The 144,179-nt window shown below is 40.6% G+C and overlaps 2 protein-coding genes and 2 long non-coding RNA genes across 4 annotated transcripts; 3 read left to right on the forward strand and 1 right to left on the reverse strand.

Moving 5' to 3' along the window:
- Positions 1-339: 339 nt before the first annotated feature.
- On the forward strand, positions 340-74,733 carry vdra (vitamin D receptor a). The gene is made up of 9 exons (XM_053642639.1): positions 340-740; positions 40,101-40,248; positions 43,848-43,978; positions 52,010-52,194; positions 54,264-54,363; positions 57,766-57,934; positions 62,303-62,454; positions 63,283-63,399; positions 64,153-74,733. Exons 1-9 carry the CDS (start codon positions 710-712, stop codon positions 64,404-64,406), a joined length of 1,287 nt encoding a protein of 428 aa, XP_053498614.1. The 5' UTR covers positions 340-709; the 3' UTR covers positions 64,407-74,733.
- Positions 74,734-76,453: 1,720 nt separating this feature from the next.
- On the forward strand, positions 76,454-80,190 carry LOC128619897 (zinc finger protein 660-like). The gene is made up of 2 exons (XM_053644396.1): positions 76,454-76,931; positions 78,770-80,190. The coding sequence occupies exon 2, from the start codon at positions 78,775-78,777 to the stop codon at positions 79,549-79,551; it is 777 nt and encodes a 258-aa protein (XP_053500371.1). The 5' UTR covers positions 76,454-76,931; positions 78,770-78,774; the 3' UTR covers positions 79,552-80,190.
- A 46,723-nt stretch (positions 80,191-126,913) lies between these two features.
- On the forward strand, positions 126,914-128,591 carry LOC128619277 (uncharacterized). Its single transcript, XR_008387907.1, has 3 exons — positions 126,914-127,001; positions 127,346-127,752; positions 127,907-128,591. It is a non-coding gene; the product is annotated as an uncharacterized LOC128619277 (long non-coding RNA).
- Positions 128,592-130,601: 2,010 nt separating this feature from the next.
- On the reverse strand, positions 130,602-131,558 carry LOC128619278 (uncharacterized). Its single transcript, XR_008387908.1, has 3 exons — positions 131,501-131,558; positions 130,834-130,887; positions 130,602-130,687 (listed from the first exon to the last, which is right to left on the reverse strand). It is a non-coding gene; the product is annotated as an uncharacterized LOC128619278 (long non-coding RNA).
- Positions 131,559-144,179: the final 12,621 nt, after the last annotated feature.

Genomic DNA, 144,179 nt, shown 5'->3' on the forward strand with positions numbered 1-144,179 from the left:
ATAATAATAATAATAATAATAATAATAATAATAACAACAACAACAACAACAACAACAATAATAATGATAAAATAATAATAATAATAAGTAGAAGAAGAAGAAGAAGAAGAAGAATGTTATTGTTGTTATTATTATAGTAATTAATTTTATATTATTTACAAATAATAAAATATTAAATTACATTTTCTAGTCATATGTTTTCTTTTTTATCTTGCGCTTTTTTTTATTCTTTAAGATTATTTATATTATGTACAGATCTTCTTATAATGAAGAAAACTCCCAATGCGGCTTATTTTTTTAATTCATTTATTTATATATTTACATGTTTATAAAATCACCAAGTTCATAAGGACTGGATTGTTTACCTCTTCGCTGGCTAGCAGATGACGTCAGGACACACCCCTAAACGTGTGCGTTGGGATAGGCAGTGGAGTTCCTTTCGCCCAATCCGGATCGAGCTGTCATCCTCGCGGTCCAATCCGCGACGAGGGCACTGGCCGAGCTTGGCTGGGATTGGCTCCCGACGAGAGAGGGTATGTAGACACGCAGAGCTGCTGAGCCGAAGGGCGGGGCATAGCCGAGTCGATGATGTCCACCTCTTTGGTGGTTGACGAGTAGAGAGAGAGAAGAAAATATTCCATATATATGTGTATATACACCCATTTTGTGTGGAATTAACGCTGAGTTTGAAGTGAAGACCAGTATTTGGATGGTTCGAAAGTCAACTCGGATCTCCCCTGGTAACGTATACTTTTATTCTGCTGTAGTTTTTCACGAAGAAAACGTTTGACCGAGTGAGTTTGGCGGTGTGTCAGAGCTTCCAGTGCAGTCCTGCTAAACCGCTAGCCATGCTGACACACATAAACACTGCTAACGTCCACACTTACACACTACTGCACTGCATAGTAGGAGACAATAGTGCTTGGGTTACACTGGCGTCCTGTCCGTGTGTACTGTTTAGTACGGAAGTACAGTACCGTTAATCAGAAAGCGAGTTACTGCTCCAAAATGCGCCAGGAAACTTATTTATTTATTTATTTCCCGAGATTTGCTAGCTTTTCTGTTGCCCAAAAACAGGTCTGAAAGTCCAGATAATCTCCCAAAACAGTCAAAATGGACAAGCTGCTCAGAACCGCACTGGTTTTTTTTTGGTCCGAGTCACCTAGTTTTGATTTGCTAATTAACCCCAGTGATGTGTATGCAGTGATGTAGAGAGCACTAACAAAGTGGTGTTTCTTTATAAATGTGTTTGGAAAACTTTCACAGAGTTGCCTGGGTCATTTTTCTTGGCAACCTGGAGAGCTAGGTTCAGCAGCTGCAGGCAGGTAGGGCAGGAGCAGGCTGGAGCGGGGCTTCATCGCAAACAGATCCCTATCCCCTTCCTCAAGTGCACTCCGCGTGGTATGAAGTCATCTTCCGGAGACCCTTAAGTAGTGCACTTGATTCCCTGTAACGAGCTTTTTGGAGCGGTGTAGCCATGATTTCTGCACATGTGGGGCTTTGGGTGTTTCTGAAAATTATTATTATTTATGTATTTTTATTATTATTATTCTCAGTAATATGAATGAACGCAGTTGTGTTATTGCATTTCGTTTGGTTGAATAATAAAAATAAAATGAATTGGGGTTTAAGTCAAAAATGTAGAAATTTAGATGATTTTTATTTATTTATTTATTTATTTATTTATTTATTTATTAAGCACCCAAACATTGCAGTAGCTGCTAGAGATATTTAGAAATAAGTCACATAAATACATAACTGCTTCAGGAGTTTGATTGTTAAGGTATAAAAACACATGAAATACTTTTTAATTTACTAAATAATAATAAAAAAAATTACACTCAAACAAAGATAATAAAAAAAATTATTTACACTTTAAATAAAGTAAATAGACCTTTTATTTACATTTAAAATAGCGCTGTATTTTTTAACTAGTGTAACATGGATAACTAGATTTGATGATGTTATCATTCATGTGTTTTGTATATATTTTATATATACTTTGTTTGTTTTTTGCTGGCAGTTTGTGAGCACCTATATTTTGTGATGCGTATCCTGTATCACGTTGTAGAAATGCCTGCAAAAACCGTGAAATTAGTTTAAAAAAAATTTTTTGTCATATCGGCAAGTGTAAGGTTAATCCTTGTGTGCAACAGTTCTGCCCTTTTTCTAGAAGAAGTGCAGCAAAGATAACGAAGCTGCGATTGCAGCTGGGATCGCTCGCTAAAGCTTCGACCAGAGAAGGAGAAGGGGAAGTTTCGCCCCATCGAGGCGCATCGAGTGTTTGTTTGTCGAGCGGTGTGCTGTAACCTCTGACCCCTGTGATGTAACTCTGCTTGTTTGCATCTCAGCAAAGTCTTTGGCTGTGTGGGGTTCCAGTGTGCATTGTGAACATGTACACACACACACACACACACACACACACACACACACACACACACAGGTACAGTCACTCAGATGCAGTAACGCACAAATTGTGATCTGGTGATCTTCTTTTTCAGAGCCTCTAGGGCCGTTAAAGCGGTTGGCATGTGCAGGCGTAAACAGGACTCAGCGTGGGCTCATGTGCAGGCGGGGATGTGGAAGCGCTGGCATTGCTCGCTCTCCTTAACCTGTATTTACTCACTGATTCAAATCTGCTTGTTTCTTTTTTTTGTTTCTTTTTTTTTTTTCCTGCCTGATGTGTATCAGATCTCTTCCTGGAAGCAGGAAGCAATTAGGTCTAATCAGTGTGTTCCTCATCTAACTGGAATTCATTTCTGCAGTATTTAATGCAAACCTTCACCACATGTTCGATAACGTGGTTCAATCCATCAGTCTCAAGGGTCCGTATGCAGAAAGGAAATCCGATTCGATCCGATTCAATTCGATTCGATTTGAACGCTTTACAGTATCGTTGAAAAACGAACGGCCTTAAGACTCGCGACTGGGAACGAAAGCGTTGAGTCACGTTTTCTGGACTGATCAATTACAGCGTGAAGTACAAACATTGAAAAAAATGTTTAAATAAAAGAATAATAATCTTCTTAAGGATACACAAAGGCAGTAGAATTGAGATGGAACGATGCCACTTTTTCTTTTCTGATACGGAAATTGTGCGGTCGATATCTGATGTTGTTTTCTTTGAAAAATAATAATAATAAGTTTTAAACTGATTTAAAAAGCAAAACAAAACTGAACCATTGGAAAAATACATACCTACTTACACAGAACTAAAAAAAATCAATCCAAGATCCTAAAAAAATACAATCAAGTCTTTACGTTATAGAAATGTAAACGTTTCCAGCTCCGAAATGTTTTCAAATCAATTTCCAAACAATTTTTCCTCTGATATCTCATCCACCATTTTGTGCTGGTCCTGGATATCAGGATCGACGCTATCTCTCCACAGCAATTAGTCTAACGTTTTATTTTGAGTTTTTTTTTCCTCCTTTCTGTTATTTCTCCTGCGTTTACAGAAAATTAGGACTGGAGGAATATAAGAATTCCTATTTTTTTTTAATTCTGTGAACCGAGCAGCTTTCGGTCGCGACAGAAACACATCCATGAGTCATGCAGCTTTTATATCAGTTGCACATAGTTTCACACTTGCATGAACGACCTCTTTAAGAGCTGCAAGCGTTTATTATTTTTGATCAACTGATCTCTCTAAAGCTCTGAAATAAGAGAGTTTACGCTTTTGAATCATGCGTTTTTAAAAAAAAAAAAAAAAAGAGGGCTTTTTAAAATGTGATGAATTCCTGCTGAAATACTTTCCTGCTGTGTATGAAGGTATTTTGTGATTTATTTATTTATTTATTTATGGACTCCTTGTTTAGCTTTTCATTTGGGACGGGGTCAGTCTCAGGGTGTCAGTTAAGTAAGGAATAAAACACAACCGAGGCATGAAGTTGTAGGAAAATAATCAGTGATGCAGCAGCGTTTTAGCGCCAGCAGTGTGCCGACGATTGAGAATGAGACATATGTATTATGATTTTCTTGTTGTAGTTACATTTAACTTCCTAGAATGTTCTGGAACGTTCAAGAAACAAGTTATTTCCTGTTATCACCTATTATATTATATTATAGGAGCTATAAACAGTCATTCCCTCACCAGCTTCTCTTTTCTCTCTTGAAGCTAATTAGACACACAAAAAAAAAACAGTCCGTCCAGGATTTCAGGATTTTTGAGATCACAGAAACGAACGCGAAATCAAGCAAACCCTGCAATATTCGGAGGAGCTTGAGGTTCTTCAGCCCTCTTCGATTACACGAGTGCAGTTAAAAGGTCTCGTTTACCAACAAACATCGCTGTGAAAGACCGTGCAAAGATTTCGAAATTGTCATTTCAACAATTCAAGTAGTTTTCAGAAAAAAAGCACAAAAAAACAAACAACAAAAAAAAAAGCCACAGTCAAATCAAGCATTTTTGGTCGAAACAGTCACAAAAAAAACTCTGCGAAATTCTGTATGGACTGATAAAAATTCAGCTTGTCTCGGTAACAAGAATCCTCAAAAAGCGCAAACTTCTCCATCCTGAAGACTTTAGAGTGGCTGAAACCTGACTAATACAAAGTGCTGACACTGGAGACTCTTTACAAAATCTGCTAAACAGACATCTCATCGTGGAAAATGAAGCTGTAACTATATAAATACTAACGGATTAAAACTAACTATCGTCAAAGCTGCCGTTATAGAAAACAAATCAGGACCTTCCGACCAATCAGAATTGAGAATTCATCAAGTATACATTTTTGTATGTCATCGTGGTGGTGCCCAGTTTAAACACCCGTTTGTCCTGGAACTTTTTCTATCAAGTAACCATTCTAATCACTGTGAGAATTCGGTACTAAGTATCTTTGATAATGGTGGGTTTTGATTTCCACCACTGTAAGAGATTTTTTTTAAAAGAAATTATGACCCCCGGGCTATTCTCACGGACACTGGAGGTGTTTACGCTTGCGGTTTGCGTGAATGTTTTATTAAAGTCAGCCTGATTTATTAAAGTCTCACTATGTGTACTGTATGTTGTAGTGTAAACGCTTGTGGCCCCCATTACTAATACATGCTGTTGCGTTTACAATGTGCTCATTAGACGTTTATTTTTACTTTATCCAAACGTTCCACGTGGAGGACCTCCCGTATTCCACCAGACATGCCAAGACGGCACCGTGTTTAGCGTCTTCTCGTTATTAATTAACCCGACACGTGACGACATCCAGCAGAGCTCTCGCTACTCACTCCTTCCTCTGAAATTTTTTTTTTTAACTCCCTAAATGTGTTTTATGACGGTGGGCCTCCAGACGTGCCCTGTAGTAGGTGACTTTATGAAAAGGGCGTAATGGCTTCCACATGGAAAGAGCAGCCATTTGTGGGATTATGTAAGTGGAGGCTTGGTGTTGGTACGGTGCTAAAAAAGAAAAGAACGAAGGTTGAGTTCAGGGGATGAGGTCACAACTTCGGATGCTGCATGGCAACAAAACATAATCCTAATGTTACACATGTCCAGAGGTTTGAAGTAATAAAGTTATACTTTATCACGTTACTGTAATTGAGTTTGTAATGAATCTGAAGCTGTAGTTTCCGTGAGTGTTTCTTTTTGACTTCCAAAGTTGCTCTATAAGATTCACGTCTCATCACTGGGGAGGTCTTTGTAGCCAATTTGAGACGACTCATACTGGAAGTAGATATGATAAGATGAGGAAATTGTGGCCACGTGGTCAGCGGTAATACTCAGTTGGTATTGGTAAGGGCCACAGTGTGTGTCAAGAAGACATTACCCCACCACCACCACCACCACCACCAGCAGCTTGAATTGTTAAAAGAGCAGGTTAGATGAATGGATTATTGCTGTTGATGCTACAGTCTGACTCTACCCTACAAGACTGATCAGACCAAACGTCAACTGTCCGGTTCAGGTGAACTTGTGCCCACTGTATCCTCCGGTTCTTGGCTTACAGGAGCGGAACCCGACGTGGTCTTCTGCTGTTGTTGCTTATCCACGTCAATGTTTGACATATAGTGCAAGCTGAGATGCTTTTCTGTTCACTGTTTTCTGTTGTAAACAGTCCAGAACTGAAGTATCAGCGTTGACGCCTCCCTAGATCAAGGTGTGCATTCTGAGATGCTTTTCAGCTCACCACGATTGAAAAGAGTGGCGCTCGCTCGCCGAACTAAACTATCGTCATTGACGCCACCCCTAGGTTAAAGTCTGCATCCTGAGAGGCTTTTCATTTTAGTCACCAGAGCCTTCCGGTGAGTTCAGCCTGGCTATTCTCCTCCGAACTCGCTTATCAACAACGCGCTCGTTTTAAAAGCCATCATTTCCCTTTAACAATTTGCGTCAGCAGCTCGTCAAATCGAGTCATTAGTGTATTTTATATAAGGTACAAATGTAAGGACGAGCATGTTTCCTTTCATATTTTTTTTCTTCTTTTTTTTTTAAAAAAAAAAAAAGCTTTTACAGTAAGATGAGTCAGAAAACCTTTGATTTAATGGCTACTTAGTCATCAGTTTGAAGTAAGTTGGTAATTTTGTTGGACACAAGATGGGCATTTGACATGAAAACGAAACCAGTTAGGGAGTTGTCAGGAACCACAGCATTTTTGCGCCGTGAATCAAACGGAAAAAAAACACCTCGGTTTGCATGCGCGCTGGGAGGGGGTTTGAATGAATCCTTGCTAAAAGTGGAAAGAGCACTGTTTAAAGGATGAGCGGAGCCACGGTACAGTAGTCGGTACTAACGCAGTGTGTGGTCTGCTGGAAAACGGGTACGCACACACACACACACACACACACACACACACACACACACCGGGTTAGTGTCTCTGACCCTGCTGTGTGTTTTTTCCCCTCTCGTGATGCAGATCATCATGTTAATAAACAGCGTGTTTCTTATCGATTCGGCCGGATACAGCCGTGCTGAATGTTCTGGTGTCTAGTTTTTTTTTTTTCCTGTCGGCGTGATTGAGCTGTAGTTGTTTTTGTGCTGCTGTGAGACATTAGACGTGGAGCAGTGCTTGTGGAGGAGAGTCTCCCCGCTGTGTGTCCTCGCCGCTGCAGGTGTTCTGTAGACGCTTCCCAACTTTAAAGCCAGACAGAGTTCATCCTGCGGACGAGAGCGAGATAGCGCTCTCTCTCTCTCTCTCTCTCTCTCTCTCTCTCTCTCTCTCCATCTGTCTGTGGTTTCACTTAAGTCTTCATTTCTCTCTTACCTCTTTTTTTTTCTCTCTGTCTTTTGCACGTCTCTCTTTTTTTTATTTGTTGTGCCTTCTTAGGTCTCCTTATTGACTTGAACTTATTTTCCTTTGCTGCTCTTGTCCCATGTCCTTTCTTTCACTTTTCGCTCCCTTATCTCATTCTTTCCATCTGCCTCTCCCCCTGCACCTTGTTCTGCCTTTTCTATTCTGTTCCTTTTTTCTTCTTTTCGTCCACTCCCTTCTTCCTGCTCCTGCTCATGCGGGTTGCTTTTCTTGCTCACTTACAGGATCGTTCCTTTCGCTCGTCTGTCTTTTTTTAAATTGTTTATTTGTTTTTCCATATTAAATTTTGTTTCGTTTATGTCTTCATTTTTCTCGCACAGGCCATCATTTCTTTTGTTCTTTCTTTCTTTACATGTAATATTTCTTATCACTTATTACTTATTTTTCACATGATCCTTTCTTTCTTTTTGGTTATATTTCATTACTTATTTTTCACAATCGGGCCTTTCTTTCTGTCAAAAATAATAATTTAATCTCTCTCTCTCTCTCGCTCTCGCTCTCTCTCTCTCTCTCTCTCTCTCTCTCTGTGTGTGTGTGTGTGTGTGCGCGTGGCTCTGTGCCAGGGTGGTTTTCATGCGGCGGTATGAGTAGGCTGGAGTGTAGAGGGTCGGCGAGCTGAGCAGGTTTGCTCTGATTGGCCAGCAGACGACGAGCCCCCAGATGCAGCTCCTCCCCTTCCTGTGTTTGCGCTGCAGGCGTCTGTCATCTCATTCTATTATTCTCTCTCTCTCTCTCCCTCTGTCTCTCTCTCACACACACACACACACACCACCCTCACACACACACACCGCACACCACACACACACACACCCACACACGCACGCGCACACACACACACACACCATTTATTCTACAGAGGAGCTGCTGAGTCCTATGGAATCCGCTGGAGGTTTAGAGCAGGGTGGTACTGTGTACAGAATGGAGCATGTTGGCCTATTTACAAGCTTCTTATCCTCCCCTCTCTTCTTCTGCACAGTATCTCTCTCTCTCTCTCTCTCTCTCTACCTCTTCTCTCTCTCTCTCTCTCTCTCTCTCTATCTCTCTATCCCTGTGTTTCTTTCTCTCTGTATCTCCTACCCTCAGTCTCATTCTTCCTTTCTCTCACTATCCTCCCTACTGTCTCTCTCTCTCTCTCTCTCTACGCCCCTTCTCTCTCTCACTCTCTTAATCCCTCTCTCTCTATCCCTCTCTCCCTACCCTCCCTCTCTCTATCCCTCTCACACCATCTTTCTCTCTCTCCTTCCATGTCTCTCTCTTTCTCTTTCCACCTTGCTCCTGCATCATCTTTTCCTCTCCAGTGCTTCAGTCCCACATGTCCTCCACCCTTTTTGCGCCGTCCTTATTACCTCGTTTTAGTATTATCTTTCTGTCTCACTCTATTCTCTCTCTCTCTCTCTCTCTCTCTCTCTCTCTCTCATGCATTCCTATACGTCTCTGTCATTGAGTTTTGTTTCTTGAGCCGCCGTGTCTGTCTTTCTGTGTCCGGTAATAAAATGACGCAGAATTCCCCAGCTCTTATTTTAATCATGAATGTTTTTTTTCTCCCTCTCTCTCTCTTTCTCTCTGTCTCTCTCTCTCTCTTTCTCTCTCTGTCTCTCTCTCTCCCTCTCTCTTTCTCTCTCGCTCTTGCTCTAATTCTCTCGCTCTCGCTCTAATTCTCTTTCTGGTACTGAGACAGCTGAAGGATGCAGACAGACAGAACCACACACCCTCTCACACCATCCTCCCCCTCATCTGTCTCCACCAAAGTCTGTCTGTTCTCCACAGCGTTTATCTGAGCGATGTTTCAGTCAGATTAGAAATTGTCTTTCTCCTGCTCACTCGGCGGCTTTAAACGTTTTCTGGACGTCCTGAAACATCTTTGAGACCATAACACTTCCTGTTGCTTTGAGCGTTCGATTTTGTAGACAATAATTACTAGGCATGTTTGGCCTAAAACTCGAAAACGTGTCGATTACTCGCCATGCAGCGATGTAAAGCCACGCTTTTCTCATGAGGTTCATTTAATTATGTTCACCCTCACAATCCTAGAAATACTAGGGCCCTATGCAGTCCATTTTAATGAATCAGGTAGAATTTTAATTCAATAAATTACTTTAATTCAATATTTAATTCAATAAAATAATTACAAGTAATTTTTTTTGTTTTTTTAACATTAGTTAAGTAATTTACTTTAATTCCTGTCTCTTTCCCGTCTGTAATAAAATATTTGTTTTTGTTTCAAATATATTTTCTTCAATGATTTATCTTAAATATATTAAACAAGAAAATATCAGATGTATCTTCAATATATAAAATAACCTAAATAACCAAGACTTATAAATATAAGTATTATAACTTTTTAAATAAATGTATCATTTATTGTTATTTAAAGTAATTTTATATATATATAATATATATATTATATATATATATATTATATATATATAATATATATATATATATATATATATATATATATATATATACATACATACATACATTATCTGATTTATTGATCATATGTTATATGAAATTAATTGTACAGAACTGTTTTATAATCTCATAATAACCGTAATATACTCTTGCCATAAAACTCTTTCATTTTCGCACCCTCCAGGATTTCTCTATCTTCTGGATCGCAGAATCACGTAAACTCCGCGATATTCGCAGGAATATTCTAAATACCCGCAGATCTTCCGCAGATTCGTGCCGAGACGCGTCACATCACGTCACGTCACGTCACGTCACGTCACGTCGTGGCGACACGCATTCAGACGAATCCGTCTTCGATTCATGTGCGTCGAACAAGTGTACAGCTAAAAGGTCTCGTTTACCAACAAACATCACTGAGAGAGACCGCGCAAGACAATTTCATAGAGTTGCAATTTCGCCAATTTGAGTAGTTTTCCGCAAAGAAAAACAAAAACAAATAATCAAGAATTTTTGGCCGCAACAATCACAAAAAAAGCTGTGTGAAATCCTGTACGTCCTGATTTTAGACATTATGACGGCATTTAATGCTGTTGCAAGAAAAATCCAAGCTGCGAATCACTTTTATGTTATTCCCAATAGGTCCATGCAGCTAGCTAAGCCAACAGCTTGATGCTGTGATTTATGTACACACACACACACACACACACACACGTGCGCGCATTAAAAAACACCAGACAAATGGTGCTGCTATGTTGAGTGTTGTCCAGGCTGTTGGGAGTCTCAGACAGAAGGCTGTCACTCAGTCTCCTCGGAATATTCGGCCACGTCGAGGCGACACGTTCATCTGGCATTTTATTACATTTCTGTCTTTTCTTTTCTTTTATTGCCCGAAGTTTAATTTCGCACTCGCCCATCATGCAGACGTTTAAAATATTTTACACCATGATCTCACAGACATAAATCCTGGATGTAATGATTAAAATAGCTGTTCCTATGCTGTCATAGGAAAATAATCAACATGCACTTACGTTCCGTTTGACGCCGCAGCAATATTTATTAACGAATGTCACATGCTTTTTCACCGTTTATTATTGCGTTTAATGTTGCGTAACGTTATAACAAGTTAGATCCTGTTCTCACTTATGTTAGGACAGCTATAAGCAGTCGCTCGCTCACCAGTGTGTCTCTCTCTCTCTCTCGCTCTCTCTTTCTCTCTCTCTCTCTCTCAGTACATGAAAATGTACTGTTACAAAGTGCTTACATCGCAGACTCCTTCCATTAACGTTAAATAAACATCTCCTTTAAGAAAGCGTTGACCAGATCAAGGATTATACGCCAAACGAGTCCCTGTTTAAATCGTTAGTATCGAAACTTTAACGTATAGGAACAAGTGCATTAAATATAAACCTGTATAATCAATCACCACCTTCTGACCAATCAGAATCCAGAATTCAGCATGTATGGATATACAGTATGTCTGTAGCACAGTGCTGTTAAATTCTCCATTTCTACAGCCAGGAACCAAAACATCAGACGTGCGTGTCGCATAACAAATGTCTCAGCAAGAAAAAAGGGCTTATTTTTCAGTATTTGTAGCTAATATTGGGACAGTTTACATAAACATTTGAACTGCGGGAATTTGCCACGCACAATTCAGCTGGGTTTAGTAATTAATCACTACCTAAACGAGTCTTGTAATATCTTCATTGATTGTGCGGCGTCGTTCCATACTTCCAGGAGAAATCCGCTCGACGTAATTCCTAACGCTGGGTACACACCAGCCAAGTACAGTCTTTCCCAGGAAAGATCACACAGTGCAGCACAGTTAAACAATAAGGCACAGAGGGGGCTCACTTAATGAAGCAATTTGCAACACCAAAGCGATCGCAAAAACAAACCCAACAACAATCGCAGTAAGAACCAGGCTGTTACTCTCATGTCCCTCAGGGTAGGAGGGCTGGAGCCAAAGCCACACCGCAAGTGCCAGAGTTATCACCTTTAGATATGACCGCAGGAGGAGGAAGAGAGCTCTCTGGAGTTTCTGGTGTTGGCCGTGATTCAGCTTTGTGGCTGATGTGCAAAAGTGTTAACGCACCCCCCTGTAATGGCTGTTCATGTACAGCGTGTACATATCAGCTTATCAGTTCGTCCTCCGTGACCTGACCTTTAAGCCCAGTTTAGCTTGTTACAGATGAGGGAGAAAACAAAGATGACCTTTACACAGTTAGTGAAAAGTGTCCACAAAATGTCGTCCCTCTAGGCCAGTGCCAGGCCTGACCTGATCCTGCCTTCAGGTTCTTCCAAAAAGAGCTAAGTTTCGAATACTGTATATTAAAATATATAGATATTAATATAATAATATAGTTGTTTTTTTTTTTTTTTACAGTTTGTATATTGAAATATCAAAGGTTGGGTTTTAATTGAGTATAAGTAATGATATTATATGTTCAGAATAAAAAAATCTATTTTTTTCTGTATCTATCGTCCAGGAGACGTTATGTAGTATACAAAGGCGGTACACACAGTACAGCTGCTTTAGACATTTTTCTGAAAACTCTTTCAGAATATTTCAACAAATAATTATAGTCTTTAAAAGAAGTACTGTCAGTGCCTGGTTTCAAATCAGCACACACACACTTTCCACATTTTGCAGTAGAGGGAAGCGGTAAGTGGCAGACTGTGGGCTGTTTGGGTCATGCAGATGCAGGTATAATCTTTCCTATTATGAATCAGACAGTAAGGAAAAATGCTGTAAAAACTGAATCTGATGTCTACAGAAAATAACAGTGAAATGGAGGGGAAATCATTTAAGGTTTTACAATTCAGTACAATATTTTAATAGCAACCCAGCTGCTTCAAATCAGTGTGTAATCATTAACAATAACAACAACAACAACAACAACAAAATCAAAATATCCAGTCTCAGAAAAATGTATTGTGAATATGAAATACGTTAGCACCATATGGATATCATCATATTGCCCAGCCCTATTCAGCACAGAACCTGAATCAGTACCATATTCAGTACACAATAAAAATCACTACAGTATTCAGTACAGAACCTAAAGCAATAGAGTAATCAGCATAGAACCTGTGTCAGTATCATATTCAGTATAGAATCTAAATTGGTACAGTAATCAGTGTAGAGCTAACCCTAGAACTTTATTCTTTAGTACAGAACCTAAACCACTAGACTGTACAGTACTGAACCAAAATCAGTACAGTATTCAGTACATAACCAAAATCAGTGCAGTGTTCAGTACAAAGCCTAAATCAAAACAGTGTTCAGTATAGAAGTGAAATCAGTACAGTGTTCAGTATAAAATGAAATCAGTACAGAGTTCAGTGTAAAACCTAGACATTTTGATGAACACACCCAAAAATTCAGTACACACCCAATAACAGTTCAGTATTCAGTGTAGAAAATAAATCAGTAAGGACATAAATCAGTACAGTATTCAGTAGAGAGCTTTGTGTCTAGTAAGTTTTTTGTGACCGTAAATAATTGACTCTGGTCCGTTGAATTATTAAAGATAATGCACACCTGAGGTGTAACGGCCTAGGGTTAGGGTTAAGGGTTAGGGATTAGGGTTGGGGTTGGGGTTAGGGTTGGGGTTAGGGTTAGGGATTAGGGTTGAGGTTAGGGATTAGGGTTGGGGTTAGGGTTAGGGATTAGGGTTGGGGTTAGCGTTAGGGATTAGGGTTAGGGTTGGGGTTAGTATTAGGGTTAGGGTTGGGGTTAGGGTTAGGGTTGGCGTTAGGGTTACGGTTAGCATTAGGGTTAGGGCGTTACCTCCTCGAGGTGCGCGTTAATTTCTAATAATTCAATGGACCGGAGTCAGTTATTCCGTGCGTAAACGCTGGTTATCACTGTTCTCTGATTAAGGCCTGAGTGCTGGTTTATCTCGATCGCTCTCACTTGTTTAAATAAAGGTAATACACCTGTGCTGCATTACTCAGCGTTTGGCTGGCCGGTGTCCTCCTCGTTCTCATCCTCCTTGTTCTGCTTTCATTCACACACAGGAGGAGTCGGCTGTAATTAAACTTTTTGTAGTAGACATGTTTTGGGTGACGACGCCAGCAGGTGTGTGTGTGTGTGTGTGTGTGTGTGTGTGCGTGCGTGTGTGTGTGTGGAGGCTGTGAGTATAAATGCCATCTGCAAACTCTATCTCTTCCTCTCTGTCTTTTCCTTTCTGTCTCTCATCGTGTGTATTGGCAGCATGGTGTCCTGGCGTGTGTGTTAGTGTGTGTGTGTGTGTGTGTGTGTGAAGACTCTTCATTAGCGCTCTCACTCTCCTTCTGTTTCCTGAGATGGCACAGGATGTCTCCAGAGAAAGAAGGCCGGCTTGAGAACAAGAGTGTGTGTGTGTGTGTATGAGAGAGAGAGAGAGAGAGAAATAAAACAAACACCAGTGAAGTAATGGCATTCGGAACCAACAGCTGTCTAGGCCAAACCACAAACAAACACTTTCTCTCACACACACACGCACACACGCCCACATACACACTCGCCTCCCACACAATCGGACATCTGCTTCCTCGCGGTAGCCTGGCCAAGCGAAACCGAGCAAAGCCGCAACATTTACCCAAACACCCCACTTCCTGTTTAATGCCCAGAACGCCACGTTAGTGCAACCGATGCTGCTGTGCTACACACCTCGATACATTGTAATTCCATTCAGAGCTGCACGGCTCACAGACCAGCGAAGTTTATGAGGTCTCTGCAACGTCCTTCTAACTGGTAAATGCAAGTGTTATTCGCTCAAGCCAATTCCGATCCGCAGTCATCGATTACACTTTCGGCTAAAGCCGGGTTTACGCCGTGTGACAAAAATCGTAAAAGAATTCTTTGGCCGTGATTTGAGATCAGCCATCTTAGAACGCATAAAGTGCCATCGCGACCAAAGACGGCTTAAGGAGGAAGCTAGGAACGTTCTCACTCGACCTCTCTCTAGCGTCCAGCCGAGCGACGTGGCGAAAGTCGCGAGCGCTAGAACAAAATGAGTCTCCCGTATCAGCGGCTCTGACAACTTTAGCAAATCACAGGTTTATATTAAAACACCTCTGAAATCTGATTCGTTATTCAGTCCCTCCAGGATTTTGCGATCGCAGGAATGAACACAAAATCAAGCAAACGCCGCTATATTTCAAGGAGCTTGCAATTCTTTCCAAATTCCAAAACAAATAGCCCGGATGTGAAATTTGCTCATCCGGACTACTAATTTGTCCACGCCTGTGTTCGGAACGTATTGCACAAGTTGCATAACCGAGCTTCGATGCGTGGGCACGATCGAGGAGGCGCGCCATACATGTCGTCACACCCAAGTCGGAAATACATCACCACTGGACTTCCCGGGGTTTGTAATATAAATAGAAATAATACATAATATATATAATAATATATAATGTATATAAAATAGAAATAAATGTATCCGGTGATTACACAGAGACGTCCTTGCTCAGTCCGTGACCTGTTTATTAAATAAAAGTTACAGATATAGCAGAATCACGGCATGTTTATTTAATATTCAATCTCCGCACACATAATAGAGAAAGGCTCTTTCCAAACCTGTTTATTATTTGTTTTTTGTTTTTTTTAAAACTAAGTGCTTTGTTTACACTGTGGCTTTAAGCTGGTTTTGCAGTGATTGATTGCAATAATCCTTGTTGATTTTTGCAGTAGTGATGCGCCTGGACGTTTTAGTTCCTTGTAAAAGTAAAATACCCTTAGGACTTGCTGTCATTCGCCGAAGGCAACAACGTAACCGGCTCAACTGTGTTTTTAGCTTGTACTGCCTCGTGACGTGTACATTATCATTAACGCTAACGTTAACAGCGCCGCCGGGTCGTAATTACCGTCGCTGGAAGAGATCTGATAGACGAGAAGCCGCGTAAAGCCAGTCAGTAAGTCAATTTGATGCAACTGTGTAATCTCTAAGGCTTTAGTTTTAGCGTGTGGGCGTGTAAGTGAGTTGTCCGTCTTTTGCTTTTAGGCAAGCGCTAGCAATTTAGGTAATAATTAGACATCTGTTTGCGATAAAGCTGATGTGCGGTCCTCGTGTCTGTTTCCACGAGTTTGTGGAACAAAAAGGCAGTACGTTTAGGAAAGGCTGAGTTTGGAAGAATACTACGCTGTCTGACATTTACGTTCAGGATAGCAAGCTGGTCACTTGGAGTTTATCTCTCGTGGGAGTCTTTAAAAAAAAATGTTTTATTTGGTTTTAATGTGAAATAATAGTACAGGAATGTATAGCCTACAGTCAGGTCCAAATGTTCATATTTTTGCGTCTGTACACCAACACAATGGATTTGAAATGAAGCAATCAAGACGTGATTGAAGTGTAGACTTTTAGCTTTAATTCAAGGGGTTTAATAAACATACTGCATTAACCGTTTAGGAATTACAGCCGTTTATTTTCAGAGTCCCTCCATTTTCCCAGGCTCAAAGGTAATTGACTGATAAGCAATTTCGTTGCCAGCTGTGGCCTGTTTCCTCGTTATTTCATGACAAATTGAGGAGATAAAAGGTCTGGAGTTGATTCGAAGCGTCGAATTAGCACTTGTTCATGAGAACACTCATTACGCAGCCCAAAGAGGTGTTGATGAAAGTGAAGGAGGCCATGAAAACAGATGTTTCAGAGAGATGATAGAAGACGTGGTACAACAATTTGGTACAGTCTTAAAAAGAAGGAACGCACTGGTGAGCTGGCGAATGCACTGGAAGACCATGGAAGACGGCTAAACTTGGGAAGTGGTGGCTCGGCGGGTAAGGCTCTGGGTTACTGATCGGAAGGTCGGGGTTCACACTCCAGCACTGCCAAGCTGCCACTGTTGGGCCCTTGAGCAAGGCCCTTAACCCTGTCTGCTCCAGGGGTGCCGTATCATGGCTGATACTCTGACCCCGACTTCCTGGCGTGTTGGGGTATGCGAAGAAAAGAACTTTACTGTGCTGTGACCAATAAAGACTCATTATCATTAAACGGATGATCGCAGAATTCTTTCCTTGGTGAAGAAAACCCCCTTCACAACATCTTCAAGTCAAGAAGGCGTATTGTCAAAGTCTACTATTAAGAGGCACCTACATTAAAGAATAATGTAAATATAGACGGTTTACATCACAATGCAAAACACTTGTAACACTCAAGATTAACCAAGAAGAACTTGGACCAGAATGATGAGAAGAGTAGAGTATGGAGAAGGAAAGGAAGCGCTCATGATCCAGAGCATACCACATTATCGGTCAAACGTGGTGGAGGCAGTGTTATGGCATGGGCATTTATGGCTGCCAGTGGAAATGGCTTCACTGGAGTTTATGGACAATGTGACTGCTGATAGCAGTAGCAGGATGAATTCTGGAGTGCATAGAGGTACACTGTCTGCTCCGACTCAAAGGTTCAAAACTGATAGGACGGTGCTTCACAGTACAGACCCAAAGCATAAAGTGAAAGCAAGCCAAGGGCTTCTTAAGGCAAAGAAGTGGAGAAACAAAGTGTTCTTAAATGGCCAAATCACTTGACCTTATCATTTGTCTATAACAATAGATTGAGATTATGTCTGACAGGATAACTCGAAGCCACGCTTCTTCCATTTTTGCGCATGAAACAATAACGTTGTGAGTGGGCGAATTATCAAAACGTTGGGCTGTATAGACATACATACATAGGTTTGGTTTATAGCATCATAACTAATTTGCATAGACATATGAGAACATCTTTATTCTTAAAGCTTTGTCGCTCGAGAAATGAGGCTTTTGCATGCTACACAGTTAAATTTCACAAACACAGCATGTTATCATGCAAATGGGAGTTATTATTGTGAGCCCATGTTTATGCCAAAGATTAGCATGGCACAGTTGCTTAATCTATTGATTTGCCCTTTATTAATGGAGTTAAAAGGACACGAGCATTGCCAGTTCTCAGTCTTTGAAGGCTGATCCAAAATATGATATAATACACTTAAGGTTTCAAAGCCAAAGATTAAAAAAGTGTAAATCAATACAGGGCGAAAGTCTACATCCCCGTGCTTTTTTATATTTGAATGGGAAACACACTTTTAAGAAAAACAACTCTATCTACAAAAATATCATCCCAGAACACTAAAAAAAATGGGTATATGTGCAGTGCTTTGAAAAAGTATTTGCCCTGTCCTGACTTCTGTTTTTGTGTAGATTTCATACTAAATTGTTTCAGAAGTTAAAACAAAATCTAAGATAAAACAAAGGCAACCTGAGTAAACACAAAATATAGTTTTTAAATGATGGTTATTTATTGAAGCAAAGAATTTATCCAATACCCACTGGACCTGTGTGAAAATGTATTTACCCCCATAGTTACTAATTCCCCAAGTCTCTGGAACTGCATTGATAATGTGGTTCAGCTGGACTAGATGCAACCAGGCATGATTACTGCCAACCCTGTTAAGTCAAATCAACACTTGAATAGAACTTTTTCAGCAGCATGAAGTTGGTTAAAAGATCTTACTCAGTAACACACTATGCCAAAGTTGAAAGAAATTCCAGAAATGATGAGGAAGAAGGTGATTGAAATACATCAGTCTGGGAAGGGTTACAAAGCTATTTCAAAGGCTCTGGGACTCCAAAGAACCACAGTGAGAGCCGTTATCTCCAAATGGAAAAACTCGGCAAAGTAACGAACCTTCCCAGAAGTGGCCGACCTTCCAAAAGTCCTCCAAGAGCACAGTGACTACTCATCCAGCAAGTCACATAAGAGCCAAGGACAGCATCAAAGGACCTACAGGCCTCTCTTGCATCAACAAAGGTCCCTGTTCATGACCCCACTATCAGAAAGACACTGGGCAAAAATGGCATCCATGGAAGAGAGGCGAGGTGAAAACCACTGCTAACCCAGAAGAACATTAACGCTCGTCTGAATTTTGCCAAAACACACCTTGATGATCCTCAAACCTTTTGGGAGAATCTTCTGTGGACTGATGAGTTGAAAGTGGAACTGTTTGGAAGACAGGTGTCCCGTTACATCTGGCGTAAACCAAACACAGAATTCCACAAAAAGGTCATCATACCTATGGTCAAGCATGGTGGAGGAAGTGTGATGGTGTGGGGATGCTTTGCTGCTTCAGAGCCTGGACATGTTGCAGTAATTGAGAGAAACATGAATTCTGCTCTCATCCAGAAAATTCTGAAGGAGAATGTCCGGTCCTTAGTCCATAAGTTGAAACTCAAGCGCAACTGGATTATGTAGCAAGACAATCAGTGCGTTTACATGGACAACAATGATCCACTATTAACCCGATTAAGACAATACTGTGATTAAAAAACTACCATGGAAACAGCAATTTTTAATTACCTTAATCTGATTAAGGTCATACTCGAAGTAAACACTAATCGAATTAAGACATGTGGAGTATTCCTGTTTTAGTCGCATTATCGAGGTGTATTACAGACATGTACACACCTTAATCACATTATGAACGTCTTCACCGCATTTTGCGACAGGACACGATCACACACAGCAATGCTCAACATTTTACGGTGAACAAGAGAGTTCGGCTGCGTCCCAAACCGCATACTTGCCTACGATAGGCCTGTAGTGGGGAAAAATACATGTATCTGGGCTACTATATAGAAGGTAAGTACGCGGTTTGGGACGCAGCCCACGGCTTCAAGCAGTTGTCTATTTGTACGTACAGCATGACAGATAATTAACTGCACTTAAAGCGTTCATAAAAAAATTCAGTTAAAACACCCAGAACTGTACATGGTACCATAACGAAGATGAACTGTATGTTGATACGTGAAATTCTGGAGGGACATCGGACGGCGTGGCGCGGTGACGTAATGACGTGTGCCGTTAATCTAATTATGTTCTATAACTTGTAAAACGGGAACATGACAGGAGTATTCTAAAAGTGACTCATGTAAACACCTTAATCACATTATTATCTTACTCAGAGTAAGGTCAGTAATTACATTACTGCTGTCCATGTAAACGTAGTCAGTGATCCAAAGCATAGGAGTAAGTCCTGGTCCTAGAAGTAAGTGAAAGACTGATCTCCAGTTATCGGAAGCGCTCGGTTGCAGTTATTGCTGCTAAAGGTGGCACAACCAGGTTTTAACTTTAAGGGGGCAATTAGTTTTTCACATTTATGGTAAGTGTTTGAAACTTTTTTTTTTTGCTTCAATTAAATAAATAAATACAAACTGTATTGTGTGTTTACTCAGGTTGCCTTTGTTTTATGTTACATTTCGTTTGAAGACCTAAAACTATTTAGTATGAGATTATACACAAAACCAGAAGAAACTTCCATTTCGTAAACGGAATGCTTGTGGCCATTTCGTTCTGCTGAAGAAGAGTTTGGAAGTAAACTATGCCTGTCTTGCTTTAGTAATAGAGAGGACATTTGGAGGTCACGGATCCCACAAACTTGCAGTATGCATCTCTCATTAAAACAGTATGATTTTTGCTTTCGCTGTCGTGGCACTGCTCGGCTTAGAGCCCTTTCACACATATTGGTCTGAATCGGTACAGAATGAGGTCTTCGTATTCTTCTTATTTATTCGGAATTGACACTTTTATTTCGTTTGCTATTTTGTGTGGTTTGATTTCACCCTGTTTATTATTAAACGAGCCAAAAAAAAGCAACAAAACAAAAAAAAAAAAAAGCGTAGGGCTGAAAATGTTCTTGTAAATCTCTTTCAGTCAGAAGTACGGCAGTGGAAAAAAAAATAAACGAACCTTCGGCCCTTTGCCAAAATCGGCACTCAATAAACGCGTACATATGCAAAGAAAAATGTATAGTCATTGATATAGGGACGCTTTCTTTAAAGAGACGTTTATTTAATATTTAAGAAATGGAAGGAGTCTCCAGCATGAGCAATTGTAACCGTACAGGATTTCATGGAGTATTTTTGTGTGACTGTTGCCGCCAAAAATGCTGCAGCTCTTTAAAACATTTGCGATGCAGCTTGTGGCGTTTTTTTTTTTTGTTTGTTTTGTTTTTTTTTTGCGGGAAAACTACTTGAATTGGCGAAATTGCAGTTGCTCGAAATTGTCTTTCGCAGTGATGTTTGTTGTTAAATGAGACCTTTTAGCTGCATGCGTTGTGATTACGTCAAAAGACGCGTCTCGGCCCAAATCTGTGGAAAATCTGCGGTAATTTTGGAAAAAATGCAAGCTCCTCCGAATATTTCAGCGTTTCCTTGATTTTTTTTCATTCATTTCTGCGATTGCAAAATCCTGGAGGGACTAGTAAGTACGTTTTTCCCGCCACAGGAAAGGCTTTAGGACTTTTTTGCGGTTTCTCGGAAAGCGATGAGAGTAAAACTTCGTTACTGTTAAAATGTTACAGCGAACGGATAAAAACTAACATGTCGTTCTTTAATTAGTGCAAAAAAAAATTGTGATGGCAAATTGCTGTGGGCTAAGAGGAATAAAACACTACGAACTTTGGGGTGTTAACGTCATCACACTTCATCACACCACAAAAGCGTTTTATTTCCGTGATGTATATAAATGAAGACTGGGACAAAATAAAATCCCTGGTGAAGTCATGCATTCAGCTCGTTACTTCCCAGAAGTGTTTCTCGCCGCGAGCCAACATTGTAAGAATCTCAGCGAGCGTGTCGAACACACCCTCTTGGAAGCTTGCGAATTGTATTTGGCCCTGTCATCTTACCGCGTTCACCTTTAACCTCAATCTCTCCCGTGCCAGCGGAACTTTTCTACTCGCTATCATCAGCTCTCTCTCTCTCTTTGTCTCTCTCGCTCTCTCCCTTGCGCTATCTCTCTCTCTCTCTCTCTCTCTTGCACTTTCTCTCTCTCGCTCTCTCTCTCCCTTGCACGCTCTCTCTCTCTCTCTCTCCCCTGCGCGCTCTCTCTCTCTCTCTCTCTCACTTGCGCTCTCTCTCTCTCTCTCTCTCTTGTGCTTTCTCTCTCACCCTCTCTCCCTCTCTCCCTCTCCCTCTCTCTCTTGCTCTCATACACACACAATGGACTCCAAGTCCTGCGGCACAGTGGAAAATGATCAATTAGTGTGGGCAGAATTGGTGAGGTTGTCATAACAACGGAGAAAACAGAAAGCATCTCGCATGTTCGTAAAGCAGCAGCAACAAGGCGAAATCTGTTGTGTAAACACTCTGTAGATCCTGATGTTCGGCATTACCCGAAGGACTACGAAACTCGCAACACTCGATACTTTTGTCGTTAAACTTTATCCCCCTCCTCCCCTCTAACACCACCCCCCCCGTCCCCCCGTCCCCCCCCGGCTAATGAGAGGACCGCCGCTGAAAAGCTGTGGAGCGCATGTCTGTCAACAGTTAAAACAAGGTGAAGTGTCAAACTCTTAAACCAGTCTAGTGGCCTTGGCTTGAACTCGTACGACTCTGCCCTATTTACATCTCGAGCAGCTTTTCTTTGTTTGCGTCCAGCTCATTTTCAGTGAAGTGGCGGTTCCACTAGCTGCACTAGTCTAGTACTTCAGCGGGATAAAGTGTTGATTTTGGCCGTGAGCTCGCGTTTCTCTCTTGCCCGTGTGGCGGTGATTGCTTGAAAGAGCTCTTCGGTTTAGGCTTAGCTCTTGATTTTTGATGTTCATGCCAACCTGCGATTGGCCAATGAGCTTGGCGCTCCATTCATGACCACTCATGACATATTGTACATGTTGTAGTACATGTAACATTTCGGTTTTGTCTGTTTGTTTTTTTACGTTGTGCATCTGATAGGTGTGTAGAATAACACTTCTTTTTGTTGTGATATTAACTTCGAGAGAAAGGAAGACAGCAATCGACTTTGCTCTGGCCGTCCATGGTTTTCCAAAGCAGACGCACTGGAATGTGTTTTTAGTTCGGACCTCGGGGCAAATCGACGTGGAATTTTCCTGAAATCTGAGTACAGTGGATTGTGGCTACTGAACTCTGTAACTCTACCTCAGTAGTCTAAGCTGTTTGCTGGATTGCTTTACCCAACGTATTCGTAAATACTACAGCGCTTAAAATGTCCACACACTTAAAACCTTTGTGTCAGATGAAACCCTCCCGTCTTTTTTCGAGAGTCTCCAAGTTTCTGTCTTTCGTGCTAACCGTGCAGCTAATTCAAGCGCACAAATCTGCACATCAAAAGAGTCTCAATTTCCTCATTTAGCTATTTATAGTGTACATTTCACCCCAGAATAAGGAACCCTCGTTTCAGTTCTCAGCAGAATGGCACGTTTGGAGGAAGCGAGCGCAAGCCGACGGAGGCGTTTCTTGTTTACTCTGCTTGTTGTTAGCGGGCATCGAGTCTCTGCTACGGCAACATTTTCCTTTCCCAGTGTCTCCTGACGCTTAACATGTGTGCTGTGTTGACCTAAAAGTGAACGCTGTGCTATTAGTGCCATTTCCAGTAGGTGGCGTTTAGGCACTTAGCACACCAATTAGTTGTTACTTGTTATAAATAATCAACAATTGTCTGGCTCGATAAACGTTTTTAACTGCGAGGTGACCGCGTGCTGTGCTAGTAGAGCTTTCCACGTCGGCTTTCCGAGGTTGCGATTCAGAAGATTTGTGCCGTGAAGTGCTCGTCATGTTTCTTTACGAAACAAACAGTCGTGAACCTACTTGTCCACCAACTATCAGTGAAGACTAAATCATCTAGAAATGTAATCCGCTTGTACTGGATGCTCTGCCTAGTGACCTGTTCACCCTTAAATTTGAGCATGAAGTGGGAAAACCAGTCACACGGCTACGTCGATGTCAAACTGTCGAGAAAAATCCATTCCCAAATGTCTCTCTTTGATTGCGCTGCTGAAACCGCTTGGCGCATAGAGGCCCTTCGTATTTGATGATGAAGTTTCCAGGTTATAAGTCTAAATTAATGAACAGGCCTCCTCTGTGTCGCATGCTTTCGAGCCTTAGGTGAAGCTCGAGCCTCTGCGCTCGCAGTCACACTCAGCCGGCATGTAAAGCAGCTAACTAGCCACAGTGCTATAGGATTTGAATAATTAAGCATTCAGGCTTGGATTGACATAAAGCTGCGGTAGCTCGGCTAAAAGGATCTGTGCGTTTTATTTGTTTTGTTTTGTTTTTTTTTCCCGGTTGAACACATTCTGAAAGTGCACTCCATCGCTTTCTATAGTGTTGTTAAAGAAACCACTCGATTAGGAGAAAATACACATTTAAATAGGAATAAATTGCTAAGTCATTATGAAGGACAATGGTACTTGATTGGATAGAGATATAGAGAGAAAATAGATGGATTTTAGAGAATAGCGTCTGATTTCGTGCGTGTCACTAGTTGGCAAGAACGCACACATACACATACACGTTTCTCAGAAATAAAAATCAGGGACTGGGACATTATTGAGTTTTTTGGGAAATCCAACTTGAATGAGAATGAGTTAATCATTATAATTACTATTATTATCATCATATTGGTTTATTTTCACTTTTCCTATCACTTAAATTAAAACAACCTGTCTTTTTTTTCTCTCTCTCTCTCTATCACTCTCTCTGTCGATCGAAATTTACCCCCTGCAAATGAATTGCCCTTTGCCCTTCGTTTGAAAGCTTTTCCATGGCGCGAAATCTTCGCTTTGGAACAATCAGAGGTAAAGCTGTAGCGCTCACACTGGAGACTCCTTCCATGAATGCTCAACAAACCTCTCCTCAGAGAAAATGTCACCATATCAATGATTACACACTTTAAAAAAATTTTTTTTTACTCCATTTAGACTGAAAAATGTACTGAAATCGTCATTTTAACCCAGTTATACTGAACATGCTGGACGAATTTCGTTCACGCTACATTAGGATTGCAGAATGACGAGCCATCTTTTTGTCATTTTCCAGCATGTCTGGGTTTTTTTTTTGTTTGTTATTTTTATTAATCTATATCTCCGGTGTGAAACAGGTCTGGTAGGAAAATAAACACAAGAGATATCTGATACCAGACAACAAGTTTGTCCTGAGGCTGTACACGCGCAGCACTCAGAGAATTTACTATGACGCGATGATGCGTGAACTTTGGCACATTTTCCTTCTGGGCCTGAGAAAGTCCGATGACAGAAGAACATAATGTAATAAATGTAAGTCTCGGGTTAACCTCTGTGATTATAATTTACGACTGTGTGATCTCTGTGGGAAAATCAAGCTCTTCTTGTTTTCCTTCATAAAAGCCATTTTCTTGAGGTATCACTTTGCATTGTAGTTTTCTCCCTGCAGTTCTCGCTGCTTCCAGGAGCGCTAACGTGCCTGTGGTGACATTGTGTTTGTGTCATTTCATCAAATACATCACTCCTGATTTGGATTATATAGAGCGTCCTCGACTCATTTATTCCAATCCTTTTCATTTGTAAATGTTATGGCCAGAGAGAGCGCTACAGAAAGCAAGAATGAAGTGTTTAACTCTTCGTCTCGCCGCGACCGCGTTCACGTTCGGATTTGATTTGATTTCCCCGAATAAAGACCAAAGATTTATTTCAATGCAGTTGTGGATTGGCTGACCTGACCAAATAAGCATGTCTTATTGTTAAAGCGTCACAGAAATATAGACAGGACTACATTTACATTTGCACACACTCTCTCTCTCTCTCTCTCTCACACACACACACACACACACACACACATAGACTCATGAGTTGTAGCTCATCTTTCTGAACGCCTTTTAGCTGGACAGATTCGATTTGCGATGCCAAAATGAAACGCTCGTTCGTTATATGCGCGAAATTCGATCAGTTTATCTGATTTCTCGAGAGTGTGTTGTGTCTGAGTGTTATGGTTTGAAATGTTCATTATATAATAACCAGGTCTAAAATGATTAGTATTAGTTAACAAATGAAAACAATAATAAAAACACACAAGCTGGTGGTGAAAAATTTGCGACCGTTTCTTTGGCCTCAGTTCTCTTCACACTGTCGGTATTTATCACGTTTGATAGCGATTGTGTATGATCAAGTAAGGAATGTTGCTAGGAGTGGCAGGTGGTAGCAGTGTAATGTGTTTACATCAGTAACAGATTACACAGCTAAAGGGTTTCACTGCCAAGAAACGGATGTAGCTGTAGTAAGCAATAATTTAGTATGAGTCCAGAGGCAGGGTTTTGGGGGTTTTTCCAGAAACTCTGGAGTAAGAAACTCAATCAGTTAAAAAGCCAGCGGTGAGGTAATTTTCCGATCATACACCATAACTGACAGTGACTCCGTAACGAGCATAATCGTGTAAGACGGGTAGTCGTATTCTGTGGTGTACGGCTGTCGGAATTCGTTTTGCCCCTTAATACAAAAATACCCCACCTGTATTCGTGAAAGGGAAATATATCACAAAAAAAAGTGCCTTTTTTTTCTCTTCTCCATATTATTTGTGTGCTTAGTCTTCCCACATACAGCGAGTCAGCGGTTAATTAGGTGAGTGTTAAACTGGATCATCATATTTATGAGCCCTTGAAAGGCCCGAAGCAATAGCTGTTTTGTTTTGAAATGATAATTATGAATATAAATGTTCTCAAATCTCATAAAAATTCAGTTTACCCTATTCATTTTGGTTTCATAACGCTGACAAAAGAAATGTGTTTATTTATACAGTACGTGGAGAAAAGTTTGTGGGCACCTGAGCGTCTCATTCCAGATTTATTATACACCTTTGCTCCACTCTTTTCTTCTGGGAAGGCTTTCCACTAGATTTTGTGGCGTGGCTGTGGGGATTTGTGTTTATTCTGCTACGAGAACGTTAGTGAGGTCAGGAACCGGTGTTGGGATGTTGAGGAGGTCTGGGGTGCGGTCGGCATTCCAGTTCATCCCAAAGGTGTTCAGTGGGGTTGAGGTCAGGCATACCTCTGAGCAGGACACTCGAGTTCTTCCACTCCAGCCTTCACACACCACGTCTTCATGGAGCTCACTTTGTGCACAGAGGCGTCATCATGCTGGAACAGGTTTGGGCTTCTTAGTTCCAGTGAAGGGAAACTGTAACGCTACGGCATACAGAGACATTCTATACAATTGTGTGCTTCCAACTTTGTGGCAACAGTTTGGGGAAGAAGCACACGATAGCACCATGTCTGATGGTCAGTTGCTTACAAACCTTTGTCTATATGCACACAATTTTGTAGTTTAAGTCCTCCATCTTTCTTGTCTTTGCTGTCCATTAGCGTTTCTTCGACACGTCTGTAAGTCACTAAATAGCTATCACAGGACAGCTACTAACTGGGGAGGGTGAAGGCACGGTGCTTACTTTGAAACACTTGAAGCTTCATCTTTTCAAACTTCTCGAACACAATTGGAGGATAGCGCTATCTGCCCTCTTCCACATACGAGAGCATACATGAGATTGGTTAGTGTTGCTGTGACTGACAGGAGAGAGAGAGTGACTAACGCCATCTCTCCCACCCAGAGAGTGTGTCCAATTTACTCTTTGAGGACTGTTGTATCTTCAGGATTCAAACTTATGATTGAGCTTAAGACCAAAAGCTTGGAGTCCTTGATAGAGGTGTAAGCTGACTCTTATAGAGTCATTTAAATGCCAAATAAAGCAGATACTTTCAGTGCTGGTTGACAATTATTCTTGTAGTTTTCTGGGGTCTACCAAGCTTTATAATATCTCCCATCGCTAAAGGAATGACTCTGAACAGTTCAGCCATCTGCTCTGCAATCCCACTCACATCAACCTCTATGAAAGGGTTGGCAATGAATGCCATACAGAGCTCAAACGTATCAAAACCATTGAACCTCTCCTCAAATCCCTGGCCAAGCTTACACAGCCAGTCACGATACTTCTGTACACCCAAAACACCAGCTGCCTCTGCACGGCTTTCCAATATCTTTACAACAGCACGCTTTTCTTTTTCACTTGTCGGAGATAGTCTGGCCGTTTTCCTTTTAAAAGGCTTCAGAGCACCGATCATGTAACAGATGGTTTTGTCTTCACCATGTAATTGTACGTTCAGGACTTTCAGTTTCTCGGCTATATCCGTCAGGAATGCAAGCTCCAGCAGCCAACACAACAATAGGGTTGTGTCTTCCTTCCTCGATTCCAATGAGGCCTTGATTTCATTAAGCAAAGAAAGCAAGCGTTGTAGTATCTTATCCCTGCTTAGCCATCTGATTCCAGTGTGGAGAAGAACGTCATCCTGCTCGGCGCGAGGTCTGCCTTGCAATTTGCAGTAAATATATAGCCAGTACAGTAGCTTTTCAGTGGATATGTTTCTTTTCAACGAAGTTGTGCTTCAAAATCTTGTAGATATCAGCGCCTCCGGTTGTGGGTGTTTTAGATGTCATCTTCAAACACCGTCCAGATGAACACAGCTCATCACATTGGATGATCACATTGGAATGTAAACCATTTGCGTCTTGCCCCATGTCCAGTTCCAGCTGCCTCGTCTATTCTGCAGACAGCCCAGACCTCTCACCTCGTCACTAAGCTGTACGTTAGCAATAGCTGACTTCTGTGGTCTTTGAACAGTGTTTCAGTGGCCATGGCAATCACCAGTTCCTTTACTATCGCACCATCTGTGAAGGCCTTCTTGTGCTTCTTGTGCAAACGATGCCTCCGTAGCCATTCCGGTGTTCTTTTGTGGGGTTAGTAAAAAGAGATCGCTGTCTCGCAAGTGCTTTCGGGTCCTTTATCTCGTCCGTCTGTACAGTAGCTTGCTCCCCACAGGAATGCAAAGTTGCTGTGAACTGTAGCAAAATGCCACCATCGTTGCTACATTTTTTCCGAATGAGACGCTTGTACCGCGAACGAGACAGACATGCTTTTCATTGTTATTTCCATTCATGGGAATAATACGTTTTCTGCCTTGAACGTTTTCTTCATTCATGGCGATTTTATTCATTAAATACGCATACCAGTACTGCTTTATGTTACATTAGCTTAGCCTCTATCATTCGGTGTAACAGACATGCCTATTAATTTTTTAAAAACTTCAGGTGACCGAAAGGCGACATCGCAAGTGATCACCTTTTGTTCATTTGATTTGACTCGAAACGGGAAGGTGTTTCCAGGGTACGTTCGTTTAACGAATTGGTTGTTCATTTCGATCGACGATAGAGCGAATGCTTTTCTGTCGCGGACGCTCACGGAATCCGTTTTACCCGACGTTTCAACCCACAAACACTCTACGAAACACGCATAAAATACAAACCAACCTGCTTTGGTTTCATGCTCTGTCTCCATTCAAGTCCGTGTCGTGCTTGCACAATAATGATCCGACTTATACGGTGAACAGTATAAACATAAATACGTGCTTTCTTCACCGTTCTTGTGTTTTGTCATTTCTTGAACTGAATACAGCGTTGACGTTTTAGGTAATGACTAAATTAGATTGGCCTGATTCACTTTACGTACAGGCCAAATCTCGATCCCCGTCTGTTGACATGAATAACTTTCCAACCAGTCAATGGAAAACGATGACCATTAGCCAGATATTACACTTCGGGTGATTTTTGGTGTTTTCACTCGACGCTTTCTGACCAACCAGAATTGAGAATTCAGCTGGCGTGAGTTGCTCCGTCCTTGTCCAACGACTCCTGGTGTAATTCGCTCACGTGACACGTTCACATGAATCGACGTGAGCATACTGATGAACTCATGTGTGCATTACTTCTTTATTCTCCCAAACTCCTGAACACATCTGATGCCTGGTCAATCATTCCCAAGGGAGAAGTTGCATGGAATTCACCAAGTTCCAAAGTGTGTGTGTGTATAACGCTATCTCCGAGTTGATTTTTAAGCTCCGGGAGTCTAAAGTTTCAAGTTGTTATCCATCGTTGAGGATCATTAAAGGACTGCTGATCTCCTGCGTGATGTGTGTTTGCGCTGAAGCTGGACGGTTTGCTGTACAGGGTCGCCACAACAAGTGATGGAAGTATTACAGATATACAAACTGACTAATGAGGGTTCTTCAGTTGGTTCAGTGTAGAAGCCTACTGTACAACCTATCAGAAAAGGTTCCAGGTAGAACAATGGCTAAGAACACCTTAATTATCAGAAAACTTTATTTTATAATTTTTTTTTTAACTAAGACTGTAATATTTTATATATATACAGTATCTCACAAAAGTGAGTACACCCCTCACATTTTTGTAAATATTTGATTATTATCTTTTCATGTGACAACACTGAAGCAATGACACTTTGCTACAATGTACAGTAGTGAGTGTACAGCTTGTGTAACAGTGTAAATTTGCTGTCCCCTCAAAATAACTCAACACACAGCCATTAATGTCTAAACCGCTGGCAACAAAAGTGAGTACACCCCTAAGTGAAAATGTCCAAATTGGGCCCAAAGTGTCAATATTTTGTGTGGCCACCATTATTTTCCAGCACTGCCTTAACCCTCTTGGGCATGGAGTTCACCAGAGCTTCACAGGTTGCCACTGGAGTCCTCTTCCACTCCTCCATGACGACATCACGGAGCTGGTGGATGTTAGAGACCTTGTGCTCCTCCACCTTCCATTTGAGGATGCCCCACAGATGCTCAATAGGGTTTAGTCCATCACCTTCACCCTCAGCTTCTTTAGCAAGGCAGTGGTCATCTTGGAGGTGTGTTTGGGGTCGTTATCATGCTGGAATAATGCCCTGCGGCCCAGTCTCCGAAGGGAGGGGATCATGCTCTGCATCAGTATGTCACAGTACATGTTGGCATTCATGATTCCCTCAATGAACTGTAGCTCCCCAGTGCCGGCGGCACTCATGCAGCCCCAGACCATGACACTCCCACCACCATGCTTGACTGTAGGCAAGACACACTGGTTGCTGCCACACACGCTTGACACCATCTGAACCAAATAAGTTTATCTTGCTCTCATCAGACCACAAGACATGGTTCCAGTAATCCATGTCCTTAGTCTGCTTGTCTTCAGCAAACTGTTTGCGGGCTTTCTTGTGCATCATCTTTAGAAGAGGCTTCCTTCTGGGACGACAGCCATGCAGACCAATTTGATGCAGCGTGCAGCGTATGGTCTGAGCACTGACAGGCTGACCCCCCACCCCTTCAACCTCTGCAGCAATGCTGGCAGCACTCATACGTCAGACAACCTCTGGATATGACGCTGAGCATGTGCACTCAACTTCTTTGGTCGACCATGGCGAGACCTGTTCTGAGTGGAACCTGTCCTGTTAAACCGCTGTATGGTCTTGGCCACCGTGCTGCAGTTCAGTGTCAGGGTCTTGGCAATCTTTTATAGCCTAGGCCATCTTTATGTAGAGCAACAATTCTTTTTTTCAGATCCTCAGAGAGTTCTTTGCCATGAGGTGCCATGTTGAACTTCCAGTGACCAGTATGAGGGAGTGTGAGAGCGATGACACCAAATTTAACACACCTGCTCCCCATTCACACCTGAGACCTTGTAACACTAACAAGTCACATGACACCGGGGAGGGAAAATGGCTAATTGGGCCCAATTTGGACATTTTCACTTAGGGGTGTACTCACTTTTGTTGTCAGCGGTTTAGACATTAATGGCTGTGTGTTGAGTTATTTTGAGGGGACAGCAAATTTACACTGTTATACAAGCTGTACACTCACTACTTTACATTGTAGCAAAGTGTCATTTCTTCAGTGTTGTCACATGAAAAGATATAATCAAATATTTACAAAAATGTGCGGGGTGTACTCACTTTTGTGAGATACTGTATATATGTATTATAATATACAGTGGCCACCTTGAAGTTGATTACTTTCCTACGACAGCACACCCTGAAGTGTTTATTCCTTTATATACCTCAAAAACCTGACAACGCTGACATTATTTTAGGTCTTAACAAACTTACTGTCGTACGTTTTATCCGTTTATAGTCGCATTTCATGTTCATGAAAGAATTGAGCTCCTGTTTTCGCCACAGAGTCGTTCCCGCACCTTGAGGGGAGGGGACCCCACGACTTGTCACATGGCCGAGAAACTGCAAGATTTTCCCATCATGTAAAAGATACTGAGCGTTACTGTACGAAACGGTAACACTGAAGACTCCTTCCATGAACGTTAAATAAAACGTATACCATATCGACGTCCTTACAAATGAGCTGTTATTATAAACATGATAACATGATAAGCGCATTAATATGATAGTGAATCGTTGATTTCAACAACACCTTCTTGACCAATCAGAATTGAGAATTCTGCTGTCGTATAATTATATGCATATATTACTTAGAATAATTCCAGTTTGTTTTTTTTTACTCCAGTAGCTAGTTTGAGGCTGTTGAGGGATCTAATAAATCACTTTTCATTAATGTCTCATTTCTGTGATGTGATTTTTTTTAATATTAAGCCGAAAGGATATTTCCTCCAGATGCTTTGATCCATTAATAGATCCTGACATGTTTATTTTTGCCGCTCACAGCTAGATCGGAGCCTTGTTAAATCGCGTATTTCCTTCACTGACTCATGTGTCTCTGATTTGCATGCCTCAAGCCTTTTTTTTTTTCCCTGCTGGTCCTAAAAGACCACACATGGTCCTTAATCGTCGGGTAATCAATAAGCTAATTTGTGTGCAACGTCCAAAGATTTGGAAAGCAACGAATAGCGCACACAGTAGCAGCACGGCATCAGGGCTCCAGAGCTGAAGCGTGCAGGACGACTCATTTTTCTCTCCCCGCTCAGGATGGAGGGCCCCTCATACCACTTTCAACCGCAAAGCAGCCTTTTTTTTTTCTTTTCTCACTGTTTTTTTCTTTCCTTTTCCCCCCTCTACTTTTTTGTCCGGCTGCCAGCTACACGGCGGCCCTTTTCATTTCCAGCCAGCACCGAAGAACAAGGTCCAAAGTTCAGAGTCGTTGTGTGTAGATCTAGGGCATTTGGAATCGCTCCCCCTCTCCGCTTCTCACAGGTAGTCTGGATGTTTTCTCCCCCCAATTCCCCCGAATGATCCCCCCCCTCCTCCCCACCTTCCCAGGCTTTTCTGGACTTACTGTTATTTGGGTTGTGGAGCTACTCCGAGATGGTATGCTACCACGAGGGCTACAGACACGATTAAATTTATGAGGAAAACACAATTTTAGAGTCATGGTACAAGTGAAATTGTGCCCAGAGCGCTACTCAAAGCTGCCTGCTTTTCAAATAATGCATAGTTCATTTCATTGTAAAATTATAAAGCCGAGCAGTCGAAGGTCGAGGGTCTGGCTCAGGGGAAACCAGCTTGATACTGCTGGGAATTTTCTTTCTGGATAGAGTTTCAGTGTATTTATGCTTATAGAGATACTTTCTGAAAGTGTATTTGTAACAATTATCGAAAATATTACTCTGATTATGCGCTTTATATGTTATGTTGTCATTTCACAGTTACTCACGGCGTCACCGTTGACCTTTCCAATATCCGATACGTCTGTTGATGATTATCTGATCAAGTTCCTTAATGCTGCGACTCGTAAAAAAAAAATTATAACCGTAAATCATACTGCAACATTTCTGTTTCTCGACTGCATGAACACTGTGTAAAAAAAATTAATAAATTTAAAAAACTCGGCTAGACGAAAAATAGCAGTCGCTTTCTGGCACAGCACCTTTCCTCTGGCTTTTTTCAACGTTTGCGGAGTTTTTTGAGCTTTTTTGCAGAAAACTGATTTGCAATCGTATGAAATTGGCTTTCGCAGTGACGTTTGACGTCATGACGATGTCAATCGACATGCAAATCTGCTTTATTTATTTAAAAAAAAATTGCGAGCTCCGTCGAATATTGCGAAGTTTCCTTGCTTTTTGCGTTTAATTTCTGCGATCGCACAGTGTAAGAGATTTTAGATGAAACCGTTCTCAAAAAAGGAAAAGAAGAGCCATCATCTTGTGTGTTTCTGTGACCATGTAAACCGTGATATTTTCCAACTAGATGATCATAACGTGAAAATTTTGCATAAAATCGAAACTTTTCCGATTTATGACCAATGCCTACGATTCATTGATTCATCAAGAACGTAGGTAATTTATTATTATTTTTAAAGATTTATTCGTATGGTATCCACTTTCATTCCAAACCGCTGACTCTCTGGCTCGCTGCACTGCAATTATATAATGACCAAATTAATAAATACATGGTTTCCAAAATAGTTTGAAAAGCAGGCCGCTCTGCATATTAAAAGCACCTCATTAAAACGGCGAGTCCCGTCCCATGGTCGTCTCGTACCACAAAATAACCTTGGTGCATTCCAAGCACAACCATTAAAATGTAACTGGACACGGCGATGGATTAGCCTAGCTATTCATTTCGGTAATCTCGGTCTCAACATGAAGACGTCTTGACCTCGGATATGGGAATGATCGCCTTAACAGAAGGATGTTCTGCGGCGTGCGACGTGGAAGGGAAGACAACACGGCGCGTGTTTACCGACTCTATTGCACTTCATTTGCTCGTTCTGGCTTTATTCCCGTTCACGATCGCGTTACAACAGCTGCTGACTGACACGCCAGTGTTGTCTTGACACAACACGGCGCTCTAATAAAAGCTTTGTTGGGGTGTGTGGCTCTTTTTTTTTTCTTCTTCTTTTTTTTTTTATTACACAAGCAGCTGGTTTGTTACCTGCTTTGCATTCCAAATGTTTTAGTGTAAACATAATCCTGTTTCTTATCTCTGTGGGATTATGGGTATACAAAACACAACCTGTGACCTGGAACACAGTAAAATGGATTACGTTTCTACACATGTGAACTGTAGTCCCGGCTACAAGGCAAATCACAGCTTTATATTAATGCGCTTATTGTTTCCATAGTAACCACTAATTCACAGGGACTTGGATGTTGGACGCTGCATGTAAAAACAAACATACAGTCATCGATATAGTGACGTTTTCTGTAAAGAGATGTTTGTAACATTTTCGGAAGGAGTCTCCAGTGTCGGTGCTTTGTAAGAGTGTACCAGGGCTTGCTACCATGACATGTTGTTGTTTTTTTGTTTTTTTTTGCTTTATTAACTTCAAAAGAGAGAGAGGGAAAAAAAGAGAGGCAGCATACATGTGTGTGAAAACTACTTCCTTTATAAAGTGGTTATGGAAACTACAAAGGAAGTGGTATGGTTAATAATCCTTTATCATTTTTATGAGTGTGTGTTGCCACAGTCTTTGTTTTGTTGACTTTGTGCTTGTGCCAGGAAGTGAATTTATCATTTTAAATCAACTTAATAAGTTGGCGGACATGCCGAGGCTTTGAGTCTGAATTATCTTTAAATCTTCAAACACAAAACTCTTTTATTAACATTAGGTACACACTCTTCTGTCATTAAACAAAGGCACAGTGCTGTCTCAACCACATGCTATTTAATATGTAAAGCGTGCCTGAACAGCGGTCACAGGATCAGCACGGATAAACCACTTCACTTTATCTTTACCAATATCAATTTTCAAATATACTTTTAAAGATTAGATTCATTTAACTGTACATATTTGTTAATGAATGGAAATATATTACTTCAGGTGAAGGGTTTTTTTTTTTCTTTACCAGTTTACTTAAGCACTCCAAGTAATTTTTAGATAAACTACTTATAAAATTTGAGTACTGGGAATCTGTCAAATTTGTAACATAAATGTAATTACATTAACCACTCAGATTTATACCATTTAAATAATGCACAGAATTCAGCCTTTACAAATTGTATGAACCTCTCAAATGTATCAGCCGGATAAACAACTCAAACTTACCATATTTTTATAAGCAAGACAAACCTCTGAATTTGATCTTGACCAGTTAGATTAAAATATTCCATGTGACTTTTGTTAGTTTGGTAATAACTTGATTTTACTTTATTTTACTCAATCACTCAATTATATATTTATAAGCTAGATAAACAATTCAAGTGTATATTCGCAAGTTACATAAACAACTCAAATTTATATTTACAAATTAGATAAACAACTCAAATTTATATTTACAAGTTAGATAAACAACTCAAATTTATATTTACAAGTTAGATAAACAACTCAAATTTATATTTACAAGTTAGATAAACAACTGGAATTTATATTTACAAATTAGTTACATGAACAATTCAAGTATATATTTACAAGTTACATAAACAACTCAAATTCACATTTACAAATTAGATAAACAACTAAAATTTATATTTACAAGTTACATAACTCAAATTCATATTTACAAGCTAGATAAACAACTAAAATTTATATTTACAAGTTACATAACTCAAATTAATATTTACAAATTAGATAAACAACTAAAATTTATATTTACAAGTTACATAACTCAAATTCATATTTACAAGCTAGATAATCAACTCAAATTTATATTTACTGTTCAAGTCACATGAACAACTCAAGTGTATATTTACAAGTTAAATAAACAACTCAAATTCATATCTACAAGTTACATAAACAACTCAAATTTATATTTACAAGTTAGATAAACAACTGGAATTTATATTTACAATTTACATAACTCAAATTCATATCTACAAGTTAGATGAACAACTAAAAGTTATATTTACAAGGTAAAAAACTCAAATATAATATTTACAAGTTAGATGAACTGCTTAACTTTATATTTACAGGTTAAACAACTCATTTATGCTTACAAGTTATATAAACAGCTTATATTTATATTTACAAGTTAGATAAACAACTCAGATTTATATTTCGAATTTAGACAAACATTTCAGAATTTATATTTACAAGTCAAATAAACCGATCAAATTTATATGTACACGTTTATATACATACAACTCATATTTACCTTTACAAGCTGGATGAACTACTCAAATTCAAGCTAGATGAACTACTCCAATTCATTAACGTATTAGATAAACAACTTGTATTTATATTTACCATCTAAATACTGAACTCAAGTCAATCTTTAAGGATTATATAAACCTTGACCTGTACCCGTTGTTTCTGATACTCCACTGCATAAGAAGAGCTTATAAATGCCTGAGTGTGGTTTAAGGCTACAGGAATAATATTGTTGTGAGGCTTTTAAGGCTCTTCTGTCATGTGATCAGTGGTTACTCATTCAGCAGGACTCCACTTAGTGTTATACATTTAGAGATGCAGGGGTGCTGAAAAACAGGCCAACTCCGACTGCGCTGACAGAAAATCAGTCCGCCTGCAGTGATGTTGGGAGCGGTGGTGTATGTTGGCCCGTAGCCGCAGGCCCGCTCCGGTATTCCAGCTCATTCCAGAGCTGCATACCATCGGTTATGTAACAGTCATGTGATTTGACGACTTTGAAAAGAGGGAAGTCTCCGGGCCTCATGAGATTCCTGCCAAAACCACTGTTTTGCTTCTCAAATTTCTGCCAGTATATCTGATGATTGAACTATGTAAACAAAGTTCACAAATCCACCTTGCGTACAAATTCGTGTAGTAACATTTGCTAGATTTAACTGTTGGAGCACGTACTGTGGAGTCCAAAAGTTTGTTTGAGTCTGTCAGATGATGTAGTGAGCAAAGAGGAGAGCAGATAAAACATCACCGCTTGTTGAGATATCAAATAAATGAATACAATTTGTGTAATATTTTTAAAAAAAATAAATTCGATGAATATGGATTGGAGTACATTTTATATAGTTTAATTTACGCAAAATAACCAAGCATTACTGACTGCACAGCTGGAATTTGCAGATGTTTTTTTCTTTCCAATTGGGCAAAACAAATGTTAGGATTTTAAAGGATTTTCTACATGTTTTGCATAAAGGAAGCGATTTGGCTAATAATCTTTTTTTTAAAAAAAAAATCTTCTATCTTCTATGATGTTTAGTTTGCTATTAAGCTTTTTGTGAAGAATTTGGCTCTTGAATTGAATTTGTCATTTTGTACTTGTTTCAAAACTTTTTTTTCCCTATAATTCCAAGCACAAATGATTTTGTCACTCATCTGTCAGTAAACAAAAGCACAGTCTGGTCTTTACCAGCCGAATGTGCATGAATGTGAATGTGTGTGTGTGTGTAAATGTGCAAAATGCATGAGTGTGTACCAGCATCGCTGTGTGAGCTGTTCTAACCCTCGCAGTGTGGAAAACAGGCTGATGGCTTCCAGGAAGCTGTGGCCGCTTCGGCACGGCCCCCTTCCATTACTGCAGCTGCTGCCGTCGCTCTCGGCGTCACTCTTCGTGGAAATCATGCCTTTAACGACTGAGGCTTACACTCGCATTCCAGATCTCCCTATTTACTCTGTTACGCTCTCTGTGTCTGAGATGATTACTCACATTAATTATTCCTTGTTGTTGTAGTTGTTTTTCTGACCACGCATACATACACAACCTGGACACCGTGAACACTGATGATGGATGATGGATGCTTATTCATGCACATAAGGTGCACACAGGGTGTCCATGGTATTGCATATTAAAGGTGCACATTTCTGTTTAGCACTTGCTTGTACACATGCACGTGTACATAACGTGCAGCTAATGCCTCGGGGGAACGAGGAGTTGGGTTTGAGTTTAAGTTATTCGGGTAGAGTCAACAATATGTCCACTAACAATAAGGTCAAAGAGCAGAGAATGTATTAAGAGTGGTGTAGAATAGAGAGTATAGCGTAGCATGGGATAGAATAGAGAAGAATAAGGCGAAACACACAAATGTAAACAAATAGACTGATTTTGACATGTATTTTATATTCTTTGGCCTTTCTTTGTGTTTTGAAGTTTTAGCACATAAAAAAAACACACACACACAAACTGAGCGCTTAATGTTTTCACACTGAGGTGACTAGTAGCATTGTTACCACTTAAATGTGTGCAGAATAAAAGGCAGAACTAGAATAGAATAGAGCAGAAATAATAGAACTGATACCTGTAATAGAACTGTAATACCACCGTTCTGCCTCTCGTTTCTTCTTTCCCCCCTTTCCTCTTCCCAGTCCTCCTGGGGTTTCCGACTGTACACAACCTTTTCCTCCTCCTCTTCCTCCTGGGGTTTCCGACTGTTCACAATCTTTTCCTCCTCCTCTTCCTCCTGGGGTTTCCGACTGTACACAACCTTTTCCTCCTCCTCTTCCTCCTGGGGTTTCCGACTGTACACAACCTTTTCCTCCTCCTCTTCCTCCTGGGGTTTCCGACTGTTCACGATCTTTTCCTCTTCCTATTCCTCCTGGGGTTTCCGACTGTTCACGACCTTTTCCTCTTCCTATTCCTCCTGGGGTTTCCGACTGTATACAACCCTTTCCTCTTCCTATTCCTCCTGGGGTTTCCGACTGTTGACGACCTTTTCCTCTTCCTATTCCTCCTGGGGTTTCCGACTGTACACGACCCTTTCCTCTTCCTATTCCTCCTGGGGTTTCCGACTGTACACGACCCTTTTCCTCCCTGTGTCTTTTTTGAACTCTGATTTGAAAGTGATTACGAATTTCGCCCTTCTTTGGAAAAGATAAGAAAGCAGCATAAAAGACAAAATTATGCAACAATTGATTTTTCTTGTTGCTGTTGTAAATTGAGTTAACGATTTCTCAATACATTCTGATTGATCATTTTAACCTGATGTGAGCTTTATTCATCTAAAGCAGCGTATAGCGTTTGAATCTCCCCTTTGGTTTTGTTTTGATGATTTTTTTTTTATTATTCGTGTGCTCTTGCAAGCTTGGAGATTAGTTTCTTATTCCTGCGTGTTTCTGCCCAAAAGAGAGTGATATGATAACCAGTGCTTTACCTGTTATAACCTGTCAGGCCGAAGGAGAATTCAAAACAGCAATTATTCTGGTTTTAGTAAAAAATAAAAAAAATAGAAATACATTTTTTTTTTAAATAGCAGCGGCAGACTGTTTGGTGATGAACATGTTGCAACAATTCACTAGTGTTTTATTTATTACTTCAAGGACACGTCATACTTTTTTTTTATATATATAATTATAGTTATCCAAAACAGGTTCATTCCTGTAATCATTTACATTATAGTGCCTGTAAATATTTACCCTCTCGTCAGCCTGTCTCGTGTTTTTTTTCTTGTACGAATAAGCTTGTTTTGTTGATGAGAAACCGGAAAGCAGAGACTCCAGAGATGGGCTGTGACGAAGCCCTGATACTGGAGACTCCTTCCATGAATGATCGATAAACATCTCCTCACAGAAACGTTCACCATATAAACGATTAGACGCAATTAACAGCGCGTTGGGTTTTTTTTTTTCCTTTGTTTGTTTTTTTCCAATTGCTTGCAATTTTCTCACTAATTTGGTCTTGGCCAATTCCCAGCCATTATCCATCTCGCCCCATCATACGAATAGTTAACACGTGCTTCCTTCTAGACACTGCATCTTTTCAAACTGCTGCTCCTGCTGCATCACAAGGCAGGGGATGAGAGTGCTTTCCGCCCTCTTCCGCATACCTGAACTCAAAGACTCCCACGATTGGCTATTGAGCCACTGTGATCGACAGGGAAAACAGAGAGTATGCTGTTTAATATTAGTCGTATATTATTCTGCATGTTCCAGATAACGATTACACAACAGACCAAGTGCGGTGATGTAAAAAATTAAACAATTCTCACCACTCGGAATTGAGAATTCAACAGGGGTGAATCGTTCTCTCGTTCTAATATCTTTTTCGTTTTCTTTTTTTTTTCTCCCTTTCTCTCAGTAATGGAGGCCATGGCTGTGAGCACATCTGCACAGTGTACGGACGAGATTGACCGCAACGCTCCGCGAATCTGCGGCGTTTGCGGAGACAAGGCCACTGGATTCCACTTCAACGCCATGACCTGCGAAGGCTGCAAGGGCTTTTTCAGGTGAAGCCAAGCTGCGTGTTTTGTCGTCCAGTGCCATTTTCTGGCATGGTAGCCATGTGGGGCATTATAACATGGGGGTTTATGGTTTATCATTCGCTTTGAAGTTCACACTTATAAAGAGGAGAACGTTAAAGTATGTTTTGATATTTTTTACGTGCCCCATCTAGTTAATAACCTTGTGATTTATTGTGATTATTCATTTGTTATTGTTATTATTATCTGTTAGCTGATAATTAATTCTATAGAACATATCTCACTATCTTGCACTTCCTCTGTACGTGTGGTCTACAACACGGTTCAGAATAGGGTTTCTGCGCTGACACTGTGCCAGATTTTAATGCATGAGAAGATAAGAGCGTCTCTGGTTTCGTAGCGGATACGGTACCAGCGCTTACATAATGCACACCGGATGATATAACAAGCTGTTTTGTATAGCAGTCTGAGATCAGAGCACAACTTCTCAAAAAAGGACAAAAATATTGTGTTTGTCTTTTTGATTTGTATCCAGCTGCCAGGCATATTCATATCAGATTTCTCACTGAGATTAAATTAACTGATGATAAACTATGAAGTAAATGAAGAAAAGAAATAAAGTTTTGCTTTAGGAAATCTGCTTTTTTTTATGTGTATTTTTTTCTTTTTATTTTTTTTTAAAGAAATCCATATGGGATTCCAGCACCGTGTCTAGACCAGTGGTTCTCAAAGTATGCTCCAGATGTTTGTGAAGCATGACATAAGCCCTCCCAGAAGAGTGGAGGTTAATATAACAGCAAAGGGCAATGCTGGCGAACGGTTAAGGCTCTGGATAGCAGAAGGTCGGGGGTTCAAGCCTCAGCACCGCCAAGCTGCCTTGATCAAGGTCCTTAACCCTATGCTGCAGGGTCACCGTATCATTTCTGACCCTGCACTCTGACCCCAGCTTCCTAACATGCTGAGGTATGTGAAAATTGAGGGCAGTGGTGGCTCAACAGTTAAGGCTCTGGGTTACTGATCAGGGATTAAGACTGATCGGGGTTAAGGCTCTGGGTTACTGATCAGAAGGTAGGGGATTCAAGCCCCAGCACTGCCAAGCTGACACTGTTGGGCCCTTGAGCAAGGCCCTTAACCCTCTCTTCTCCAGGGGCGCTGTATCATGGCTGTCCCTGCGCTCTGACCCCAACTTCCTAACATGCTGGGATATGCGAAGAAAGGAATTTCACTGTGCTGTAATGTATACATGACTAATAAAAGCTTCTTCTTCTAAATGTGGAATGGGATGTTCAACAAGCGTGATGGTCAGGTGTCCACAAACATTTGGCCATATAGTGTATGCCCTGGCCCTAGTCTACTCTTTCAGTATCACATGATGACTGGGATCTATCAGAGTCTGATCTTCACAACACGTATTTGTGGAAGTGTATCGTGGCACAAACAAAGGAGATTTCTGAGGACCTCAGAAAAAGAGTCGATGCTCATCAGGCTGGAAAAGGTCACAAAACCGTCTCTAAAGAGTTTGGACTCCACCAATCCACAATCAGACAGATTGTGTACAAATGGAGGAAATTCAAGACCATTGTTACCCTCTCCAGGTACGGTCGAGCAAGACGTATAATAGCCCACGAGGTCACAAAGGAACCCAGGGTAACTTCTGTGCAACTAAAGCCACTTTTCCACTGCACAGTATGACTCGACTCGCTTTACTTTTCCGAGCTTGCTCTTCCGCTGCAGTTTAGAGCCGCCTCAACATGGACGCCATCTTCCACTCGCCTTCACTCAGGAATAACGTTGTATTATCAAAGCCCTGTACAAATACACAGTCACGCCGTATTCCAAACCCTATTAAGGATGTAAAATAACAGCGTTCGAGAACCCACTTAGCGCGCGATATGACTACGTTAGATTCAGCCTCGACAGGAGCGACTTCCATAAACGCCTGTTTGGAAATCGGTCACGAGATGTAAAAATCTAAGGCAGAAACCTTTGTTGCAATTTTATCTGTAATGAGATTGTTGAGATATTACACAATCGCTCTGGGGAAAGAAATGCAAAGCGCTGAATACTAATTTGTGTATTTATTTGTTAGATCATATTCAGCGTGAAGCTCAGAGCTGTTTTTTGGGGGTTTTTTTGTTCATTGTGGTTTGATTTTCTTTCCGACCATATAAAATATTTTTCTTCAGGAAATCACAGAAGCACAGGTTTTGGTCCAAACTGTTTGCCCATCTGTCATTTACATCCATTTAGTCCTTTAAGTGTTGAAGTGTTGAGGTGAGTGTAAACTACACGAGTTAAACACCGATTAAATCTGTCTTTTCCTCTGAGTTTGCACCTTGGAGTGTGTGTGTTAGTGTGTGTGTGTGTGTGTGTGTGTGTGTGTGTGTGTTTTGCTCTGCGTAGACAGCCTGTGTGTATGAATAGGAACAGTGTGCCAGGAGACGCGGCGTGTGTTTTCCTAAGTTCTTTGAGAGTGTGTTCAGCGTGACCACGCATGAAATAAATGTTTCTGTTCATTACTATTAAAAGGACAAGAGGGAGGGCTCAAAGTGGTTGTGGCTCTGTGTATGTGTGTGTGGGTGTGTATGTGTGTGTGTGTGTATGTGTGTGTTTGCATGTGTTTTGTGGTGTGGCTGGCTGTATGTGTGTTTTAGGATGGGTGTAGCTGAGTGGCTAGGCCATGTGAGCAATATTTCAGGCCTTTTTAAATAATCCTCGTGTGCAGCACGTCACTGCGGCTCTTGGCCCTGAGCGGTGCCGAGCCCAGACGGTTTACAGAGTGAAGAGTGTGTTTGATCCGTGCCCTTTTCGGACACTTCTCCATTATGACTTTTTAGAAGAGTTACAGCGTTAATAAATCATTTGCACTTTGCGCGGATGGTAAAAATACGCAGCACTGGGTTAATGCCTTACACAGGATTTATAGATTTTTTTTTAATGATTTATTTACATCTTTTTTTTCCACGTACTTAACTTTACTTATTTAATTATAGAATTTATAATCATAGTCTTCACGATTGTACATCGATGGAACGTTATTCTGAAATTTGTTCCACAAATTATAGACGCGGTTTTTCACAGATTGACGAACCTCCATTTTGCCCGCCTTTACTTCTGAAAGACTCCGCCTCTCTATGATACTCTTTTTATACCCAATCACATTACTGACTTGTTCCCAATTAACTTTTCCAGCCTTTTGTTGCCCCGTCCCAACTTTTTTGAGACGTGTTACGTCCATCGAACTCAAAATGACCTAATTTTCCCCTTAAAACGGTACATTTCCTCAATTTAAACGTTTGACATGTTTTCTATGTTCTATTGTGAATAACGTATGCGTTTATGAGATTTGCAAATCATTGCATTCTGTTTTTATTTACGTTTTACACAGCGTCCCAGCTTTTTTGGAATTGGGGTTGTACTGTATAAAAGAATTGCATATAGTTAGAGGAAAAAAAGTGTTGTTTTTTTTTTCCATTGGAAGTGCATCATTTGATTTACGGTGTATGTAATGTTTATAATTATCTAATCTGTTCGTCGTAATGTGCTGATATTGGAAGAGTTGGCTGTATAAGCTGGTAATGTTTCTTCACTGCTTTATGCTTTGTGTATGTATCTGCTCTGTTCAGGCGCAGTATGAAGCGGAAGGCCAGTTTCACTTGTCCCTTTAACGGCAGCTGCACCATCACCAAAGACAACCGCAGACACTGCCAAGCCTGTCGCCTGAAGCGCTGCGTCGACATCGGCATGATGAAGGAGTGTGAGTGTTCTTTTCTACACACGTACAATGGAGAGGAGACGTTTTTAATACGTCTGTTTGGATAACCCTACGCAGAATTTTACTGATTGAAAGTAACTCCTTCAAGTGTTGGTATGCTTATGGACCAGCACATCTCAGAGAGCAGGACTGAGATTTATATCACCCTTGACTTTAAAGATATAAACATTTGTGTGGGAAATAAAACCAAATTTTTAAAGTCTACTTTTCATATGAGCCATTAACCAATACTGTGGAGTGTACGGTGACTTCACAAATAAATTCGATGCTGAACACTTGTAAAAAGAGTTCAGTTTTCACTCCGGTTGAAAAGAGTTAATAGGCGAAAATCATCTCAAACATAAGGGATAACACTCAGATTATCGCTCCTATTGTTCACTCATAAAAAAAAAATTTAAATAAATAAAAAAAAACCTCCCCATTTTCCAGTTCAACTCAATATCATATTAACGAGAAGTCCAGCGAAGAAACCGCGCAGCCGTCGGTGCGAATAGTTGGACGCGGAGTACCAGAATGCGGTGCGTTTTTAGAAGCTGATGTGTTTGAGCACAGTGTATACAGATGAAGAAGTGAAGGAGCTGGACAGACTGAAGGACTAAAGCGCTGCCGCATCACTCTCGTTAGACAGAGACGTGGATGTGAATGAAGATCGCATGCTCATTAGTGAAGAAAATGATATGAAGCTCGTTCGAGGTGGAAAGTTTCGTTGAAGATTTAAGTGGCTGTGGTTCGTTAGGAATGAATGATTCATGTCATTTGCACTTCGATTTCTGGGAAGAAGGGAAGTACTTTGGAAATTGTGATCAGATGTGGACTTTGTATGTTCATGTTTGGGGGGGTTGGGGGACAAAATGGAGGAGTGACTGTTCTTCAGGCGAGTGAGAATGTCGTTGCAGGTCGAGGAAGAAAAATCCGTCCACAACTACAGTACATAGAGAGAGAGAGAGAGAGAGAGAGAGAGAGAGAGAGAAAAGGAGCGAGAGACATTATGGTAGGATTGCAGTGCGTAATCCCTTCATTACAAAGACACGAAACACATAAGCACAGGTCTACAGAGATGAAATGAGTCATGCTTTCATTATAATCTCTAGTTCTTCTAACTCCTCACTTTTATCCAATGATGATGCATCTCTCTCCTGATGGGCGTGGTCATTTCCAGTATGACCCCGCCCACATCCACAGTGTGCATGGCCTCACTGAATGGTGTGGAAACGAGGAGGAGGAGGAGGGAAATGATCTATGATGTATATATGACACTTCACACTTGCTAGATCTCAAACCAGTTGAAAACCATTGGAGTGGTTTTAAAGTTTGAAGTTTTGGAGTCCAAAATCATCATCATCATCATCATCAAAACACCAGCTGAAAGAATACCTTTTGGACGAACGGTGCTCATCGCTCCGATACAGCTCCAGAGACGTGTAGAATCCTGTGCCAGTGTGACCACACACGCACACACCTTACTTCAAAATCGTTTACCTTTCATTTCTCACCTGGCTGTACATGTATGTTAAAGGTGCTGTGATGTTCCTTATGCGATGATATCGTAAAATCTCATCGACTATTTTGATACGGTTGATTTGCACAAGAGTTAATGATTAACCGGTGGATTAAACCATGAGCTGCTGGCAAAGATCAAATACAAGTCAGAGGAACCTGCCTTTACACACAAACACACACACACACGAGAATCCTTTACGCCTTTTCAGTGCCGCTTCGGGTCAGATGGAGCTTCAGTTTAAATATAGTGTCTAAAGTAGACAGCACTGTTACGGACCTCAAACAAAACCGTGTCATAAAAATAGAAAGAGAGAAAGAGAGAGAGAGAGAGAGAGACACTGAGAGAGTTGGAGGAAAAAAATGTCCAACAACGCCCTTTTTTTCCCTACAGCATAGTTACACAATACGGCGCCCCAGATTTTCCCCGGCCGGCAGGAGGAGAGCAGCATGGCAGCGTAGCTCACACACAGTCCCGCGGGCCAAATCAAGCCTAAACCCCGCCTCTCACCGATCCAGCACCGATCCGCTCAGCACACAAAAGGGCCTCTTTGTTTCACAATGGCAGCCGTTCTGGGACAGAGGGTCAAAGGTCAAATCTGTGGAAGTGCAGAAGAGTGTGCAGCTGGAGGTGTAGAAGAGGAAGTGTCGTTGTGACTTCTCCAGCTGTAGTCAGGCTTTTTTGTAGAAAGGCTGCTTTCAGACTTTAGGCTCAGTTTCGCCATATATTTGTGATTGAATTCATCTCAATGTCTTGCAGCATAATAACCTAATAGTGATTCATATAATGATTCAACCCACGTGTACACACCTAAATTGAAATGAACTGCCTGAAGCTAGTCAGAATTATAGCGGGAACAGGAACTAACTTGTTTCAGTGTCGTTTCATAACAATAAGTGTAACGATAAACGGATTAAAAGAATAAAGTGGTGTTCTTTAATTACTATTCCAAAAAAAAAACATGTGGTGTAAGGGAATAAAACACTTCCAGTGGTTTGTAGATACTCCGTTATAAAGATAAACAATCTCCGTGTTAATCTTTATGGTAGGAATATAGGTATAAATTCTGCACGTGTGTTTTTGTGTTATAACAATATGCCAGCTCCCGAAAATAAATAAATAACTAAATTGTGCATGTGCATAAGGGTAAACAGTGTACTGAGGTTTGGTTACATATAAACATTTCAGTTGGAGCCTGCAATTGGAAGGAATTCATTTGGATTGGTGAAAATTGTTGCGTGTAAACTGCCGGGTTAAGAAACATGTCCGGCAACCCAAAATATCCATCTAACAGCGGTGCTGTGGTCAGAAACTGAAACTGATGAAGGGCTTTAGAGTGTCCATGGAAAAAAAGATGAGCTACAGTCTCTAACTGTACACCTAAAAACATGGAGCGACAAGGTAGGAGCGTGGAATAAAGTGGCGGTAAGGATACACAGTGTTTAAAAATGGCAGCAGTGACAACTGGCATTTAAATATATAGAGAACTTGGAATTTTAAGGTTCTATTTGAAGTTTTTGGCTCATTGGTTTTCTTCTATGAGCTCAATATCCATCCATCCATCCATTCAGAAGTTCATAACTAAAACATAAGGCTGAAAAGTTCAAAGTCAGTCTGGTTTTGACTTTACTGAGGGACGAATTTGTATGGTGCAAGATTTTAAAATGCTCAGAACCATCAAAGGTTGCTGCGCCGCCGCAGACTGGTCAGAGCACCCTTGCTGACCCCTGTCCACGGCCGAAAGCACTTACAATGGGCACGTGAGCATTAGAACTGGACCATGGAGCAATGGAAGAAGGTGGCCTGGTCTGATGAATCCGTTTTCTTTTACATCATGTGGTGTGTGTGTGTGTCGCTTACCTACCTGGGGAAGAGATGGCACCAGGATGCACTTTGGGAAGAATGCAAGTTGGCGGAGGAAATGTGATGCTCTGGGCATTCATGTGGATGTTACTTTGGCACATACCACCTACCTAAACGTTGTTGCAGACCAAAGTACGTTCAGAGCGGTCTTGGCTGCACAAGGGGAGGGGGACGTAGACAAGATTTGGCAGGTGGTTTTAATGTTATGGCTGACTGGTGTACATCACAACGCTGTTGAATTCTTGATTCTGATTTGTCAGTAAGAGTTCACTGATTGTTAGCAGTAACGCGGCTTCATCACACCAACCCAACTTTGATTATTTTCCTCTAACAGCACTCCACCGAGTGATCTATTTCATACTTCAATTAATAATGATCTAAATAGATATTTAATCAGTTTCCATGTGTTTTGGACTGCATGCTTAACTGTAGTCTCAAAAATTCTTCATGATCATTCAGGAGATTTACAGCTTCAGCTGTCCGGATACCGAAAGCAGAGCTCTTAGCACATTATTCTCACATTTCCCCCGTAACGATGAGTAATGATCGTTCTGCTCCGGCATTAGCATTTCACGAGCATTGCATGTTTGTTTACCTGTGGTTTCAGATAGGTCTTCCTTTGTTTTTTACTGACCACACACTGTTAGCACTTGTTTGCCAGATTGGTTCAGACTGTCATGTCGTGCTCAGCCAAAACAAACTCACCCGAGATAACCCCGAAGCGGCCTGCACCGCTTGTTCTCTCCTAATAACAGCACACGTATTAGCGAGTGGATGCAGGAAGTCTGTGCATACTGATCCAACCGTTAATACACAACACATTGAGTTGGTTAGGATGAATCACAGAATGGGTTTGTATCTGTGACATGTTTATGACCAATGCAATGCGGGTTTTATGTTTAGAAAACAGTTTGGTTTTTTTTACACCGAAATCATGTTTCATTTTTTTTTTTTTTTGAATCCATTTTTTTCTGAACTAGTGTTCGGGGTTTTGAAGTTGCATGATCATTGGCATGTGAACATAAACCGCAGTTGAATGGAAAATAATAGCCTCCATGTGTTTAGACTTGACATCAGACCCATGTCGGGATATATGTGAGAGAAAAAAAATCCTTTTTTTTTTTTACGGCTTCTTTCAACAGAGATTTGAAAAAAAAATAATAAAGCTCCTTATGCACTTAGAGACATCATTAGGTAATGCCACAAAGCTATCAGCTACCCCACTGTGCTGCCTTATACTTACATTTTTCATTTCAGATCTACAGTTTAATTGTGTTTGTTTGGGTTTATTTTATTTTATTTTTTTGCAAAATTTCAGTGAAATAAAAATCAAATAATTTTCTGCTTTTCCAATCACAAAATAAAAAATTAATAAATGTACAGTAGCTTACCATAAATTTGTTAGAAATTTTACCTCGTAAAATAAAAATTCACATTTAATCAGACTGTTATTATTGATCATTGATAATTAATAATGTAAACCCATTTTGCCGTTCCGATGTTATACGAAGCAAAAAAAAATATAACACCACTTTTTAGTCTGGAACTAAAATGACAAAAACTAGAACTAAATCAACATCAACAATAAAATATGTCTGTAAAAAACTATTACAGTCCCCTTTTTTTTTTTTTTTTGCTGTAGACTGAAGACATTTGGGTTTGACAACATAGAACACAGCACATTTTGTATCAGACCACCCAATTTGTCAACTGACCGGTGTTTCTGGTTAACAAGGTGTGTCCTGTTAGATTGATTATTCATCTACTCTTGGTTTAGCCCTCCGTTTCACCTGTGTAGACCTGTGTTTGTTCTTAAAAAGGATAAACCAACATGAAGACCAGAGAGCTGTCTGTGGGAGAAAAGCAAGCCATTTTGAAGCTGAGAAAAGAGCGAAAATCAAGAAGCATTGCACATTGGGCGTAGCCAATTCAGCAATTTGGAATGTCCTGAAAAAGAAAGAAACCACTGATGTATAGTTTAGTTTTGGAGGGGACTGTATAAGCCCAAGAAACCACACAAAAATCCTAAGTAAAACTAATGAAACACTTCAGGACACAATTTTAAAGGTTGTTTTTTTTTTTTTTAATTCATCTTATACCTCAGCAAATTGCATTATAATTACAATTCTTAGCTATTAAAAGCAGCTAAAGAAACAGTCATTCCCTCACCAGCCTCTCTTGAACTTGTTACTATAGCAACAATTAACAGTTTAGAGCGAGCACATTAATCTAGACGTGTAGTCAGCACTTGACTCTGACCAATCAGAATCGAGAATTCAACAGCGCTGTGGTATAACACTCATGGTCAGGAAGGTCCTACCATTATAAGTTATTTACAGGCTCAAAATCATGCAGTTTATCTTGACAGTATGTACAGTGCAAAAGTTCCCCACCCCATGGGTATTTATTTTAATATTTTTTTATTTCAGTGTGGTAATGATGGCTCAACATGCTCATTCATAAATTCTGCCATTGTTGCAATGTCACTGTTTTTTTTCCCACTATGAAGAGTTCTGTTATGTAAAAAAAAAAAAAAAAAAAAAAAAAAAAAAAAAAGGAAACATGAAAAGAGACTTTTAGACAAGGGTCATTATTTTGTAAAGTCACAGAACAGATAGAGAGCCGTAAAAGGATGTTATTAGTTCTGGCTCATTCATTACCAGGCCACTACTTAGAACACTCTACACTCTAGCTCTCCATATGGCACGAGGTCATTACACCGTCACTGTGACCCAGTTGGCAGACTGCTGTAGTCTTCACATGCTGAGAAATGTCTGCTAGCTTCATACATGTCATACAGCACTGCTCTGAGATCAGCCGTTTCACAACACACTAGGGGACAGCTCGTAGATTTGATCTAGGATCAGCCTTTGGACTCAGTAGCTATGTTTTACATCCTGGTTGCGAATTGAACGTGTGCAAAAAATTGGAATATCGCATAAAACATTTGCGAATAAAGCACCGTTTCTATCCCGTGTGTCCAAGAGAACAAAATCGTCACTAACGGGTAAACTGCCGCATCTCTCTGTCCACCATTTTTACTTTCAGAGCCAATTACCCGATCGCGTGATTTGTTAATGCAAAGTCACATCTTTTTCTGATGTGCATCGAGGAATTTTTTCGGTAAATGTATTTCTCTCGTAGTTTGTGCACGTGTCCTTTTTATCTAATAAAATAATTATCCGTCTCAGTTGAGTGCATCCGTTTTCATTTTATCTGAGATTTTATTCACGTCTTGTTCACATCCAGCGGTTTTGGTTTTTGTTTTTTGTCTCATAAAATTTGCAGATAGAAATATAGCTAGTGTCGGCTAAGAAGATTGTTTTATATATAAACTGTACTCTTTGAATACTATATACAAAATAAACATTGAAGGTACGTTAGTCAAGCCTGGCGCTCTAGTGGTTAAATAGGTGAATTACAACAACATTGAAATTAATTCTTTTAATCCTTGAACCCTGGTCACATTCTCTCCTGTGGAGACAAAGCCACGTTATCAATATATATATATATATATATATATATATATATATATATATATATATATGCTGACCAGCATTGTTTAATCAACCAGGTGATGGTGCTAGCATTTTACCATGAACTGATATTTTATACAGTAGGTCACCCAAAAAACATTCGACTGCTTGACAGCTGAGTTCTATATGAGTTTCCATCAGTTTTTCACCCACTTTCACTTACTGCATCATTAGATGCACAGGTGTCATGTAGCGTTACATACATTTCAGTGACGATGGTTCGTCAAAAGCATTGCATTACCTGGATATCTTAAGTGATTACAAATGGATCGATTTGATTCGCTATGTAAAGTAAACACTTTAACACTCTATACAGATTGCCTTTACATTTCCAGGAGGAGCATCGCTAATTGCATGTCAGTAATGTCTTTTCTAAATCTTGGCAATGCGATAGTTTGTTAGTTGTGCTACATTTGTAGTGAAGGGGCGTTTGGGTGTGTTTATAAGTAAAGACTGACAAGAGGCCCATGTAACGACAGACAAGCATTCTTAAACCTTTTTAATCATGTTCTACATATTTCCAGGTTGTTTGTATTTGCAAAAATTGTTGCCAAAAACTCTACTATTGCACCTTTTAATTCGAAACTTAGATTTAAAAAAAATGAATAAAAAAAAAACACCTGGCCAATAAACTCCACGACACGTCGACTCTGTGTGTAATTTACGTTTAGGTTGCGTACAACGTCAAGTATGCAAGTTGTAAACTTCGCTTAAAGCTGTAATCCGTCGTGCAGTCAGACAGAAGTCCTCCAGAGCCGAGTGTTTATGCGACTCGAGTTTATTAGGTGGCGTAAACCGTTTCCCAAGCAGGATGTATTTTCTCATTTGATCTCAGGACTGATGAAATCGTTCTTGAGTACTAAAGAGGAAACCCTTTATTTCCGGTTGCCAGTCAGTTCTGAGTAATGTTTAAGAGCTTAAAGAGCTTTTGAATGAACCTTGCTGTGGGAAGCAGTTAAGATAAGGAAGCCTGGGTTGAGCAAGCGGCTGAAGGAGCAGCACGAGACTGAAGTTACTGATAAGCGGTGCAGTAATGACTCACAGTCAATAACAATCCTGTTATTATTAGTATTTATTTATTTATTTACTTATTCATTTTATTTGATTTCTCCACAGTCATTCTGACTGATGAGGAGGTGCAGAGGAAGAAGGAGCTGATCCTGAAGAGAAAGGAGGAGGAGGCAATGCGAGAGGCGCAGAAGCCCCGGCTGACCGAGGAGCAGAGTCAGATCATCAACACGCTGGTGGAGGCGCATCACAAGACCTACGACGACTCCTACTCCGACTTTGGGAAATTCCGAGTCAGTGTCACGCTCACTAATTCTTATACAAATCGCATAAACGTACAAGCCGGTCAGCTGAACGTTTTTTTTTTTGGTGTTTGTTTGTTTTTCCAATCCGAGTTAAAGCTGTAACTTTATGCTTTAGGGGACAGCAAATTTACACTGTTATACAAGCTGTACACTCACTACTTTACATTGTAGCACAGTGTCATTTCTTCAGTGTTGTCACATGAAAAGATATAATCAAATATTTACAAAAATGTGAGGGGTGTACTCACTTTTGTGAGATACTGTAAGTCATACATGTAAGTCGCAACATTAAGCGTAACTATAAACAGATAAAAAGTACAACGTGTGTTGTCCTATAATAAAAACTTAAAAAAAGAAGTTAGCGTTGGCAAATTGCTGTGTTGTACAAGGAATTAAAAAACACACTGTTGTTGTTGTATGTATGTATATATATATATATATATATATAATATACACATACATACATACATACATATATATGTATGTGTGTGTGTGTGTGTGTGTGTGTGTGTATAGGAATTATGACCGGTGGTGTTTTTATATATATATATATATATATATATATATATATATATATATATATATATATATATATATGTGTGTATATATATATATATATATATATATATATATATATATATATATATATATATATATATATATATATATGTATATATATATATATATATATATATATATATATATGTATATGTATGTATGTATAACACCACCGGTCATAAGTTTGTGGACATTTGACTGAAAGCTTTTGATCTGAAGGTGTAGGATTAACCATGTGAAATCAGTGTTGTAGACAAAAATATAATTGTGCTGACATATTCATTTCTTTCATTAGAAAACTAACATTTTATTTACAAAAAAAAGTTTTTTAAACGGACGACTCGGAGCAAAATATTCCATAAAGCAGCCGATAAGAGTCCAGCGTAGGTGGGAACTCCTTTAATACTCTTTGAAAATCATCTCAGGGAAATTCCTCAAGAAATCGGGTGAGAAAACGCCAAGAATACATTTCTGGAAATTCTCGGCAAAAAGGGGGTCTACTTTGAAGATACTAAAATATTAAATTATTTTGATTTATTTTGGATTTTTTTATCACAACATAATTCCCATAATTCCATTTGTGTTACTCCAGAGTTTTGATGACTTTATTATTATTAACATTATTATATTATACATTATTATAAAATGTGGGGGAACAAATTAAAATGTGTATTCATTTATTCCTCTCTAAAGATCAGACACCAAAATCTGGAACTAAAATTACTCAATCATTTTAATGACCAAAATTATCAACAAATGGCATATTGAATTATTAAGATAAGTGCTACGGCCGATTATAAGTGAATCCAAATTTCTGATTCCCTTTGTATGAGCGCACGGACAGTCTAATAGTGATAATGGAAATGATGCAGGTGCTTCTGTCATAAGCACTCTCGTCTTGTGTCCAGATTGAGTATGTGTACAGGAGAAGGAAAATACATTCCGAGCGGATGACGTCACCATCACCGTGTTTTCACGAGCTGCGGCGGCGGCTGTTCCGTTAACGAACGTTTCATTCATGGAAATGCCAAATTACCTCAGACAACAGCTTGCGGTTGTGCGACTGGTACCAAAATATGCTAATCGAGGCATTTTCACTGAGAGTTCTGTCGATCTGGCTGCAAAACAAATGGGTTATCGTTTCTATAGTAACAGCTTGTGCACATTACTGTTATGGCAAATTGATGGATAAAACGTATGAGGCGTATCGTACTTTAATAAGCAGAAAAAATAATTGTTGACAAGTTGCTGTTAGTGTAAGAGGAATGAAGCGCATCAGGGTGCGCTGGTGCTGGAAAATCATCAGCGTCTCATCACGCTATTGATTAGTTTCCTATAACAGCGCACCCTGAAGTGTTTTATTCCTTACTTTAAAAATAATGATAATAAGGAAGGAGATTGTCCCGTGTGAAATGGTTTAAAGCAAGTGCTTGCCCGTGTACTCTTATTATAGTGTAGCTCTAATGTGTGTGTGTGTGTGTGCGTGTGTGTGTGTGTAGCCCCCAGTGAGAGAGGGTCCAGTGACGCGCAGTGCCAGTCGTGCTGCCTCTCTCCACTCACTCTCAGATGCCTCTTCAGATTCATTGAACAACTCACCAGGTAACTAACACACACACACACACTCTCTCTGTCTCGCTCTCTCACACACACACACACGCATTCACAAATTCCCTGTGAAATTGAGTTAGGAATGTAAGCTGAACCTCCAGGAGGTTCATCCACAGCTGGCAGTACACAAATTGTCTTGGCCAAAAGCATCGAACCTCACATTGAATTACGTATGCTAGGAAACTGGACGCTGACTAAAAAGCAGTTTTTATACACACAAACACACACACACGCACCGCACACGCGCGCTCCTACGCACAGCAGGAAGAAATTGTGTTTTGAGAAACAGCTTGTTTTTCTGCCCAGGCTCTGTTCTTCATCTACGCTTTTATGTTCCTCTGATACCAGTTAATCTCTGATGGTCAGCCATTTTGCACAAATCTTCAGCTCTCGCGCTGCGTAATTACCATTGCACTCTTCTCGCCATGGGAAAAAAAACACTCGAAAAAATTTTCCTGTTTTTTTTTTTAACCAATTTTCTCAGAATTTAGCCGTTGCAAAATTCCCCGAGACGTGGAAAATCAACATTTCAGATTTCTGCTCGTGCAACATCACAGTACAGCTTTACACACTTAAAGGAGAGGCTTATTCTGTTTACACGAACAAAGACAGTTGCCGTAAAGGCGAGTCATGACGACAGGATAGCTGTGTGCTGTGGGATGTATCCCGTATCTATGTCTCTAGTGCCGGAATGGGACGGCAAGTCAGGTTTTTTTCCCCCGCTTCAGTACCTTCTAGATTACAACGTTTATGGAAACGTAAATCATTTGAGCAAGTTTGCGTCAGTAACAGGAATAACCGTAACAAAACCTTTTTTTGTGTCTTGAAGCTATGATTTTTATTTATTTATTTTTAAAGTGAGCGAAAGTGAGAGGTTTGTAAAATATTACACATTTAAGCCAGCATTTATTTGTTTGGGCAAAGCAACCTCATGGCGCCAGGGTTCCCAGTTTGATCCTGAGCTCAGGTTACAGATTCAGGTTACAATCTCAGGTTACAATCTCAGGTTACAGTCTCAGGTTACAGTCTCCCCGTTACAGATTCAGGTTACAGTCTCAGGTTACAGATTCAGGTTACAATCTCAGGTTACAATCTCAGGTTACAGTCTCAGGTTACAGTCTCCCCGTTACAGATTCAGGTTACAGTCTCAGGTTACAGATTCAGGTTACAATCTCAGGTTACAGTCTCCCCGTTACAGATTCAAGTTACAATCTCAGGTTACAGTCTCCCCGTTACAGATTCAGGTTACAGTCTCAGGTTACAGTCTCCCCGTTACAGATTCAGGTTACAGATTCAGGTTACAGTCTCCCCGTTACAGATTCAGGTTACAGATTCAGGTTACAGTCTCCCCGTTACAGATTCAGGTTACAGTCTCAGGTTACAGTCTCCCCGTTACAGATTCAGGTTACAGATTCAGGTTACAGTCTCCCTGTAACAGATTCAGGTTACAGTCTCAGGTTACAGTCTCCCCGTTACAGATTCAGGTTACAGATTCAGGTTACAGTCTCCCCGTTACAGATTCAGGTTACAGTCTCAGGTTACAGTCTCCCCGTTACAGATTCAGGTTACAGTCTCAGGTTACAGTCTCCCCGTTACAGATTCAGGTTACAGATTCAGGTTACAGTCTCCCCGTTACAGATTCAGGTTACAGATTCAGGTTACAGTCTCCCCGTTACAGATTCAGGTTACAGTCTCAGGTTACAGTCTCCCCGTTACAGATTCAGGTTACAGATTCAGGTTACAGTCTCCCCGTTACAGATTCAGGTTACAGTCTCAGGTTACAGTCTCCCCGTTACAGATTCAGGTTACAGTCTCAGGTTACAGTCTCCCCGTTACAGATTCAGGTTACAGATTCAGGTTACAGTCTCAGGTTACAGTCTCCCCGTTACAGATTCAGGTTACAGTCTCAGGTTACAGTCTCAGGTTACAGTGTGATCCTGAGATCAGGTTACAGTCTCAGGTTACAGTCTCCCCGTTACAGATTCAGGTTACAGTCTCAGGTTACAGTCTCCCTGTAACAGATTCAGGTTACAGTCTCAGGTTACAGTCTCCCCGTTACAGATTCAGGTTACAGATTCAGGTTACAGTCTCAGGTTACAGTCTCCCTGTAAGAGATTCAGGTTACAGTCTCAGGTTACAGTCTCCCTGTAACAGATTCAGGTTACAGTCTCAGGTTACAGTCTCCCTGTAACAGATTCAGGTTACAGTCTCAGGTTACAGTCTCCCTGTAACAGATTCAGGTTACAGTCTCAGGTTACAGTCTCCCTGTAACAGATTCAGGTTACAGTCTCAGGTTACAGTCTCCCTGTAACAGATTCAGGTTACAGTCTCAGGTTACAGTCTCCCTGTAACAGATTCAGGTTACAGTCTCCCTGTAACAGATTCAGGTTACAGTCTCAGGTTACAATCTCAGGTTACAGATTCAGGTTACAGTCTCCCCGTTACAGATTCAGGTTACAGTCTCAGGTTACAGATTCAGGTTACAGTCTCAGGTAACAGATTCAGGTTACAGTCTCAGGTTACAGTCTGATCCTGAGCTCAGGTTACAGTCTCAGGTTACAGTCTCAGGTTACATATTGATCCTGAGCTCAGGTTACAGTCTCATGTTACCTCCATATTCCCCACCTTCCAGAAACCTTCCAGTAGATGGACTGAATCTCGATTGTCCCTGGGTGTGAATTTCTCTGAATGAATGTGTGGTTTATTTGCTATTTCCTATTAATTAAATAATATTCTTCTATGAAACACCCCCCAACCCCTGTAATCTTTACATTCCTGTGCCAAGCCTGAGATTAGTCTGAAATCAGACCTCGGTTTTGGTGGATTAGAACAGAAAGAAATTCATTTACGTTACATTTCCTTTTACCTCATTTGGCTGACTTTTTTTTAAAATCCAAAGCGACTTACAGTTGAGAGAGAATACAATTGAGCAGTTGAGGTTTAAGGATCTTGCTCTAGGTCTCAACATAGCTACATAGTCCCTGACCTGTTGAACTATATAACTAGTCCATGACCAATTAAACTAGCTTGTCCCTTAACTATTGACCTCTCTTACTAGTCTCTGACCTATTGAACTACATAACCAGTTATTGACCTATTGAACTAGCTAACTAGTCTTTAACCCAGTGAACTAGCTAACTAATCTCTGACCTATTGAACTAGCTAACTAGTCTTTGACCCATTGAACTACATAACTAGTTCCTGACATATTGAACTAGCTAACTAGTCTTTGACCTGTTGAACTAAGATATGTTTTGACAGTGACTGCAGTGCACTTCTGTAAGTCACTCTGGATAACAGTGTCTGCTAAATACAGTAAATGTAAATCTGTCTTTTGCTCTTTGGAATGTAATCACTCTTTGTCTGTCTGTCTGTCTGTCTGTCTGTCTGCAGAGTCTATGGACAAAAAGCTCAGCAGTCTCTTCTCCATGTGTCAGGACGGCGTGATGAGCCCGGAGTCCAGGGATAACCCCCGCCTCTCCATGCTGCCCCACCTGGCCGACCTCGTCAGCTACAGCATCCAGAAAGTGATCGGCTTTGCCAAGATGATCCCCGGCTTCAGGTGGGCCGATCCTCCAGGCTTCCTGTCCAGCAAGTCTACTCAGTCGATGAGTTTTCATGATGTGTTTCATTTGACTGTTTATAGCTGCTATGATGTACGTGATAACAGGAGCTAACTTGTAACTAGAAACAGATAAAAAAAAATTTTAGTTTTTTTAATAAATGAAAGGAATTGCTGTGTGTGTGTGTGTATGTGTGTGTATGTGTGTGTATATGTGTGTATGTGTGTTTGTGTGTTGCTGACGTAGAGCCCAGTTGTCTAAGTAACCATTAAAGACTCTGAACATCCTGTTCCTGTGGACAGAAAAAACAATATTGACGTAAAGCATCCTCATTCACATACACACACACAGCCATTCCCTCTTCAGCATGCTCAATATCCGTCCCCTGCTGATTACCTCGACATTTATTAATGCTCAGAGGACACCTGCTGACTAATACACACTTGGACTTATACACACACTATCTGCACACACACACACACACATACACACACACGAACACGTAAACCGGGTGTTTTTTCGCTGTTAGGACGATGCTGTACGCTGAACGTGAGACAAACGCAGCTTTTAACACCGTGTACTTCAAATTATGAATGAATTAAACTTCTGAGTGATGTACAGCGTCGTGTATAAACTAGCAAAATGCTCGTTTATGGTTGTTGTTATGCGAGTGACGTCGTCCTGGTGGTGGGTACGCGTAGGTGTGTGTTGTGTGTAAGTCAGTGTGACTCAGAGCTCTCAGCCAGAGGTCTGCAGGTTAATGGAAAGGCTCTGCTGCTTACTGTTATTCCGTTACGAAGCCCACTCATTCACAATAGAGTCGTGTGGAGCGAAAAGATGTCTTTTAAATGAGATTAAATTGCTTGTTTCTGATTCACTCATCTTTGACTGGTACTTAAGAATAGTCCGTATTTCTCCAAGAGCAGGTGGTCGTTGAAGCAAGTACTAGAATAATTGTGTAGCGGAAATAATAAGTGTAAGGGGAAAAAAAACTGCCTTAGTTTATTTTCTGAACTTGAACTAGCTGTGCTTCTGTAGCGGATCGTCTCGTTCGTTTTTATCCAATCACATGCATTTGTGTGAATTATTAGGCTGAAGGAAGCTCATCAGATCTGAGACTAGCTACGCTGCTAGAGACACCAACTAATATTTTCACAAACCTTCCTAAATTCGAGAATCATGGAGAGATTGGTTTTATTAGCTGCTTGTCCACTTAAATTGTATGCTTTCTCTCTCTTTCTCTCTCGCGCTCTCTCTCTCTGTCTTTATGTCTCTCTCTCTGTTTTTCTCTGTCTTTTCATCTGTATATCTCTCTGTCTCTTTCTCTCTCTTTGTGTCTTTAGGTCTCTCTCTCTCTGTTTTTCTCTCTGTCTTTTTGTTTGTCTGTCTATCTCTCTCTTTCTCTGTCTTTCTCTCTCTGTCTTTTGTCTATCTGTCTGTCCCTCTCTCTCTTTGTCGCTGTCTGTTTTTATGTCCCTGTGATTCTGTCTTTTTTCTCTCTCTTCTTTCTCTCTCTCTCTCTCTCTCTCTCTCTCTCAATTCAATGTGTGCTTTATTGGCATGACAAAGTATTTTCTCTATTGCCAAAGCAACATACAACAACAGAGCAAGAGAAGTTGCAGGAGAACTGAAGAAATCCTAAAGTGAAAAAAAAGTAATGAACATACACAAAAAAAACATAAACACATGCAAAATAAATATGTAGCAAAATTAATAACTAGATACAACATCATATACATTAATGGTAACACAGGTTGTATGTTTATGTTGGTAGGCGGGGTTAGGGTGGATGGGTAGGTTTATGTTTATGGTGGTAGGCGGGGTTAGGGTGGGTGGGTAGGTTTATGTTTATGGTGGTAGGCGGGGTTAGGGTGGGTGGGTAGGTTTATGTTTATGGTGGTAGGTGGGGTTAGGGTGGGTGGGTAGGTTTATGTTTATGGTGGTAGGCAGGGTTAGGGTGGGTGGGTAGGTTTATGTTTATGGTGGTAGGCAGGGTTAGGGTGGAAAGGTAGGTTTATGTTTATGGTGGTAGGCAGGGTTAGGGTGGGTGGGTAGGTTTATGTTTATGGTGGTAGGCAGGGTTAGGGTGGAAAGGTAGGTTTATGTTTATGGTGGTAGGCAGGGTTAGGGTGGGTGGGTAGGTTTATGTTTATGGTGGTGGTAGGGTTAGGGTGGGTGGGTAGGTGTATGTTTATGGTGGTAGGCAGGGTTAGGGTGGGTGGGTAGGTGTATGTTTATGTTGGTAGGCAGGGTTAGGGTGGGTGGGTAGGTAGGTTTATGTTTATGGTGGTAGGCGAGGTTAGGGTGGGTGGGTAGGTGTATGTTTATGTTGGTAGGCAGGGTTAGGGTGGGTGGGTAGGTAGGTTTATGTTTATGGTGGTAGGCGAGGTTAGGGTGGGTGGGTAGGTGTATGTTTATGGTGGTGGTAGGGTTAGGGTGGGTGGGTAGGTTTATGTTTATGGTGGTAGGCGAGGTTAGGGTGGGTGGGTAGGTGTATGTTTATGGTGGTGGTAGGGTTAGGGTGGGTGGGTAGGTTTATGTTTATGGTGGTGGTAGGGTTAGGGTGGGTGGGTAGGTAGGTTTATGTTTATGGTGGTAGGCGAGGTTAGGGTGGGTGGGTAGGTGTATGTTTATGGTGGTGGTAGGGTTAGGGTGGGTGGGTAGGTTTATGTTTATGGTGGTAGGCGAGGTTAGGGTGGGTGGGTAGGTGTATGTTTATGGTGGTGGTAGGGTTAGGGTGGGTGGGTAGGTGTATGTTTATGGTGGTAGGCGGGGTTAGGGTGGGTGGGTAGGTGTATGTTTATGGTGGTGGTAGGGTTAGGGTGGGTGGGTAGGTTTATGTTTATGGTGGTGGTAGGGTTAGGGTGGGTGGGTAGGTGTATGTTTATGGTGGTGGTAGGGTTAGGGTGGGTGGGTAGGTTTATGTTTATGGTGGTAGGCGAGGTTAGGGTGGGTGGGTAGGTGTATGTTTATGGTGGTGGTAGGGTTAGGGTGGGTGGGTAGGTGTATGTTTATGTTGGTAGGCAGGGTTAGGGTGGGTGGGTAGGTAGGTTTATGTTTATGGTGGTAGGCGAGGTTAGGGTGGGTGGGTAGGTGTATGTTTATGTTGGTAGGCGGGGTTAGGGTGGATGGGTAGGTTGTTAGTATATGGTGCTAGGCAGGGTTAGGGTGGGTGGGTAGGTTGTAAGTATATGGTGATTGGCGGGGTTAGGGTGGGTGGGTAGGTGTATGTATATGGTGGTAGGCGGGGTTAGGGTGGGTGGGTAGGTGTAAGTATATGGTGGTAGGCGGGGTTAGGGTGGGTGGGTAGGTGTAAGTATATGGTGGTTGGCGGGGTTAGGGTGGGTGGGTAGGTGTATGTATATGGTGGTAGGCGGGGTTAGGGTGGGTGGGTAGGTGTAAGTATATGGTGGTAGGCGGGGTTAGGGTGGGTGGGTAGGTGTAAGTATATGGTGGTAGGCGGGGTTAGGGTGGGTGGGTAGGTGTAAGTATATGGTGGTAGGCGGGGTTAGGGTGGGTGGGTAGGTGTAAGTATATGGTGGTAGGCGGGGTTAGGGTGGGTGGGTCTTTCTTAGCTCTGGTTGTCAGGCTGTGACAAGATGCTACAAATGTTGCAGTGATGTAATGGCTCTGTCTCCAAAAATAAAGGGGAGTTTTTGAATTGGGGTGCATCTCTCTCTCTCTCTCTCTCTCTCTCTCTCTCTTTGTGTCTGTCTGTCTGTCTATCTGTGTTTCTCTGTCTGTCTGTCTGTCTATCTCTGTCTTTTTCTCTCTGTGTCTTTTTGTCTGTATGTCTCTCTCTCTCTCTCGTTCTGTGTCTTTCATCCTCTGTCACTTTCTTTCTGTCTCTGTCTTTGTCACTCTCTCTCTGTCTAGCTCTCTCTCTCTCTCTCTCTCTCTCTCTCTATATATATATATATATATATATATATATATATATATATATATATACACACACTCACACACACACACAGTCCTTATTGAAATAAACAGTCCTCCGCAGAAATAAATGCAAATAAACCAATTTTTTTTTATAATCAGAATATTTTAATAACATGTCCAAAGTTATTGAACAACAATAACAAAAAAGGCTTTCATATAGTGAAATTAAAAATGCAGACAGAAAATGTATGCTGGGCACAATTATTGGCACCCTTTTTATGAATTTAAATTAGTTCTCACCTGTGCTTAATTTTCAGTGTTCACATGACCTGATTTAATCAGTGAATGATGGTTTTAGATAGATAGATGGATAGATAGATAGATAAGCAAGTGTAGAAAGAAAGAAAGAGGAAAGTGACTTGTCTCTCTCTGTCTGCCCACCCCTGCTCTCTCTCTCTCTCTCTCTCTCTCTTTCTCTCTGTCAGGGATCTGACTGCAGAAGATCAGATCGCTCTGCTGAAGTCCAGCGCTATCGAGATCATCATGTTGCGCTCCAACCAGTCCTTCAGTCTGGAAGACATGAGCTGGAGCTGTGGAGGACCCGACTTTAAATACTGCGTCAACGACGTCACCAAGGGTGAGAGAAACAAGTCCACGCTGCAGAATCCCAAATTAGAGGAAGGGCATAAATCATGTTTGTCTCAGTAAGACTAGAACACTTAGGGGTGTGCCGTAACGGGAATCTAATAAACGTCAGGATAGTGTGACATGCCCTGACATGAAGCCTCAACCCCTGCAGTTGATTATTGTCGAATAACAGCATGTCAGGACGGGTTTTACTCCTGTTATACCGCTGCAATTTCTGAATTAAAGACCAATATATTGATAAACAATATATACTTTTTATCCATTTATAGTTACATGTACTGTTGTGGAACATCTATGAAACAGGTTAGTTCCTGTTCTCACTTATGTTATAGCAGCTATAAACAGTTCAAAACTTTCTGGTGAAGTTAAAGAGACAAAAACAGTAAGTGTTGCACAAAACTGAAAGTTAGAGCTTTTCTCTGTTACTATGGAAACGATGATGTAGTTGATCCCCCCCCACAAAAGCTCACTGTGACTGAAATGATAGTGAAAGTAATCAGACACACAGCTATTATTCTTCTATTGAACCGATTATTAAAATGAATATTACAGACAGATTAGACCGTTCACTCGGACCAGCGACCACTGGTTTGCTCTGTTGTACCTGAGTGTGGTTTTTCCCCCCGAATCATTATGATTGATTAGGAGTGTTATTAGGCTTCATGTAACCGTAGCTCATGTTATTCACCGAGAGTGATGTTATTAGCAGCTCCTCTGTGTATCATATTACGCATACAGTTAAATTTGTGTGTGTGTCTGTGTGTTTATGTGTGTGTGTGTCTGTGTGTTTATGTGTGTGTGTATATTTACACTGCAGCTGGTCACACTCTGGAGCTGCTGGAGCCACTGGTGAAGTTTCAGGTGGGGATGAAAAAACTCAACATGCATGAAGAGGAACACGTGCTGCTCATGGCCATCTGTCTTCTCTCTCCAGGTGTGTGTGTGTGTGTGTGTGTGTGTGTGTGTGAGAGAGAGAGAGCGAGGGATGTGGTTTCTCACACACCCATAAACACATGAACAGTCCTGGTGGTTTTGATGTGGAGTTTGTGAAAGGTTTCAGACAGATCATATTTCTCTCTCCGTCACTCTGTTTTTCTCTACCTGTCCCTCCTCCTATCATCCTCTTATCACTCTCTTTATCTCTCTCTCCTCCTTCACTTCTCTCTCCTTACTCTTTAACTTCATTCACTCTGCCACTTAACTCTTTATTTATTGCACAAACTCACTTTCTTTCTTCCCACACTCATCTATCTATCTATCTGTCTATGCTCTTCTGCTTTCTCATTTATCATTCTTATTCAACATCTCTTCTTTCTTTCTATTGTTCCCCTTGTTCTTTCTTCGTACTCACTTTTATAATATTTCTTTTTCATTTTTTCACACTCTTTCCCTCTTCTTTTTACTTCCATCCATTCCTTCTTTCTATCTATCTCTCACTTTCTCCCCCCTCGCTCTCTATCTCTTTCACTCTCTCTCTCCCTTGCTCTCTTGCAATGTCTCTCACTTTCACTCCTCTGCTTGCTCTCTTTCTCTCTCACTGTCTGTCTCTCCCCCTTTCTCATTCTCTCTGTCTTTCTCACTCTCCACCTCATACTCTGTCCCCCCCCCGACCCGACCCTCAACTTCTCTCTCTCTCTCTCTCTCTCTCTCTCTCTCTCTCTCTCTCTCTCTCTGTTTTTCTGCTCAGATCGTCCCGGCGTGCAGGACCACGTTCGGATCGAGGCGTTGCAGGAGCGTTTGTGCGAGACGCTGCAGGCGTATATCCGTGTGCACCACCCAGGCGGCCGGCTTCTCTACGCCAAGATGATCCAGAAGCTGGCTGACCTGCGCAGCCTGAACGAGGAGCACTCCAAGCAGTACCGCTCGCTGTCCTTCCAGCCCGAGCACAGCATGCAGCTCACACCACTTGTGCTTGAGGTGTTCGGCAGCGAGGTGTCGTAGTGGCCAGGACGGTGTCTCCCACGGTGCCAGTCCAGCGCAGGGGCATGAGGGAGGCGGGAGGGGAGGGGGGGGGCAAGAGGTGTGCGGCACGGGGCAGAGGTGGGCCAGAGGACTTCTGGAGGAGTCCTCTTACAGCAGACTGTATGTGTGTGTGTCTGTGTGTGTCTGTGTTTGAGAGTGAGTACGAAAGTGAAAGTGTGTATGTGTGTGTCTCCAGGGCAGGAGAGTGCCGGGGGATGTCTGGTATCCCGTTTCGGGGAATTTGTAGAGGTGTTTTGTGCTTGTGTGTGTGTGGGTGGGTGTGTGTGTGTGTTAGTGTGAGGGGAGGGAGGGTCACATGTATAAGTCCAGAGAAGGGCTATGGGTTTTGGAAGCTAAAGGGGAATATTAAGAATGTACTTATGCATATATGAAAAGAAATATAAATATAAGCTAATAACTATATTTAAGAGAGATGCTTTCTACTAAATTGAAGCGTATGGCTGAGCGTTGTAAAATAGGATTAGCAGGCCTCTTTGGTTTGAGTGTGTGCGCGTGCTTGTGCGGAGAGATGTGTTTTGTTGTGTATATGAAAGAAACGGACACTAACAAGCAGCAGGCACATACACTGAAGTGAATGTTTGTATAGATAGGATATTTAATCACCACAAGAGAGCGAGCCCTCATTTGTAGATGAGACACTTTTTAAGGGTGTTTTAAAAGGTCGTCGTTTTTTTAATAAACGACACACGTTATTTTATATCTTATTTAAAGATCGTGTTGAAAAACTAGCATAGATTTGGAGCATTGCCCTGATGTGCCTTTGTTTCTTTGTTTAAGCTCCGCCCCACCCCTACCCAAGCCCCAGTAAACAAGCTCCGCCCCAAGCCAGTCAGAGCTGCTTGAACGAACCTCATGGAATGGTTCGAGAGACACGGTTTGATTGCGTATGTTGATGTATTTCCTTTTAGAACCCGAAAGTCAGGGTGACGGTGTTCGAGATACGCACATACTAAATCTATAGAAACTTTATGGTATCTTGACGAAATAGCTGAATATGGAGAAGTTTGCCAGAGCTTTGTTTTATGGTGCGTTCAAGTCCTCCTGGGAAGTTCGTGGTTACGAGGTGGAAAGTCGTAATTACGACGTCAGGCGTGTTCGAGTCACATTTTCTAGAAAATGAAGAACAAAGAATGCGCATCAGGTGTGTTTTTTTTAATCAATTTACGAAGCCACTGTAAACGTTAACCTAACATATTATATCGAAATTGTACAACGTTGTCGTATTTTGTGCAGGAAATTAGCTTGCTTTATTGTAAATGAAAAAAAGCCCGATAAAGACATGTTAAGAAATTTGCTTGTATTTCAATAACTTGCTGCATATACTAATTACATAATAACTGAAATCACCTTCTGAGACACGTAAACATTGAATTTCAGCTCGTAATTACGACTTTGTGATGGCGTTCATGCGCGTTCGACTCGTAAATACGATCTTTCCACTAAACTGCACCACTAAACTCTGGAGGACAGAGTTCTCACCGCGTACGGGTTTGCCAGCTGTCCCAACTTCCCGTTCAACTTCCGCCACAAATTCCACCTTCTTCGAATTGAATAAACTCATAAACTCCGACCACTTCTCTCTTTTTTTTTCTTTTTTTTTCCTTTTTTTTTTGGTTTGAAAAGGGAATGGTGTTTGCAATGACACAAAGCCAAAAACACAAGCCAGGTTTGCTGCTAAAGAGCTGCTACTGTAGAGAAAGACATGCCTCCTCGTCCCCCAGGGGCGGGACATGTACATTCTAGAGAACATTTCATTGGTAGATTAGTACAGGATGAGTCATCAAAAATTTGTAATCATTTTCCAAGAACTGAAAATGAGAATATCTCTGAAACTATTTTTTGCCTTTTTTTTTTTTTGTACTGGTGTCCATAACAATACGGTACCAGTACAAAAAAACGCTGAAACACCTCATTTGAATTCAGGAGCACTTTAAAGGCAAGGTACAAGACATATGCAGTTAAAACAGATGCACTTGGGAGTCTTGGTTGTGGTTTTTATTTATGTTTTTTTGTTTATTATTCTAATTGTAATTCACCTGACAAGCAGCAGGGGGCTCTAAAAATGACAATCTGCTCCTTTAACTAAGTATATTCTGTTACTTAATACCGAACCTGTGTATTTTATTTAATTTTTCGTATTACAGGTTTCCCATTAAATGCTACAAGCAGCAGTCCAATGCCCCGCCAGTTCCCCATCATTTCGCCAGTACACACCTGTACGTTTCAGATTGGGCGCTCCTCACCTCAGAATGTTTTGATCGGGGTTAATCGTTTTGTTTTTAGGACCGTTTTAGGTAGTTTACATTTTAGAAGACGTATCACGCCGCGTCAGTTTACGGCTTTTGTGCCGCTCTCTTGTGGTCGTACGTTGTAAATACCACTTTTATTATTCCTGTACATATTAAGTCTAATGAAAACAAGCATAGGCAAGTACTAAGATGATTCATTAGTTTAAAAAAAAGAAAAGAAAAGATGCTTGGGAGAAATATGCAAATATAATATTTTTGCTCTCTTTTTTTGTTTTGTTTTGCTTTGGAGGTTTTTTTTTTCTCTGAGGTGACAATAAGCTTTGACGACTTTATCTATTCATGATTGTTAGATGCGAATTCATCATTTGCTCTTACTTTAATCGTTACGATCTTATTATGATTATTATGAGATTTTTTTTCTGTCTTTCTTTCTTTTTTCCTGGTTTTTTTTTTTTTTTTTTTTTGCAAACCAACAAGACATCTCATACCATACTCTTGCTGCTGCACAAAGCCTTGCTAGAACTCTCAGATTTTTGGAGAAGAGACAGAATCATCACTTCTGTCCTCACCACAAATGCTGCCTGAAACCAATCAATCAACAGGGACATGAACTGACCCTGGAGCCCCTTGTGTATATCTACAGAAAATACACCGGTTACACCCGCACGCCTCCTCTTACGCCTACACTTCTGCCGTAATAGCGTTGTGGAAGACTCTTCGAAGCTTTAACTGCTCTGTGGAATTAAATGGAAAAACAGGAGGAATGATGGTGTCTGGCTGCTACAGGATGGAGCTGTGATGATTTTTGTTGCTGTTGTTGTTGTTGTTGTTGTTTTGTTTTGTTTTCCCAGCTCCTCTGTCCGGAAATTTTTCGTGTTAAAACTGCTTCATGAGAACAAAAAGCCAGACTGGAATGTTCTTCGTGAGGTACAAAATAGGAGCTTTCTGAGCGATGGACACAACTGACTCTCGACTGGGACAGCGGGACAGGACATCAGTGCCATCTAGTGGACTGGATGAATCTCTGCATACCCGTGTACATTCTACTATGTGTAAATTAAGCTTCGACCCGGATTCTTTCTAATGACTTTCTAAGGAGCATGTGCTTTGTCGTCCAGCGCTGTGAAAGGACACACGCGGAAATGGCTGCTGTTTCTACGTACAAACCTGTTTCACCTGTTTTCAGACACAGTGTTGTCGCCTCCGTAGCCTTACAGAACTCACAAAAACCGCCAGGATAACTCAAGAGAAACTCAACAAGGGAAACGAGGCAGTCATACACACACACACACACATATACAAACACATACACACATTTTTTTAGGACTACGTCCACCATGGTTTCAGCAGGGAAGAGTTCAGCGTTATGGGCAGTCTATTGCCTTAGCTAAGCTCAATAAGGCTGCTTTCACACTTTGCGTCTATTTTTTTTTCCCTTCTTCCCCCAACCACAAAAAGTGCTCCGTTACCGTTTCTATAATAATGGCTAATTCACAGGGACTTGTATGGTGAACACGCCACATAACCTAAACTTAATAATCAACAAATTGCAACCATTTATGGAAGGAGTCTCCAGTGCAAGCATTTTGTAACAGTCAGAGGAAAAGCTGTAGCTTTCTAGCATCTTCAGTATGGCGGACATCCGGTTTCTCGCTAATATGACAAAGCTGCAGGGTTTTTCATTTGTTTGTTTGTTTATTATGTAAAAGAACCCGTATAACAAGGCCAAGCGATTATAGCGGTTATAACAGAAGGAAATAACTTGTCTCGTGGACTTCGCACAACATTAAATGGACCTATAAATAAGTGGTCACCAACCCACCTTCCTTCTGTGAGAACTACCTTCCAGCAGGTTCCATCTCCAACCAAAATCAAGTGCATCTGTTTTAGTTGATCTTCGATGGTCAGGTGGGCGCAATTATGGTTGGCGGATCTCGAGGAACGGGGTCTTCAGATCTCGAGGAACGGGGTTGGTGACCATTGTGGTAAACGGATAAGAAAGGCATAAAATTGTAATCACTGGCGAATCGCTATTAGTATAAGAGGAAAGAAACGCTTCGAGATGTGCTGTTCTAGGAAAACGAATGAAAATCAACCGCAACTTGACCGACGCGGATTATTTTTCTTATAATAATTTGCCTCACATGTTATATTCCTTACCTAACTTTGGAATATTGCCAATGAAATATTTTCAAGTCAGCAGGTCTTTCTTTAACTCTCCTTATATTCGCTCACTAACCAGAATCATTTTTCACCAGCACTCTCTTGCAACCTGATTGGTCAGGAGATTTAAAGAAAGCACTTGATGTCAAGGAATGTCAAAGCACTTGACATCAAGGGGGGAAAAAAAAAAAGCTTAGTGTGAAAGCACCCTAAGAAAGAATCCCAAATGTATCTGGCACACGAGGGTTTACCACCCCCCCTGCTTCTTTCTCAACAGTGTAATCAATGATTTCGGTTGACGTTTTGTTGAATCAAAGTATTCCGAAGGCCCTGTTTTCAGTGTTCCCTCCACCGCAAGCTGTCTATCATACGTAGAACACCTGAATGTTGTGCAAAAGTGGGCGATCAGGCAAGTTAAGACAGCAGATGTGCAGACTTCTTGTCCTGTTTGGCGTTCCATGTGTTTGAGAAATTCTGGGACGCCACAGAGACCTCATTTGCTCTGGGCAGATTGATACTATAAAAAAAACAAAGTGTTCGTGTTTCAAAATCACCGGCCATCACAGTTTGGCTGCAGTCGTTAACGGTGATGCACCTGAAATGAAAACACGAAAGCAATGTGTGTGTCAGCGTTTAGAACCGAAGGTGACCTTTTTTTTTTGTACGTTATTCCTTCCTGAATCGTCATAAGCTAGTGGAAGGGGTTATCGTTCATTACTGAATTACTGGCTTCTGTGTTCATATGCTAACAAGTCTGGTTATTATATTATATGAGTATATGGGTGGGGCTAGGAAGAGGAAAGCTTAATTAATAGGACGGGTCGGCTTTGGGAGTTAGGGATAGGATTATTTTGCTGGATCATACAGGAGAACAAGCCAGTCTAGCCCCACCATTGTATTAGCAAGATCAGGCTCAGAGTTCTAATGAGGGTTCTAGTTATAATGAGTAATCTGGAAGGAAATCTGCTTGAGTTGTGTGTAGTGTTTCGGACTACAGGAGAGAGCAGAGGACTCTGAAAGCTGATTGTTTAAGGAGATACGCCGATAGGTGCCGTTTTTAACCAAAATGATCTACCTCTCCCATCCGCACATGTATTCAGTACACGATTGTGTTTCATTCATCGTTTTGTTTTTTTTTACTTTTTTTTATTTAAAAGAAATCAAACACACACACACACACACACACACACTAATCTCTTTCTTATTTATTCCTCTCCAACTGAAATGCTGGACTGTTTACCTCAAGGTTAAAGAGGTGCTCCAACTCTTGCCAGTTTCCTTAAAACCTGTTTCCTTTACATTCTGTGTGTAGCGTGGCAATGCAAAAACAGTGTTTCAGTTTCCGCTGGGCGCAGTGCGAATTTCATTTTGCTACTCGCAGTCAGTATTAGCTTTCTCTGGTGCCGCCTGGCCCGAAGCATTGACAACCAAACCGACTATGCTAATTGTGCTAGCTAGACTATTTGCACGTTTCTGCGATCGTGAAGGACACACAGCGTGTCCTTTTTCGCTGGATGATGCGTTACGCTCAGTGTCTGTGGTGATCCTGCTTTGCAGCCTCTGGTGAACTGTTTATTTCAAGCTCTGAAGGGTGTAAAGCGCTCGCTTGACTCGGGGTCGCTACGTTGCCGCTCCGTCTGTCTGTTTCTCTCTAATCACACATTCTGTCGTATAACCCTACGTTCGTACTAGCACGTGGCAGGCGACTATCCGTCGTCTTTCCGCGACTTTAGCAACAGGGTGTCAGCAAGACGTTTAAATCGAGATGTTCCCAATTCTATGCAAATTAGAAATCGCGGTGTAGTGGCAAATCCAAACGCCTGGCTCTAGCAGTTAATGAATGAATTTACCGCAATTTATTAACGCTTTCGTCTTATCTGGGTCTTATACGAACACTTGTTAAATGCATATAGAGGCATTATGGAGAAAAGGATGGAAGTAATAGAGGTCGTTGGTGTCTCTGGGGAGTGAACGTAGCTAGGACGGTCAGCTTGCACTGCTAATCTGCCAGTGAAGCTAGAACAAGACCTAGCACGTAACATTTCAATTAAAACAACCAATTTTCACACTGATTAGTGCGTTATTTCATTCGTGTTCTATTTCTCATCGGATCACAGGACAGCCCGACTTGTCGCCTGCTAGTGTGTGTACGTAGGGTAAGACAGATATCGCCTTGCGTTCAGTTATGCAGTTACGCAGAAAAACAAGGAAACGTTTCAAGCCTCATGTCTACCAAACTCACTCTGATTGTATTTATCGTTCACTCACACCTTGACGGATTCATTCAGTCGTCATGGCGTTGCTGCTCTCCTTTTCCGGAGGCTTCCTTTGCTGGTTCAATCCTCCTGTGCTACCTCCGTACAATGTTGGTTTTCACACACACACACATACACAACACACACACATCACGTATCAGCAGTCTTGCCTGTACAGCTCTCTCTCCTCTTTATCTGTCTTTGGAATTGTGTTGTTATGATTGTTTATAATATTTTGTTAAAAATCTAATCTGCATCTGATCTTTTTTCTTTTTTTTCTTGTTTTTTTTTTTTTTTGAGACATCTACATGCTAGCTCAGTTAACAGTACCTCTGTGTGCCTGAAACCCAAAGCCTTATTTGGGGAGAGTGTCAGGGTTAAAGTGGTGAGTTCTAACGCAAGAAGAAGTGCAGGACAGGTCCAAATGGTTCTGCCAAACAACATTTACATATAAACCTGCACTCCACAGCAAGACTGAACCACTGAATTTAGCGTTGGGGAATTGCTACCCAACCGATTGTTCTAGAACGAGAGTAAACGCTTTTGTTGCGGGTTCTAGAACCGGGGACTACAAAAGGCTGAGAGTTTTATAGCTCTGTAAGCCTGGTTGAGTCTAGATTATGGTTGTATATAGTCTAGGGATGCATCGATACCAGTAGTTATCTGATAGTCATACTTTTTCTCATAAAATTTGCTCTCATGCCAATATCTGATACCAGATGATGCACTGAGATGTAAGCCTGGTGCACGTCAACGAACAGATTGCACGAACTGACAGTGTAGATTTCACGAGCGTTTCACAACGCCAGATGAGCAAAAAGAACAGCTTGTACCCGGTATGCTGTTCTTGACGATCAGCCACTATTTGTCCTTGACAACGAGGCCTTCCAAACAAAACCCGCTCTCCACTGCAACCCTACTCGATCCAAGCTTACCATGTACCCTGGTCGTCCAAGTGCATGAACATGGCCAAGCCATGGAAACATAAACGTAAATTGTTCCACAATTGATTAACACGAAGGCAGGTTACTCATTTTGCAATCGATATCGATAAGTAACAAAAAAACAAAACTGGTCTGGAAATCAAAACAGTGGTATCGATGCATCCGTAATATAGTCTGAAGGAAGTCCAAAGCCAAACTCGGGAGGGAAAGCTCACGAAGGAAAGCTGCAGATCCACGCACTCGTCTCAGACAGACATGTGGAAAGACAAAGTCCTGGAGTCAGCTGCCTTACTTTTGGTCTTAACATTTTAATCTTATTTTCCTCGAAGCTGTGTGCATTAGGTCTGTCTGATACATGACTGACATACATACATACATACATACATACATACACATACATATACAAGACATACATACACTGTATACTGTACAGCTGCATGTGCATTCTCTCAGGTACAAAGCTGAGCATGGTGTTTTATTATCATTTTGAAGCAGAATAGTCAAAAATATCTAGAAAATGTTAAAGGAAAATGTTTCTTACTATGTCATATTCATGCTGCCAATAAGAAATACCATGCATTCATCTAGTGAAGGTCAGATATGCAATATGTAAGACTTACTGCGCATTGATTTAATCGTGAAATTTATGACTCAGGCTTTAAAAAAAGAATACATACAAAGACAGAAACAAACCATATATATATTTGTATCACTGTTGTATCATTTTCAGAATGTGGTCATGTGTACAATGTGGATAATGAAATTGCAAATCAGTACGAGTTTTGTGCTGAGCCTGACCCAGTTCTGTCTGAGACCGATCCGCTGGAGATACAGGTGCACTCTGAATGGTCAGGTTTTCCCCTGAACTTTTTCACATCAGCATATGTACTGAACACATACGTACAATAAAATACCGTCTACTGCCATACTTATCCGTCCAGGTTTGGATTAATCTCCTAGCATTCAGAATTCAAGGAAACTTGACAGTTGTTTTTATCGGGCTCAAGATCCCAGATCATACACGTTCAGAAGAAAGGGTTCTAAACTGTACGTTTACTTGTCACTCTTAAGGATATATCTTTTGTACCATTTAGTATGTATTTTTTACAATAAAGATTCATTTTCATGTGCAGCTTTGAAGTATTACTCAAAACGCTAGGTACAGGATTGGTCCTTGAGGTTCAATTATGTGAAACTACATCAACAGTACCATGTCTTGTTAAAGATGCACAAGATGTATACTTGCTTGTCAGTGGAGTGGTACTGTCGAGGTACAGTTTAGTACCCTTTATTTTTCTGAGCGTATGTAACCAGCAATTCAAAGTTAACCGTTTTGTGGATTTCCTGATTACTCAGAGGAGGGAAAGCCTGACCGTTAAGTTCCACCTGGACCAGTTGTGGGTGATGTGGATTTTAGTGGACCATTCCTTAGCTTTCCTAAATACAACTTCATGAACACTTTGGAATTGCGTGGTTTCTCCAGGAATGGATCTTAAAATGTCTGGTTAACAAATTCTGAAATAATCAAGGTCATTGATGGAAAAAAAAATGTATGTGAACCATAATGAAGATGACAAAAGCATAACTGGAAGAAGGTTCTCCATGCAAGTGAGCAAGTGCTCCTGGATCTCATGAGAATTCTGAAAGGATTTCAGCTTCCATCATCCCACAGTAGTTGCTCTGGCAATGAGTGGGTGTCCTACAAATATCTCGAGACTCCTCAAACAAGTCATGAGGAACCCTCAAGAAGAACGGAAGTGTTCGCTGGAGGTTAAGAAACCACGTCGCGCCTTAAAAATGCTAATGCTGAGCGGTCCAGGTTTGGTTCGGACAAGTGACCACAACTGCCAGAAAGTCAATGGTGTGATTTCGAGAGAGGTGTGTAACGCACAACTGCACGGTTGTAACCCACAGATGCCTGGGTTTTGTCGAGCCTAACTTGCAAGTGACGTTGGATAAAAGCGTCGACCAGATGAATCAAGGAATCATGTTCTCAGAAAGTTCTACAGCAAAACATCAAGATGTCTGAGGAAGATCTAGAACTCAGACTTAACATCCCAAGATACCTCAGAAACAGTGCAAGATTGATAAGGCACTACAAAAAGCATCTGGTTGAAGAGGTTCCTCAAATCTTTAAATACAAGGATTCACATGTATCACCATCAGTGACCTTTATTATTTTTTCTCTTTTTTTAAAACAACTTATCTAAATATATGCACTTTATTGATTTCCTCCTATGAAGAGAGGAAGATTCTGAACCAGATTTTAGGATCTGTTTGTGCAGAAATCCCGATCATTGCAGAGGGTTCATGACTGTTTTTTTTTGTTTTTTTTTTCTTTTTCCTGATGCCTGTACAGCTAACTCACATACATGCAAACATTGTAATCTCATCTTGTGTATTTCTACAATCCCAAGCTACTCGATATTAAGCTAAAACACTCGCATAGAGCTTGTGTCAAATACCATGCAGACTCAAACGGCTAGGCTTAACGTTGTAAAGGTATTCATGCTCGAATCAACTATTATTGCCATATTGCCGTAGATTCTGTCCTCGTCCATTTTGTGTTGATGACTCTCTTACCTTGCTGAAAGTCGTTCCATTACACCTTTATTTTGTGCTTTGTATGTAGTAAAATAAATGTTTTGAGAAAATAAACAGCTGTAAATAGTGATGCAAAAGGTGCGGAGTTCATTTTGTGAATTGACTCGTGTCCAGAGGAGGAAATATTTTATCATTGTAATGCACTAAAAATCCTGTATATAAGTTTGTATATTATAAGGTATATACATGGGTTTTGTTTTTTTTTACACTGGAATATTGGTGAACAAAGGTGCTCAGTGGGGTGGAGGTCAAGACTCCTGCCATGTCTTCATGGAGCTCACTTTGTGCACAGGGGCATTGTCATGCTGGAACAGGTTTGGGCCTCTTAGTTCCAGTGAAGGGAAATTGTAATGCTATGGCCTACAAAGATAGACAATTCTAGACAATTGTGTGCTTCCAATTTTGTGGCAACAGTTTGGAGAAGAACCACATATGGGTGTGATGGTCAGGTTTCCACAAACCTTTGGCCATACTACAGTGTATATTCGTTCTAAAGAGAATTTAATTGGATAAACACAAGACTAGTACAGGATAACGTATGAAAGATTTGTAATCACTTTTCCAGAAGCGATGAAGTACAAAATTAAAATGTTATATTATCACAAATTCATTGGTGTTCATAGTACTAAGGGACAGGTACAAAAAGCTCCACCAACTTGTGTGTAGAAAATGTGTATTAAGCTCTATGTGGGTGTGTTACATCAAAGGATTTTTAGATATTAGAATAAATACTGTGTTTTGGGCTACTGACCCACTGGGAATGTTAAAGGGATCAAATGATGATTTAAAAAGTTCATTATTTTGTTTATTATTTGTAATAGAATAGGTCAACATGCTTTAATGTTCAAAAAACACATTATTTTTCACATACTGTACATTATTGCAGTACCTCTATTCCCCATCTGTCTGAAACGCTCCGACTGAGTCATGGTTTTTCCAAAGCCCCTCTTTCCGAACAGCCCAGAGTGCTCTGATTGGCCAGCTGACTGACTGTGTTGTGATTGGCCAAAAACCTCAAGCGTGTGTCAGAAATGTAACGCCCCTTACCATAATCACAAGCTTCAGCTTCCAAGGCTTCTAAAGCAATTATAAACACAGTAAATAACATCATCAGTTTTACCGTATCAATTTGATCCCGAGTCAGATTCTGAAAATGCGGATGATCGAGCAGATCAGTTGGAAGCGACTTTGCGAGCATGACTTGAGCAGAACGTTTCACAGCGGTAAGTTTTTATGTTGTAACTCTCTTACCTTTCAGATACGATGGTATAACGGTTTAATTTGTCTTCTTCACTGTAACAACTTTATGTCCTGAAGTGACAGCATAAAATACAGTTTTACAAAAAATTACAATAATTAAAAATTGTTAAATTATGGTGGTATTATGCTGATATTTCAAATTGCGACGCAGACGTTTGTGGAAGCAATATCTGGACTTGAATCGAGGTGTTTCTGGCAGGTCTGGAGCAGTGTTTGATTGAATAAATCCCTTTTTGGGAGACAATAAGCTTTGTAACTTTTCAGATTTTATACATGCACAAACCGATACAATATACACTAAAGGAAAAGGAAAACCTTAACAAGCATCACATGACCCCTTTAATGGTGTTACAGTATTACAAACAAAGTTTTAGTGGACCATAGTGAAATATCTCATTAAATAAAAAAAAAAATTCACAGAGGATCTGATGTGGTGCTAACTAAGATCATCAAACATGTTTTGGCAGCAACTGAATTATTTCCTGACTTTAACCTCATTTATGCGTTAGGACTAAATAATCAATGGAGATTAAAGTGAATGAATGAGGGCTTGCTAAGTAACATGTTTATGTGTAGCTCCGCCCACACCGGAAGTGGCGAAACGCTTAAGGGGCCCCTTGTGCGAGTAGAGGGGGCAGTCTTGCTTGTTTTTATGCTTTTTTTCCCCCCCCGAACATAATGAGGAGATAAATACACAAGACGGCGTCGTTAATAAGTACCGGTTATATTTACAGAAAGGCGTTACAGTTGTTGTTTTTTCCCCACACGGTGTTTCCTGTCATGTAGTCGCGTGCGCATTTTAAGAAGTCAGCCGCGGGAAAGTTTGTTTGCGTTTTAGCTTGTTACTAGGTATCTGAGCTGGCAAAAATAGCAAAATAAAAGTGTCCCCGTTTCTAAAACACGTCCGAAACCTGAATTCTGCGCTTTTTCTTTGTCTTCCATGAGCAATATTACTGTGTGAGGGAGAAACCCCCCGTCTTTAGACTGCTCTTCGACTGTTTTCAGGAGGTGAGCATGGCTTTGTTTGTTGTTCTACACGTTGCTCGTGCACAGATTTTAACATTGTGAAGTTTGCATGGTGTAAATAGCCTACTGTTTAGCAAATGTCTCAGTGTAGTTTGCAGTCGCTTTGTGTGATCTTAAATGCTGTGCGTTTTTGTTTGTTTGTTACAGCACGTGCTCTGGTCTTGTAAAGAAAAACATGCATCCACTTATTAAAATCAAATTTCCCCATCATCATCCTGAAAGTTGCCATGGTGATTTCTTTAGCGTTCCTATCTATTGCATCTTTTTTTGTGACATGTGCAACAATAAAAAAAACATTTATAATAAAATGCTTCTGACCGCGAGGATTATATAAACAGACTGCAAAAGGAAGGTGTGCGCCCGGAAGTGCTTCTTTAGGATCTTCCGGTCTGGTGCTTGTTTTCTCGGCTGTCCTTATTCTTCAGATCACTGCTAGTGGTGTATAATCTGAAAGAAAGCTTATCAGTATTAGTATAGGGGTTCAAAGGTTTTGGGATTTTTAAGCACTCAGCATTGTATCTTTATTTTATATTTTTATAAAGGGTTATTTACCAGTAAAAGATAATTTGATCTGTTTGTAAAACTTGTTAAAGAAACATTTCTCACAGAAAGCACAAAAATACAGTACTGACCACCAAATTAGCAGCAGAATCACTAAAGACGTCATGACCATTTGAATATAAAAACATTGAATGTTTTTCAGGGTGGAGTTTTCCTTCAGGTCACGTGCGGTAACGTCACTATAAACTAGGCTTGATGAGATGTCGCAAGTTTAAAAGTGTCATTGTGCTCTTCTATCTGATGAGGGGACTGGGTAGCAGTCCTCCATAATGCTTATCCTACACAGGGGAGTATGGAGCCTATCCTAGGGAACTCGAGGCACAAGGCGGGGGACAGCCTGGATGGGGTGCCAACCCATCACTGGTCACAATTCCACACTATGGACAATTTGGGAATGCCAACTAGCCTACACGGCATGTCTTTGGACTGCGGTAGGAAACCCCGACGCACAGGGAGCACCCACACAGGAAGTGCGAGACAAACGTGCTAACCTTAAAACCACCGTGCCCCGAGACTGGTATCGCTGAGAAATTTATCAACAAGTGGAGATCTCATTAAAAAAAATGAAGGCAACTGATGTATTTTCTTTAAATAAATGTTTAACTGCTGCATCGGGCCACAATCCCTGGTTTGATTCTGAGCTCGGGTTAGTATCTGTGGAGTTTCACATGTACTCCCTTTATCTGGGTTTCCTCCACGTTCTCGACTTTCCTCCCACTTTCCAATAACATGCAGGTGGTCTGGCAAAATTGCCTCCAAGTTTTAAATGTGTGTGCGCACACTTTGATGCGTCCCATCCAGAATGTGTTCATCCCACATACCCAGTGTTCCTCGGCTGGGCGACATATCCACCACGACGCTGACCAGGGTTAGAAAAGAGGTTCCCGAATATGAATACTGAATAGGAAAAATGTAAACTGCTGCATGTACAGCCTTAGATGGAGTTGTGTATAGTGACGTTCATGATGGGTTTTTGCCATTTTCCATCCTTGCAGAGGAAATACTGTATGCTTTTACATTTAGAGACAGCTCATGAAACAATAACTTCTTGTCTTGTCTAGTAAATATTTTGCCAGAGAGCATGTTTCATTGGTTGTCCTGTAACCTGTCTATGATTTGTGTTACTGTGGAGCAGCCAGTGATGCAAAAGAGGGCAGTAACCATAGAAATATGTTTTAGAGAGAACTTTTAGGGAGATTTTGTTCAGTTGATTATTTTCAAATGTACATGTCCAATGATAATTTTTTTTGTGTTTCTAGCTGTCATGTCTGTGAAGTTCAAGTCCGAGGCTGAACCGATAGCTATAACCAGAGCAGCTCGCCGCAAGGCTGAAGGAAAGCAGCTCAAAAAGCCTCTGAAATCCCTGGTGGAGCCCATGCTCCTGGCACCACAGCTGCTCGGTGGGCTGGGGCAGTATGTATGCAGTGTGTGCGGTGACACGTTTGCGTCGCTGGCACAGCTGGCCAGACACGTGCAGTTCCACGATCGTGACCGGCCGTTCCCGTGCGCCATTTGTGGAAAGCGTTTCCTGAGCCGCAGCCACCACGATGAGCACCAGCGAGTGCACACGGGTGAGCGGCCCTTCCCCTGCGACCGCTGCGAACGCTCCTTCACCACCCACCACAACCGCAAGCGCCACCAGATGATCCATGACAAGGAGGAGGCATACCGCTGCACCATTTGTGGTGTGCTCTTCTGCCAGGACCACCAGCTTGGCAATCTCAGCGGCATCATCCGCGTGCTCAAGCAGCAGGAAAACACGAAACCAGTTATGAGAATCAAAACCAAGATCAAGCTCGAACCGGATTCCGCAAACGAACAGGAACAAAAGGTCAGGAAGAACAAAAGGCGTAAGCATAAATATTCCCATTTTGAAGAAGACTCTTCCCATTTTGCCGAAGAAGAAGACAACAGCAGAATGTCATTCCACTCTGACGTCTCACCGGTTCCTAACAATAAAGAGGCACATGTTCCTGAAGCATTGCACAGAGCAACTCCAAGGATAAGGAAGATTGCCTATGACATGGAGGTTATCCTGTAAACCACGGGTTACTGAAGTATACCCTCTCCTGCATATTTTAGTGTAAGTAGCAAAATACTAATATGTGCAGGACAGGGGGTTCTCCAGGACCAGGGTTGGGAACCACTACTGTAAACCATCACCTGATGATGCAGTAGTGTGATATGAGAATGTGTGGTGCATCGTAGTGCTCCAAAATAGAATGAAAACGGTGGTTAGTGCAAAAGCATGATAACTATAGCTATACCTTTGTTTTTTGATTGTACTGAAACAGACTAACCTTTATAAAATACTACAACACTCTAACAGCAAATATAGATTAACTGACCGCTCACACAATTCAGTAGTTTTTTTGTTTGTTTGTTTTGTTTTCACAGATTATATTTTTATGGCAACATAGATCATTTTGCTTCCATACTTATGAATCTTGTATGCTTTTCCTTTTGACACATTTTTCTTACATATATGAAATGAATCTTATTCCTCCTACATAATTATGTGCATGACACTCTAGCATATTTAGTTACACTGAATAATTATATCTAATTAAAAAAATCCTTATTTAGCTACTGTGTTCGATATGCTGAGATTGCTGTCTTTTTCTTCTTCTGTCTTTGTAGACCTCTGACTGTAAGAGTAATCAAAATAAATTTAGTTTGTATCACAGCTTTACGTGTTTGTTATTTCACAAAGGTGTGTGTGTATAGATAGATAGATATATTATATTATATTATATTATATTATATTATATAAAGTCTCTCAGCAGCTGCAGTGATACACTCGGTCGTTTTTTAGGGGATTAAGGCGGTAACCCTTCCCTGTAAGGGTGCAAGTGGAGAGACTCTTAAGCAATATTATCAATTTAACAGCTCCTGCAGGATTTTGCTATTGCTGAAATTAATGCAAAATTACTCCAAGCTATTCGGAGTGAGGTCATCTGATATGAGATGACATCATCACAATGCGCCTTCAGTCAACGTCCTCTTCGATTTACAAGCATCCTACATGAGTACAGCTAAAAAGTCACCAACAAACATCACTGCAAAAGACTGCACAATTATTTTGTGCAGTTACTATTTCACCAATTAAAGTTGTTTTAAGTTGTATTGCAAATTTTGGGGAAAGAAGCCGCAGCAAAATCAAGGTTTTTGGCCAGAATTATCAATTTAACTAAAAAACATTGCAAAATCCTGTATGGACTGATTAAATGGGGGGGTTGTTGCTTGCTCTCAATCTTCAGGAACTCTACTGTTGCCTTTAACCATGTTGTGTTTCCCTGGAGGATAAATATGAAGTTGCACAGACATCATAAAATCTATTTGTCATACATTACTCTGGGGGGAAGCTTTCAGATGATTGTTAACTTGCAAAAGTTGTTAACACACATCTGAAACATTTGTCAGAAGTTGGACCCATGAGCACTATGTACACACAGTGAGGAAGATGGTGAAGGAAAGGGGTTTAATAGACTCTTGAGGTTGTCAAGTTTAAAAATCACCACTTTCCAAAAAGAAACAAGCTGTTTGGAATTATTGCCAGAAAGAAACTTGTTAAGGGCCTCTTGTTGAAGGAGACCGATGGCATCAAGAATTCTTCTTAATACTTGGAAACATCAACCAACCTTATAGACTGCCAGGAGGTTCTTGGTCATAGATAGAGCTTTCCATAATATGATGAGGCAAGCCTACTTGTAAATTAAACTCAAAATGATTTTTGTTTGAATGTTAAACCAACAGAAAACCTGTGGTCTGAACTGAAGATAGTAGCCCACTTGCACAAAACTGAGACTGTAATGGTTGTGAAAATGTTGTGCATGCAGGAATGACCCAAGAACCTCTACAGCATCCCTAGGTGGACATTACAGGAAGGGACTTGGTACTACTATTTATTTGATTTATTTATTTAAAATATCCTTAAAATACTACTTATTTCTTTTGATATATCCTTACTAGAACTGTTGTATTATGAAATTGATCTTTATACGTTTAAATCACGTCTGGTTGTACAATTCAGGTATTGTATCACTAGATGGCACTCTTACACCTTTAAATGACTAATACGGGTTGCAAGTACAATCGAATATCATTTTTAATGTTTCAGGAACGCATGTGACATAGTGATGTGGTCAGTAAGGGGCCGTCTACAAAGTGCATGACCTAGACAACTTTGTAGGATTCTACCACGTAGTTTTGGAGTATTCAGTTACAGCCAGGTGCACAGACGTTTTGGGGGACAGGTGCTCAAGTAGAGAAAAGGGGCACACCGCTCATATTTATTTCTAAATAATAATAATAATAATAATAATAATAATAATAATAAAGTTACACACTGCAGAACATATTTTAATTACTTACACATGTATTTATTTATTTATTTTAATACCTATACACTCATGCAGATGTTTAATACTCAACAGATTTCTAGAAAATGTTTTAACTACGTACGGGAAAAAAATTTGTACACAAGGGTGTAGGTTTGCATATGGACGGTAGGGACATGTCTGTATCAATATTTTGGGAGGGCAGAATTGTCCCTACCAATATTTGTGCGAACTCGTTCGCATTATCTTTGGAGTGAAGTCATGTCAACTCCATAGCATACTCTCCCAGAAGCTCCAGGAGTTAGGCATGCTAGCCTTTACGTGCAAATATCGACTCTGCACTTTTCTACGCTTGGCTGCTGTCTCCATTTCTTATAAACTGAGCTGCTAAAATATATCAACGAACTTGCGTTGAGTATGGGCGCAACCAAGTGTACAATTGGAGGATGGGCACACACATATTTTCCTTAACAAACGGAAATATATTAAAAAGGAATATACATAAATAAATAGAACAGATGAAGAAAAGACAGATCCGCTTTCAGGGTTCATTAAAGGGGGACATATAGAAAATATTTTGTACTGTATATTGGGGGGGGCATGGAGTACAGACACGGAGGCGAGGGCTGATCAAGGCTGTCAGTCCATACCTCAAGCATGGGCATAAAATTTTGATTTTCAGATGACTTTACTCCCTTTCCTCTATTGCCTGCACGGCACAGCATACATAAAGTATTTTTCCCATGACAACACGTTTTGTACTTTGTAGATATGCCACCAAAAAAATAACGAGACATCGGGAGCTTTTTCCCCACCCAAAGCGTAAGTAATAGGTAGTAAACTAACTGTCCAGTAGCCACATTGATTTAAAATGAAAACCTGTTAGCGACCAAACGTCACCAGCCTTGCACTGCGGAAAGTGATGTCAACTTATGTTAGTTAACCGTGTTAACTAGCGTTAACTAGCAGCTAACCCTGGCTTCTGTCACCTGCAGGCTAGCAGTCAGGTTGCTAGCTGGAACATAAAATAGGTGCATATATGAAATTATGTTGAGTTGAATTGTAGTCTAGAAACCCCATGAAAATGTCATCATTTAATGAATGAGTTTGTATGCAGGAAACGCAGCAGCAGGCTGAAGTAGAGCAGGATGAAACAGCTGTGTCTTCAGGGTTTCGGGTGAGGTCCTGAATTATATTTGGGAATTGTAGGGAGGCATCAGCATTAAAGTCAGTCTTTAGGATGTTCAGCAAATATACAGTATAACCTTTGAAAGTCAACATATTGGTCATGAGGTTGTTTTGAAAAAAATCTTACATCAAAACAACATAAGATCCTATTCACTCAATATTAACATTTCCCTCAAAAATAAATGGGATCCAAAGTTAACAAGTAATTTCATAGTTTACTTTCTTTTAGTCTTTGATCTGTTGCTTTGTATAATTTGTATTTAAATGTAAATACAGATCTTAATGTAAATATAGATGTTATATTTTAATAAACCAGTTGGTTGTCAACATTAAACAGTCCTTTTTTTCCGGGGTGGTAGGTGGGTGTCCCACCTTATTTAAAAAGATTAATATCATATCACTTTGACGCAGTACATTTATTTGTAACAGAACATGGTAATGTTACTGTGAAAAAAAACACCTTTTTTTTTCCAAAAGTTAAATGTTTATATAAATATAACATCAAAACAATGGCATTAAGGCATCAATAACTTCTTATGAAACATTGTTTAAAGTCCTCAAGCAATTGCTCAAGACAAACCAATAAAATAATAACAAAAGACAAGAAATTAATGAAGTAGCCTAGTAAAATAAATAAAATAAATAAAATAAAAAAGATAAAATTTAAGTACCGGCAATATAATAAAATATTTCCAGTCAGTCTGGTGTTTAACAGCTGAAGTAAACATTCAGAAATTGAAAATAATGCAGTCAAATGTTAAATAAAACCACTTAAATTACTCATTGTCTTCATTTTCGATGAAGATAGTATGCTATTGTATAATACACTATTAAATAAAGCTAATAAATGTATCCAGGTGTAGTGAGGCGTGCGCCGTGATTAAAACGTCACCATTATTAACGACGTGGCCAATGAGTTATCTCCCTAGCACAGTTCATTCATAAAGCTGCTGTTTATGCCTCACGGAGTGCGTAATGGTCGAAAACCCGCCCTTTCCTTTAGTTTCTACGGACTACAGAGGTATGTGTTTTTATCTTTGTCGCTTAGCTGTTTGATGCTAGTGTTGCCCACTTATATCATGCGATTAACTTGTTTAGTGTGACGTTGGGTTACCGAGACTGTGTGCATGTGCGGTGTGCCGTCAGGGCTAACATCTGTGCAGCAGGGCAGTTTAACGTAGCCCCGGTCGGAGCGCCAGCTCTTGCTGTCACAACAGACGTTATCATCCATCCATCAATCCATCCATGATATATACCGCTTATCCTTTTCAGGGTCACGGGGAACCTGGAGCCTATCCCAGGGAGCATCGGGCACAAGGCGGGGTACACCCTGGACAGGGTGCCAATAGACGCTATCATATGATTTTCATATGTGCCGTCGTGAGTATTATGTCATCGGAACACGGTAGGTAAAGTGTTCAGTTCTATTATTAAATGATCTCGCATGCTTTCCAAATTGAGGATGTAACACCTGTTTGGTCTTAGGGTCGTTGATTTTGCTTTTTTTTTTTTTTTTTAAGGCGGGCTGAGTGAGTGCGATTCTTTGCTGCAACTTAGGCTTTACCTCACTAAGGGTCGTTATTATTGCTGTGTTTATTTGCAGTGAATTTCGTGGGTATGATTCTGATCGGTGGGGTTCTTTTCCCTTTTGTACAGCTGGTGCTGTCGGTCTAGCACCAGCTGTCCTGTGCCCTTCACACAGGAAGCCTCAGTCCTCCTATGATTATTATTGTTAATTTCTTCTTGTGCCTGTTTTATTTGACCAATGCCTGACTGTGTTGGTTGCTGTTTTTAAACAATTTTTGGCTAGTCTTTTTTACCTTCAACTAAAATGTATTTTTGTATGGAAACCCATGCCTCTTGCCTTTTCTAAGTGGATCATATTTGTGTGCCATTGTTTGGGTTGTTTTCCCCGTTTCCTCGGGGTGGCGTAGTCGTTACGAACTTGCGTCTTGCTACACATGCAAGAGAATTGAGTTGTATTCGCGTTTTCTTGACAGTATTGTTATCTTTAAACATATCACACCAGCAGCCGGCAGGGCTGTAATCCCTGTGATACGCAAATCTATTTTTTCAGCGAGTTATAGTCCTACAACCCTAATTTTTTTACGTAATTTCTCGAAATGACTTGTTATAGGTTAGGTTATTCCCCAAATACCTGAATAGTTTTTCCAACATTCCCCAACGGCAGGTTCACTGTTCACGGGGTTCACACACATCCTCGGTGCGCCTAATGAATTTAAGGTAAAACTAACTGAAGTTAACTAGATAGCTATTTAAATGTTACTAGTATCGTCCAAAGTAAGCTAGATAGTAGTAACAATGATCCAACGGTAATTACTATACAATTAGATAAACTGTCACATCACATTCATTCCCTCTGTTCTTATCCCGTTTATGTTCCTCTTCTCTTTTTTTTCTTCCCTGGGCACCAGACAACTTTGGTATTTTTGACAGGGTTACTTGTTTGAAGGTGGTCACTGATGCTAATTTATTTTGCTCAGTGACAAAACAGCCCCTGATGTGCTGTCTGTAGCAAACCATGTAGTTTGTGTAAAATAATTAGTATGAATGCCTAAAATGTATTATCTTCCAATGATGTTTAATAATAAAACACACTGCGTTGTAAGGAAAATGAGAGGATGTTCAATCAAAACACACAGAAGATGGATGAACAAGTTGTGTAGGCTTCTTCTGAGATGTTCTGTGGACTGTATCTGACCTAAACTGTTCAAATATGTTCAGTCAAGCATTACAAATGGTTTTCAATGAAGAACATATTTGTTCATATAAAGTGTATGACTCATTACTGAGCATTACTGCATGAAGCGTGGATGTTAAAGGAAACAAGACGCTTAAAGACAGTATATAAAAATATATTTTGTGGGAAAAAATCAGTTTCAAATCAATTTATTGATTATTGTATACAAATAATTAACAAAATCATTATTCCAATATTATAAATAATAAACAAAACATATGTCTATGTAAGTAAAAAATAATTTAGAATGTTAAACAATATAAAACCATTATGTTATTATATATTATAATACACTATTATCTATCCATCCATCCATCCGTCCATCTTCTATACCGCTTATCCTTTTCAGGGTCACGGGGAACCTGGAGCCTATCCCAGGGAGCATCGGGCACAAAGTGGGGTACACCCTGGACATCTAATGCACTATTATACACATTGTATTTCAAATGTAATATTGATTCGAGTGTATATGCACTGTATCTATTTAAAACAAAGAAATCCCCAAGAAAAATAGCAGCCAACGACTACTTCTCTTTGAAATATTAAAAAGACATGTTATAGAGTATTAGCAACACAGATCTGTTTAACCAATTTTAAAAAACGAGTCAAGCCAAGAAATATGATTACAGAGCAACAAGTAACAAACAGAAGCAAGCGAGTATAAATGATAACATTAAATGCACACAAAGTTGGTGAAATGACCACAGCAGGACACGTGGAAGACTGGCACTGGAGTGACCTCAAGGTTGGGATCCCTACACAGACGCAGACACAAACACAGAGACACACAGACACGCACAGTATAAGTCTGATGAACACAAGTTGAGTAGAAATCAACAGTAAATCGACAGTAAACTTATCAATTGCATTCTATTTAGCGATACACAATCTTCTCATTACATGTCATGACGGAGGAGGTGTCTCATGGATCTGTGGAGAAGAAAGGACGCACTGAGTGTTGGGTCCCTGCTGGTCCAGTCTCCTCCACTGAAAGTCTCACAACTAAAAACAGAGAAGTGTAACTTTTCTTTTGTATTACCTTATTGCAACACACTAAAGCCAATGTTCTGCTTTTTACTGTTATTAAATATGAACTGATGTATTTTATAAATGACGGTTAGAAGAAAATGGGAGTGCTGAAAGACACATTGACTTGATATGTGTTAAGAATAACTGTGCAAATGTCAAATTTCAACAAGCAGACCTTCTTCTCCTGACTCTGCGGAATGATCTGCTGCTACATCCTGATCATGTCTTTCTCCTGCGGAGTAGAAATAAAGATGGAAAACAATTTTAATAAAATGAAAATGTTTTCCAGACACAAAGACATGATACATCATGTGCTTGTTTCTTATGTGAATGGATTTGAAGACACACATGCAAAAAAAAATACGTGCTTTGTTTTCCTGTTCATGTAGCTACTTTAATAGTAATGTTGTGGAAACTCGTTTATTCTAGTGTTGCGGTGCTCTCAGCATATCCTGACCTGTATTTGTTCTATCCATCTTAACATCCAAATATGCACATGCGCATATATATATATATATATATATATATATATATATATATATATATATATATATATATATATATATATATGTACACAAAGGTATGTGGATATATACGTATTCATATGTAAGAACTCGAGTTCTTCCACTCCAACCCTGGCAGAGCATGTCTTCATGAAGCTTGCTTTGTGCACAGGGGCATTAGTTTCAGTGAAGGGAAATCTTAATGTTATGGCATACAAAGACCTAGAAAATTGTGTGCAATACAACTTTGTGGAAAGAGTTTGGAGAAGGCCTAGATATTGCTGTGATGGTCAGGTGTCCACATTTTGGGCCATATAGTGTAATTATGAAAGTTAATGTGATTTTTAAACGGAAGTTATTTATTTTTGCTTCAAGTTTTTTTTTGTTTGTTTGTTTTTGTTTTTGTTTTTTGTTTTTTTGTAGCCAATGCCCAAAAGTGTAGATTGTACTGTGTATGCTTTACGGATAGTTTAAATTTGAAGTAATGTTTACGTGAACCAACTGGAGTCTTGCTAAATCAACACATGCCGACGTCTAGACAATAACAATTTACAGGTTTCCCTAGTTAATGTGACTGGAAACAGTTAAAGTCAGGTTTACACAATTTATTTAAGCTCTTTTGCACGAAATATATAGTTTTAAATTCATATTAAGCAATGTTTAATCATTTTACATGACGTATCTTTTTTAATTATATGAAGTTACATTTACTTTAAAAAGCAAATGCACATTTTTGCTAAAAATGTTACGTAAATGTAACAATTTTTTTCCAGTGCAGAAGCACAATAGTGTTTTCAAGAGATCAGCCAATATTGCTCTACTGTATGGCTCATGAGACTTAAATGCAGAGAAACAGATAAAACAGATAACACAGATGTGCTACTGTTGCTATGTGCCTCTGAGGCTGTGAAATAATTGCATGCAGTCAAGGTTTTGAAATAACACTGAATTTCTTTTAACATGAAAGTTGTAAACAGAACTCACAAAAGCATCGATTTAGATCTCAAACTCACTAAAATATTGATATTGGACATCTTGGGTGTTAAATGCTACGGATGACTGACACACACACCTCCACATGCGAAGACGTTCACGAGCATCTCGCAGATCTCAGACACACCGCTGAGCACTGCAGTGCACACACCTGAGTCAAGGAGAAACAATGAACAAAATAAACTAGTTCATAGTTAATACATTACGTATTTTCCCGGCGCCGGCTAAGTCGCTTCCCCAACACTGCGATCACCGGTTCGGCGATACCCGATGCGCGCTCCTGTGGAGACTGCTCAAGTGCACGGGATGTTTCTCAGTCTAGGCTGCGGTATTTTCCAGCATGTTATTCTCTAGAATGAATCGTGTAGTGTGAACCTCTCCGCGAATAGTAGCAAGTACAGCTAACAAACAGACGATGAGAGTCTGAGATGAAATTCCTTAAAATATCGGCGCCTCTGCTCAAGCAATATAGACAAACAGTCGCCACGGGAGCGCGAGTCCTACTGGAGCGCGAGACAAACCAACACAAATAGTGGCTAATTATTATAAATATTGTCTGATCATATGACGTGCACCATGTCTAATCTACACTGTATGTGGTCACAAATTTGGATGTACACAATTGTCTAGAATGTATTTGTATGGTGCAGCATTACAATTTTCCTTGACTGGAACTAAGACTGAGACTGATGTTCCAGCATTACAATACCTCTTCACTAATGCATTTGTGGATGACTGAGCACAAATCCCCACAGCCACGCTCCAAAATCTAGTGCAAAGCCTTCCCAGAAGAGTGGAGGTTATTATAATGGCAAATGGGGAATAAATCTGGAATGGGATGTTCTACAAGGACACATGGGTCTGATGCCCACAAAATTGTGGCCATATAGTGTAGTCATTTAAAGAAAGCAGCAGATTCAGCTTACCGTCACAGATGTATTGAGCTGTAGTCATATTTTCCTTTTTGAAATAATTTGTTGTATTTTGCTGAGAAGAAAGTCCGTCTTCCGATGATTTTGTTGTCGCACAGCTGTTTATAAATGTACATGTCAGATAAACTCAGTCCACAACACATCCTGCACGCAGGCAGGCAGTTTTAAAGGCTGTCAGAGCGGGGAGGCGGAGTACTATAGCTTACGTAAGTAAAAAAAACTATCAGAAGCACGAGCACCAGGGGTGGAACTTCCCCTAAGTCGCAGTCTATCTCGACGCGGAAACTGCAGTTATTAGAAGTAACAAATTCGACGCTTCAGCATATAAAGTGAACGCGTTTGAGGAGACGCAGAAACGTTTTTTGGACCCTCACCTCGGACCACGATACCAAAACGCAGGAAAACATCTTTCTCTCTGGTTTCAACCCAAAAACTACAACATAATAATGACCGAAAAAATAAGCAAGCACAGCTGTATGGACCGCCATCAGAATGAGCAGATTTTAAATAAATGTAGCCTGATTAAAACTTCTGTGACGCTCCGTTTTATGTAGTGAAGAACCAAAGTAAAGATCTTCTATGCCGCGGAGAGCAAAAAAAAAAGGTAATCCGTCAAGTTCTCATCCACTTCCTTATGACCATGGCGGACTGATCGACTGCGCTCGTGTCCTTATTCGGAAAATCCCTGCTCAGAAAGAGAAATGTCAAAAGTGAATCATGAAGTAGTGAAGGATCAGCGGCAGGCGGGTATGTTTAGGAGATGATTCAGGAAGAAAGTTGAGCCAGTACCGCTACCACTACTCGCGACAGAGGCCGAGTGCATTTTCGGACTCACTCTGCTCGCGGATACTTTCCTCCACGGAAGCGTATTATTTGTACTTGGCCTACTATGTCGAAAGTTATCTGTCATAAGGCGACAATTCTGTCAATCGTCTTACGACCCATTTCAAAACCGCCTTAGGACGATACTCGCTATTTACAAGCTAGTGATTGTGGAGCAGAATACCGGTCCAGCTTTTATAAACTCATGAGGTGGGAGGCAGACTTTATTTCAAATTAATTCAAGTTAAATAAATTAGATCAAATTCGATCTTCTAAATCGTTGTCGTGAGCGACAAAATGAGCAGGTTTCCCACAAAAGCAGTCGTCGCTTCTTTGTATACTAGAAAGTCCGTATGAAAAAGTTCTTCTCTCCACCGGCAAGTCGGATACACCACACAGCCCTACAGTCTGTACTGCACGGAAACACGGAAGCGTACAGTGAGAGACTAGAGGCAGAAACCCGCCTCTACTTCTGTTTGAGAAAAGGAATCAGGGAAGTTTATACCCGAGGGAGAACACCAACGTCAGAAAGGCAATACTTCAGCACCGCCATTTGGAAAGCGCACATTTAATGCCATCGTTCAGAAGCGGACAGTCCTTCACTGCTGCTGGAAAACTTCGACGTCGGACAGCGAATAGTTCCACACCGCCGTCGAAAGGCGACTGATTTTCTCTCTTTTTGATGGTTTCCGAAATTTTCGACATCGCCATTTGGAAAGATAATACCGTGGTTGGAAAATGGGCCGAAGCCTGTCGGAACTTACAGATGATTTTATTCCGTTAAATTATTTATATTTCATTTTTTCCTATTGTTCGTTGCATTAAGTAAGCTATCCTGTCGCATGTGAGAAAAATCATAAACAGCCGTATTATTATAGATTATATCGTTATTTATTATATATTATTTCACTGTCTTTTTGTAGCTACATGTTTTTGGTGAAATATTGTGTACAAATATTGCACATATTTCATGGGAAATATGCCTGTGTATGTTGTCTAATGTCTGAGTTCGTTACGTGACACTAACATAATAAAATTAAATTAAATTAAACAGTGGAAAACTGAGTCCTGAACATAAAGGCCTGATGCTGCCGTGGAACAACGATTTATCCAACCCCGCCGTCGAAAGGCGAAGGATAACCGTGTCAGACTTCTAGACAAATATTTATTCTTCTTAATAAAGTCCCTTACATTAAAATGTAATTATAATTTATTTTATATGGGCTATTAAAAAACGTTTTTTACATATCAGAATTCGATTTTATTTATTATGAAATATTAAGCTGTTTTTAATAGCAGGCTATGTATCTATGTTTTGTTTTTCTTCAACGTCTTTGTTACAGTATGAGGATCTGCATGAGTCACTCCTGTGCGTGTGTGTGTGTGTGTGTGTGTGAGAGAGAGAGAGAGAGAGAGAGAGAGAGAGAGAGAGAGAGAGAAACGACTAGTCACCCTTTGCGAAAACTCTCGCGAGAACCGTGGTGTTAAGGTTGTGCTCTCGAGCCAGGTTATCATTTATCACAATTTATGTATTCACTTCGGTGTAGCAAGGAACGGGATGTTTTTCTTAAATGTAATGTAGTAAAAAGTTACATATTAAGCATCAAAATGTAGGTAAGTAAAAGTAAACGTTTCCCAAAATGAAAATACTCTGATAAAATACAGATACTTGAAAAATGTACTTAAGTACAGTTACGAACTATAAATACCTCGTTACTGTCCACCACTAAGAATAAGCTGTGGAGCCCTCTCTCCCCTGACCACGACAAAACAGCCCCTGCTGTGCTGTCTGAAGCAAACCATGTAGTTTGTGTAAAATAATTTGCACGAATGCCTAAATGTATTATCTTCCAATGATGTTTAATAATAAAACACACTGCGTTGTAAGGAAAATGAGAGGATGTTCAATCAAAATACACAGAAGATGGATGAACGAGTTGTGTAGGCTTCTTCTGAGATGTTCTGTGGACTGTATCTGACCTAAACTGTTCAAATATGTTCAGTCAAGCATTACAAATGGTTTTCAATGAAGAACATATTTGTTCATTTAAAGTGTATGACTCATTACCGAGCAATACTGCATGGATGTTAAAGGAAACAAGACGCTTATAGAGACAGTCTATAAAAATATATTTTGTGGGAACAAATCAGTTTCAAATCAATTTATTGATTATTGTATACAAATAATTAACCAAATCATTATTCCAATATTATAAATAATAAACAAAACATATGTCTATGTAAGTACAAAATTATTTAGAATGTTAAACAATATAAAACTATTATGTTATTATATATTATAATACACTATTATACACATTGTATTTCAAATGTAATATTGATTCGAGTGTTTATGCACTATATCTATTTAAGACAAAACAAAAACACCCCCAAGAAAAATAGCAGCCAACCCCTACTTCTCTTTGAAATATTAAAAAGACACGTTATAGAGTATTAGCAACACAGATCTGTTCAGCCATTTTTTTTAAATTAGTCAAGGCAAGAAATATGATTACAGAGCAACAAGTAAAAAACCGAAGCGAGCGAGTATAAAGCTGTGGCTAACGTCTCCGCTAAAATTAAGCATGCCATGATAACACCAAATTGCACGCAAAGTTGGTGAAATGACCACAGCAGGACACGTGGAAGACTGGCACTGGAGTGACCTCAAGGTTGGGATCCCTACACAGACGCAGACACAAACACAGAGACACACAGACACGCACAGTATAAGTCTGATGAACACAAGTTGAGTAGAAATCAACAGTAAATCGACAGTAAACTTATCAATTGCATTCTATTTAGCGATACACAATCTTCTCATTACATGTCATGACGGAGGAGGTGTCTCATGGATCTGTGGAGAAGAAAGGACGCACTGAGTGTTGGGTCCCTGCTGGTCCAGTCTCCTCCACTGAAAGTCTCACAACTAAAAACAGAGAAGTGTAACTTTTCTTTTGTATTACCTTATTGCAACACACTAAAGCCAATGTTCTGCTTTTTACTGTTATTAAATATGAACTGATGTATTTTATAAATGACGGTTAGAAGAAAATGGGAGTGCTGAAAGACACATTGACTTGATATGTGTTAAGAATAACTGTGCAAATGTCAAATTTCAACAAGCAGACCTTCTTCTCCTGACTCTGCGGAATGATCTGCTGCTACATCCTGATCATGTCTTTCTCCTGCGGAGTAGAAATAAAGATGGAAAACAATTTTAATAAAATGAAAATGTTTTCCAGACACAAAGACATGATACATCATGTGCTTGTTTCTTATGTGAATGGATTTGAAGACACACATGCAAAAAAAAATACTTGCTTTGTTTTCCTGTTCATGTAGCTACTTTAATAGTAATGTTGTGGAAACTCGTTTATTCTAGTGTTGCGGTGCTCTCAGCATATCCTGACCTGTATTTGTTCTATCCATCTTAACATCCAAATATGCACATATGCATATATATATATATATATATATATATATATATATATATATATATATATATATATATATACACACACACACACACATATATATATATATATATATATATATATATATATATATATATATATATATATATATATATATATATATATATATATATATGTGTACACAAAGGTATGTGGATATATACGTATTCATATGTAAGAACTCGAGTTCTTCCACTCCAACCCTGGCAGAGCATGTCTTCATGAAGCTTGCTTTGTGCACAGGGGCATTAGTTTCAGTGAAGGGAAATCTTAATGTTATGGCATACAAAGACCTAGAAAATTGTGTGCAATACAACTTTGTGGAAAGAGTTTGGAGAAGGCCTAGATATTGCTGTGATGGTCAGGTGTTCACATTTTGGGCCATATAGTGTAATGATAAAAGTCAATGTGATTTTTAAACGGAAGTTATTTATTTTTGCTTAAAGTTTTTTTTTGTTTTTTGTTTTTTTTGTTTGTTTTTTTTTGTAGCCAATGCCCAAAAGTGTAGATTGTACTGTGTATGTTTTACTGATAGTTTAAATTTGAAGTAATGTTTACGTGAACCGACTGGAGTCTTGCTAAATCAACACATGCCGACGTCTAGACAATAACAATTTACAGGTTTTCCTAGTTAATGTGACTGGAAACAGTTAAAGTCAGGTTTACACAATTTATTTAAGCTCTTTTGTACGAAATATATAGTTTTAAATTCATATTAAGCAATGTTTAATCATTTTACATGACGTATCTTTTTTAATTATATGAAGTTACATTTACTTTAAAAAGCAAATGCACATTTTTGCTAAAAATGTTACATAAATGTAACAATTTTTTTCCAGTGCAGAAGCACAATAGTGTTTTCAAGAGATCAGTCAATATTGCTCTACTGTATGGCTCATGAGACTTAAATGCAGAGAAACAGATAAAACAGATAACACAGGTGTGCTACTGGTGCTATGTGCCTCTGAGGCTGTGAAATAATTGCATGCAGTCAATGTTTTGAAATAACACTGAATTTCTTTTAACATGAAAGTTGTAAACAGAACTCACAAAAGCATCGATTTAGATCTCAAACTCACTAAAATATTGATATTGGACATCTGGGGTGTTAAATGCTACGGATGACTGACACACACACCTCCACATGCGAAGACGTTCACGAGCATCTCGCAGATCTCAGACACACCGCTGAGCACTGCAGTGCACACACCTGAGTCAAGGAGAAACAATGAACAAAATAAACTAGTTCATAGTTAATACATTACGTATTTTCCCGGCGCCGGCTAAGTCGCTTCCCCAACACTGCGATCACCGGTTCGGCGATACCCGATGCGCGCTCCTGTGGAGACTGCTCAAGTGCACGGGATGTTTCTCAGTCTAGGCTGCGGTATTTTCCAGCATGTTATTCTCTAGAATGAATCGTGTAGTGTGAACCTCTCCGCGAATAGTAGCAAGTACAGCTAACAAACAGCCGATGAGAGTCTGAGATGAAATTCCTTAAAATATCGGCGCCTCTGCTCAAGCAATATAGACAAACAGTCGCCACGGGAGCGCGAGTCCTACTGGAGCGCGAGACAAACCAACACAAATAGTGGCTAATTATTATAAATATTGTCTGATCATATGACGTGCACCATGTCTAATCTACACTGTATGTGGTCACAAATTTGGAAGTACACAATTGTCTAGAATGTATTTGTATGGTGCAGCATTACAATTTTCCTTGACTGGAACTAAGACTGAGACTGATGTTCCAGCATTACAATACCTCTTCACTAATGCATTTGTGGATGAATGAGCACAAATCCCCACAGCCACGCTCCAAAATCTAGTGCAAAGCCTTCCCAGAAGAGTGGAGGTTATTATAATGGCAAATGGGGAATAAATCTGGAATGGGATGTTCTACAAGGACACATGGGTCTGATGCCCACAAAATTGTGGCCATATAGTGTAGTCATTTAAAGAAAGCAGCAGATTCAGCTTACCGTCACAGATGTATTGAGCTGTAGTCATATTTTTCTTTTTGAAATAATTTACTGTATTTTGTTGAGAAGAAAGTCGGTCCGCTTGTCTTCTGATGGTGGGCGCTTTTGTCGTCGCACAGTGGTTTATGAAAGTACATGTCAGTCAGATAAGCGCAGCCCACAACAAACTCTACAGGCAGGCAGTCGTCGTTTATATACTCTAGGTTGGGAGGCGGAGAGGCGGAGTATACCTTATATGGCCTTATAACTTATACAGCCTACTTTACCGACCTAAAATCAGCGGAAGTGCTGCAGTCTAGACAGCGCGCAGTGACAAATTGCACAATACAAATAACATATCTTCTTTTCATAATCCTAATGTTGTCTTGACATATACACAATAATCCTATTTTCCTGGTTATAAATCCAGGGCCACAAAAGTATAAAATCCGTGAAGACGACTGTTAAATGTGAAATCAACATTAAATGTCCACAGACTTTGCATTTTTATAACCAAGTTTATTTTGTTTGCTCGTGACTTGAATCAGTTTTTTTTATCATAGAATTTTTATTGGAAATTTGCATTTTACACATTATAACACCACACCCAACAACCCCAGCAAAACAACCACAGCCAAAACCAAAAGAAAGGGGGAAACAAAAGACAATAACAAACAAAGAGAAACAAAAACCAAAAATATATAAATAAATAAAAAATTAAAAAACAAGAAAATGAATAAATAAATCAGTAAATCAATAAATAACTAAATAAATAAATTGAATCAGTTTTAAGAGTGCTCGCAATTAGGAGCGTATTACAATTGGGAAACCTAAGTCTGACTTAAGTCTTGTTTTCATATATGTAGGGACAGTATCAGAAGTACGAGCGCCAGGCGAGGAACTTCCGCAAAGATGCAGTCTATCTCCGACGCGGAAACTGCCATATCCGGAAACTCCTTACTCAGAAAGAGAGATGTGAAAAGTGAATCATGAAGGCGTGGAGGATCCGCGACAGAGGGGGTTATTTAGGAGATGATTCAGGACGAAAGTTGAGCCACTACCGCTACCACTACTCGCGACAGAGGCCGAGTGCATTTTCGGACTCACTCTGCTCGCGGATACTTTCCTCCACGGAAACGTATTATTTCTAGTTGGCCTACTATGTCGAAAATTATCTGTCGTAAGGCGACAATTCTGTCAATCGTCTTACGACCCATTTCAAAACCGCCTTAGGACGATACTCGCTATTTACAGGCTAGTAATTGCGGAGCAGAATACCGGTCCAGCTCATAAGGTGGGAGGCAGACTTTATTTCAAATGAATTCAAGTTAAATAAATTAAATCAAATTCGATCTTCTAAATCGTTGTCGTGAGCGACAAAATGAGCAGGTTTCCCATAAAAGCAGTCGTCGCTTCTTTGTATACTAGAAAGTCCGTATGAAAAAGCTCTTCTCTCCACCGGCAAGTCAGATACACTACACAGCCCTACAGTCTGTACTGCACGGAAACACGGAAGCGTACATTGAGAGATTAGAGGCAGAAACCCCGTCTCTACTTCTGTTTGAGAAAAGGAGTCAGGGAAGTTTGTACCCGAGGGAGAACACCAACGTCAGAAAGGCAATACTTCAGCACCGCCATTTGGAAAGCGCACATTTAATGCCATCGTTCAGAAGCGGACAGTCGTAAACGATTTGTCTAACCCCGCCGTCGAAAGGTGAAGGATAACCTTGTCAGAATTCTAGACAAATATTTCGTCTTTTTTAAAAAAAAAAATAAAGTCCCTTATATTAAACTGTAATTAGAATTTATTTAATGTGGCTGTTAATAAAGCTTTGTTAAATATCAGAATTCGATTTATTTATTATGAAATATTAAGCTGTTTTTAATAGCAGGCTATGTACCTATGTTTTGTTTTTCTCCACTCCATACTCATAAAAGCATCGATTTAGATCTCAAACTCACTAAAATATTGATATTGGACATCTTGGGTGTTAAATGCTACGGATGACTGACACACACACCTCCACATGCGAAGACGTTCACGAGTATCTCGCAGATCTCAGACACACCGCTGAGCACTGCAGTGCACACACCTGAGTCAAGGAGAAACAATGAACAAAATAAACTAGTTCATAGTTAATACATTACGTATTTTCCCGGCGCCGGCTAAGTCGCTTCCCCAACACTGCGATCACCGGTTCGGCGATACCCGATGCGCGCTCCTGTGGAGACTGCTCAAGTGCACAGGATGTTTCAGTCTAGGCTGCGGTATTTTCCGGCATGTTATTCTCTAGAATGAATCGTGTAGTGTGAACCTCTCCGCGACTAGTAGCAAGTACAGCTAACAAACAGCCGATGAGAGTCTGAGATGAAATTCCTTAAAATATCGGCGCCTCTGCTCAAGCAATATAGACAAGCCGTCGCCACGGGAGCGCGAGTCCTACTGGAGCGCGAGACAAACCAACACAAATAGTGGCTAATTATTATAAATATTGTCTGATCATATGACGTGCACCATGTCTAATCTACACTGTATGTGGTCACAAATTTGGAAGTACACAATTGTCTAGAATGTATTTGTATGGTGCAGCATTACAATTTTCCTTGACTGGAACTAAGACTGAGACTGATGTTCCAGCATTACAATGCCTCTTCACTAATGCATTTGTGTATGAATGAGCACAAATCCCCACAGCCACGCTCCAAAATCTAGTGCAAAGCCTTCCCAGAAGAGTGGAGGTTATTATAATGGCAAATGGGGAATAAATCTGGAATGGGATGTTCTACAAGGACATATGGGTCTGATGCCCACAAAATTGTGGCCATATAGTGTAGTCATTTTAAAAAAGCAGCAGATTCAGCTTACCGTCACAGATGTTTTGAGCTGTACTCATATTTTTCTTTTTGAAATAATTTACTGTATGTTTTTGAGAAGAAAGTCGGTCCGTTCGTCTTCCGATGGTTTTGTCGTCGCACAGCGGTTTATAAATGTACATGTCAGTCAGATAAGCGCAGCTCACAACAAACTCTACAGGCAGGCAGTCGTCGTTTTATTACACGTTAAATGTTAATTTCTTTTTAGTATAGCTTTTATTATTGTGATATTTACAAAGCCACTGAATCATTTTTTAGAGTGATATGATTTCACTGGCCATAACACTATCATGCAGTATAAATATTTATAACTGCACAAAAAGTCAACTAACACGGTTATATATCCTCATATCAGAGCAACAGGCTTCAAAAAGCATTTGAGCTACATAAATATATATATAATAGTTGCACAACCGGTCAGTTAATAGGCGAGGACAGCTGAATGTAGTTAGTTGTAGTTTCATTTTAAACCACATAATCGATGTCTATGTTCATCTCATGTATTCAAATAAATACGAAAAACATTGACAGTTAATGAAGCAATAAAATAGTTATAAAGTTCTGATTCTCATTTACACCCCTTCAGGAGTCAGTCCCGTCCATTTCCTGTGCGGTGTATGTGACTTTCCGCAGCTTCCTCTTACAATGCTGTTGGAAAGCTAACAGTCATTAAAAAAGAGCCGTACGAATAGGCCTTATGAGCGTTTTTACCGCACTGTTAAGTCGGTGCTACGTCATCAAAACACGTTTCTAAATCCAGCAGTAATCTAAGCAGAGACAGATTTAGTGATTTGGGGGCCCTATGCAAAATATAGGAACGGGCTCTCATTTCAGTGTTTTATCGATATTTACATTTTCAGCGTACGTTATTTAGCATTAATACCAATAATCAGGGGTGGACTTGGACTTTCTGACCCAGAGAGGACCACCGCACCAGGCCCACAACACGCCCCATCATAACACACCGGCTCATTGATGGTTAGACTAATTTTTAACACCAGTTACTAGCATAAAAATATAGCACAATACACAAACATAAATGCTATTAACACATATTTATTTGAAGTAGCATATGAACATATAACAAGTCATGTTTGAAAAAAAAAATAGGCAAACAGAAACAGAAGAACAGCGTGACAAAGAATATAAAACAACCCAGACCGCATGTTATAGGGGTGAAAGGCTGCAGACGCTAATATGATAGAGATGCACCAATACTAAATTTCTCAGCCGATACCGATAACCAATTATTCAGAGCGATATCGGCCGATACCGATAGTTCTGCCTTTTATGCCTTTTAAATTAATAATAATTAATTCCACAATTCTGAAGGAAATGCAAATAAAAACTTTATTCTCTCCATTTCAACAAGTTGTTTCACAGTAACTGGTCTCATACACAGAAAACACATTACTCAAATTAACATTAACACATGAACTAAATTCTGAAGATTAAAGTAAGATTATTAACTTACTGAATGTTATTAATTCATATTAACATTGACTGAATTTTAAAATACCCCCTGTTAGTCTCACATTCACTCACCACAAACAAAAGCATTTCTACTTCATCACTGACATCAAACTGGTAATATATAGGCCTAATATAAACTCTTTTTTTCATGATATTAACTCATATTAACATTAACTGCATACTCCTCTGCAAATATTTTTCTGTGCAATATATACCTTTTTGTGTCACTCAGTTCAATCTACAGTGTACTGGCCCTTTAATTCACAGCGAGCAGAGCGGGGGTGGGGGACTCCCGATTCCTGTTTTCTCCAGTGCAGAGTTTGCAAACTGCAGTTTTGTCATCATTCCACAGAAGATACTTCTTCTTTACTACAACCACGTAATCGATGTGTTTTCCTTCTTTTGATTGACAGGATATAACCGGCCCTGGTCATCGGATGTTTTTAAACTATCGGCCAATAGTAAAATATTAAAATCAGCGAATCAGAAATGAGAGAATCCGAAATGAGAAATTTAAGTCATGATAACAAGTAAACAAAAAAAGGAAAAATAATGACATGGCTGCTTAGGGCTTCCGTAGATGTCTCCTTGCAGTTATGATGTCAAACGTAGGCAAGACACAAACTGGAACTTGAGCGGCATCAGGATGGGAAGTCCTGCACAGACAGAGAACACATCTGCAATGAAGTGAGGTGAAGTATATAACACAAAACACTGTGTCATAGTCAGGTGAATAAAAGTTGAGGAGAAATAAACAGACAGAAAATGTATCAATTTTATCAGATTCAGGGGCAAATGACATGTTAACGATAGTCTCTTGTTATATCATGTTAAGATGGAGGATTTGTTTGATGGCTGTGTGGAGAAGAAAGCACACACTGAGCTTTGCGTTCCTCCTGGACCGGAAAAGTATTGGACTTTTGTTTTGTGTTACTCTACATTAAATGAAATGTAGGTTATAAAATGATAATGGTTGCACACAGTAAAATCCCTAGTGTTGAATTAACACCTGTAGTGTTTATATGAGTCCATTGGACTCATATAAACACTGAAGGGTGTGAATTCAACACTGTGGTTGTTAAATCAACACTGGTGATTTTGCTGTGCATGATCTTAGACTTTATTCTATATTGTATGACATGTTTGGCTCCATTTATTACTCATTATTAACTGCGATTGAGTCCATGTCATGTTATTCCTTTTTATACATACAGAGGTTAAACAACTTAAAAAAGTTACGAAACTGAAGTGTTATGAAATGTTATTTAAAAAGAGAGCCTTCACAAAGAGTAACTTTTACATGAGTAAATATTCACTGGCATGGCTCAGTGTTTCAGATTTTTTATGAATGCCTCCTGTCTCAAGACCACTTTCATTACTGCCGTCATTACTACAGATTATTATATTATCTAGATTGACCGACTGGCCGATATTCCTTACTTAAATGCAGTGTTGCTCCACCCAATGACTTAGCAGTTTGTTGGATAGGTGTTTACTCAAGAAAGCCCCTTATAACATCATGATTAACATTATTTACCCTAGATATGACCAGCCTGGGCAAAACCTCCCAGCAAAATCACACAAATTCCATGCTTCATTGCACTACTGTAGGACCTATCCACTACAACAACCTTACAATTATGTCCTGGAAAGCTGACCAATTTTTTATTCAAAGTTAATGGATGGTCCAGGACTAACCACTGCCTGTACACTGGTTTTGTTCACTCAGAAATTAATAATGATAGGCAAACCTTACCTTCACCCAGTGTGCCCCTAAGCATTTCCCCACTTAGGCAGATGTTGAACGGAAGAGAGAGAGAGAGAGACAGATGCCAGGTGGTTTTTCGCCAATTGAATGGCCTCGTTTAGTGTTGCTGGTTGGTGGTGCTGAACCCAGTGGGCGATCTCATCTGGAAGCCGGTTGATAAACTGTTCGAATACCACCCGCTGCACAATCCTAGCAGGGTCACAATCCTCAGCCAGCAACCACTTCTGACCGAGGTCTTGGAGCTGTTGTGCAAATACAAATAGGTCGCCAACCTCACCGACGGTCACGGAGCGAAACCTCAGGTGATATTGCTCTGACTGCTGTGAGACAGCTTTCTTAGAATCTTTACATTCCAATTGATGCATGAAGCTCTGGAGCATCCTTTGGATCGCTGCCTGACCTTTTATCAGGGCCTCCAGATACTGCCTTTGCCATTGTTCATCATGTGGAATGGTGATCATCTCAGTGGAGTTCATGGTGGAGTCGTACTCAGGTAAGGAGGTAGAGAAAGATGTCAGGAGGATCTTCGCCAAATGGATGGCCTCGTTTAGTGTTGCTGGTTGGTGGTGCTGAACCCAGTGCCTGGTCTCTTCTGGAAGCCGGTTGATAAACTGCTCCATTACCACCCACTGCACAATCCTAGCAGGGTCACAATCCCCAGCCAGCAACCACTTCTGACAGAGGACTTGGAGCTGTTGCACAAATGCAAATAGGTCGCCAACCTCACCGAGGGTCAACGAACGAAACCTCTGGCGATGTTGCTCCGACCCCAGCAAGATGGATTCTGGTTGCTGCATGTTGCTCTAAGTTAACTTAGTTGCACTAAGTATAGTTCAGTAGCCGTCCAGCGGGGAGTTTATATCAGAGGAACTCGGTGTTCAGCAGTCATCCAGCAGAGAGCTCAGTAGCAGAGAAGAGCTGCAGGAGCTTATATATGCTGTGTTACTCGGGATTTCGATTGAAATGAAATGCCCGAAAATTTTTTCCCTGAAAATAACTCGGACCTATCAACTACAACTAAAACATCCATATATGTAAAAACTTTTACATAATTGTAAAGGTAAAAGATAGGTCCGCGACCTATTGTCCATATCTGCCCGTCCACGAGCGACATATCTGTCTGTCCGTGAGCGACATATCTGTCTGTCCGTGAGCGACATATCTGTCTGTCCGCGAGTAACATTCTTTGTATACTAGAAAGCCCGTATGAAAAAGTTTTTCTCTCCACCGGCAAGTCGGATACACCACACAGCCCTACAGTCTGTACTGCAGGGAAACACGGAAGCGTACAGTGAGAGACTAGAGGCAGAAACCCGCTTCTACTTCTGTTTGAGTAGAGGTGGAAACGGTGCGCCTGAACGGCCACTCATGTTTGATCGGCGGTTGTAAGATGACACTTTCCAGTGTGTGCGCCACGGAAATGTGAGCAGCGACTGACTTGTGAACAGGTGGAGAAATACATGGACGTTTCTCACAGAGGGGTTGGGACGATGTGAGTGTATATGCTCACCGTCTCTACGTCTCTTCCAACGCGTTCATCTGGCTAGAGCAGAAGAGTCGGAGTTACCAATCCTCCAACTATTCAGACGTCGCTCCTGGTTCGCAAGGCATCTTTCTCAACCGAATCTAATGTTAGAAAGACAATAATCCGACACCGACCTTGAAGGGCCAATAGCACTCTAAATTCCTGACTGTTTAGGTATTCGGTTGAACGCAGGGAAGTTTTACAACCGTCAGTAAGATATGGGTCGCGTTCAGGCGCACCGTTTCCACCTCTTCTCAAACAGTATAGAGGCGGGGCTTCTGCAACGTCTTTGTTACCGTATGAGGACGCGCACTGGTAAATTAGCATTCAGCTTGCTTCAACCTGAGTCTCCAGCTCTGCATGAACCAGTTGCTGCACGTTTCCGGAGTACAGACTGTGGTGTGTGTGTGTGTGTGTGTGTGTGAGAGAGAGAGAGAGAGAGAGAGAGAGAGAGAGAGAGAGAGAGAGAGAATTTCCGGAATCGCCTCTAAAGACATCAGTACACTGCCATAGGGAAAACAACAGTCTATACCTCCACTAGGAAGTAAAAAATTTGGACCTCGTCGTCGATAAGCGAACGAGAAACCATCGGATCTGCACTGGACTTTTTAATTCATTTTCTCTGATGCCACTTATACCTCTGCATATATTTGGAGCTTCTTGTAGCCTATACAAACTAGCGCGACGGAATTTAAAACCAAGCTTCATTTATGTGACTCCTGTTTGTTTCGACTGCTGTCCATACACCTGTGCTGGATTTGTCGGTCATGGTGGACTGCGTCTTTGTATTATGGCCCGAGTTCAGACTACAAGCAGTGTCTCATCTTGTGACGGCAGAAGAGTCGAAGTTGCTGCTGAATTTGCACACAATCATAAGTCGCTTCTGGCTATGAGGATGTGGACGGCACGTCGCGCAGCGGTGACTTTTTACTTGATTTTTTTTATTAGTGGCAGGTTAAGTGCAGCTCATATGCTTATGGTATTTTCAGGTGAGAAACTTTGGAGGATATTAATTTCAGTCGGTGGAGGATGATGTGACAGACCGCTAAACGCCGACTTCAGTAACTCGCAGATCAAGTAAACCACCGCTAGCACAATCCTTAGTTCTGGCGGTGGTTTACTTGATCTGAGGGTTACTGCAGTAACTCCTCCCAGTAGCATTTCTCCTCCTCATACTATTCACTTGAATAGAATTTCCGAAACTCAATGGGAGGGGCGGAGAAAATGAAACCCAAAACTAGGCTTTAAAAATGAGAGCACTACAGGGTTTTACTGCCTGTTCTCTAGTGGACAGTGCACTGTCAACATCTCCCAATCACTATCTGGAAAACAAAGACGAAGCTGTACGAGATAACCAACGACGCTGGAAAATCACAACGGATCTGCAAGAGAAATGGAAGAGCTGAAAGAGAAACGATAACAGACCGGCTCTGAAAAATCGGAGCGGAAAGAGAAACGATAACAGACCGGCTCTGAAAAATCGGAGCGGAAAGAGAAACGATAACAGACCGGCTCTGAAAAATCGGAGCGGAAAGAGGAACGGTAACAGACCGGCTCTGAAAAATCGGAGCGGAAAGAGGAACGGTAACAGACCGGCTCTGAAAAATCGGAGCGGAAAGAGAAACGGTCAGCTGAAAAGTTGCTGGAAGCGACATCGATATGGCTGCAACTCAAACCATCTGTGATGGTAAACTGAATCTTCTGTGTTCTTTAATTGAGTAGATTAGACCCCTGAGTAATGAAGGCATAGGATCAGATAATGAATCAAATTATTTAGATTCTTTTGCGGTTTTGAAATGATTTATGTGTTCAACAAATTGAATGAACAATTATCTAATAATTTATGTTGTTCATGTCTCCTTGACCCAGGTGTATGCACTGCAGCACTCAGCTGTGTGTCTGCGATCTGCGAGATGCTCAGTACCGTCTGTGCATGTGGAGGTGTGTCTTCCTCTAATTAATATGAATAATAATAACTTTATTATCACTAATATTATTAATAATCAATAATACTCGTTAATAATACAGCTTGATTCATACTCATTTTTAATAATAATACTATAGTTAATAATAATAATAATAATAATAATAATAATAATAATAATAACTAATAGGTCAAGCATGATTAATTATTCTTGATAATAATATCATTGTTAATAAAAATCAATTATTATTATCTATAAATAATAATAATAATAATAATAATAATAATAATAATAATAAGGTGGGTAATTAATTACACGACTATTAATTAATTTGTTTTATAATCAAACAATATTAATTAAAGTACTTAATAAAACAATAACCAATACATTGATCAGTAAATCGTAATTAATAATAAGTAACAATTATTTGCTAATGATTCATCAGTAATTAATTAATTATTAACTAACCAAGTAGTAGTGCACAATTAAATCAATTATAAAACCATATAATGTATTTGGCTAATTAATTTCCTTAATTAATCAATTAATTTATTTGTGCTTTTGTAATTTATTTACATTTAATTATATGGTAATTAAGTTAATTTGTGTAATGAATTAACAATATTAATTAGCACAATTCGTATAATGAATACATTCATGTAAATATATTTTATCATTTTTTAAATCATATTCTTCACAATTCTTGGCTCTAGAAGAGAGGCATGATGGCGATGCAGTGACAGAGGGCTCAGCAGAGTCAGAAGAAGGTCTGTTCATTTACATTTGATATTACATTTGAGTAATTTTGTTGTAGTAATTATACGCATGGATATGCAGTATCGTAAAATGAAGTTCTTTATATCAATTTTTTAAACTAAAATTTCTTATTAAAAGTCCAGTTTCTCTGTTTCTAGGTGTTAAACTCTCAGTGGAGGAGACTGAACCAGCAGGGACCCAAAGCTCAGTGCATCCCTTCTTCTCCACACAGCCATGAAAGACATCATCTGTTATAACAGGAAATGAGAAAAATCATATCTCCCAAGTCCAGTAGGATACAATGGACTACTTGCACAAACTCTTCTACATATATGACCACCACCATCACCACCACCATCACCACCATCATCAAAACCACCACCACCATCACCACCATCATCACCACCACCACCATCGCCACCACCGCCACTATCATCACCATCACCACCATCACCACTACCATCACCACCACCACCATCACCATCACCACCACAAAATCACTGGGAAGCTTTCCGTGAAGATTAAAGCTGATGCTGCAATGAGAACCACTGCAGTGCTCATGATATTTCTTCAGTTGTTGAAAATAAGCAGTACTGACAAATGTAAACAATGATACCAGAGACACAACATATTTTTGTGCTTGTAATTGTATGTATTTTCTGTCAAGTGTATATCTTTTTTTTTTTAAGATGTTAAATTAAATAAAAATATATTTATAGACTTTCCCAGTGGCCCTTGTTTTTTTATGTCCATGTTTAGTGTGCTACTGCTCACTTATCAGTCATACATTTTATATGAGTGAAGGTGGCCTTCTTCCCTCAATTCTTAAACATAATTGAACTGTTTATACCAGCTACAGCCTGCAAAGCTTTGCTTTGATTGGCTTTAGTATAGCCAATATCTGTATACTGTATCTATTATTCTGAAATCTTCAATCTATAAGTTGCATATATGGTGAGAAATATGCAGTGAGCAACGGGTCTGTCGGCAGAAACACTTATTATCCAGCTAATCAAGTCGCACCATTCAGATCGTGATATGGTCAAGTGCTTCAGTTAATGTTCACATCAGGTCATGGGATTTTCAAACACAATATTCTGACAGTTCACATCAGGGGCGGACTGGGACCAAAAAGTGGTCCTGGACTTTCTGGCCCAGAGCAGCCCACCACACCCGGCCCACAGCACACCACATCATAACACACCGGCTTATTGATGGTAAGACCAATTTTTAACACCAGTTACTAGTATAAAAATATAACACAATACACAAACATTAAAGCTATTTAAACGTATTTATTTGAAGTAACACTGAACAGATATCAAGTCATACTTGTAAAATAGGCAAACAGAAACAGAAGAACAATGTGACAAAGAACATTTATAATATAAAATAATCCAAACAGGATCTGGGCGCAGCGTGGGAGACCTGTACTACTCAGCTGCATACAACTCCTGAATCAGGACTGAAACTTCATCTTTAACACTGAACATGAATCCACATCTGAATGGCAGACTGTCATCATATGACATTAAACTCATCTATGATCATGTCTACATAGTTCAGGGTTTCTCTTGGGAGCAGGTCAGCAGAGCTTTAGAATTGAATGAGGAGGAGAAGAGCCCAAAAGACAGACCACTTTCCTTAACCACAAAAATGAAAAACCCCACACTAATGAAAAGCATAGCCAAATACAGATTACTGACCATTGAAAAAGATTGTTTATTGATCATACTGACAAAATCCAAAAACAGTGGATGGTTCAAGCGAGGACTAACCACAGACCAGACCTGGTTTTGTCCCCAGAAAGTGATCATGATCAGCACCAGTGGATGTTTGTGAAAGATCCCATGACACACCTCAACTTCACCCTCTGTACCTTATCCAATGTATCAGGCAGGGGAGATGTTAAGGGGGAGAGACAGCAAAAGGTGGCAGGTGGTTCACTGCCAATTGGATGGCCTCGTTTATTGTTGCTGGTTGGCGATGTTAAACCCAATCGGATGTCCCTTCTGGAAGCTGTTTCATGAACTGCTCTATTACCAGAAGCTCTACGATCCTTCGAGGGTCACAATCCTCAGCAAGCAACCACTTTTGACAGTTGACCTGGAGCTGCTGAGCAAATGCAAAAGGATTGTCAAATTCACTGAGGGTCAGGAGCGAAACCTCTGGCGATGTTGCTCCGACCTCTGCAAGACGGCTTTCTTGCAATATGATTCCACTTGCTGCATTAAGCTCTGCAGCGTCTGTTGGAGATTTGCCAGTTCTTGTATCAGGGTCTCCTGACTCTCCATCTCAGTGAGGTGTGAATGCTCCATTGTTGTGTCTTGTTCCTCAATCTCAGACTTTGTTACCACTGTAGCACTCTGTGGGTAAAGAGATAGAGAGAAAGGTGCAGAGTTTTTAAATTAAACTTCCTGAGCTTTTAACCCAGTTTGTGCAAACATAAAAACATAAATGCCAACTTAAATTAGTATTTCAATAGTAACTACAATGTAACTAAACTGGTGGTCCATTTACCTATTGTTTTTGGAGAGGAAATTCTGGTGGAAGATTCACCGAAGCCGTAATATTATCCTCTAAATGACTTGAAGTAAATCAAGGCACCTCTCTAGTAGAATCCCGACGGGTGCTTTCTTCGGCAGTGTCGAAGTATTTTGCTTCCAGCGTCGTTGTCACTTTCCAGGTCCGACAGTTCACCAGTCGTTCAGCAGGGAACTGAGCACCAGAGAAAAGAGACGGCACTTATGTGATCTTCCGCGGAAAAAATTCGCGGAAAAAAACCCGCAGTTCTTCTGTGCTCCACCCACAAAGGACCGCCTCCGACTCCACACAGCGCTTCGACTGGTGTCACACACCGTGCCGGAGAGTCAAACTCTCAAACTCGCTCAACACGCCACGCTCACTCCTCCGCCAGATTCGCGCAGAGAGAGTGTGAGAGAGAGAGAGAGAGAGAGGGAGAGAGAGAGAGAGAGAGAGAGAGAGAGAGACCAGCCCCCGGCCTCAGGGAGGGAGGTTCCTGAGTTACACTGCACAGCGTTTGACTCGTTAGTTCTACGTATAGCCTAGAGAGATGGCAGATGTCGCTCCCGCACCTGCCACCGCGTCGGCCAAAGCGCAAGAAGAAAGCAGCACCGAGGAACAACAAAGCCAGGCCTAGCGTCGGCGAACTCATATCCGTCCGTCCACGAGTAACATGTCCGTCCGTCCACGAGCGACGTGTGATGAGGTGTGGAATTAACGTCAACTTCGAATTTTCTGCTGTTACAAGATGAAGGCGTTTGAAGAAATCTCGAGACGTTGCTTGTAACCTTAATTCTGTCCATAATACAAAGACGCAGAACAACAGCCTTCATCAGATCATAATGACCGTCAAAACACGTAAGCCATCAAAATGAGCAGGTTTCCCACAAAAGCAGTCGTCGCTTCTTTGTATACTAGAAAGTCCGTATGAAAAAGTTTTTCTCTCCACCGGCAAGTCGGATACACCACACAGCCCTACAGTCTGTACTGCAGGGAAACACGGAAGCGTACAGTGAGAGACTAGAGGCAGAAACCCGCCTCTACTTCTGTTTGAGAAGAGGTGGAACGGTGCGCCTGAACGGCCACTCATGTTTGATCGGCGGTTGTAAGATGACACTTTCCAGTGTGTGCGCCACGGAAATGTGAGCAGCGACTGACTTGTGAACAGGTGGAGAAATACATGGACGTTTCTCACAGAGGGGTTGGGACGATGCGAGTGTATATGCTCACCGTCTCTACGTCTCTTCCAACGCGTTCATCTGGCTAGAGCAGAAGAGTCGGAGTTACCAATCCTCCAACTATTCAGACGTCGCTCCTGGTTCGCAAGGCATCTTCCTCAACCGTATCTAATGTTAGAAAGACAATAATCCGACACCGACCTTGAAGGGCCAATAGCACTCTAAATCCCTGACTGTTTAGGTATTCGGTTGAACGCAGGTAAGTTTTACAACCATCAATAAGATATGGGTCGCGTTCAGGCGCACCGTTTCCACCTCTTCTCAAACAGTATAGAGGCGGGGTTTCTGCCTCTGGTCTTAACGCTGTATGTACCCGAGGGAGAACACCAACGTCAGAAAGGCAATACTTCAGCACCGCCATTTAGAAAGCGCACATTTAATGCCATCGTTCAGAAGCGGATAGTCCTTCACTGCTGCTGGAAAACGTCGACGTCGGACAGCGAATAGTTCCACACCGCCGTCGAAAGGCGACTGATTTTCTCTCTTTTTGATGGTTTCCGAATTTTTCGACATCGCCATTTGGAAAGATAATACCGTGGTTGGAAAGTGGGCCGAAGCCTGTCGGAATTAACAGATGATTTTATTCCGTTAAATTACTTATATTCCATTTTTTCCTATTGTTCGTTACATTAAGTAAGCTATCCTTATATTGTTATTTATTATATATTATTTCACTGTCTTTTTGTACATGTTTTTGGTGAAATATTGTGTACAAATATTGCACATATTTCATGGGAAATATGCCTGTGTATGTTGTCTAATGTCTGATTTCCTTACGTGACACTAACGTAATAAAATAAAATAAAATAAAACAGTGGAAAACTGAGTCCTGAACATAAAGGCCTGATGCTGCCGTGGAACAACGATTTATCCAACCCCGCCGTCGAAAGGCGAAGGATAACCGTGTCAGACTTCTAGACAAATATTTATTCTTCTTAATAAAGTCCCTTACATTAAAATGTAATTATAATTTATTTTATATGGGCTATTAAAAAACGTTTTTTACATATCAGAATTCGATTTTATTTATTATGAAATATTAAGCTGTTTTTAATAGCAGGCTTTGTATCTATGTTTTGTTTTTCTCCAGTGTCTTTGTTACAGTATGAGGAAGCGCACAGGTAAATGAGCTTAACTAAACCGAGTAAACCTGATTCTCCAGATCTGCATGAGTCACTCCTGTGTGTGTGTGTGTGTGTGTGTACTGGTATCAATCTCCTGCCTTGCACCCAGTTACTGATAAAACAGTTACTGAAGGAGAAAGTCACTGTTGTGCTATCTATAACAGACCATCTAGTGTGTGTAAAATAATAATTGTGAATTTCTGAATTTTTCCAATCTAGCAATGATGTTTAATCACAAAACAAACTTTACACTTTCTAAGGAAAATTAGAGAAATTTCAGACAAAGAACACAGACAATTCATTGTATTGATGAATGAGTTTGGTATGTTTATTCAAACCAAAGGCAACATTGCACAAACTTCACCTTCACCCAGTGTGCCGTAAGCATTGCCCCACTTAGGCAGATGCTGAACGGGAGAGAGAGAGATAGAGAGACGTTAGCTGGTTATTCGCCAATTGAATGGCCTCGTTTAGTGTTGCTGGTTGGTGGTGCTGAACCCAGTGGGCGGTCTCTTCTGGAAGCCGGTTGATAAACTGTTCGAATACCACCCGCTGCACAATCCTAGCAGGGTCACGATCCTCAGCCAGCAGCCATTTCTGACAGAGGTCTTGGAGCTGTTGCACAAATGCAAATAGGTCGCTAACCTCACCGAGGGTCAAGGAGCGAAACCACTGGCGATATTGCTCTGACTGCTGTGAGACAGCTTTCTTAGAAGCTTTACGGTCCAATTGATGCATGAAGCTCTGGAGCATCCTTTGGATCTCTGCCTGACCTTTTAGCAGGGCCTCCAGAGACTGCCTTTGCCATTGTTGATCATGGGGAACGGTGATCATCTCAATGGAGTTCATGGTGGAGTCGCACTCAGGTAAGGAGGTAGAGAGAAAGAAAGATGTCAGGTGGATCTTCGCCAAATGGATGGCCTCGTTTAGTGTTGCTGGTTGGTGGTTCTGAAACCAGTGCCTGGTCTCTTCTGGAAGCCGGTTGATAAACTGCTCCATTACCACCCACTGCACAATCCTAGCAGGGTCACAATCCCCAGCCAGCAACCACTTCTGACAGAGGACTTGGAGCTGTTGCACAAATGCAAATAGGTCGCCAACCTCACCGAGGGTCAACGAACGAAACCTCTGGCGATGTTGCTCCGACCCCAGCAAGATGGATTCTGGTTGCTGCATGTTGCTCTAAGTTAACTTAGTTGCACTAAGTATAGTTCAGTAGCCGTCCAGCGGGGAGTTTATATCAGAGGAACTCGGTGTTCAGCAGTCATCCAGCAGAGAGCTCAGTAGCAGAGAAGAGCTGCAGGAGCTTATATATGCTGTGTTACTCGGGATTTCGATTGAAATGAAATGCCGGAAATTTTTTTCCCTGAAAATAACTCGGACCTATCAACTACAACTAAAACATCTATATATGTAAAAACTTTTACATAATTGTAAAGGTAATAGATTGTGCTCCGACGCTGATATGTATTTATTTGAAACGTGTTTATCCGTAGTTTGATGTCGTACATTACAGCGACAAATGCGCCGTGTCAGCATCGACTTTTCTGCTGTTACAAGATTCGCTGCGCAGCGTCTGTGGCTGAAATTTCCGACCTATTGTTCATATCCGCGCGGCCAGCACTTATGTGATCTTCCGTGGAAAAAACCCCGCAGTTCTTCTATGCTCCACCCACAAAGGGCCGTCTCCGACTCCACACAGCGCTTCGACCGGTGTAACACACACACACACACACCGTGTTACACACACCGTGCCAGCAAGTCAAACTCTCACATAGCCGCTCACTCGGGCTGCAATCCACCGCAACACACACACACACACACACACAGTTACTTACGTAATTAATCCGAGATGTTTACACGGAACACATACAAAGAGTTACTCCCTCACACAACAAACGTTATGAATACGAGATGTTTACACGTTTAAAAGTTGCATTAAATACCGAAAAAATGGCAAAACAATATTATTATTATTATTATTATTATTATTATTATTATTATTATTATTATTATTATTATTATTATGATATTTGTAGTTCAAGGCAGGTGGGTCACTCTTTGTATGTGTCACGTTCCATGTAAACATCTCGGATTAATTACGTAAGTAACACTGTGTGTGTGTGTGTGTGTGTGTGTGTGTGTGTTGCGGTAGATGGCGGCCCGAGTGAGCGGCTATGTGAGAGTTTGACTCATGTGTGGGAGAGAGAGAGAGAGAGAGAGAGAGAGAGAGAGAGAGAGAGAGAGAGAATTTCCGGAATCGCCTCTACAGACATCAGTACACCGCCATTGGGAAGACAACAGTCTATACCTCCACTAGGAAGTAAAAAATTTGGACCTCGTCGTCGATAAGCGAACGAGAAACCATCGGAACTGCACTGGACTTTTTAATTCATTTTCTCTGATGCCACTTATACCTCTGCATATATTTGGCGCTTCTTGTAGCCTATACAAACTAGCGCGACGGAATTTAAAACCAAGCTTCATTTATGTGACTCCTGTTTGTTTCGACTGCTGTCCATACACCTGTGCTGGATTTGTCGGTCATGGTGGACTGCGTCTTTGTATTATGGCCCGAGTTCAGACTACAAGCAGTGTCTCATCTTGTGACGGCAGAAGAGTCGAAGTTGCTGCTGAATTTGCACACAATCATAAGTCGCTTCTGGCTATGAGGATGTGGACGGCACGTCGCGCAGCGGTGACTTTTTACTTGATTTTTTTTATTAGTGGCAGGTTAAGTGCAGCTCATATGCTTATGGTATTTTCAGGTGAGAAACTTTGGAGGATATTAATTTCAGTCGGTGGAGGATGATGTGACAGACCGCTAAACGCCGACTTCAGTAACTCGCAGATCAAGTAAACCACCGCTAGCACAATCCTTAGTTCTGGCGGTGGTTTACTTGATCTGAGGGTTACTGCAGTAACTCCTCCCAGTAGCATTTCTCCTCCTCATACTATTCACTTGAATAGAATTTCCGAAACTCAATGGGAGGGGCGGAGAAAATGAAACCCAAAACTAGGCTTTAAAAATGAGAGCACTACAGGGTTTTACTGCCTGTTCTCTAGTGGACAGTGCACTGTCAACATCTCCCAATCACTATCTGGAAAACAAAGACGAAGCTGTACGAGATAACCAACGACGCTGGAAAATCACAACGGATCTGCAAGAGAAATGGAAGAGCTGAAAGAGAAACGATAACAGACCGGCTCTGAAAAATCGGAGCGGAAAGAGAAACGATAACAGACCGGCTCTGAAAAATCGGAGCGGAAAGAGGAACGGTAACAGACCGGCTCTGAAAAATCGGAGCGGAAAGAGGAACGGTAACAGACCGGCTCTAAAAAATCGGAGCGGAAAGAGAAACGGTCAGCTGAAAAGTTGCTGGAAGCGACATCGATATGGCTGCAACTCAAACCATCTGTGATGGTAAACTGAATCTTCTGTGTTCTTTAATTGAGTAGATTAGACCCCTGAGTAATGAAGGCATTGAATCAGATAATGAATCAAATTATTTAGATTCTTTTGCGGTTTTGAAATGATTTATGTGTTCAACAAATTGAATGAACAATTATCTAATAATTTATGTTGTTCATGTCTCCTTGACCCAGGTGTATGCACTGCAGCACTCAGCTGTGTGTCTGCGATCTGCGAGATGCTCAGTACCGTCTGTGCATGTGGAGGTGTGTCTTCCTCTAATTAATATGAATAATAATAACTTTATTATCACTAATATTATTAATAATTAATAATACTCGTTAATAATACAGCTTGATTAATACTCATTTTTAATAATAATACTATAGTTAATAATAATAATAATAATAATAACTAATAGTTCAAGCATGATTAATTATTCTTGATAATAATATCATTGTTAATAAAAATCAATTATTATTATCTATAAATAATAATAATAATAATAATAATAATAATAATAATAATAATAATAATTAGTTGGGTAATTAATTACACGACTATTAATTAATTTGTTTTATAATCAAACAATATTAATTAAAGTACTTAATAAAACAATAACCAATACATTGATTAGTAAATCGTAATTAATAATAAGTTACAATTATTTGCTAATGATTCATCAATAATTAATTAATTTTTAACTAACCAAGTAGTAATGCACAATTCAATCAGTTATAAAACCATATAATGTATTTGGTTAATTAATTTCATTAATTAATCAATTAATTTATTTGTGCTTTTGTCATTTATTTACATTTAATTATATGGTAATTAAGTTAATTTGTGTAATGAATTAACAATATTAATTAGCACAATTCGTATAATGAATACATTCATGTAAATATATTTTATCATTTTTTAAATCATATTCTTCACAATTCTTGGCTCTAGAAGAGAGGCGTGGTGGCGATGCAGTGACAGAGGGCTCAGCAGAGTCAGAAGAAGGTCTGTTCTTTTACATTTGATATTACATTTGAGTAATTTTGTTGTAGTAATTATACGCATGGATATGCAGTATTGTAAAATGAAGTTCTTTATATCAATTTTTAAAAATAAAATATCTTATTAAAAGTCCAGTTTCTCTGTTTCTAGGTGTTAAACTCTCAGTGGAGGAGACTGAACCAGCAGGGACCCGAAGCTCAGTGCATCCCTTCTTCTCCACACAGCCATGAAAGACCTCATCTGTTATAACAGGAAATGAGAAAAATCATATCTCCCAAGTCCAGTAGGATACAATGGACTACTTGCACAAACTCTTCTACATATATGACCACCACTACCATCACCACCATCATCACCATAAACACCATAACCACCACCATCACCACCACAAAATCACTGGGAAGCTTTCCGTGAAGATTAAAGCTGATGCTGCAATGAGAAACACTGCAGTGCTCATGATATTTCTTCAGTTGTCATTGAAAATATTCGTATTTAAACACTTTGTGGTGGACACTCATTTTGATCACATTACAAAGGAAAATAAGCAGTACTGACAAATGTAAACAATGATACCAGAGACACAACATATTTTTGTGCTTGTAATTGTATGTATTTTCTGTCAAGTGTATATCTTTTTTTTTTAAGATGTTAAATTAAATAAAAATATATTTATAGACTTTCCCAGTGGCCCTTGTTTTTTTTATGTCCATGTTTAGTGTGCTACTGCTCACTTATCAGTCATACATTTTATATGAGTGAAGGTGGCCTTCTTCCTTCAATTCTTAAACATAATTGAACTGTTTATACCAGCTACAGCCTGCAACGCTTTGCTTTGATTGGCTTTAGTATAGCCAATATCTGTATACTGTATCTATTACTCTGTAATCTTCAATCTATAAGTTGCATATATGGTGAGAAATATCCAGTGAGCAACGGGTCTGTCGGCAGAAACACTTATTATCCAGCTAATCAAGTCGCACCATTCAGATCGTGATATGGTCAAGCGCTTCAGTTAATGTTCACATCAGGTCATGGGATTTTCAAACACAGTATTCTGACAGTTCACATCAGGGGCGGACTGGGACCAAAAAGTGGTCCTGGACTTTCTGGCCCAGAGCAGCCCACCACACCCGGCCCACAGCACACCACATCATAACACACCGGCTTATTGATGGTAAGACCAATTTTTAACACCAGTTACTAGTATAAAAATATAACACAATACACAAGCATTAAAGCTATTTAAACATATTTATTTGAAGTAACACTAAACAGATATCAAGTCATATTTGTAAAATAGGCAAACAGAAACAGAAGAACAATGTGACAAAGAACATTTATAATATAAAATAATCCAAACAGGATCTGGGCGCAGCGTAGGAGACCTGTACTACTCAGCTGCATACAACTCCTGAATCAGGACTGAAACTTCATCTTTAACACTGAACATGAATCCACATCTGAATGGCAGACTGTCATCATATGACATTAAACTCATCTATGATCATGTCTACATAGTTCAGGGTTTCTCTTGGGAGCAGGTCAGCAGAGCTTTAGAATTGAATGAGGAGGAGAAAAGCCCAAAAGACAGACCACTTTCCTTAACCACAAAAATGAAAAACCTCACACTAATGAAAAGCATAGCCAAATACAGATTACTGACCATTGAAAAAGACTGTTTATTGATCATACTGACAAAATCCAAAAACAGTGGATGGTTCAAGCGAGGACTAACCACAGACCGGACCTGGTTTTGTCCCCAGAAAGTCATCATGATCAGCACCAGTGGATATTTGTGAAAGATCCCATGACACACCTCAACTTCACCCTCTGTACCTTATCCAATGTATCAGGCAGGGGAGATGTTAAGGGGGAGAGACAGCAAAAGGTGGCAGGTGGTTCACTGCCAATTGGATGGCCTCGTTTATTGTTGCTGGTTGGCGATGTTAAACCCAGTCGGATGTCCCTTCTGGAAGCTGTTTCATGAACTGCTCTATTACCAGAAGCTCTACGATCCTTCGAGGGTCACAATCCTCAGCAAGCAACCACTTTTGACAGTTGACCTGGAGCTGCTGAGCAAATGCAAAAGGATTGTCAAATTCACTGAGGGTCAAGGAGCGAAACCTCTGGTGATGTTGCTCCGACCTCTGCAAGACGGCTTTCTTGCAATATGATTCCACTTGCTGCATTAAGCTCTGCAGCGTCTGTTGGAGATTTGCCAGTTCTTGTATCAGGGTCTCCTGACTCTCCATCTCAGTGAGGTGTGAATGCTCCATTGTTGTGTCTTGTTCCTCAATCTCAGACTTTGTTACCACTGTAGCACTCTGTGGGTAAAGAGATAGAGAGAATGGTGCAGAGTTTTTAAATTAAACTTCCTGAGCTTTTAACCCAGTTTGTGCAAACATAAAAACATAAATGCCAACTTAAATTAGTATTTCAATAGTAACTACAATGTAACTAAACTGGTGGTCCATTTACCTATTGTTTTGGAGAGGAAATTCTGGTGGAAGATTCACCGAAGCCGTAATATTATCCTCTAAATGACTGAAGTAAATCAAGGCACCTCTCTAGTAGAATCCCGACGGGTGCTTTCTTCGGCAGTGTCGAAGTATTTTGCTTCCAGCGTCGTTGTCACTTTCCAGGTCCGACAGTTCACCAGTCGTTCAGCAGGGAACTGAGCACCAGAGAAAAGAGACGGCACTTATGTGATCTTCCGCGGAAAAAATTCGCGGAAAAAAACCCGCAGTTCTTCTGTGCTCCACCCACAAAGGACCGCCTCCGACTCCACACAGCGCTTCGACTGGTGTCACACACCGTGCCGGAGAGTCAAACTCTCAAACTCGCTCAACACGCCACGCTCACTCCTCCGCCAGATTCGCGCAGAGAGAGTGTGTGAGAGAGAGAGAGAGAGAGAGAGAGGGAGAGAGAGAGAGAGAGAGAGAGAGAGAGAGAGAGAGACCAGCCCCCGGCCTCAGGGAGGGAGGTTCCTGAGTTACACTGCACAGCGTTTGACTCGTTAGTTCTACGTATAGCCTAGAGAGATGGCAGATGTCGCTCCCGCACCTGCCACCGCGTCGGCCAAAGCGCAAGAAGAAAGCAGCACCGAGGAACAACAAAGCCAGGCCTAGCGTCGGCGAACTCATATCCGTCCGTCCACGAGTAACATGTCCGTCCGTCCACGAGCGACGTGTGATGAGGTGTGGAATTAACGTCAACTTCGAATTTTCTGCTGTTACAAGATGAAGGCGTTTGAAGAAATCTCGAGACGTTGCTTGTAACCTTAATTCTGTCCATAATACAAAGACGCAGAACAACAGCCTTCATCAGATCATAATGACCGTCAAAACACGTAAGCCATCAAAATGAGCAGGTTTCCCACAAAAGCAGTCGTCGCTTCTTTGTATACTAGAAAGTCCGTATGAAAAAGTTTTTCTCTCCACCGGCAAGTCGGATACACCACACAGCCCTACAGTCTGTACTGCAGGGAAACACGGAAGCGTACAGTGAGAGACTAGAGGCAGAAACCCGCCTCTACTTCTGTTTGAGAAGAGGTGGAACGGTGCGCCTGAACGGCCACTCATGTTTGATCGGCGGTTGTAAGATGACACTTTCCAGTGTGTGCGCCACGGAAATGTGAGCAGCGACTGACTTGTGAACAGGTGGAGAAATACATGGACGTTTCTCACAGAGGGGTTGGGACGATGCGAGTGTATATGCTCACCGTCTCTACGTCTCTTCCAACGCGTTCATCTGGCTAGAGCAGAAGAGTCGGAGTTACCAATCCTCCAACTATTCAGACGTCGCTCCTGGTTCGCAAGGCATCTTCCTCAACCGTATCTAATGTTAGAAAGACAATAATCCGACACCGACCTTGAAGGGCCAATAGCACTCTAAATCCCTGACTGTTTAGGTATTCGGTTGAACGCAGGTAAGTTTTACAACCATCAATAAGATATGGGTCGCGTTCAGGCGCACCGTTTCCACCTCTTCTCAAACAGTATAGAGGCGGGGTTTCTGCCTCTGGTCTTAACGCTGTATGTACCCGAGGGAGAACACCAACGTCAGAAAGGCAATACTTCAGCACCGCCATTTAGAAAGCGCACATTTAATGCCATCGTTCAGAAGCGGATAGTCCTTCACTGCTGCTGGAAAACGTCGACGTCGGACAGCGAATAGTTCCACACCGCCGTCGAAAGGCGACTGATTTTCTCTCTTTTTGATGGTTTCCGAATTTTTCGACATCGCCATTTGGAAAGATAATACCGTGGTTGGAAAGTGGGCCGAAGCCTGTCGGAATTAACAGATGATTTTATTCCGTTAAATTACTTATATTCCATTTTTTCCTATTGTTCGTTACATTAAGTAAGCTATCCTTATATTGTTATTTATTATATATTATTTCACTGTCTTTTTGTACATGTTTTTGGTGAAATATTGTGTACAAATATTGCACATATTTCATGGGAAATATGCCTGTGTATGTTGTCTAATGTCTGATTTCCTTACGTGACACTAACGTAATAAAATAAAATAAAATAAAACAGTGGAAAACTGAGTCCTGAACATAAAGGCCTGATGCTGCCGTGGAACAACGATTTATCCAACCCCGCCGTCGAAAGGCGAAGGATAACCGTGTCAGACTTCTAGACAAATATTTATTCTTCTTAATAAAGTCCCTTACATTAAAATGTAATTATAATTTATTTTATATGGGCTATTAAAAAACGTTTTTTACATATCAGAATTCGATTTTATTTATTATGAAATATTAAGCTGTTTTTAATAGCAGGCTTTGTATCTATGTTTTGTTTTTCTCCAGTGTCTTTGTTACAGTATGAGGAAGCGCACAGGTAAATGAGCTTAACTAAACCGAGTAAACCTGATTCTCCAGATCTGCATGAGTCACTCCTGTGTGTGTGTGTGTGTGTGTGTACTGGTATCAATCTCCTGCCTTGCACCCAGTTACTGATAAAACAGTTACTGAAGGAGAAAGTCACTGTTGTGCTATCTATAACAGACCATCTAGTGTGTGTAAAATAATAATTGTGAATTTCTGAATTTTTCCAATCTAGCAATGATGTTTAATCACAAAACAAACTTTACACTTTCTAAGGAAAATTAGAGAAATTTCAGACAAAGAACACAGACAATTCATTGTATTGATGAATGAGTTTGGTATGTTTATTCAAACCAAAGGCAACATTGCACAAACTTCACCTTCACCCAGTGTGCCGTAAGCATTGCCCCACTTAGGCAGATGCTGAACGGGAGAGAGAGAGATAGAGAGACGTTAGCTGGTTATTCGCCAATTGAATGGCCTCGTTTAGTGTTGCTGGTTGGTGGTGCTGAACCCAGTGGGCGGTCTCTTCTGGAAGCCGGTTGATAAACTGTTCGAATACCACCCGCTGCACAATCCTAGCAGGGTCACGATCCTCAGCCAGCAGCCATTTCTGACAGAGGTCTTGGAGCTGTTGCACAAATGCAAATAGGTCGCTAACCTCACCGAGGGTCAAGGAGCGAAACCACTGGCGATATTGCTCTGACTGCTGTGAGACAGCTTTCTTAGAAGCTTTACGGTCCAATTGATGCATGAAGCTCTGGAGCATCCTTTGGATCTCTGCCTGACCTTTTAGCAGGGCCTCCAGAGACTGCCTTTGCCATTGTTGATCATGGGGAACGGTGATCATCTCAATGGAGTTCATGGTGGAGTCGCACTCAGGTAAGGAGGTAGAGAGAAAGAAAGATGTCAGGTGGATCTTCGCCAAATGGATGGCCTCGTTTAGTGTTGCTGGTTGGTGGTTCTGAAACCAGTGCCTGGTCTCTTCTGGAAGCCGGTTGATAAACTGCTCCATTACCACCCACTGCACAATCCTAGCAGGGTCACAATCCCCAGCCAGCAACCACTTCTGACAGAGGACTTGGAGCTGTTGCACAAATGCAAATAGGTCGCCAACCTCACCGAGGGTCAACGAACGAAACCTCTGGCGATGTTGCTCCGACCCCAGCAAGATGGATTCTGGTTGCTGCATGTTGCTCTAAGTTAACTTAGTTGCACTAAGTATAGTTCAGTAGCCGTCCAGCGGGGAGTTTATATCAGAGGAACTCGGTGTTCAGCAGTCATCCAGCAGAGAGCTCAGTAGCAGAGAAGAGCTGCAGGAGCTTATATATGCTGTGTTACTCGGGATTTCGATTGAAATGAAATGCCGGAAATTTTTTTCCCTGAAAATAACTCGGACCTATCAACTACAACTAAAACATCTATATATGTAAAAACTTTTACATAATTGTAAAGGTAATAGATTGTGCTCCGACGCTGATATGTATTTATTTGAAACGTGTTTATCCGTAGTTTGATGTCGTACATTACAGCGACAAATGCGCCGTGTCAGCATCGACTTTTCTGCTGTTACAAGATTCGCTGCGCAGCGTCTGTGGCTGAATTTCCGACCTATTGTCCACATCCGCCCGGCCAACACTTATGTGATCTTCCGTGGAAAAAATCCGCGGAAAAAAACCCCGCAGTTCTTCTATGCTCCACCCACAAAGGGCCGTCTCCGACTCCACACAGCGCTTCGACCGGTGTAACACACACACACACACCGTGTTACACACACCGTGCCAGCAAGTCAAACTCTCACATAGCCGCTCACTCGGGCTGCAATCCACCGCAACACACACACACACACACACACACACACACAAACACAGTGTTACTTACGTAATTAATCCGAGATGTTTACACGGAACGCGACACATACAAAGAGTTACTCCCTCACACAACAAACGTTATGAATCCGAGATGTTTACACGTTTAAAAGTTGCATTAAATACCGAAAAAATGGCAAAATGCCAACCGCTCACGGGAGAGAGAGAGAGAGAGAGAGAGAGAGACAGAGAGAGAGAGAGAGAGAGAGAGAGAGAGAGAGAGAGAGAGAGAGAGACAGAGAGAGAGAGAGAGAGAGAGAGAGAGAGAGAGAGAGAGAGAGAGAGAGCCATGTTTAAGCGGCTTTAACGGGAGATATTTAGTCTCATAACAATAATAATAATAATAATAATCACTTTAATTCAGCGCGTGGAGAACACCGCGCTGCAACCGTGTGCAATGTGAATGTTCTAACACGCCACGCTCACTCCTCCGCCAGATTCGCGCAGAGAGAGAGAGAGAGAGAGAGAGAGAGAGAGAGAGAGAGAGAGAGAGAGAGAGAGAGAGCAGCCCCCGGCGTTAATTCTATGTATAGCTCCTAGAGAGATGGCAGAAGGCGCTCGCGCACCCGCGTTGGCCAACGCGCTCAAGAGAACGCCGCTTCAAGGAGAAGCGCTGCGTGTCTCTCCCCGCTCTGAAGAAAGATTTGGCTATCGGCGGATACGATGTGGAGAACAACTTCCGCGTCAAGCTCGACGTCAGTGGCACTCTGGTGCAGACCAAAGGTCTGCAAAGTGGCACTCACCGTGCCGGAGAGTCAAACTCTCAAACTCGATCAACACGCCACGCTCACTCCTCCGCCAGATTCGCGCAGAGAGAGAGAGAGAGAGAGAGAGAGAGAGAGAGAGAGAGAGAGAGACCAGCCCCCAGCCTCGGGGAGGGAGGTTCCTGAGTTACACTGCACAGCGTTTGACTCGTTAGTTCTACGTATAGCCTAGAGAGATGGCGGATGTCGCTCCCGCACCTGCCACCGCGTCGGCCAAAGCGCAAGAAGAAAGCAGCTCCGAGGACCAACAAAGCCAGGCCTAGCGTCGGCGAACTCATATCCGTCCGTCCACGAGTAACATGTCCGTCCGTCCACAAGCGACGTGTGATGAGGTGTGGAATTAACGTCAACTTCGAATTTTCTGCTGTTACAAGATGAAGGCGTTTGAAGAAATCTCGAGACGTTGCTTGTAACCTTAATTCTGTCCATAATACAAAGACGCAGAACAACATCCTTCATCAGATCATAATGACCGTCAAAACACGTAAGCCATCAAAATGAGCAGGTTTCCCACAAAGCAGTCGTCGCTTCTTTGTATACTAGAAAGTCCGTATGAAAAAGTTTTTCTCTCCACCGGCAAGTCGGATACACCACACAGCCCTACAGTCTGTACTGCAGGGAAACACGGAAGCGTACAGTGAGAGACTAGAGGCAGAAACCCGCCTCTACTTCTGTTTGAGAAGAGGTGGAACGGTGCGCCTGAACGGCCACTCATGTTTGATCGGCGGTTGTAAGATGACACTTTCCAGTGTGTGCGCCACGGAAATGTGAGCAGCGACTGACTTGTGAACAGGTGGAGAAATACATGGACGTTTCTCACAGAGGGGTTGGGACGATGCGAGTGTATATGCTCACCGTCTCTACGTCTCTTCCAACGCGTTCATCTGGCTAGAGCAGAAGAGTCGGAGTTACCAATCCTCCAACTATTCAGACGTCGCTCCTGGTTCGCAAGGCATCTTCCTCAACCGTATCTAATGTTAGAAAGACAATAATCCGACACCGACCTTGAAGGGCCAATAGCACTCTAAATCCCTGACTGTTTAGGTATTCGGTTGAACGCAGGTAAGTTTTACAACCATCAATAAGATATGGGTCGCGTTCAGGCGCACCGTTTCCACCTCTTCTCAAACAGTATAGAGGCGGGGTTTCTGCCTCTGGTCTTAACGCTGTATGTACCCGAGGGAGAACACCAACGTCAGAAAGGCAATACTTCAGCACCGCCATTTGGAAAGCGCACATTTAATGCCATCGTTCAGAAGCGGATAGTCCTTCACTGCTGCTGGAAAACGTCGACGTCGGACAGCGAATAGTTCCACACCGCCGTCGAAAGGCGACTGATTTTCTCTCTTTTTGATGGTTTCCGAATTTTTCGACATCGCCATTTGGAAAGATAATACCGTGGTTGGAAAGTGGGCCGAAGCCTGTCGGAATTAACAGATGATTTTATTCCGTTAAATTACTTATATTCCATTTTTTCCTATTGTTCGTTACATTAAGTAAGCTATCCTTATATTGTTATTTATTATATATTATTTCACTGTCTTTTTGTACATGTTTTTGGTGAAATATTGTGTACAAATATTGCACATATTTCATGGGAAATATGCCTGTGTATGTTGTCTAATGTCTGATTTCCTTACGTGACACTAACGTAATAAAATAAAATAAAATAAAACAGTGGAAAACTGAGTCCTGAACATAAAGGCCTGATGCTGCCGTGGAACAACGATTTATCCAACCCCGCCGTCGAAAGGCGAAGGATAACCGTGTCAGACTTCTAGACAAATATTTATTCTTCTTAATAATGTCCCTTACATTAAAATGTAATTATAATTTATTTTATATGGGCTATTAAAAAACGTTTTTTACATATCAGAATTCGATTTTATTTATTATGAAATATTAAGCTGTTTTTAATAGCAGGCTTTGTATCTATGTTTTGTTTTTCTCCAGTGTCTTTGTTACAGTATGAGGAAGCGCACAGGTAAATGAGCTTAACTAAACCGAGTAAACCTGATTCTCCAGATCTGCATGAGTCACTCCTGTGTGTGTGTGTGTGTGTGTGTGTGTGTGTGTGTGTACTGGTATCAATCTCCTGCCTTGCACCCAGTTACTGATAAAACAGTTACTGAAGGAGAAAGTCACTGTTGTGCTATCTATAACAGACCATCTAGTGTGTGTAAAATAATAATTGTGAATTTCTGAATTTTTCCAATCTAGCAATGATGTTTAATCATAAAACAAACTTTACACTTTCTAAGGAAAATTAGAGATATTTCAGACAAAGAACACAGACAGTTCATTGTATTGATGAATGAGTTGGGTATGTTTATTCAAACCAAAGGCAACATTGCACAGACTTCACCTTTAACCAGTGTTCCGCAAGCATTGCCCCACTTAGGCAGATGTTGAACGAGAGAGAGAGAGACGTTAGGTGGTTATTCGCCAATTGAATGGCCTCGTTTAGTGTTGCTGGTTGGTGGTGCTGAACCCAGTGGGCGGTCTCTTCTGGAAGCCGGTTGATAAACTGTTCGAATACCACCTGCTGCACAATCCTAGCAGGGTCACGATCCTCAGCCAGCAGCCATTTCTGACAGAGTCCTTGGAGCTGTTGCACAAATGCAAATAGGTCGCTAACCTCACCGAGGGTCAAGGAGCGAAACCTCTGGCGATATTGCTCTGACTGCTGTGAGACAGCTTTCTTAGAATCTTTACGGTCCAATTGATGCATGAAGCTCTGGATCTCTGCCTGACCTTTTATCAGGGCCTCCAGAGACTGCCTTTGCCATTGTTGATCATGGGGAATGGTGATCATCTCAATGGAGTTCATGGTGGAGTCGCACTCAAGTAAGGAGGTAGAGAGAAAGAAAGATGTCAGGTGGATCTTCGCCAAATGGATGGCCTCGTTTAGTGTTGCTGGTTGGTGGTTCTGAAACCAGTGCCTGGTCTCTTCTGGAAGCCGGTTGATAAACTGCTCCATTACCACCCACTGCACAATCCTAGCAGGGTCACAATCCTCAGCCAGCAACCACTTATGACAGAGGACTTGGAGCTGTTGCACAAATGCAAATAGGTTGCCAACCTCACCGAGGGTCAACGAACGAAACCTCTGGCGATGTTGCTCCGACCCCTGCAAGATGGATTCTGGTTGCTGCATGTTGCTCTAAGTTAACTTAGTTGCACTAAGTATAGTTCAGTAGCCGTCCAGCGGGGAGTTTATATCAGAGGAACTCGTTGTTCAGCAGTCATCCAGCAGAGAGCTCAGTAGCAGAGAAGAGCTGAATTTCCGACCTATTGTCCATATCCGCCCGGCCAGCACTTATGTGATCTTCCGTGGAAAAAATCCGCGAAAAAAACCCCCGCACTTTTTCTATGCTCCACCCACAAAGGGCCGTCTCCGACTCCACACAGCGCTTCGACCGGTGTAACACACACACACACACACACACACACACACACCGTGTTACACACACCGTGCCAGCAAGTCAAACTCTCACATAGCCGCTCACTCGGGCGGCCATCCACCGCAACACACACACACACACACACACACACACAGTGTTACTTACGTAATTAATCCGAGGTGTTTACACGGAACGCGACACATACAAAGAGTTACTCCCTCACACAACAAACGTTATGAATCCGAGATGTTTACACGTTTAAAAGTTGCATTAAATACCGAAAAAATGGCAAAATGCCAACCGCTCACGGGCTCAACACGCCACGCTCACTCCTCCACCATCCGCAGAGAGAGAGAGAGTGCTTTCACATAAGACGCGTTTGCAGTGCGCTACTGATCCGTGTACAGAAACGCACCGCAAAAGGAGAATGTGAATCTGGCCAGAGAGAGAGAGAGAGAGAGAGAGAGAGAGAGAGAGAGAGAGAGACCAGCCCAGCCCCCGGGCTCCGGGAGGGAGTTTCCTGTGTTACACTGCACAGCGTTTGACTCGTTAATTCTACGTATAGCTCCTAGAGAGATGGCAGAAGGCGCTCGCGCACCCGCGTTGGCCAACGCGCTCAAGAGAACGCCGCTTCAAGGAGAAGCGCTGCGTGTCTCTCGCCGCTCTGAAGAAAGATTTGGCTATCGGCGGATACGATGTGGAGAACAACTTCCGCGTCAAGCTCGACGTCAGTGGCACTCTGGTGCAGACCAAAGGGTCCTGAGCGTCTGGCTCTTACAAGTTGAACAAGAAGCAGACCGAAACCAAGAAGCCCGCAAGGAAAGCCGCGTACAAAGCGAAAAAATCCGCGGCTAAGAAGCCCAAGAAGGTAGCAGCCAAGAAACCCGCCGCTGCCGCCAAGAAGTCTCCTAAGACCAGATTCACGCATACTCCGTTTGCAGTGCGTATACTGTGCGGGGTTTTTTTTTTCCGTGCACGTGTTAACAGGTTAGAACATTCACATTGCACACGGTTGCGGCGCGGCCAGTGCGTTACAAGAGCTGATGATTGTTATTATTATTATTATTACTATTTGAACTACAAATATAATAATAATAATAATAATAATAATAATAATAATAATAATAATAATAATAATAATGTTTTGCCATTTTTTCGGTATTTAATGCAACTTTTAAACGTGTAAACATCTCGGATTCATAACGTTTGTTGTGTGAGGGAGTAACTCTTTGTATGTGTCACGTTCCATGTAAACATCTCGGATTAATTACGTAAGTAACACTGTGTGTGTGTGTGTGTGTGTGTGTGTGTGTGTGTGTGTGTTGCGGTAGATGGCGGCCCGAGTGAGCGGCTATGTGAGAGTTTGACTTGCTGGCACGGTGTGTGTAACACGGTGTGTGTGTGTGTTACACCGGTCTAAGCGCTGTGTGGAGTCGGAGGCGGTCCTTTGTGGGTGGAGCACAGAAGAACTGTGCGGTTTTTTTCCGCGAATTTTTTCCGCGGAAGATCACATAAGTGCCGTCTCTTTTCTCTGGTGCTCAGTTCCCTGCTGAACGACTGGTGAACTGTCGGACCTGGAAAGTGACAACGACGCTGGAAGCAAAATACTTCGACACTGCCGAAGAAAGCACCCGTCGGGATTCTACTAGAGAGGTGCCTTGATTTACTTCAATCATTTAGAGGATACTATTACAGCTTCGGTGAATCTTCCACCAGAATTTCCTCTCCAAAACAATAGGTAAATGGACCACCAGTTTAGGTACATTGTAGTTACTATTGAAATACTAATTTATGTTGGCATTTATGTTTTTATGTTTGCACAAACTGGGTTAAAAGCTCAGGAAGTTTAATTTAAAAACTCTGCACCTTTCTCTCTATCTCTTTACCCACAGAGTGCTACAGTGGTAACAAAGTCTGAGATTGAGGAACAAGACACAACAATGGAGCATTCACACCTCACTGAGGTGGAGAGTCAGGAGGCCCTGATACAAGCACTGGCAAATCTCCAACAGATGCTCCAGAGCATAATGCAGCAACTGGAATCAAATCGCCAAAAAAAAGCCGTCTTGCAGAGGTCGGAGCAACATCGCCAGAGGTTTCACTCCTTGACCCTCAGTGAGTTCGACAATCTTTTTGCATTTGCACAGCAGCTCCAAGACAGTTGTGAAAAGTGGTTGCTTGCTAAGGATTGTGACCCTCAAAGGATTGTGGAGCTTCTGGTAATAGAGCAATTTGTGAAACAGCTTCCAGAAGGGACATCCAACTGGGTTAAACATCACCAAGCAGCAACAATAAATGAGGCCATCCAATTGGCAGTGACCCACCTGCCACCTTTTGCTGTCTTTCCCCCTTAACATCTCCCCTGCCTGATTCATTGGATAAGGTACAGAGTGTGAAGTTGAGGTGTGTCATGGGATCTTTCACAAATATCCACTGGAGCCGATCATGATCACTTTCTGGGGACAAAAGAATGTCCGGTCTGTGGTTAGTCCTCGCTTGAACAATCCACTGTTTTTGGATTTTGTCAATATGATCAATAAACAATCTTTTTCAATGGTCAGTAATCTGTATTTGGTTATGATTTTCATTAGTGTGGGGCTTTTCATTTTTGTGATTAAAGAAAGTGGTCTGTTTTTTGGTTTTATCTTTTCGTGTGTCTTTTGTTTTTGAATTATTCATTTGTTTTTGATTCAAGTAGTTGATTCTGTTGTGTGAGAGTTTGACTCGCCGACACGATGTGTGTGACACGGTGTGTGTGACACGGTGTGTGTGACACGGTGTGTGTGATTTATCTGTGTAAATATCTCAGATTATCTCTGTGAGTTTAATGTCATATGATGACAGTCTGCCATTCAGATGTGGATTCACGTTCTGTGTTAAAGATAAAGTTTCAGTCCTGATTCAGGAGTTGTACACAGCTGATTGGTGCAGGTCTCCTACACTGGTGATGATGGTGGTGGTGGTGGTGGTGGTGGTGATGGTGGTGGTGATGATGATGGCGTTGATGATGATGGTGATGATGGTGGTGGTGGGGGTGGTGGTGATTATGGTGGTGGTGATGATGGTGGTGGTGGGGGTGGTAGTGATGATGATGGTGGTGATGGTGGTTATGGTGGTGATGATGGTGGTGTTGATGATGATGGTGATGGTGGTGGTGGGGGTGGTGGTGATGATGGTGGTGGTGATGATGATGGTGGTGATGGTGGTTATGGTGATGATGATGGTGGTGTTGATGATGATGGTGATGATGGTGGTGGTGGGGGTGGTAGTGATGAGGGTGGTGGTGATGATGGTGGTTATGGTGGTGATGATGGTGGTGTTGATGATGATGGTGATGATGGTGGTGGTGGTGGGGGTGGTGGTGGGGGTGGTGGTGATTATGGTGGTGATGATGATGGTGTTGATGATGATGGTGGTGGTGGGGGTGGTGGTGATGGTGGTGATGATGGTGGTGGTGATGGTGGTGATGGTGGTGGTGGTGATGATGATGGTGGTGATGGTGGTTATGGTGGTGATGATGGTGGTGTTGATGATGATGGTGATGGTGGTGGTGATGATGGTGGTGGTGATGATGATGGTGGTGATGGTGGTTATGGTGGTGATGATGGTGGTGTTGATGGTGATGATGATGGTGGTGGTGGTGGTGGTGATGATGATGGTGATGATGATGGTGGTGTTGATGATGATGGTGATGATGGTGGTGGTGGGGGTGGTGGTGATGATGGTGGTGGTGATGATGATGGTGGTGTTGATGATGATGGTGATGATGGTGGTGGTGAGGGTGGTGGTGATGGTGGTGATGATGGTGGTGGTGATGGTGGTGATGGTGGTGATGGTGGTGGTGGTGATGACGATGGTGGTGATGGTGGTTATGGTGGTGATGATGGTGGTGTTGATGATGATGGTGATGATGGTGGTAGTGGGGGTGGTGGTGATGATGATGGTGGTGATGGTGGTTATGGTGGTGATGATGGTGGTGTTGATGATGATGGTGATGGTGGTGGTGGGGGTGGTGGTGATGATGGTGGTGGTGATGATGATGGTGGTGATGGTGGTTATGGTGGTGATAATGGTGGTGTTGATGATGATGGTGATGATGTGGTGGTGGTGATGGTGGTGATGATGGTGGTGGTGATGATGGTGGTGATGGTGGTTATGGTGGTGATGATGGTGGTGTTGATGATGGTGGTATTGATGGTGGTGGTGGGGGTGGTGACAGTGGTGGTGATGGTAGTGGTGGTGGTGATGGTGGTGATGGTGATGGGGGTGGTGATGGTGATGATAGTGGTGGTGGTGGTGGTTATGGTGGTTATGGTGATGGTGGTGATGGTAGTGGTGGTGATGATGGTGGTGATGGTGGTGGTAGTGATGATAGTGGTGGTGATGGTGATGATGGTGGTGGTGATGGTGGTGGTGGTGGTGGTGATGATAGTGGTGGTGATGGTGATGATAGTGGTGGTGATGATGGTGATATTGGTGGTGGTGATGATGGTGGTGATATATGTAGAAGAGTTTGTGCAAGTAGTCCATTGTATCCTACTGGACTTGGGAGATATGATTTTTCTCATTTCCTGTTATAACAGATGATGTCTTTCATGGCTGTGTGGAGAAGAAGGGATGCACTGAGCTTTGGGTCCCTGCTGGTTCAGTCTCCTCCACTGAGAGTTTAACACCTAGAAACAGAGAAACTGGACTCTTAATAAGATATTTTATTTTAAAAAATTATATAAAGAATTTCATTTTACAATACTGCATATCCATGCGTATAATTGCTACAACAAAATTACTCAAATGTAATATCAAATGTAAATGAACAGACCTTCTTCTGACTCTGCTGAGCCCTCTGTCACTGCATCGCCATCATGCCTCTCTTCTAGAGCCAATAATTGTGATGAATATGATTAAAAAATGAAAAAATATGTTTATATGAATGTATTCATTATTCGAATTGTGATAATTAATATTGTTAATTCATTATACAAATTAACTTAATTACCATGTAATTAAATGTAAATAAATTACAAAAGCACAAATAAATTAATTGATTAATTAACACAATTAATTAACCAAATACTTTATATGGTTTTATAATTGATTGAATTGTGCATTACTACTTCGTTAGTTAATAATTAATTAATTACTGATGAATCATTAGCAAATAATTGTTACTTATTATTAATTAGGATTTACTAATCAATGTATTGGTTATTGTTTTATTAAGTACTTTAATTAATATTGTTTGATTACAAATGAATCACAAATTAATTAAAAGTCATGTAATTAATTACCTAGCTAATTATTATTATTATTATTATTATTATTATTATTATTATTATTATTATTAATAACTATAATATTATTATTAAAAAATGAGTATTCATCAAGCTGTATTATTGAGTATTATTGATTATTAATAATTATTGATTATTAATAATATTTGTGGTAATAAAGTTATTATTATTTATAGTAATAAGAGGAAGACACACCTCCACATGCACAGACGGTACTGAGCATCTGGCAGATCGCAGACAGACAGCTGAGTGCTGCAGTGCATACACCTGGGTCAAGGAGACATGAACAACATAAATTATTAGATAATTGTTCATTCAATTTGTTGAACACATAAATCATTTCAAAACTGCAAAAGAATCTAAATAATTTGATTCATTATCTGATCCTATGCCTTCATTACTCAGGGGTCTAATCTACTCAATTAAAGAACACAGAAGATTCAGTTTACCATCACAGATGGTTTGAGTTGCAGCCATGTCGATGTCGTTTCAAGCAACTTTCCAGCTGACCGTTTCTCTTTCCGCTCCGATTTTTCAGAGCCAGTCTGTTACCGTTCCTCTTTCCGCTCTGATTTTTCAGAGTCTGTCTGTTATCGTTTCTCTTTCCGCTCCGATTTTTCAGAGCCGGTCTGTTATCGTTTCTCTTTCCTCTAAGATTTTTAAGAGCCGGTCTGTTACTGTTTCTCTTTCCGCTCCGATTTTTCAGAGCCGGTCTGTTATCGTTCCTCTTTCCGCTCCGATTTTTCAGAGCCGGTCTTTTACTATTCCTCTTTCTGCTCCAATTTTTCAGAGCCGGTCTTTTACCGTTCCTCTTTCCGCTCCGATTTTTCAGAGCCGGTCTGTTATCGTTTCTCTTTCCGCTCCGATTTTTCAGAGCCGGTCTGTTGTCATTTCTCTTTCAGCTCTTCCATTTCTCTTGCAGATCCGTTTTCCACCGTCGCTGGTTATCTCGTACAGCTTCGTCTTTGTTTTCCAGATAGTGACTGGGAGATGTTGGCAGTGCACTGTCCAACAGAGCAGTGGTTTTCAAAGTGGGGGCCGCCAGGGGGCGCCCGGAGGGCCAACAACAATTTTGGTGTGAAAAATAAATTCTCACTCTCAGACAACCACTCACACACACACACAATCAATTCCTAATGTAATGTAAGATGTAAGATGTAATTATTAATAAAAAAAAGGGGGGGGGGGTATATTCAGAAGTCTGTATTTTTAATGTGTTTTAAAGACATCTTGCAAAAGGGGGGCCTCGGTCAAATGTTAATTTGCCCTGGAAAAGCTTGGGAACCCCTGCACTAGAGAAAGGCAGTAAAACCCTGCAGTGCACTCATTTTTAAAACCTAGTTTTAGGTTTCATTTTTTCCTCCCCTCCCATTCAGTTTCGTAAATTCTATTCAAATAAGGAGGAGAAATGCTACTGGGAGGAGTTACTGCAGTAACCCGCAGATCAAGTAAACCACCGCCAGAAGTAAGGATTGTATACTGTGCGTTTTTCGCGTGCCCACGTTAACAGGTTAGAGCGTTCACTTTGCACACGGTTGCTGTGCGTTACAGGAGCGGTGCGGTGCAGCAGTGCGTTAAGGAGGGGTGAGGTGCAGCAGTGCGCTAAGGAGGGGTGAGGTGCAGGAGTGTGTTAAGGAGGGGTGATGTGCAGCAGCGGACCAATCGTTTCCATAGCGAGTCTATTTTTGCTGTGCTGCACGCTGAATTAAAGTGATAGCGCTTAGTTCGTGGTCAAGATAAACACGGATTGACACGAAAATTTTGTAATTTCAGAATAAATGCATATAATTAAAGTATACTACTGTTTTTCACAGTCATCCTATTACTTTCAGCCTGGAGGAAAGCAAATAAAACCAAAACACTTACCAGGAGTTGCAAAAATAACCAGTGCGGTCAGAATTATATCTAAAGTAGCCTATATATATATATTATGTGAAATACACTACACAGCTTGTTATATTGTGTGTGGGTGAGGGAGGGGGGATGCGGGGTGGGAGTCACTCGGTTCTCAGTAGAAAGCGGCAATCACGTACAGGCTGGCTTTCAGAGAAAATTGTGTAGGACCCGCAGGATTTCTTGTATAACGTTTTAAATGCAAAAGAAAAGACATGGGAGGCAGGTTCCTCGGCTGTTTGTGTGGATGGTACGTTTTCTTAAGGAACACATAACACATTTTTGCATTGACAAAATATAAACAACAAAACAACATTCAAAAACATTAAAACATTTATCTAGTACACGACACTGTCTTCATTTTTTCCCCAGGCTTATGAAATACCCTCTAACTCAAATATAAACTCTTACTCAACTCACTTGACTCAACTCTAAACTCTTCCGCAACTCATCTAACTCAAATCTAAACTCTTCCGCAACTCATCTAACTCAAATCTAAACTCTCAGGCGGTTCAAATAAATGCTGATCATGGAGATGCTGGAGAAGCTCTTTGGAGAGAGAGAGAGAGAGAGGGTCGGGAGGATATTGTGGTTTTACTGGCATCATGTATTAATCAGTGATTGGAAGAGAGAATAAATTTCTGAGGTCGGTTTTGATTGGCTGTGTACATAAAGGAAGGCGCGAGAGCACAAGCACGGTGCGTTCATTGTTCAAAGCAGAAACTGCACACTCCTTTGCGGCTATCATTGAGCACACAATTTTTTTCAGGGAAAAACAAAATACAACTATTGTCAACATTTAACAAGCAGCTTTGTCGACTGTTGAAGATGAATAGACCCAGACAGACACAACGCATTCGAGGCGGTAAGAGGATGGATAATATGTAATGTTTGGTTTAGACCACGAGTGAACTGCCTCGATATGGGTAACTCTTAAAAATTGTTCTTCAGTGCTTTGGTGTGTTGAAAGAGGTTCTATATCTGCAACCCTCTCTGACAAAACTCTGTTTTGAGGATTTCACCTTTAAAGGTTACAGAGGTACACATTACTACACTTTGTGAGAACCCATCTCTTATCTTGGTTAATTTTGTAATTTTGAAGTGTGGACAGAGAAATGCCATCATCATCGTGTGTTTGTCTGCAACCCTTTTTTTTTCGATTTCAGGTAACATCATGCATGGTGGATGGACAGGGAATTCCCCAATAATCGATAATATGTCTGTAATTTCAGACTCTGCAGGCTCCGGTGTGTGTTTGGCAATGCTCAGCTGTATGTCTGGTGTCTGGAGGATGCTCGAGAACATTTTCGCCAGAGCCCGTGGAGGTTTGTGTTCCTTTGTTGTAATGGAAAGTAAGGTAAAGCACAGCTCTACTATCGAGATTTTTCAGATAATTAATATCAACAACAACAACAAGAACTACTACTACTACTAATAATAATGACAATAACTATTTAAAATTTTTTTAGTATTATTAATCATGTTCGTAATTTTATCTTGATGTTCGATCCCTTTTTGTGTACTTGCTTGTTTGATTTATTATTCCTCGCACACAAGGCTGCTGTATCTGTGTGAACTCATTTCTCTTTTGCAATATTGGTAATGTCTATAGGCTGTGATCTCGCGCCATCTGCTGGTTAAGTGTGTGTATCACCATAAAATACCCTTTCCTTGCGCAAATCAAATACTTAGGAAAATCAAGCGGACCCAGGTAAAAAAAAAAAAAAAAAAAAATTATTACATTCAGTCTGGCATTATTAACAGTGTGATTTTCAGTGAGTCAAACTCTCACGGCCGCGCACTCGCGACAAACCACACACGTAATTAATCCGAGATGTTTACACGGATAAGTCACACACCGTGTCACACACACCCTACCAGCGAGTCAAACTCTCATACAGCCGCCCACTCGGAGCCGCCGTGCTCCACCGCAACACACACGGAGTTGCTCGCTCACACACACCCTCACACAACAAACGTTATTAACGTTATGAATCCAAGATGTTTGCACGGATAAAACTTGCATTAAATGCCGAAAACATGGCAAGGGCTCAACACGCCACGCTCACTCCTCCACCGCATCCGCACAGAGAGAGAGCGAGAGAGATGGCTGGGTCACACACACTCCGTTTGAAGTACGTACGCGGTGCGGAAACAGCACGCACCATTGTGCTTTGATATAAGACGCGTTTGCAGTGAGCTACTGATCCGCGTACCGAACACATTCAGAAAAGGACACGAAGGTGGAGCTGACAGGACTTTGAATGTAATAGTCCAGTAATACAATCTTTCATAGACGTATTCATGTTTAAACACAACTACTATAAACAACGTAATATTCCATTCATCACTTCTATATAGATTTACAGATTACTGCTCAAGCAAGTGGCAAAACATTTAAACATGGTACTTCTCTTAGGCGAAAAAGTAGAATCACAAATATTTTAAATGAAAACCATCTACACAAACAGCCGAGGAACCTGCATCCCATGTCTTTTCTTTTGCATTTGAATCTTAATACAAGAAATCCTGCTGGTCCTACACGACTTTCCGTTTTCTGAGATGCGAGTGCGTGTGTCCCCTCCCACACACACACACACACACACACACAATATATATATATATATATATATATATATATATATATATATATATATATATATATATATATATATATATATATATAACAAGCTGTGTTCATTCCCGTGGGAATTTCCCAGAAAATTCCCTAACTTCCTACAAGTTTCCCTGTTTAACTATTCAAGGAATAATGAATAGTCTTACCTTGCTGAGGTGTTCCCGGTTGGGAGTCGTGCCTCTGGGCTCGAGTTGAAGTCCTTTTCCTTTAGTCAGGCTTATGTATTCTCTGATAAACAAGTCTTGATACAGAAGATTAAAGTTCTCGAATCACCCAAGATATGGGCTTCGTTTTATTGAATAAACTGGAGTCTTACAATTATCTTTGTATCAAATAAGGAATAAAAGAAAAGTAGCATACAGTGATGCTTCTAGGTAAAAGATAATAGTTAACAATCACTACGGATGTTCTGGAACAAGAAATCAACAACGAAGATATCTTCACCCGAGATGTGGCCAAATTACAATGAACAGACAGGCAGTATATATACTCATATGGTGAGTGTATCTTATAAACAAAGTAAAGTACACTGGCAGGTAACCTTTTGAATACACATCATATTAGAGTGCACATCATAAAACATAGTAAAGTGCACGCTTCATAAGGCGGAATAGTAGCAGAGTAAATACATTTGTGCTTGTGCACTTCTTAGCTAGAGCGGTGGCACTTTCTTTCCATAGTGCACTAAGGGTGAAGCTTTACCACACACACCGGATACATGAACTTTACATGACCCTTTTTTAGAGACATCCTGTTCTCTCACTGAGATGAGGATTAAATGGGTCCGAGCGATCCTTCAGGGTTGAGATTTCAAGGCCAAGTAATTTAACACATGATTCTTCTATCTCTTCATGGATAGATTTACCTGTATTATCTACAGGAGAATTTGATTGAGCAGCAAGGAAGATTTGTTCTGCCTCCAGTGCTCCATAGTGGCGGTAAATCGCCCTTCTGTGTGCTCTCATGCGCCTATCAACTTTATAATGTTTCTTACTTGCCTCTTTTCTCATCCCCTCCAGATTAGCATTCAACCTTAACATATTTGCTTCAATTTGTTCAGTGTCTTCAAACTGTTCTTCATTTGTGTGTAAAAGTCTGTGTGCATTTGCTAGGCGTTGGATATCAGCTTGCCTTTGCCTAGCGCGGCTACAATCTGGTCCTCCCGCCGGTCGGCCGGTCTGGGAAGAAGAAGTTCGGACGGATTTGATTCTCCTTTGTCTTCTTTCTCTTCTTCTTTTCTATCTTCTTTTCGCGTCTCGAGTTTTGCTGTTGCTGAACAAGTTGAGGAGACACTGACCCTAAGTAATAATCACAAATGATAGTGCAGAGTATATGTAATACAGATATAAGCATTCTTTGTATGACATCATTTGCGTAAATATATTTCACATTAAAAATATACTTTAGATATAATTCTGACCGCATTGGTTATTTTTGCAACTCCTGGGAAATGTTTTGGTTTTATTTGCTTTCCTCCAGGCTGAAAGTAATAAGATGACTGTGAAAGAGAGTGGTATACTTTAATTATATGCATTTATGGTGAAATTACAAGATTTTCTTGTCAATCCGTCTTCATTTTGACCACGAACTAAGCGCTATCACTTTAATTCAGCGCGTGCAGCACAGCAAAAATAGATTCGCTATGGAAACGATCGGTACACGTCGAAAAACGCACCGTATATACGCACTGCAAAAGGAGTATGTGGGAATCTGGACAGATAGAGAGAGATCAGCCATGTTTAACGGGCTTTAACGGGAGATATTTAGTCTTATATAATAATAATAATAATAATAATAATAATAATAATAATAATAATACGTTCATAAATTCAGTTCATATATTGTTGCTATGATGTTTAAATGTTTACTTTCTGTATATGTATTTAGGCTATGTATACATATATTAATACTTTATACTTGACTTAATTCCTCCTTTATTATAACTCAGTCGCCTATATTATAAAATAATATTTAAATTTTAATATATTTGATATTGAATAGTATTTAATATGGGGTATATTTTAAGTAATGCAAATCAAAAGTCCAATTTCTCTGTTTCTAGGTATAATTAAAGTCTCAGTGGAGGAGATTGGACCAATTCAGCGAGTCCATTCTTCTCCGAAACACCTCCTCCTTCATAACAACAGAATCAGATTCAGAATCGCTTTATTCACCATAGACATTTTTTAATGATGAATGAATTAGGAATTTTTATTAGTTTGCTCACAACACGATACATTCAACACAGTTTACAACACACGCATCACAGACAAGACAACACACAACACAATTACCATCATAATATCCAAATATTGTGCCTTAGGCAGAAATTTGGTAGACCGGTGTCATTTAAATTACAGTATATTACATTCAGAGTGCTTTAAATGGAGTGGTACAGCTGTGATATATAATAAATATAGTAATTACAATGTGTAATACATATATTTAATTAATAGTAATATGTATTATGAATAGCAACATTGTTGTTGTTGTTGTTGTTGTTGTTGACATTTAATGATGATTAAATAATTCATATTTTACAAGTATTTCTTTGAATTCAGGGGAAGTATCCCCTGTGTCTATTTCTTCTGCACTTCCACTGTGTTTATAGTCACTGCCTGCAGTATTGAATTTTATAGTAACCAGCACGGGGAGCTTATATTATCAAAACTATACTTTTAAAGAACATCGATATATAACACATTTTTGGATTATCTAAATATAAAAACCAAAACAACATAGAATACTAATAATAAATTAACTAAATCACACTGTCTTTACTCTTGTCCCAATCTCACTATAGGGCGAAATGTGGACAAGCGGGATATAAATGAACTAAGGTTAATAATAATAATAATAATAATAATAATAATAATAATAATAATAAAGAACTCTGTTCTTTTGCAATATTTGTAATGTCTATAGGTAGTGATCTCGCGCCATCTGCTGGATTAGTGTGTGCATCAACAGAAAATACCCTTTCTTTACTCAAATCATTCAGACACAGGTAAAAATAAATAAATAAATAAAGACACAGCTCCCAGTTTGGGTTAGACCTACAAGAAGAATAGTAAGATGATGCATTAACAGTGACCCAAAAGGGCAATTTGGTGATGTTTATATCTTTTATTAAACGCATTAAGTGCATCTGTTTATTCTGTGTATATACAATACAATGTTTGGAACTTACATTATTATTACAGTGCAGCTGATGGATGACTGTGACCGACAGGAAACATTTATTTGAAATAAACAAATAATATATTTTTTTTTTGGTAAAAATGTAATACAAGGCTGTGCAAATGCACCCACTGCACCCCTTTATAATGTCTTAAACCATTTCTTTTCTTCTTTTAAAAAATGGGGGAAACGCAAATAGAATAGATTGTGTATATGCCCCTGTGATTGCGAATCTGAAACGTTTGAACAAGAATAAATTAATAAATGTAGCTATAGTGTAAGGGTAGATGCATACCGACGATCGCCATACAAGACTGAGCCGATAGACTATTTATTTATTTAGTGCATTTTCGGGGAATGTATTTAGTGAGCTGGGTAAGTCTAATCATATGTCGTGAAAAATCACAAATTTTACTCATAAAACCCTCATTATGTTTATTACATTTAAAAATAATTTATTACATTTCGATCTTATTCGAACAACCTAATGGTATAGAAGTGGGCGTGGTTATATATATATATATATATATATATATATATATATATATATATATATATATACATATTTTTAACTAAATATATGCTCTTTCTGTTGCAGTAGCACATTTTATAGATATATGCTTCACACACACACACACACACACACACACACAAACACATCTTCATCATCATCATCATCATCATGTGTGAATCATGACAAATTTTATAACCTTAAAAAGCATGTAATTTTTTCTACCTCAAGAACGTCTTCCTGTTTGAAGCTGACCACAAACCCTTATATGATGTCACACTAATTAAGTCATGTTAATTCTACCAAGCATTTCGATTGTAGGAACTCAGCAACATCAGGTTTGACTTTCACTTATCGGGTCAGAAAAATAAATGCAACTAGCCTGAATTAAACTGAATTCACCCAGTCAGTTTAACGGATTATATAAAATGACTTACAATCTTGTGACCTCTCCTTTTGTGCCGTTTCACAGATGTAGTCTGGCTTTAACCCAACCAAGGCGGTGATTGTCCAGTTCATTTTAAGATGTGGAACAGAATGAAAGTTTTCAAGATATTGAATGGTTTGATCCAGGATCGACTGTTATTTTTGCGTCATTTGTCCAGCAGGTGGCGCCAAATGAACACTAGGGCAGAACGCGCTGTTGTATAACGATAAACATTGCAAAAGAGGAAATGATTTATGAAGAATTTCCCTTATGATCATCCACCTGTGTGTGCATTCATGTGTGGTGAAACTCACAAATACTTGATCTACTTTTACTGGAAAGTCTTATCATGGATTGTAGTTTTTGAGCCAATGAGATTTTTTTTTTATTTAAACCTTTGGAATATTTTGTATTCATACTTACTAAGACTAGCTTTTGAACTTCTAAACTCCTAAGTCACAAAAGGCTTGACATATGAGCTGAAGTTATGTAATATAAAAAGCCATGCCTGCATTTTTTTCCCTCTGTTATTTCCTCTTTTTGACTTTGTGCCTCATCTCTCTCTCTCTCTCTCTCTCTCTCTCTCTCTCTCTTTATCTCTTTAGCTCTCTCTCTCTCTCTCTCTCTCTCTCTCTCTCTCTCAATCTCTCTCTTTATCTCTTTCTCTCTCTCTCTCTCTCTGGTTTGAAGCCAGGACTCATGTGGTGGTAGAACAGAAATGAACTTGGATTTTCACAGAGCTGGCTTTGTAGCATTGGCCAATTTCCTAGTGAATGTTATCAGTGGCGAGGGAAGCTTCATACCAGAACACACAAACAAAGCACTCATCCGGGTGTCCAGAGCCCGGCTCGGTCTTAAAGAAACCCCTCTTAGCTGCATGGAAAAACTTTCAAACTCCACACTCATGGACATTTGTCGGATGTGGCATAGAGTCATCTCTAGAATTACTGCCATCTTCCTGAAAACTGAAAAATCCTGAAAGTTAAATTGAATATAAAACACCACAGCACTGAGTGCTCTATTGTGCATAAACATATGGGGACACTCTAAAGCTTGTGTTAGATTAGCATTCTCCAATTAATTCCCATGGAGATAAATCATCTACTGTGTTTGCACATGTGGTTTTCTATCCAGACCATGGGTTTTGTTGTGCCAACAATTTTGCCATATATGGTTTTGAGAGAAATTGCTGTTGGTCAAAAAAAAATTAAAATTATGCAGATACATGTCAAGAGCTTCAAGTTAGACTTCACATCAAACATCAGAATGAGTGAAAATGTCGTCTTAGTGACTGTGACCATGGCATGGTGCCAGGCTGGTTTGCATATTTCAGAAACTGCTGATCTCCTGGGATTTTCACACAGAACAGTCTCTAGAGTTTACACATAGTGGTGTGGATAATGTTTTTTTTTAAACCCATCTGGTCAGTGGCAGTTCTGACAGAAACTCCTTGTTGATGAGAGAGATCAGATGAGGATGGCCAGACTGGGTTGAGCTGACAGGAAGGTTAATGGTAACCCAAATAACCACTGTTCGTGATTTGTTTTGAAATGCTTTTCTGCTCACCATGGTTGTAAAGAGTGGTAATTTGAGTAACCACAACCACCCTGTATATACTGATTTAATCTGCTTGAAGGGTGCAAATTGAAGTTTTTCTGTGCCACTCTAAAACATTTTAATTGAACAGTGTCACATATACATTATTTCTGACAGGCTTGCATCAAAACATGCTGTAAGATGGCTACAAATAAACATTATGTAAATTCCTATTTCAGCTCTTTCACTAACACCACATATCTATCTCATGTACTTTTTTGCTGAGGGCATCTCTGACATGCACAGTGTTTGCTTGCATTTCGGATGGAGGGATATAAATGGGACGGGGGGAGGGGTGACCTAAATTCAGACAAATCTAAATTCACAGTGGTTCTCTCAAAGACCCTTCTCCCTTCAGTTTATGATGGCTGGTCCTTGACAAGCCAAAATACTGCTTCAGTCCCTAATGATAATCCATTTTGCTTTTCGGCTGTCATGTTCATTTTCTAAACATTTCCTTTCATGCCTGTCTCTTCTCTCAGTTTTTTTTTTTAATTTGTGTGTCACATTTCACCATTTTCCTCAGCCTGCTTGACTTTATCTTCCAGTTACACTCTTACAGCATTTCTGATCCTCTTCATTTTTTTTCAAAATTTATCAGTCATGTTTACCCCTTTTTTCTGTTCCAGAAGCAAAGAATTAAATGACAGATATCACTCCCATATCCCACTCGTCATGTGTTAGCAAATTGAGTGTGTGTGTGTGTGTGTGTGTACACACTAGAGACCTGCTGCTCATTAAGGTCCATTCAGAGTTTTGCCCCAGTGGAACAGTGGTTACTGCAGGCCTGGCCCTGGGCGATAGTGACTCCCCCGAGATCAACCGTCATAAATCCCTCTGCCTTGGACAGACACACTCAGTAAGACCTGATGCAGGAACAGCCTCCTCCGATGACACAGTCCTGAAACACACAACCCCCATGAGAGCACAGACATGGTCTCAAATCAGCAGCTGACGATAATTCAGTTTGCAAACGAGTTGGCTCATTTAGGTGAACATTTAGATCTGGCTTGGATATCTGGTGAGCCTGTCTTCGTAAATAAATCAGTGTTCTGCATGTCTATTGGTTTTAATCAGATATATGTTTATATATATATATATATATATGTGTGTGTGTGTGTGTGTGTGTGTGTGTGTGTGTGTGGAGAGAGAGAGAGAGAGTATGGAGGAACATGCTTGAATGGGGGTCTGACTTCACTGCTGGTTTTATGATGATGTACAACATGTCGTAATAATAATAATAATAATAATAATAATAATAATAATAATAAGAAGAAGAAGAAGAAGAAGAAGAAGCAGTAGAAGGAGAGTCTCTAATGTAAAAGGTATGTGATACATCTTAAAATACACAAAATGTTTAATTTTGTGTATTTAATATCATTATTTTGATATTAATGTGAAGTAAAAAAAAATGTCAAAAATAGTCACATAATGAAATAATGAAGAAATTATAGCAGTAGCAGAAAGAAGAAAAATAATAACACTATAAAATATAAAAATGTGTAAAAAAAAAAAAAAAAAAAAAAAGAAGAAGAAGAAGAAGAAGAAGAAGAAAAGTACACTTTAAACGTAACATGCCAGAAAAAATAAGGTAAATATGTTAAGCTAGGGAAAAAGCTAAAGTGGAAAATATGTAGTGTATTGGAGAGAACTATTAGTGTCTTGCTTTTATTTGACAGAGGAAAGAGTGCACATGGTCTGATTGCATCATGGACCTGTGGAAAGGAATACCCTTCATGGGAAGCAACTATCCTCATACAATCTATTAAAAGAAATGTCACTGCATACCATTAAGACCTTCGAATGAAACCACATCAGCTTATGAACTGTTCATGATGTCACACTCATCAGTCAAGGCAGAAATAACAGAGGACCAAGGAACCAATGAAAAACATAAAGGGGAGTTCCTTTCTGTGGAAGATAACGCCTTTTGGAAAACAATGACAGAACTCGGAGGACGCTGCCAGGCACTTCCCGAAAGATCCAGCTCTTAGTGTTGGGCTGAGCCAACTCATCTGGCTCACTAAAAGGAGCTGGAACTCCTAGTTTCAGCTTGAACTGCTTCTTCAACCTAACAGGGCCTAAATCACTCACTACAATATACTTACTCATTAGGGTTAAGGATACTACAGAGAGGCTAATCTGGGCAAGTAAAACAAGCAATTGTTCAGGGATGTCAGTCAAAGGGGAACAAACAGCAACATAGCTGACACTGACTGCATATGAAATTCATTTGCATTCACTTTATTAATAGATGAAGTATCACCAGCGCTGCCGAAGGGCCTGAATATTTAATAATACATAGACCTTATATAGGTCTATGTATTGATATTGTGGGTGGTTATATGGAAAAAAAAAAGTGTAGAATGTAGACTGAATAGTGGGGATGCATGGACATATGAGCATAATGCATCTATTTTTATAGATGGAAAACACACACACACACACACACACACACACACACACACACACACACAATTTAACTGATTAAAAACAGAGAGAGAGAGATGCAGAGTTTGTGTGCATTATTATTATTATTATTATTATTATTATTATTATTATTATTATTATTATCATCATCATCAAATATTTTATCCTTATAATTTAAAAAAATCGTATTACTATAAAA

Source organism: Ictalurus furcatus, chromosome 15, assembly GCF_023375685.1.
Source record: "Ictalurus furcatus strain D&B chromosome 15, Billie_1.0, whole genome shotgun sequence".
Taxonomy (NCBI): Eukaryota; Metazoa; Chordata; class Actinopteri; order Siluriformes; family Ictaluridae; genus Ictalurus; species Ictalurus furcatus.

What these genes read in the sequence shown, in the direction of transcription:
- vdra (XM_053642639.1), top strand. Translation starts at nt 710, where the DNA reads ATGGTTCGAAAGTCAACTCGGATCTCCCCTG. An exon ending in TTCATTGAACAACTCACCAG is followed by an intron (nt 54,364 to 57,765) that starts GTAACTAACACA and finishes GTCTGTCTGCAG; the next exon opens with AGTCTATGGACAAAAAGCTC. An exon ending in CATCTGTCTTCTCTCTCCAG is followed by an intron (nt 63,400 to 64,152) that starts GTGTGTGTGTGT and finishes TTTTCTGCTCAG; the next exon opens with ATCGTCCCGGCGTGCAGGAC.
- LOC128619897 (XM_053644396.1), top strand. Translation starts at nt 78,775, where the DNA reads ATGTCTGTGAAGTTCAAGTCCGAGGCTGAACCGATAGCTATAACCAGA.